Raw genomic sequence first — 144,179 nt, 5'->3', positions numbered from 1 at the left:
GCGATGGTGCACAGTCCTGTGACATTCTGGGATAACCATTTGTACACTTTGTGTCCACAAACTAAGTATATATCTTCTGGAACTTCTGTGCTATTGAATAATCGGGTAATTAGTTTGGCTAATTGTGTCCCTTTCGCCAACTCATATCCTTTTGACTGACTTTCGGTGTCGTTAGCTAATATACCTGTCAGGAGATCCTGTACAGTACGGTTGTTACAGGGCAGATCCTTTCCGTTCTCAGCATCTACACCAATACACTGCACGTGGCTGTCTGTTTTTGAATCATTGCAACCTGAGTGTATGTGTGGACTAAATGTCATACCTTTGGTTTGTACTTGGAGACAATAACAGTGTGTCCAGCTAGGAAAACATGTGACATTAGCCCAGTGTCCCTCTTGCCAAGGAGTAGAGCTATAATCTACCGAGGGGCCTGATCTGTTTATCATGAGCCATGGGGCATCTGCCCACCCTGCAACAGGTAAGGCTACTTCCCTGTCCTTGTTTGTACTGGATTTAACTTGGTGTATGCTAGTGAGAAATATGGTAGAATTAGACAGGTCAATCAGTTCAGAAAGTTCCAAGGGAATTGCAACATAAGGCATACTGGTTGAACTCACGGGACTGTGGGTACAGATCCAACAATCTGAGTGTCTCAACCCCTGGACTAGAATTTGATGGTGCCGTGTCAGTGAATTGTCCCATTCATCACCCAGTGGCGTGAACACTGCAGATATGCCCACTGTCAAAGTCATGATCAGTATGTGAATCCTCATGGCTTATTGTTCCAGGGTCGTCGGGACAGCCTTTACTCTTTTACAATGTGAGGTGTGGATCCAGGTAAGCCTCCATCGAGTTTCACAGAGGTCGGGGTAGTCAGCAACACCTGGTAAGGCCCCTTGTATCGTGGTTCGAGGGCGTTTCTGACGTGTTTCTTGACCACCACCCACTCTCCAGGTTTGAGAGTGTGTATTCCCTCTAGGGAGTCAGGATCTGGAATGGAAGAGAAAACTTGTGCACATATATTAGACAATTGTTTACTATGGGCAATCACATATTTAGCAACAGATTCATAATGCATTTGCAATTGCTGTGGGAAGTACTGTCCCATCCTAGGCCGTGTCCTAAACAAAATTTGGTGTGGAGGCCTAGGGGTGTGTCTAACTGAAAATAGTGCTATTGGCAGGCATTGTACCCAACTGAGCCCTGTCTCCCCAGTCATTTTCAGCATCTTGGACTTCAGTACCCCGTTCAGTCGTTTGACTTTGTCGCCGCTTTGGGGTCTGTAGGGTGTGTGATAGGCTAAGTGTGACCCTACCATCTTCCAGACTTCTTGGGTTACTCTAGCAGTGAATGCTGGGCCCTGATCACTCTCAATGACCTCAGGTACTCCGAACCTACAGACAAGCTCCTGCATCAGTTTTTTTGCAGTAGTGGTTGCTGTCTGGTTTCGGACGGGGTAGGCTTCTGGCCACCCAGAGAACAAGTCTATCACTACTAGCACATATTGAAACCCTTGGCACATTGGCATCTGGATGTGGTCAATTTGAATCCGTTGGAACGGGTACTGGGCTTTGGGGAGACATTTGGTTGGTGTAGGCTCAGGTCTTCCCGGGTTGCACTGCGCACAGATGAGGCAAGACTGAGTATGCCTCACCAGGACAGGGGTTATACCTGGGGCCATTGTCTATTAGTTCTTTCATGATGGTCTTAGATTGATGGGTGGGCCCATGAGCTATTGAAGCTATCAGAGGATAGAGAGCTTTGGGCAGAGATGCTCTCCTTCCTTGGGTCCACAGTCCAGATTCTTTCTCTTCTTGGGCTGACTCTTTTAGCCAATCCAATTTTTCTTGTGGCGTGTACCTGTTTCTGTATTTGTTTCAGGAGGTCCCATGTGATTTCTTCTTGTCCCAGGTCTTCCTGTGTTATCATAATCTGGTCTGACTGGACTCTTTCCTCTTTCACTGCTGCTTCCTTCGCAGCTTGGTCAGCTAGGGCGTTTCCTCTGGCTTCAGAGGTGTCAGCTCGAGTGTGCCTGTAGATCAATAAAATCTTCAGAATCTCCATTATACTCCCCCCTTGGAAGAGGAAGGAGTGCAGCAGGATGGAGGATGTGGCACCTCTGAATCGTGACATTATCTGGCAGAAGCAAACTACACTGAAGCCGGAGGTGGCGCTGTGCAGTGAGGTGTTTAGGTTGAGTCTGCTGGAGGATGGCAGAAATGTCATGGGGAGCCAGAATAGTGAGGGGATGACCCAGCACAACGTCAGATGTGACGTTTAGAAGAGAGCTGGCAGCAGGGATAGCTCTGACACAGGAAGGGGCTTCTCTGGCTACTGGGTCCAGTCTCTTTGTATGGTAGGACTTTGGGGTCCTTCAGGGTCACAGTGACTGGTGGGACACTGAGGTATCCAATATCCTGGGGTCCTCTGGCCCAGAGAGTATTGGGGATGAGGTGCAAAATGGTTTGCAGCGAATCCCCTCGCTCATATGAATCAGTGCAGAATTTTATTGTCAGACATCCGGCAGCCGTGGGTGTCACATAATTTGAGTGAAAATCACAAAGACCAAGAAGCGAGACAGTTTCTTATCAGAAAGAGGAGCTTAAACTAACACAGCAGAAACCAACATTTCTGTGAAAAGAAAAAAGGTGGGGGTCAACTGATCCCCCGCAGCTGTCCTGCAGTGTGGTGAAATGATCTGCATGGAATGATCTGCAAATTTAGCTTTTGTCCATTTCTGTAGTTGTTCTATAAAGAATTCTCCAGACTCATGATCTTGGGGGTCAAAGTTAGCACCTTTAAGTTCAGGGATGTGGATTTGATCCATTATCAGTGAGGAGTATTCACCTGTCTTGTTTTCCACTATACTTTGCAGGTCCGACCATGTGCACCCATAGGTTTGATGCACTTGGGACAGTTTCCTGAAAAAGGGCATGGGATGGGTCTCAGGGTCAGGCAGTAAATTCACTATGGTGAATAACTGTTGTGGGGTGAAAGACACATATTTTGGTGGTCCCTGTGGCCGGTTAAGTGCTAGGGCTTCTTTCAGTGTCTCAAGGTTTCCCTGCTCAATTTTCTGTAAGTTCTTTTGTAACTCTGTAATCTGACCCTGCAGTATTTGATCTTGTGAACGTCGTGATGGGCGCACGGTCATGGGTACAGTCCACTGTGGTGCCAGGGGTAAAGTTGGCGGATCCCCGTAGTCTGTCGGGGTACCCCGCGAAGGAGTCTGCATATTACCCGGTGCATTTTGTATGCCCATTGTGGATTCTGCAGCACCGTCTGCATCCCCCTGTTCTGCTTCATCAGGTTGCCCCCCTACCATTATAGGAGTAAGGGTGGCAGGTGAGTGGGGTAGCATGAATGTACCGTCCGGGTTTATCATCGGGTACAAGGTAGTAGGAAGGGGCAAGGGTGACATAGGAGTGACGGGGGGGTCCGGACCGAATGATATTAAAGGTCCGTTCATGGGCGTTGCCTGGGGACAAGATGGCGCTGTAGCTAACACGGGAAGTGATGGGACGTGCCGGGGAGTAGTTACCAAGGTGTGGTTTTGTGGGTGGGGAACCCCACAGGGAAGGCACGTATCACGGGAGGAGGGATTCTGTTGACCACATGTTTTGCAGGTCCACCCACCTGCTCTCTTCCCGGCGCCATTATAGGGTGGTGGCTAGTCATGTATCAATGCAACACCAGGCTTACAGAAATATCTCTGTCTTTTCTCATCAAAATTTAGTTCCCCCCGGTCTGTTCAAATTCTTTACTACAGTCCAACCACACACGGACCATGTCTGTCAATTTATCATCTTCTAACTTCCCTCTCTTCTCGTTTAACAACACTTGCCAGGTAGCACTACATAGGATGCCTCCTTTACAGACACCTTTAACTCTTCTCCAACTTACTTAATCCTTTTATGAGGATGCCTCCTTTACAGACACCTTTAACTCTTCTCCAACTTACTTAATCCTTTTATGAAACGTTTGCCTCTCCTGTCCGCCACGTACTGTTCAGGTGAACAGTAACCCTTCGGGACACTTTCCTCATTTCCCATTATCTCTCGTACCTACTGAAGCTGCCTAAAGACCTCTGCATAGAGTAATCACTGGACGTGAAGACCTTTGAGTTCCGGTCAGCACACTCTGGGCTACCGCGAACCGCTCTCCACCCATCTGTGATCGTCCCCTTTATGGAGATTTGAGTCAGACACCGGGCTGAACTCCGATACAGGAACACAGGAGAACTCCGTGTCTCCAGTCAATGATACTTGTCAACAGGGTCTTCACAACTTATAGGCACAACACAGTACATCAAGACTTTAAGAAAACATATGGGGTTCTTACTTTCATGCCCTCGAGGACGTCCCAGACTGCTTCCGCACCCCTCCCTCAGACGAACACCAAGAGGCTACACCAGGGGACACTTTATAGGCAAGATGACTCAATTTTCCTACCTCATATCACGGGTTGCGATCCCGGTGTCCGTTAGTGCGCCTCTCCTCGTCTGGTCTCTGGGGGTACGGGAACAGAGGGTCCAATCCTCGAGCCCCACGTTGGGTGCCAAAATTGTTCTGGTTCTGACAAAGCTGCCAGTTTGATTTGATGTACTGCTCCAAATTAATTAAGATACGTGCACGGAGAGATCAGACAGACAACTCACTACATGGAGTTAATCAGTATCTCTGGTTTATTTCTGAAAACAACATGGGTTTCATGAGAGGAGGGAGTGGGAGGGGGGGTGAAAGATAAAGTATATATTTTCTATTGGCTATGAACTCTCTACTTTTCTGTAACCTTGACGGCCAGAGGAAATTCCTTCTCCCTCCCCCCTGGGTGAAACCGTTACTTCTATCTTTGTAGCTGCTTGCTTGAGCTGAACAGAAACCACAAAGAAACACATGATAAAAACACAAAGTAAGATTCTAGTTTATAGGTGTTGGCTGAATGCCTGGCCACCATCTTAGCTCAACAAGCAAGTATCCATTTTGTATCAATAGTCCATAACACTAGCCAGTGTCAGAAAGCTTGGTCTCAGTCGCAGGTCATGGGTCTTGCAACAGGACAATGACCCAAAACACACCGCTAAAAACACCCAAGAATGGCTAAGAGGAAAAAATTGGACTATTCTAAAGTGGCCTTCTATGAGCCCTGACCTCAATCCTATTGAGCATCTTTGGAAGGAGCTGAAACATGCAGTCTGGAAAAGGCACCCTTCAAACCGGACACAACTGGAGCAGTTTGCTCATGAGGAGTGGGCCAAAATACCTGCTGAGAGGTGCAGATGTCTCATTGACAGTTACAGGAAGCGTTTGATTGCAGTGATTGCCTCAAAAGGTTGCGCAACAAAATATTAAGTTAGGGGTACCATCATTTTTGTCCATGCCTGTTTCATGAGTTTATTTTTTTACATAATTCTGTTGAAGCATGGTTGAAAAACAATGTCTGACTTTCATTGGTTAACATTTATAGAATTTTAATTTATTATTACTTTTGTCAGATTAAAGTTATTTCTGTGACCATTGTGACTTTTTCTTTCATTGACCAAAGGGTACCAACAATTTTGTCCACGTCTGTATATATATATATATATATATTCTCCTGGCAGCCCACATTTTATTTCCTGTATGCTAGCTCCACATTCTGCAAGCATCCACCTGAGTGTCGGCATTCTCTGCTACCAACAAGGCTTTCAATTTGGAGCGGAAATTGCGTATCACAGCAGACTTCCCAGCCAATAGAGTATTGTCTTTGACAGACCAGGAAAAAGCTGTCAGTGAGGTGGTGTTGTGGTTCGCCTGTATACGGAATTGGTGGTATTTGCCAGAGTTGCTGGAGAACTGTGAGTGCTATTTCGGGGGCACTGACCTGTACAGGGTGTGGTGGATGGGGAGGTTGAGATCCACTGAGGATATTATAAGACTTATCTGTAGCTTCCTATATTGTTGCAAGGTCCGTATGTTGGTTGTTGCAAAGCTTGTGTGTTGGCTGAAGCCTTCCTATCTTACTGGTGGCTGGCCCTGCCCCTCAATTGTGCTTCCAGTTTTGGCTCCGCCCCTAGACTGCAAGGGGGTGGGGCCTGTTGGGGGTCATGTGATTGGGCTGCTCAGTCAAAAATGCCCCGGCCTATTTTTTGTCCCAGTTCTGCCCTGCCATAGACAGCCATTCACATTCAAGGTGCTCTGAATGTTCAGGCAGTTTTGTTAAGCAGGTCACAGTTGAAGTCTCAACGACTGTATTTTTAAACAGATTGTGTGCAGATGGGGTACCCCCAATTAGATGTAATGGTAGCAGCCTCCAATACAAAGCTTAAGTAGTTTTGCTCCCTGAATCCAGCGGATTAACCAGAAAGAATAGATGACCTGTCTTTCATCCAAATTGTCCTCAGTTTCCCCTCATATACAGAGTGCTCAGGAAAAAATAGACAAGAGTCACAGCCATAGTGCTCAAGTGGCCAGGAGGGCATGATCCCTCACTGGCTCCAACTTTCCAGAGGAAATTATTGGAGATACAATCCAGCTAGATCTTCTGGTTTAAGCAGGCCTACAGCACCCAAGCTGGAGATGTTTTCAACTTACAGCCTGGAATCTGATGGAGGGCTTATAAGATGTGGTGGTGGAAACATTGCTAGCAGCATGCCAGCTTCTAATAAAAACACATTGTTGAATTTTGAAAAATGTCAAGTTCTGGTGTAGGGATGAGCAAATCGACTTCGGATGAAACATCCGAAGTCGATTCGCATAAAACTTTGTTCCAATACTGTTCGGAGCAGGAGCTCCGTACAGTATTAGAATTTATTGGATCTGTTGAGCTGAAATTATTACTTCGCAAAGTCTCACGAGACTTTGCATAATAACTTCATAAATTTGTACTGTAAAAAACCATTTCCCGAACTCTGGTTCGGTTCCAAGTTACTTCGCGAAGTAATAACTTCGGCTCATCGGAGCCAATACATTGTAATACTGTACGAAGCAACTGTTCCATACAGTATTGGAGCAAAGTTTTATGCAAATCGACTTCGGATGTTTCATCGGAAGTCGATTCGCTCATCCCTAGTCTGGTGTCATAAGAAACAGATGCAAAATCATTATATTCTGAAGCCTTACATTTTTTACAGGAAAGTTTCCAGTTAGGTTTTAACCTAAACACGTCCAATGCTCGCATAAATGAAGCCTTTATGCATTCATGTTTTTTCTTTTTTTTTTTCTTTTTTTAAAGGGGTTCTGTTTAAGCTGATGATCTATCCTCTGGATAGATCATCAGCATCTGACTGGTGGGGGTCCGACACCCGGGACCCCCGCCGATCAGCTGTTTGAGAAGGCAGCGGCGGCCTTCTGACTGTTTACCGCTGGCCCAGTGACGTCACGACTAGTATCAACTTGCCTGGGCAGCGCTAAGCTCTGTTCACTTGAATGGAGCTTAGCCCCGCCCAGGCAAGTTGATACTAGTCGTGACGTCACTGGGCCAGCAGTAAACAGTAAGAAGGCCGTGGCGCTGCTGATCGGCGGGGGTCCAACTGATGATGCCCCGCTGCTGATCGGCGGGGGTCCAACTGATGTTGGATGCTGATGATCTATCCAGAGGATAGATCATCAGTTTAAACAAACTGCAGAACCCCTTTAAGCTTTTGCAAGTTCTATCATGTAAAGGGCCAATTCTGAAAGTACATCAAGAAGTCTTAATTTTAAGGTTGATGCCCTATTTCCTACCAAAGGTCTGATTTGACATTAATGTAATTTAGGAAATTATTCTTCCATCTATCAGAATCCTCAAGCAGCTGAACAAGACAAGCTTTATCTACTAGTCATTAGAGGACTGGGGTCCTTCAGGTCAACTGACCAGCTGTTTATAGAGAGGCCTAAAGGCCAGCAAGCCTACACTGCTTGGATCAAAAATACTGTTAAGTCTGCTTCTAAATCTCAAGTACTTCAGTTACCAGGTGGAGTTACAGCACACTGAACTCGATCCACTCAGTTGTTTGGGCAAAAGAAATGGGGAAAACCCAAAAAAGTGGCATTGAATCAAATATGCAGGACCACTGCATGGTGTTCTTCATGCACCTTTATAAAACATTTCAAGCTGGATGCATCTGCTGCTTGCGATTCAGACTTTGTCATACAAGTGATTATTAAGGCTGCGATTTCTACTCCCCCTTGCTTGTTTAATACTGTTTGTTTAATACTACTACTTTGTGTGTGCTGCCTGAAGGACTATAAGGAAAGTGTAAATTTGCTTACCGAAATTTGGCTTTTCTTGAGTCCAAAGGCAGCACATATATCCCTCCCTGAAAACATCTGCCTAGTGGATGTGCACTCCTTTATCGGGAGGAGGGGGGATTAATTAGTCTGATTTACTAAATATTTTTTTATTTTATCATTGTATATTTATTATTAAATAAAACTGAAATGAAAATGCACTTTTACAATAGAATAATGCACAAAAGTACAAAGTAAGGATGAAACACGAAATATAACACATACATATTGAATGAGCGTTTGTATCACTTGATAATAGTCAGTGATGGAAAATGAGAGACCGAGCAGAAATAAAACAATAAAGTGAACTAATGGAGACTGTGTCTATCTGTAATCAATCCAAAGAAGGACTACTAAGCAGTGCATCCTAGACAAAAAGACATCAGGTAGTAGCGGGAGAGCCTTAAAGACCCAAAAGCCCGGAGCTTCTCAGCTAATAATGCTTAACCTAACAAATACCTAACAGACATGACAAATAACATAGACACAGACATAAAGGTGGGGGGGAGGGAACATTCCTTTCACATGAGGTCGTCAAGGTTGCCTAGTGGCCCAGTAATTATCCCATAGGTCCCATATGGCGTTGAAGAGTGCCATTTTATCCTGAAACATAGCAGTGGAATACTCCATTGTTCGGACCTCCATCACCCTAGCATACAAATCAGAGACCCGTGGTGGTTCGGAGCTTTTCCAAGCTCGGGAGATTAGACTACGAGGAGCTGTTAGTATCAATAGCAATAGCTTGAGTGTGTGTTTTTTAACTTGAATGGGGACCACATTGAGCAGGAAGGACATAGGATCAGGTCAGATTTCAATTCCAAAGATATCACTCAGGAGGGCGGCTACTCCGTTCCAGTAGGGGCTGTAAGAAGGAACAAGGAGCCGATATTGACGGAAGATACGTGTCACGGTTTCTGGCCTCGGTGAGGTAAGAACCAGATTTTTTCCTGAAATGTCAGTTCTGTAGTGCAGTCTGACACTTCAGCTGTAAGGCCAATCCGGGCCGGTTCTTATTGGGAGCAGCCAAAGAGCAGGGTGGGTGGCTGTTCCCCACGGTTACAGGCCGGGTTTTGGGCTGGGATATAAAAACCCAGCCAGCACGTTTAGCTGTGTGGATTATCCTCCATTTGCTAGTGGAGTGCTGGCAGTCTGGGTGTTGGAGCTTGAGTGTTTGGGCCTGGACTAGGCCTGCTACATTGTTTGTGGACAAAAGCACATGGACTACTGCTTCCTTCAAGGACTATGTGCTACAGCCTGGTGTGAACAAACACCAGACTCAAGGTGACAGTTTTTTTCTTGAAATTGTTATTTTGTCACTTTATGTCTGTGTGAATAAAACACTGTACTATTTAAGTTAAAGACGTGGTCATTGCCTCTGTACTGCGTCCGCAAGCCTGTCTACCAGAGCAAATCCCCACAGGGCATATCTTGGGGCAGTCCCAAAAAATATGAGGCAATGTACCCCCTATGTAAGCCGCATCTCCAGCAATCACCCGGGACTACTGGATTCATTCTATGGAGGAGGTCAGGAGTGTGATACTAGTACATTAAGATTTTATATTGGTTCTCCTGATGAAGTTCTGACATAGGGGATTTCGCTGCCCTCCTCCATATAATGTGCCAGAGTGAGTCCGGTAAGGCCCTCCCCAGCTATTCCTCCCACCGCACCATGTAGGAATGCCTTTGAACCCGATCAGGGAAGGGAGTCAGCAATATGGAGTAAATCTCAGAAATTAGACCTTTCGCGTGTACCCCTTCCCTACAAAGGCGTTCAAAGGGAGTCGGAAGGGAAACTGTGACCCCTGAAAAAAATGGACTGGGCGAAGTAACTAATCTGTATATGAAAGAAGTTGGAGGAGGGGGGGGGGGGGAGATCATATTTGGTCTGCAGAGTAGAAAACGGCAGTAGGTCCCTAGTGAAGGGGTCCACAATATCATCAAACCGAAACATTCCCCGCTGAAACCATGGTCTTATTGTGGACATGGTAAGACTAGCAGGAAGCGTAGGGTGACATAAGAAGGAGGTAATGGCGGAGTGATTGGAAACCAGAGGGAATTTGCTACTGCACTGCTGCCAGATGCGTCTGGTACAAGCCATGGGCCCTAGGAAATCCTTAGCTGGTAGAGTCCTGTCAGGTCTGGTCCACAACATGGAGTTAGGATGTACAGGAGCTAGCCAGAGTCTTTCTACCTGCATCCAGACAGAGTATGGGTGCAAGGAAGTCCAGGCTGTGACAGAACGTAGCTGGGCTGCCCAGTAATATTTGGACAGATCCGGCACCCCTAGACCGCCCTGGTGTCTACTAGATAGAAGGACCGACTGCGGGATTCTATGCCACCTTCCCGCCCATATAAATCTAAGGAGATGAGATGTAAGTAGATCTCAGATCTTTAAGGGGGTCTTTAATCGGTAAGGTCTCAAAAAGATATAGAAGCTTGGGCAAGATCATCATTTTAGTTGCAGGAATATGTCCCATGAGAGAGAGTGGGAGAGCATGCCATTTATCTAGAAGACCTCTAATCTCAGCATATATACATGGCAAGTTAGCTTTGTAAAGCTCCCCATATTGGGGAGTGAGGTCAATACCTAAATATCGCAGGGAGTCCGTCTTCCAATGGAAAGGAAAGTTGACCCTGAGAGAGCCCAGGGCCGCCTAAGAAAGGTTAAGAGGGAGGGCCTGAGTTTTATGGGTGTTGACCTTATACCCCGAGAGTCGACCAAACTCCTGTAGGATGGAGTGGAGGTTTGGTAGGAAAATGTGAATCTTAATAAGGGTAAGGAGGATATTGTCTGCATATAACGATAGCTTAAACTCCCTGTCCTTGACCATAACACCGCTGATGTCTGGGCAAGCCCTGATCTTGGCCGCCAGGGGTTTGATACACATGGCAAATAGTAGGGGAGACAGGAGGAAAACTTGTCTCGTTCCATTAGCAAACAAACAGATAGCAGTAAACAACTATTCCCAGGGATACAATCCCTGCTAGGGACAAATAAGAAGCCCCTTTGGGGGTGTAAGTGTCGGAGACCAACAAATTGTGGCTGGCCAAGGAGCAAACTACAATTATCTGAGAGAAAAGGAAATAAGTAGCAACTAGGTGGGCCCTTCAGACAGCCTGCACCACGATGTAGCAACAAGAAAGCAATAACTGGCTTAACAAAGGTAATAAACGATCAATATGGGGGCCCATCAGGGACCATGAATCCAGAGGGCGCAAAGGATTAAGGGCAAGTTCTGGATGACCCCCAAAGTCCCCCCATCCGTTGGCGGTCAAGCAGATGAACGATGCCCTGATGACAGAGGAGACCGCGAGGAAGAGGATGCACTTGGACCAGGCCTTCTTTTCCTGGTTACAGGAGACCAAATGCGGGGCAGTGGAAGCGCTGGAGACTCAAACTCCCAATCCGACATATCGGGAACAGGAATTCCAAGGGATTTGCAAAAGGGGCGAAGATCCGAGAAGGAACGGAGAGTCTCTGTTCTTCCTTCATGACGGACCGTCAGGGCAAAGGGGAATCCCCAGCGATAGGCAATCTGGCGGTCCCTGAGTAAAGTGAGGAGAGGCTGAAGATGTCTCCTTTTCTGGAGCGTGAACCAGGATAGATCAGGAAACAATTGAACTGGAGCGCCATCAAAGTCAAAGTTGCGTAGGGATCTCGCCTTAGCCATGATTGATTCTTTAAGGGCGATGTCGTGGACACAACAAATTACGTCCCTAGGACGTGCAGCAGAGCCCTTAGGCTTGAGCGCTCTATGAGCTCTGTCCAACTTGATCTTATGCGAGGGTGGTTGCCCCAGGATCATGTTAAAAATGGCTTCCAGCGTAGCAAAGAGATCTTCTTTTCCGGTAGCCTTCGGAAGACCCTGTACTCGGATATTATTCCGGCGCCCTCGGTTATCCAAGTCCTCTAAATGCTGTCCCATGCCCCTGAGCACAACCGTTTGGGCAGAAATGGATTCATGAAGAGTGGATATATATTGCCTGGTGTCATCATGGGCATATTCCAGGGAGTCAACCCGGTCCACCACATGTTTAATATCAGTGCGAACTGCCGCAATTTCAGCTCTGCAGGCTTCTGTAACTTCAGAAATAAGAACCCGAAAGTCCTCCTTTGTAGGAAAACGGCTAAAATAGCTCGCCCAGGGCTGTGGAGGTTCAGGCAAGGGTTGGGGGGTCCATAACAGCAAGTGATGGAGGGCTTGGAGATCTGGCCCAGATGTCAGAAGGGAGAGGAGAGCTGCTGTCCCCTTGGTCCAGCAATGGTGGGGCTGGGGGCTGCTTATTTTGCATGGGCTCATGTAGGGGTGGCCCCAGGAAGGCTAGATGCAGGGTCCCCTGGGATAATATCCCGTCCCCTAAGAGCCACAGTACCTTTACTTGATGTCGCCCACTGAGAAGTGGGTCCAGGAGCCATCATGGCGGGATCCCTCCTTCCAGCACCAGCAGGCCGAAAATCCAGGGCAGCCGGTGAGAGCCCCAGCCCAGGAGATCCGTGCGTGGACACCGTCAGCTGCAATCCGGTGCCCTGGAGAGTTTCAGCCGGGGTACGTAGCGCTGTGTCCTTCTCCTTGCTCGGAGCGCGGGAATCAGGCGGGGGGAGGGAGGAATGGCGGGAGGCCCTCTGTGCCTTGGTGCTGTGTGGTGGAGTGCAATCCCAGCACTGTTCAAGGGTCCTGGCAGAACAGAGGAGTCGCTGGCCAGTAAGTTGCGGTGCAGGCAGGAGCTGATCCTTCAGGCATCCATCACAGTCAGCGTCCGGACACGCCACCGACGTCTCCCCCCCGATTTACTGAAGATTTGTCTTCTGTCCTGGACAAGCCTTTGGATTCAAGGAAAGATAGATTTCGGTAAGCAAATTTACACTTTCGGCCCATCTAACAAACAATTTTGAGACTTTGACTCACCCTTCACTCCCTTTGTTTAAACTGTATTTAAAGATTTATTTTTTCTGATGAAATTGAACTTGGTGGAGGTGTTGAAGGAATGACAAGTAAAATGTTCTTTTGAAAGCTGGAAATGTTTTATTGCTATACTGGCCACACACATTCATTGTTCCATTAAGGAGAGCTTCAAACTGACTAGCTGATTTCAAAAACAGATTTTAATTGGAGAATCGGCAAGTGTTTTGGAATAGTGGTTCTCTCTTTCTGTCATCTTATTGCTAAGAGGGCCCCATCCGTCACGTTTGCCAACAATGATAGTCGATATGCCATTGGGTGAATGTACTGGAATTAATGAAGAGAGATTAGGTTACAAAACTCGGTTTCGTGTATTGGGGTTTTGTGTGTGTGTATGTATGTATGTATATACACATACATACATACACTCACCTAAAGAATTATTAGGAACACCTGTTCTATTTCTCAATAATGCGATTATCTAGTCAACCAATCACATGGCAGTTGCTTCAATGCATGTAGGGTTGTGGTCCTGGTCAAGACAATCTCCTGAACTCCAAACTGAATGTCAGAATGGGAAAGAAAGGTGGGCTACAACAGCAGAAGACCCCACCGGGTACCACTCATCTCCACTACAAATAGGAAAAATAGGCTACAATTTGCACGAGCTCACTAAAGTTGGACTGTTGAAGACTGAAAAAATGTTGCCTGGTCTGATGAGTCTCGATTTCTGTTGAGACATTCAAATGGTAGAGTCCGAATTTGGCGTAAACAGAATGAGAACATGTATCGATCATGCCTTGTTACCACTGTGCAGGCTGGTGGTGGTGGTGGTGTAATGGTGTGGGGGATGTTTTCTGGGCACACTTTAGGCCCCTTAGTGCCAATTGGCCATCGTTTAAATGCCACGGGCTACCTGAGCATTGTTTCTGACCATGTCCATCCCTTCATGACCACCATGTACCCATCCTCTGATGGCTACTTCCAGCAGGATAATGCACCATGTCACAAAGCTCGAATCATTTCAAATTGGTTTCTTGAACATGACAATGAGTTCACTGTACTAAAATGGCCCCCCACAGTGACCAGATCTCAACCCAATAGAGCATCTTTGGGATGTGGTGGAATGGGAGCTTTGTGCCCTGGATGTGCATCCCTCAAATCTCCATCACCTGCAAGATGCTATCCTATCAATATGGGCCAACATTTCTAAAGAATGCTATCAGCACCTTGTTGAATCAATGCCACGTAGAGTTAAGGCAGTTCTGAAGGCAAAAGGGGGTCCAACACCGTATTAGTATGGTGTTCCTAATAATTCTTTAGGTGAGTGTATATATATTCTTTTGTTCTCCACCCCTCACTCTCTTTCTTCACATATTTCATCTGCCCTTTATATCCCCATTCCTGGTCGTCCTATTTTCCCTTTTGTTTGTTGACAAAGACCAGCACTGCCAACCTATTTTGTCTCAGCTGGTTTATTTCTGGAGCATTTTGAGACTTTGTTCTATTGATTCCTCTCAGTATGTGATTGTGCAATCACAACTGATTTGTATTTGTCATGTATGCTGCTGTGACTATTACTTTATTGCCTCTTGTATTTTCTTATCTGTATTATTTGAACATTTCACAAAACCATTGAAATGTAAGCAATTGACAATTCATCTGGTGCAAATGGTGCTATATATTTCTTTTACAATTTATTGAAAGGTGGGAAACCAGGGACCATACCTGAGATACTAAATGATCATAATTTTTTTTATTTTTAGGACCCAGGATGGGAAGTTTTGCCAGCAGGGTAATTCCAGAACAGCATTTCTCAGCACAAGTACCCTCAAATACAAACAAGATCCGCCCCCAGATAAATGCTGTGTGCTTAATATAAGGAATAAAAAGAGACATCGGGTGCCAGTGTGAGACTTGCTCCAAAGAACTAGGGCTATGCATACATGAGTTTTTTTCTGCAGATACCATTTCTGTTACTTTATTTATGATATATTTCACCCCATTAAAACTCCCATTATAGCCCTAGCTGAATATCTTGAGGGTGGTAGTTTCATTAACTCTTTGCCCTGATGAAATGAAATATCTGTGAAAAGTTTTCTTTTCTGCACCAACTGTTCTGCATTTTACTTTACTATTGATATCGACATTTTTTTTTTTTTAAACTGTGCTCGACCATATCCTCCCCCAGGGCCGCTATCAGGGTAGTACTGGCAGTACACACATCAGGGGTCTGATAACAATTCTAAGCTTGGGTGGGTACGACAGCCAGCAAAGTCATTGCCCCTGCTCACAGGTGGCTGGCTGCATAACAGTCTGACGCTCCCAGTGTTAATTAACACCAGGTACTTATGGACTCAGCCGGCAGCTGCAGTTGCCCTCCTGGATTTAACTGCATCACCGTCCTTAGGCTGACAATATAGTTGAATACTGCAGTGGGCCACAAATTGCTCCTTGCCCTGCCTTTTACGCTTACCGGACCTCAGGCCTGAAGCATACGAGGAAGTATAAAGGCACAGGAGGCTGCAAAATGTTAACATCATTGCGACCACCTGCTCCACAGGTAGCATCAGGGAATTTAACCTAGATGAGTAATATATAATTTTTTATTTTTATTTTACCTGGCCCCTTAGGGTCCATAGTGGTGTACTATGAGGATATTTTCATTACTAGGAGGCATATCCAATACTGGGGGCACTATTATGGACACTATGGGGACTTCTCTAATACTGAAGTATTATTATAACTGGAGGCACAATAGGGGTATTATTATTCATGATGGCATTATAGTGAGCATTATTATTGCTGGGGGCACAAAAGAGGGCATTATTAATAGTGGGGGCATGATGGGGGCATTTTTATTACTGAGGGAGCATTATTATTCTTGGAGGTGCTATAGGGGTAATACTGGTGGCATTATTAGCGATACCATGATAAGAAGCATGATTATTACTGGGGGAACTATTTTTTCTGTAGAATAGTGTTTTGGGGCATTAGAGAGCACAGTGTTGTGGTACAAAGATGGGGAGTTTGTTACTGGGGGAATTAAAGGGGACATTTTTTAACCTGGAGGTACAACAGGAGGCACTATACGGGCATAATGATTATGGGGGAACAACAGGGGGAATTATTATTGCTAGAGGTAATTAACTGTTCTATTTTTTTGCGGAACAGAAATACGGACATACGGAAATGGAATGCACACTTCCGTTTTTTTGTGGACCCATTGAAGTGAATGGTTCCGCGTACGGTCCGCAAAAAAACTGAACGGACACGGAAAGAAAAAACGTTCGTGTGCATGAGCCCTAACACTGACTTGGAAAATGACTTAGCAATTTTAACAGCAAACCTAACTGTAGAAACCAGTGCCAGGCAGCTGCTGCCAAGGCCAATACGATTATGGGATGCATCAAAAGGGGCATAGATGCCTGTGATGAAAACAGTCCTGCAACTTTCCAAATCACTACAGACCACACATGGCGTACTGTGTACAGTTTCTGGGCTCCTGTGAATAAGGCCTCTGGCACACGTGCCATGTTTTGTGGTACGGATCTATAAAGCTTAAAGGCTTTTTCTGGGGGGTAAGTGGGGTTTGACCCATATCAGAAGGTTTTGCTATTATCAGGACCAAAATAAGAGAATTAGGAGAGACTCAGGAGAAAGGGGGAAGAAAAGAACTAACATTTTCTTTCTACTTTTGAAAGAAAATAGTTCTTTGCTTTTCCTACCGGAAACCCATTACAAGCATGGTAAATTCCCAGATCTCTCCGTCTCTAGATTTCCAACATGGTTTCATTGTGGGGCGGATGGTGCAGCCTCAAGGGGAGTAACTATTGGCTTTAGAAAAGATGTTCCTTTTACTTATTCTACCCATATTCAAGATCCAGATGGACGATATATTATCTTGAAAGGTCTTTTGGTCATAAGTAGGGATGAGCGAACTCGAACTGTATAGTTCGGGTTCGTACCGAATTTTGGGGTGTCCGTGACACGGACCCGAACCCGGACATTTTCGTAAAAGTCCGGGTTCGGGTTCGGTGTTCGTCGCTTTCTTCGCGCTTTTGTGACGCTTTCTTGGCGCTTTTTGAAAGGCTGCAAAGCAGCCAATCAACAAGCGTCATACTACTTGCCCCAAGAGGCCATCACAGCCATGCCTACTATTGGCATGGCTGTGATTGGCCAGAGCACCATGTGACCCAGCCTCTATTTAAGCTGGAGTCACATAGCGCCGCCCGTCACTCTGCTCTGATTAGCGTAGGGAGAGGTTGCGGCTGCGACAGTAGGGCGAGATTAGGCAGATTAACTCCTCCAAAGGACTTGATTAACTGATCGATCTGCAGCTGTGGATCATTGAGCTGCTGATCCTCAATTGCTCACTGTTTTTAGGCTGCACAGACCGTTTGTCAGTCTCATTTTTCTGGGGTGATCGGCGGCCATTTTGTGTCTTGTGGTGCGCCAGCACAAGCTGCGACCAAGTGCATTTAACCCTCAATGGTGTGGTTGTTTTTTGGCTAAAGCCTACATCAGGGTGAAGCTGTCACACCAAGTGCATTTAACCAGCAATAGTCTGTTCATTTTTTGGCCATATACAAAATCAGGGGCAAGCTGCGCCTGTCACCAAGTGCATTTAACCCTCAATGGTGTGGTTGTTTTTTGGCTAAAGCCTACATCAGGGTGAAGCTGTCACACCAAGTGCATTTAACCAGCAATAGTCTGTTCATTTTTTGGCCATATACAAAATCAGGGGCAAGCTGCGCCTGTCACCAAGTGCATTTAACCCTCAATGGTGTGGTTGTTTTTTGGCTAAAGCCTACATCAGGGTGAAGCTGTCACACCAAGTGCATTTAACCAGCAATAGTCTGTTCATTTTTTGGCCATATACAAAATCAGGGGCAAGCTGCGCCTGTCACCAAGTGCATTTAACCCTCAATGGTGTGGTTGTTTTTTGGCTAAAGCCTACATCAGGGTGAAGCTGTCACACCAAGTGCATTTAACCAGCAATAGTCTGTTCATTTTTTGGCCATATCCCAGTCTAATTCTGTCACTAAATCCATACCGGTCACCCAGCGCCTAAATACTAGGCCTCAAATTTATATCCAGCTAAATCTGTCCCTAGTGCTGTAGCTGGGCGAGTTATTTAGTGTCCGTTCAAGCACATTTCTTGTTCTGGGTTGAAATACAATTCCCAATTTAGCAATTTCATAATTTAGTGGTTCCTGCTATATCAGAGCTATTTGAAATCTATCCCAAAAAGGGTATATAATATTGAAGGTGCACATTGGGTCATTCAGAATAACTTCACACACACCCGCTACTGTGTATTTCCAAGTCTAATTCTGTCACTAAACCCATACCTGTCACCCAGCGCCTAAATACTAGGCCTCAAATTTAAATCCCTCTAAATCTCTCGTTACCCACCGCTGTACTGTTGTTGCTGGGCAAGATATTTAGTGTCCGTCAAAGCACATTTTTTGTTCTGGGTTGAAGTACAATTCCCAATTTAGCAATTTCATAATTTAGTGGTTTCTGCTATATCAGAGCTATTTGAAATCTATCCCTAAAAGGGTATATAATATTGAAGGTGCACATAGGGTCATTCAGAATAACTTCACACACACGCTTCTGTGCATTTCCAAGTCTAATTCTGTCACTAAATCCATACCGGTGACCCAGCGCCTAAATACTAGGCCTCAAATTTAAATCCCTCTAAATCTCTCGTTACCCACCGCTGTACTGTTGTTGCTGGGCAAGATATTTAGTGTCCGTCAAAGCACATTTTTTGTTCTGGGTTGAAGTACAATTCCCAATTTAGCAATTTCATAATTTAGTGGTTTCTGCTATATCAGAGCTATTTGAAATCTATCCCTAAAAGGGTATATAATATTGAAGGTGCACATAGGGTCATTCAGAATAACTTCACACACACGCTTCTGTGCATTTCCAAGTCTAATTCTGTCACTAAATCCATACCGGTGACCCAGCGCCTAAATACTAGGCCTCAAATTTAAATCCCTCTAAATCTCTCGTTACCCACCACTGTACTGTTGTTGCTGGGCAAGATATTTAGTGTCCGTCAAAGCACATTTTTTGTTCTGGGTTGAAGTACAATTCCCAATTTAGCAATTTCATAATTTAGTGGTTCCTGCTATATCAGAGCTATTTGAAATCTATCCCAAAAAGGGTATATAATATTGAAGGTGCACATTGGGTCATTCAGAATAACTTCACACACACCCGCTACTGTGTATTTCCAAGTCTAATTCTGTCACTAAACCCATACCTGTCACCCAGCGCCTAAATACTAGGCCTCAAATTTAAATCCCTCTAAATCTCTCGTTACCCACCGCTGTACTGTTGTTGCTGGGCAAGATATTTAGTGTCCGTCAAAGCACATTTTTTGTTCTGGGTTGAAGTACAATTCCCAATTTAGCAATTTCATAATTTAGTGGTTTCTGCTATATCAGAGCTATTTGAAATCTATCCCTAAAAGGGTATATAATATTGAAGGTGCACATAGGGTCATTCAGAATAACTTCACACACACGCTTCTGTGCATTTCCAAGTCTAATTCTGTCACTAAATCCATACCGGTGACCCAGCGCCTAAATACTAGGCCTCAAATTTAAATCCCTCTAAATCTCTCGTTACCCACCGCTGTACTGTTGTTGCTGGGCAAGATATTTAGTGTCCGTCAAAGCACATTTTTTGTTCTGGGTTGAAGTACAATTCCCAATTTAGCAATTTCATAATTTAGTGGTTCCTGCTATATCAGAGCTATTTGAAATCTATCCCAAAAAGGGTATATAATATTGAAGGTGCACATTGGGTCATTCAGAATAACTTCACACACACCCGCTACTGTGTATTTCCAAGTCTAATTCTGTCACTAAACCCATACCTGTCACCCAGCGCCTAAATACTAGGCCTCAAATTTAAATCCCTCTAAATCTCTCGTTACCGCTGTACTGTTGTAGCTGGGAAAGTTATTTAGTGCCCGTCAAAGCACATTTTTTGTTCTGGGTTGAAGTACAATTCCCAATTTAGCAATTTCATAATTTAGTGGTTCCTGCTATATCAGAGCTATTTGAAATCTATCCCAAAAAGGGTATATAATATTCAAGGTGCACATTGGGTCATTCAGAATAACTTCACACACACGCTTCTGTGCATTTCCAAGTCTAATTCTGTCACTAAATCCATACCGGTCACCCAGCGCCTAAATACTAGGCCTCAAATTTATATCCCGCTGAATTTGAATACAATACATTGGGCCAAATAATATATTTGTTGTTGTGGTGAACCATAACAATGAGAAAAACATCTAGTAAGGGACGCGGACGTGGACATGGTCGTGGTGGTGTTAGTGGACCCTCTGGTGCTGGGAGAGGACGTGGCCGTTCTGCCACATCCACACGTCCTAGTGTACCAACTACCTCAGGTCCCAGTAGCCGCCAGAATTTACAGCGATATATGGTGGGGCCCAATGCCGTTCTAAGGATGGTAAGGCCTGAGCAGGTACAGGCATTAGTCAATTGGGTGGCCGACAGTGGATCCAGCACGTTCACATTATCTCCCACCCAGTCTTCTGCAGAAAGCGCACAGATGGCGCCTGAAAACCAACCCCATCAGTCTGTCACATCACCCCCATGCATACCAGGGAAACTGTCTCAGCCTCAAGTTATGCAGCAGTCTCTTATGCTGTTTGAAGACTCCGCTGGCAGGGTTTCCCAAGGGCATCCACCTAGCCCTTCCCCAGCGGTGAAAGACATAGAATGCACTGACGCACAACCACTTATGTTTCCTGATGATGAGGACATGGGAATACCACCTCAGCATGTCTCTGATGATGACGAAACACAGGTGCCAACTGCTGCGTCTTTCTGCAGTGTGCAGACTGAACAGGAGGTCAGGGATCAAGACTGGGTGGAAGACGATGCAGGGGACGATGAGGTCCTAGACCCCACATGGAATGAAGGTCGTGCCACTGACTTTCACAGTTCGGAGGAAGAGGCAGTGGTGAGACCGAGCCAACAGCGTAGCAAAAGAGGGAGCAGTGGGCAAAAGCAGAACACCCGCCGCCAAGAGACTCCGCCTGCTACTGACCGCCGCCATCTGGGACCGAGCACCCCAAAGGCAGCTTCAAGGAGTTCCCTGGCATGGCACTTCTTCAAACAATGTGCTGACGACAAGACCCGAGTGGTTTGCACGCTGTGCCATCAGAGCCTGAAGCGAGGCATTAACGTTCTGAACCTGAGCACAACCTGCATGACCAGGCACCTGCATGCAAAGCATGAACTGCAGTGGAGTAAACACCTTAAAACCAAGGAAGTCACTCAGGCTCCCCCTGCTACCTCTTCTGCTGCTGCCGCCTCGGCCTATTCTGCTGCTGCCGCCTCGGCCTCTTCCTCCGCCTCTGGAGGAACGTTGGCACCTGCCGCCCAGCAAACAGGGGATGTACCACCAACACCACCACCACCACCTCCGTCACCAAGCGTCTCAACCATGTCACACGCCAGCGTTCAGCTCTCCATCTCACAAACATTTGATAGAAAGCGTAAATTCCCACCTAGCCACCCTCGATCCCTGGCCCTGAATGCCAGCATTTCTAAACTACTGGCCTATGAAATGCTGTCATTTAGGCTGGTGTACACAGACAGCTTCAAACAGCTCATGTCGCTTGCTGTCCCACAGTATGTTGTTCCCAGCCGGCACTACTTCTCCAAGAGAGCCGTGCCTTCCCTGCACAACCAAGTATCCGATAAAATCAAGTGTGCACTGCGCAACGCCATCTGTAGCAAGGTCCACCTAACCACAGATACGTGGACCAGTAAGCACGGCCAGGGACGCTATATCTCCCTAACTGCACACTGGGTAAATGTAGTGGCAGCTGGGCCCCAGGCGGAGAGCTGTTTGGCGCACGTCCTGCCGCCGCCAAGGATCGCAGGGCAACATTCTTTGCCTCCTGTTGCCACCTCCTCCTTCTCGGCTTCCTCCTCCTCTTCTTCCACCTGCTCATCCAGTCAGCCACACACCTTCACCACCAACTTCAGCACAGCCCGGGGTAAACGTCAGCAGGCCATTCTGAAACTCATATGTTTGGGGGACAGGCCCCACACCGCACAGGAGTTGTGGCGGGGTATTGAACAACAGACCGACGAGTGGTTGCTGCCGGTGAGCCTCAAGCCCGGCCTGGTGGTGTGTGATAATGGGCGAAATCTCGTTGCAGCTCTGGGACTAGCCAATTTGACGCACATCCCTTGCTTGGCGCATGTGCTGAATTTGGTGGTGCAGAAGTTCATTCACAACTACCCCGACATGTCAGAGCTGCTGCATAAAGTGCGGGCCGTCTGTTCGCGCTTCCGGCGTTCACATCCTGCCGCTGCTCGCCTGTCTGCGCTACAGCGTAACTTCGGCCTTCCCGCTCACCGCCTCATATGCGACGTGCCCACCAGGTGGAACTCCACCTTGCACATGCTGGACAGACTGTGCGAGCAGCAGCAGGCCATAGTGGAGTTTCAGCTGCAGCACGCACGGGTCAGTCGCACTACAGAACAGCACCACTTCACCACCAATGACTGGGCCTCCATGCGAGACCTGTGTGCCCTGTTGCGCTGTTTCGAGTACTCCACCAACATGGCCAGTGGCGATGACACCGTTATCAGCGTTACAATACCACTTCTATGTCTCCTTGAGAAAACACTTAGGGCGATGATGGAACAGGAGGTGGCCCAGGAGGAGGAGGAGGAGGATGAGGAAGAGGGGTCATTTTTAGCACTTTCAGGCCAGTCTCTTCGAAGTGACTCAGAGGGAGGTTTTTTGCAACAGCAGAGGCCAGGTACAAATGTGGCCAGCCAGGGCCCACTACTGGAGGACGAGGAGGACGAGGATGAGGAGGAGGTGGAGGAGGATGAGGATGAAGCATGGTCACAGCGGGGTGGCACCCAACGCAGCTCGGGTCCATCACTGGTGCGTGGCTGGGGGGAAAGGCAGGACGATGACGATACGCCTCCCACAGAGGACAGCTTGTCCTTACCCCTGGGCAGCCTGGCACACATGAGCGACTACATGCTGCAGTGCCTGCGCAACGACAGCAGAGTTGCCCACATTTTAACCTGTGCGGACTACTGGGTTGCCACCCTGCTGGATCCACGCTACAAAGACAATGTGCCCACCTTACTTCCTGCACTGGAGCGTGATAGGAAGATGCGCGAGTACAAGCGCACGTTGGTAGACGCGCTACTGAGAGCATTCCCAAATGTCACAGGGGAACAAGTGGAAGCCCAAGGCCAAGGCAGAGGAGGAGCAAGAGGTCGCCAAGGCAGCTGTGTCACGGCCAGCTCCTCTGAGGGCAGGGTTAGCATGGCAGAGATGTGGAAAACTTTTGTCAACACGCCACAGCTAACTGCACCACCACCTGATACGCAACGTGTTAGCAGGAGGCAACATTTCACTAACATGGTGGAACAGTACGTGTGCACACCCCTCCACGTACTGACTGATGGTTCGGCCCCATTCAACTTCTGGGTCTCTAAATTGTCCACGTGGCCAGAGCTAGCCTTTTATGCCTTGGAGGTGCTGGCCTGCCCGGCAGCCAGCGTTTTGTCTGAACGTGTATTCAGCACGGCAGGGGGCGTCATTACAGACAAACGCAGCCGCCTGTCTACAGCCAATGTGGACAAGCTGACGTTCATAAAAATGAACCAGGCATGGATCCCACAGGACCTGTCCGTCCCTTGTCCAGATTAGACATTAACTACCTCCCCATAACCATATATTATTGGACTCCAGGGCACTTCCTCATTCAATCCTATTTTTATTTTCATTTTACCATTATATTGCGATGCTACCCAAAGTTGAATGAACCTCTCCTCTGCCTGTGTGCTAGGCCTAAATATATGCCAATGGACTGTTGCAGTGGTGGCTGACATGAAGCCTGATTCTCTGCTATGACATGCAGACTAATTCTCTGCTGACATGAAGCCAGATTGTCTGTTACGGGACCTCTCTCCTCTGCCTGGGTGCTGGGCCTAAATTTATGACAATGGACTGTTGCAGTGGTGGCTGACGTGAAGCCTCATTCTCTGCTATGACATGCAGACTGATTCTCTGCTGACATGAAGCCAGATTCTCTGTTACGGGACCTCTCTCCTCTGCCTGTGTGTGTGCTGGGCCTAAATATATGCCAATGGACTGTTGCAGTGGTGGCTGACGTGAAGCCTCATTCTCTGCTATGACATGCAGACTAATTCTCTGCTGACATGAAGACAGATTCTCTGTTACGGGACCTCCCTCCTCTGCCTGGGTGCTGGGCCTAAATATATGCCAATGGACTGTTGCAGTGGTGGCTGACGTGAAGCCTCATTCTCTGCTATGACATGCAGACTGATTCTCTGCTGACATGAAGCCAGATTCTCTGTTACGGGACCTCTCTCCTCTGCCTGTGTGTGTGCTGGGCCTAAATATATGCCAATGGACTGTTGCAGTGGTGGCTGACGTGAAGCCTCATTCTCTGCTATGACATGCAGACTGATTCTCTGCTGACATGAAGCCAGATTCTCTGTTACGGGACCTCTCTCCTCTGCCTGTGTGTGTGCTGGGCCTAAATATATGCCAATGGACTGTTGCAGTGGTGGCTGACGTGAAGCCTCATTCTCTGCTATGACATGCAGACTAATTCTCTGCTGACATGAAGACAGATTCTCTGTTACGGGACCTCCCTCCTCTGCCTGGGTGCTGGGCCTAAATATATGCCAATGGACTGTTGCAGTGGTGGCTGACGTGAAGCCTCATTCTCTGCTATGACATGCAGACTGATTCTCTGCTGACATGAAGACAGATTCTCTGTTACGGGACCTCTCTCCTCTGCCTGTGTGCTAGGCCTAAATATATGCCAATGGACTGTTGCAGTGGTGGGTGACGTGAAGCCTCATTCTCTGCTATGACATGCAGACTGATTCTCTGCTGTCATGAAGCCAGATTGTCTGTTACGGGACCTCTCTGCTCTGCCTGTGTGCTAGGCCTAAATATATGCCAATGGACTGTTGCAGTGGTGGGTGACGTGAAGCCTCATTCTCTGCTATGACATGCAGACTAATTCTCTGCTGACATGAAGACAGATTCTCTGTTACGGGACCTCTCTCCTCTGCCTGTGTGTGTGCTGGGCCTAAATATATGCCAATGGACTGTTGCAGTGGTGGCTGACGTGAAGCCTCATTCTCTGCTATGACATGCAGACTGATTCTCTGCTGACATGAAGCCAGATTCTCTGTTACGGGACCTCTCTCCTCTGCCTGTGTGCTAGGCCTAAATATATGCCAATGGACTGTTGCAGTGGTGGCTGACGTGAAGCCTCATTCTCTGCTATGACATGCAGACTAATTCTCTGCTGACATGAAGACAGATTCTCTGTTACGGGACCTCTCTCCTCTGCCTGGGTGCCGGGGCCTAAATATCTGAGAATGGACTGTTCCAGTGGTGGGTGACGGGAAGCCAGATTCTCTGCTATGGAACCTCTCTCCAATTGATTTTGGTTAATTTTTATTTATTTAATTTTTATTTTAATTAATTTCCCTATCCACATTTGTTTGCAGGGGATTTACCTACATGTTGCTGCCTTTTGCAGCCCTCTAGCCCTTTCCTGGGCTGTTTTACAGCCGTTTTAGTGCCGAAAAGTTCGGGTCCCCATTGACTTCAATGGGGTTCGGGTTCGGGACGAAGTTCGGATCGGGTTCGGATCCCGAACCCGAACATTTCCGGGATGTTCGGCCGAACTTCTCGAACCCGAACATCCAGGTGTTCGCTCAACTCTAGTCATAAGATGTACACATTTGTTAACATTTATGCACCTAATTCTGACCAGATTCCATGGCTATCATCAGTCTTAAATCTGGTAGAATCCAATTGTGAGGGTACTATAATCCAGGCGGGAGATTTCAATGTGACACTACAGCCCCTCCTTGACACCTCCTGCAAAAAAAATCTCCCTTTTCTGCGAGATCGTTGAAAAAATTTAATACCAAGTTGTATGAGTTGGGCCTCATTGATATTTGGCGATGTTTAAACCCTTCTGTTATGGACTACTCTTTTTTTATTCTGCATCAGGGCTTTCCTACTCCAGAATAGATTATATATTCCTGTCCAAGGAGCATTTACACCTGTGCTGACTCGAGAATCGGAAGGATCACAATATTGGGCCATTCCCCAGTCTTTTGTTCAATAAAGCCCGCTTCTGACCCAGGTAGGTCCTCCATATGGAGGCAAAATGAGTCCATACTGGGTGACAGATCACAGGAAACACTTCACCTCCCTCCTGGAAGAATATTTCTCCACTAATAATACCCCTGAAATATCTCCCCAAGTCCTATGGGATGCCCACAAAGTATTAATCTGAGGCCACTTTATCAGTAAATGTGCTTCTTGAAAAAACAGGACGATAAACACCTTTCCTCCCTATTAGAATGAATACATGCCCTAGAATCCCTCCATAAGACTTACTTCACTCGCTGCCCAATACTTATCTGACCTCACCTCCCTTAGATTTGAACAGCTCAACACAAATTTTTTGTTCATGGCAATAAAGCATCTAAGTTCATGATGCAACGCATCCAGCGTAGGAAATTAACAAGATATGTATCTTCCATCAAGTCCCCACAAGGACATCTGCTTTTTTTCTTCTGATGCAATGGCTGAGCAATTTAGGCTTTTTTTTAAAAAATAAATCCCTATATAATCTGCCCCACCCTAGTGGAGAGATACATGTTTCGACATATGACGCATCTCCTACTGAATTTCTGGACACTCCAGAACTCCCCACACTTTCTTCTGCTCAACGGGAAGCCTTGGAGAAACATTTTACGTTAGCGGAACTCTCTCTAGCCCTTAAATCCTCCCCAAAGGGCAAGTGTCCGGGCGCAGATGGCCTCCCATCTACTTATTACTCCACTTTCCAACACACCCTGCTCCCCCACTTGCAATCTAGCCCTGCAAAATCACCCCTTATCTTCTGATATGATAAACGCCCTGATCACCATCATCCCCAAGGAGAGCAAAGATCCCACTTCCTGTGCTAATTATCACTCTATATCCTTACTAAATATAGACTTAAAGCTCTTGGCAAAAATGCTAGTTCTTGATGCCCTTTTTTTACACCTCACATAAAAGATTGCCTTTAGTACTCCTTGGTACGGACACTGAAAAAGCATTTGACCGAATATCCTGGTCCTACATTAAACATACCCTATTCAAATTTAATTTCCAACCCCCTACATTAATGCTATATTTGCCATGTATGAAAATTCTTCTGCATCGGTGCTAGTAAACAACCTCACCTCTGCCCAATTTTCTATCAAGAATGGGACACGCCAAGGATGCCCCCTTATCTTTGTCCTGGTGATGGAAAAACTCATGCAGGCCCTGAGACAGGAGAAATATATCTTGGGATTGAAGGTGGGATCTCAGGAATTTAAACAGGTGGCTTTTGCCGACGACCTATTGATCCTCACCACAAATCCTATTAAATCCATGCCCTTGATTACAACCCTCCTACAGAAATTCGGCTCCCTCTCTAATTTTAAAGTTAACCCGCATAAGTCTCAGATCCTCCATACAGGCCTCTCCCACACTTTAATTTCAGCCCTCCAATTAGACTCCCCATTTGATTGGACCTCTCAGCAGTTAACTTATTTAGGTATTAAAATATCCCCTTGCTTGTCTAATCTTTCACCTTAATTATACCCCTCTCCTGGGATCTATTGTTTCCCAGCTGGACTCTTTAGATTTCCCGTACCTATCGTGGTTTGGTAGAAAAAAATCTAGTGATGTCATTAGTGATCCCAAAACTCACTTACCTGCTTCAGGTACTTCCGATTGATATCAATAAGGTTGACTTCCAATTCTTGAATTGCCACGTACGGCACTTCATTTGGCAAGGAAAAACATCTAGAATTTCCTTCTCTACCTTAACTAATCCCAAACAGTTTGGGGGATAGGTCTTTGTCATGCGTTTTCAGAAGTGTAACCAATTATATTAACTTATTTTAGTCATCATAGATATTTATTGCCTTTAAGAGCAATGTTGGTTTATAGTCACTATTTTGTTTTGAATCTTAATGTAGGCCAAAGTAGGTCCATGGGAAGATTTTTGTGTTGTTCAAAAGAACTACCGTTATTGTAACAATTAATTATATATCTAAGCCGTTAAAATACACATCACACAGAAGTAAAGGCTTCACTATCTTTGTTATCGGAATATAAATTCCAGAGTGTGAGAATTGTCTAGATGTTCTTCAAAATATGTATGCATGTATCAAAGTTTGTCTCTTAGCTCTGAGATATGCAGCAAGTGCTAATTACATCCATAGTTTGGTATTTGCTAATGAGCAGAAAGTCTATGATGTCTATGGACACCTATAATCAACCTTAGTTTTGTATAAGAAAATCAATAAGATATATGTATTGGGTTATATTGTTAATGTCCTTTTAAGGACAGTTATATATCTGTCATCATTTTAGGGACGTATATATTCCTATAATGTATTCAAAACAGCTTAAGTATGGGCTTTGTTAATGAGTATCTGTGATGATGTGGTACCGTTGGTGTAGCAGGGGAGACACGGATATCACTGTGAGAAAACAAAGTTTATTCATATTTTTATCAGTCTTATAAGTCAACAATGTGGGAAACATTCAAAAGGCGTCTAAGAGTCTGTCTCTAATTGGTAAGAAGTGTTAAAATGTATCCGTTAGTTTTAATTTAGGCTTCCAAATACCAGGTGTGTATAGTGAAAATATAGTCAAATTTACATAGTTAACTCTTTGGGGCATGAAGCGTGTGACTTATACAACAGTGCCACCTAGGTATGAGTAGGTAACACTACACCAGTAGCAAAAGTGCATTCTGGGTAGTGTTATGACGTCACACCCTTTATCAATGTACACGCCCATCCAATAGCGATTGGAAAGTTCCAAACTGGAGGGGTGTGTTCATCTGATAAGTTTTTGGTTAAGAAACCACATACGGAGAAGGAAGAAGAAAAAGGAGAGAAGAAAAAAAACAAAAAAAAAACAAAGAAAGAATGAAAGGGAGATTCCTGGAAAAACTCGGGATCATCGGGAAACTCTTGAGAGCAGGCTTCCCCGAGACTCTGCACATCACTTTACCCTTGGGTAATGTATATTTTGTTTCATGTAGTATTGGTATAGATTAATTGGCTTGATACTTAGTCAAACCCCGCTTATTGCGGACGGATAGTGTTAGTACCACATCAGTATCAGCAGATTCAGTGAAGATCACTGAATACAAGATCTGATATTGGTAACGAGAGCGCTTCTCTGTTGGGAATCTTTATATTCCCTAGTTTGATATCAAGCTGATAATTTATACATTTCATTGCAATACTACTTATACAATCTGAGATTGGTCATCGTTTTGGGCAGAGCAAGGGCTTGTATCTCATTTTCATTAGTGAGTTTCTGTGTATAATCAATTGGTATATATCTCTCACAATTTTAAGCAGCATTGCATTCTTGTACTGGTTGTATAATAGATTCTGAGACACTGGCCTTGGTGTTAAATTTGTGTTCTGTTGGCGCCATCTAGTGGCAGATATTACATTTTCTTTTATCATTGGTTTTATATTCATTGTTATTGATTGTATTTTAAATTATTCTATAATAAATCATTTATATTTTTGCATAGACGCTTGTACCCTGTTTTACCGATTGCACAAAATAATTAGGTTCTCGATCGAACTCTTGGAAGCGGATCAATATCATTAATATAATTTTTCTTTTGATCCGTTATATTTTTTTTTTTATATATAGAGCATTTGCTTTATATACCTGACATCTTCCAGACCCTGAACTATATATGAAAGCTATTCACCTCTGTAGAGTGGTGGACTGGCTCAGACCCTCCACTCATAAGCAATGGCTCCCCTTGGAAAATACCGTATTTTTCGCCCCATAAGACGCACTTTTTCTTCCCCCAAAATGGGGGAGAAATGCCCCTGCGTCTTATGGGGCGAATACTTGCAGTTTTACATCGCAAGCTGCGATGTAGGAGTGAGCAGGGACTCGGGGAGGGACTGGGAGGAGGATCTGGGGCTGGCAATAGCGGCGGGGCGGTGCAGTCAGTGTAGTATAGCCCCGCCACTCCGGTATACTAATATAAGATGTCATATTCAATTAATAGTTATTAAACATGCCCCCTCACTCCTATTACTACCTTACATCCTAATTGCTTCTGTAGAATTCAGGCAGGCCAGGCGGGCGGCAGCGTAACTCTTGTCACGTGCCTGCGCCGCCTACTTTATGAATGAAGCAGGCGGCGCAGGGAAGTGATGTCAGTGAGAGACACGCCGGCCGCCCGGCCTGCCTGAATTCTACAGAAGCGATTAGGATGTAAGGTAGTAATAGGAGTGAGGGGGCATGTTTAATAACTATTAATTGAATATGTCATCTTATATTTGTACACTGGCGGCGGGGCGACGATTCCGATCTGTGGATGGCACAGTTATGGGCTGGGAGGGTCTGTGGATGGCACTGTTATGGGCTGGAGGGGGGGGGGGGGGGTCTGTGAATGGCGCTGTTATGGGCTGGGGGGTTTGTGAATGGCACATATATAACAGTGCCACGCACAGATCCCCCCTGTAACAGTGCCATCCACAGATCCCCCCCTGTAACGGTGCCATCCACAGATCCCCCCCTGTAACAGTGCCATCCACAGATCCCCCCCTGTAACAGTGCCAGCCACAGATCCCCCCCATAACAGTGTCCATCATCCACAGATCCCCCCATAACAGTGTCCATCATCCACAGATCCCCCCCCATAACAGTGTCCATCATCCACAGATCCCCCCCATAAGTGTCCGTCATCCACAGATCCCCCCGTAACAGTGTCCGCCATCCACAGATCCTCAGTAATAGTGACATCCACAGACCACCATTAGTTCCAAACCCACAGCACACCTTTTGGTTAAAAATATTTTTTTTCTTATTTTCCTCCCCAAAAACCTAGGTGCGTCTTATGGGCCGGTGCCATGGGCGTAGCTATAGGGGGTGCAGAGGTAGCAGTCGCTACCGGGCCCAGGAGCCTGAGGGGGCCCAAAGACCCTTGTGCCACATAAGAAGACACACAATGCACTGAGGGAAGGGGGGCCCAAGCTGAACTCTTGCACCAGGGCCCACAAACGTTAGCTACGCCCCTGGCCGGTGCGTCTTATAGGGCGAAAAATACGGTATATACTTTCCTTCCTTCCCCCCTTAGAGCCATGTTAGTGGGCTGAACACTTCCGGTCCCTTCCTTAATTCCTAATCCTATGGTACGCTCCACCCTAAAGGTATGGGAATGGTTCTCTACCGCTCATAAATCCTTTGCTGTACCATCCCCTCTTCTCCAAATTAAAAAGATGTGATCTCTCTCGCCCCTAAAGCACTTAGAGAAACCTGTCCTCTCATGGCCAGATCATCCTTTACTTTGTTAACGGATCTGTTGGACACAGAAGGCTGCACCGCCTCAGAATTGGTGCTGGGGTCGACATTGGGTATTCCTCCTTCACATAGTTTACTCCTCTACTCCCTTACTGGGAAATCACTTACTGGGCTAAATCTTTTAATACTCGGAAACCTCTATTGACTTCCTCTAGATAACCCTACTAAACTGATCTCCACTCTGTATAAGAAACTGGGTCTCCATTAGAAGAGACATAGAAGAGGATTCTTTACGGTAAGAGCAGTGAGACTATGGAACTCTCTGTCTGAGGAGGTGATGATGGTGAACTCGCTAAAAGAGTTTGAGGGGCCTGGATATATTTCTGGAGTGTAATATTATTACAGGTCATAATTACTGGAAATCTGGAGAAGGGTCATTGATCCAGGGAGTTATTCTGATTGGGTCACCTTTGCAGGATAAGATGAAATCAATGGACATACAGTGGATATAACAAGTCTACACACCCTTGTTAAAATGTCAGGCTTCTGTGATGTAAAAAATGAGACAAAGATAAATCATTTCAGAACTTTTTCCACCTTTAATGTGACCTATAAACTGTACCACTCAATTCAAAAACAAATTGAAATCTTTTAGGTAGAGGGAAGTAAAAATATATTAAAATAATATGGTTGCATAAGTGTGCACAACTGGGGATGTAGCTGTGTTCAGAATTAAGCAATCACATTCAAAATCATGTTAAATAGGAGTCTGCATACACCTGCCATCATGTAAAGTGCCTCTGATTAACCTCAAATAAAGTTCAGCTGCTCTAGTTGGTCTTTCCAGAACTTTTCTTAGTCGCATCACACCGCAAAAGCCATGGTCCACAGAGAGCTTCCAAAGCATCAGAGGGAGGTTATTGTTAAAAGGTATCAGTAAGGAGAAGGGTGCAAAAGAATTTCCAAGGCATTAGATATACCATGGAACACAGTGAAGACAGTCATCATCAAGTGGAGAAAATATGGCACAACAGTGACATTACCAAGAACTCCAAAATTGATGAAAAGACTAGAAGAAAACCGGTCTGCAATTTGGATCACGATTGTGCCACAATCTGCACCTGAAATATGCCAATTGGTACAGGCTGGTATGATGAGGCAGGCGCGCACAGACATCACTCTGCTGCATTCTGTCATTATGCCTGCCCCAGGATTTTACTACTAGGCATAAAACCTATGGCGGTGATCAGCGGCAGGGCAGGGAACTATGCTCTCCCATACCCCGCCATAGTGGTCAGCTGCAGTGACGGTCCAGTCACAGATGATTAGTCGCCATAAGACTAAAAAGTCTTGTCGCCCTCTGCAAATTCTAAGTCGCATTGGCGACCATTTTGGTTGCCATCTCAAGCACCGATGATGGTCTGGTCTGAAAAGAGAAGATGAGTAAAGAGAACATACACATCTGAGGAGAGGTGAGCCTTCCATTTCTGTTCTTGGGCATAAGACCTTCATCTGAAGGCAGACCCGGTATTCCATTTGGACCTAAAATAAGGTAATACAGCGGGAACGGTTACAGGCAGAGATTCCCTTGGGCACAGGAATCTCGTCCCTCCGAACTTCTGGTATGTCACTTATGATCCAAATGACATTGGAAGGAGGCCAGATATTAGGGGAAATGGGGAGGAGAAAAATGATGGCAGCGTGTGCGAGTGGCCTCTGGAAGCTGTAGCTGGTCGCGATGTCTGCTCCTTCTGACTACTGTTTCTCCTTGCAAGTCTGGGGATCCTACCTCCGCTCTCAGCCCGATAAGCCTGGTCTCCTGCTGGCTTTATACACATTAGGGAGCTGTGTATAGGTTACTTTCTGCCTCTTCCCACGGGTGTCACTGGTGCTGGATTTCCTCTATTTATCTCTGTAAGGCCCTAATAAGTTATGATTATTAGTATGTTGTATGCTAGAGACCATTAAGATATCTGGGGAAAAATCTTCTTACAGAAAATCTGCTATCTGCAGGAAATCATTACTGCTGAAATCTAAGAAGCCACTCCTAAATGTACAGAAAGAGTGGCTACCAAGGAGGCTCCTTCCTTCTTGGATTCCATGAGAAATCATATAAAAGGAAGAATTTAAAGTGTTACAAGTCGCAGAATTTGTATGTGTTTTGTGGACTTGATATAGATGAAGAAATGATATCCAATAGTGACTCCTCAAAATTCACTGTCTTCCAGAGAATAAAGAAAGTCTATTAAAAGACGATAAGGGTGGTAGCAGATATCTGGCTCCAGAACAATTATGTGGTGCCATATTTGACGGACTGGCTGTGGATTGCAATATGATCAGAGATTCACACTCATTCAGACGTTTCTCAGGTTCATTATCAACCCTTTACAACCAGTGAAGATCGCTACAATCTTCCAACATTTTGAGTGCCTATTCATTATGCATCGAATGATCTGGGCCATATCACTGCAGCAACAGATGCTTGGCCCTGGCAAAGAGCCATTTCAGAGATCTCCAGAAACATATCCGTAAAGCCTGGCATCAGAATCCATCCTATCTTCAGGTTCAGTAAGACTGAGCATTTACACCGGAGCAGGTCTGAGTGCAGAAAAAAATAGTTTTTTTTTTATTAGAAGGGAGTTAAAGGGATGTCATCAGATTGGAGCTGTATTTAAAAAATAGAGAGCTTGTGTTATGGACTTTTTTGCCCGCAGGGAGCAGCTGTAAATTAGGGAAGTTGTGTTCTCTGATGGAAGTTGATGCTCTTCAATCCGTCGAGGCAACCATTTTCTGTGCATCCTTCCTCGTGATCTTAGAGGAAACACCATAAGTAATTGCCCTCATTCCGTTTGGCCTCACAGTGCCTGGATTCCACGGTTTGTGTCTCCACAAGCCACTGTGTTACAGAAAGGTTTCCTCTTTTCAACAGGCTATAGCTGATACCTTGGAGACTAAGGCCCCTTTCACACGAGCAAGTTTTCCGCGCAGGTGCAATGCGTGACGTGAATGCATTGCACCCACACTGAATCCGGGCCCATTCATTTCTATGGGGCTGTGTACACGAGCGGTGATTTTCACGCATCACTTGTGAGTTGCGTGAAAATCGCAGCATGTTCAATATTTCTGCGTTTTTCACGCAACACAGGCCCCATAGAAGTGAATGGGGCGGTGTGAAAATCGCAAGCAAATTTTCACGCATGGTTGCTAGGTGACGATCAGGATGAGGACCCGATCTTTATTATTTTCCCTTATAACAGATCCCAGAACAGCACCTACACAGACAGGGCCCAGGACCGCAGCAGTTAATGGGAAGCACTGGCCACAGATCACCGCTAAGCACGGCACCCGGGACCACGGTAGCAGCCGCTGTTACACTACCCTTGAAACAGACCCAAAGTTGATTTTCAAATCTACAGTGTAGCCTCCCTGACCCATCTACCCTTGTGTAGCACAAGGTAGAGGCTTTGAAATAGATGTTTAAGTGCTGTTCTGCACGATTACTCTCTCTTTCTTCTAGCTCTCCCTTGCTACATCCTGCTCTGTGCTGCCGGATGGTGAAGAGGAGATAAAATTTGTCTTACCTGTGATTTTGCTTACCTTGAGTTCGAAGTCAGCACATATATAATACTCTCCCAATAATCTTTGCAGCTATTTGTCTCTATTTATTACATGTGCGAGTTATGAGAGAGGGTTCATATAGCACAAGTAACTAAAGGGAATCTGTCACCACGATTTTGGACTATTAACTGCAGTATTAAATGAGTAGTGCTGCAGCTATGGAGTCCATAGAACTATTTTTTATTTTCCCAACTGCCTTCCATTTCCCTGCTGTTAGTGCTCAGAACTGTGCTGAAATACATTGTCAGGGCTGTCGTACATGCACACAGGAGTCCTCTCCATAACAGATGCAGTGGGTAGATATACTGTAAACTGCATCCAGAAGTGTACTGATATTTAAGGTACAAGGTATAATAGATGCAGTGTGTATAGTATACACAGCAGTGTACTGATATGAGGTGTACTATATACCTCATATATTAGTACACTGCTGTATATACTATATATCTGTACACATTGTATCTATTATACCTCTTACTATGTGACCTGTAATGTCACACCTCCTTTTACCCACTTCATTCTACTTTCTTACCAGAAGGCTCTCTTCCTCCAACTCCAGCCTCACTGCTCCTGTCCTGCACATCCCACATAGAGGCGATACATTTAAATGAGGACAATGCTGCTGCCAGTGGGGGACGGGTTGTCAGGGGAAAATAATGGCGGTCATTTTGTACTTCATGGTTGTATTTATATGGTGAAGTTAAGGAAGTGTTTTGGGATGCATGCTGGTATAAGATTCTGCTGGGGAGGTAATTTGAGGTTTATCATGGCATGTGTTATTGATGAGAAGGTGTAACGCATGGGCCAACCGGTGGCCCTCCAGCTGTTGCAGAACTACAACTCCCAGCATGCCCGGACATCCTACAATTATCAGTCTACAGCAGAGAAATATGGGAATTGAAGTTTTAGAACAGATGGAGGGCCACAGGTTGAGCATCCCTGTTCCAGACCATGCGATTAGAAATTTTTCTGTTTCACTTTAATTTCCTTTCTTGTACTGATGGTTACATAGGGGAATGACCAAGGACAGCAAAATTGTCCTCAGCAGTGTTCATTGCACATCATTACTTTTATGCAATATCACGAGTGGACTGGGGCTGTTTTGTAATCCCAATCCGCCCTTGGTGGCACACTATATAACAGTATTTTGCGGTCCGCAAATAAATACAGATGAAGCCTGTGTTTACATGCTTTTTTTTTTTGTTGCAAACTCATTGACTTCAGTGGGTCTGTGGTCAACATTCTGTAGGCAAGAATAGGACATGTTCTATCTTTTTGCGGAACAGACATACAGATGTGGAAAGCACACTAATCATCCATGTGCTTTCTGCATCCATATCTACATTCCACAAAAAGAACGTGTCCTATACTCGGCCACAAAATGAGGACCTCAGAAAAAAGAAAACGGATGCAACGCGGACGTTATCTGTATTTTGCGGATCCATGTTTTGCATCTTGTAAAAAAAAAAAAATACAGTCCTGTGCATAAGGCCTTTTTATTGGGTTTTTCACAGACCCATACTCAGTCGGCAATACTTCTAGTAATGCCAATGTTATTTTGGGGACCAGTGATCCTTTACTGTCCCCCTATAGACTGTGTTAGACACTGCCCCTTTGTACATTTTGCTGGTGATTTTTTTTTTGTGTGCACATTTCATTTCTATCTTCCCAGGCAAAGACATACAACCATTCTCATTGCAAAAAAATATATATTATATAGTGTAGGTGTTAATGTATATCAGCCTGTGAATATGCTCAATCTTTCTACATGGGTGAATACATTTTTCCTAGTGTTTTTTTTTTTTTCCCGTTATATTGCCCTTTACTCCAATAGTTTATTTTCTTTTTGATCTATATGTCAGACAGGGCTACTGTGAATAACAGTTGTGGTACAGCTGTTAGTAGGACAATCCTAAAAGCACAGACAAATGCACTTTTAGGGATATACCATCATTAGGTTATTGTCGCTACAAGACAGAGATACCGAGAGATACACACACCTTAAAGGGTTTGGTAGGGGAGCTGCCAGAGGGCCATTAAAATGGTGCATCTCACCCAAAGGAAGCTGAATGAGACGAAAGGCTGGGAAAATAGTGTTTTTTTCCTCTGTGTATCAGCCAGGCTGTTAATGAAAGGTAATTAGCAGCTAGCTGCGGAGCTCAGGTAAAGGGCTCCTCAATCAGGGCTCCTATTCTGGGGAAGGAGCAGGATGCGCCAAGGCCTGTGGGAGCCAGGACCCTCTAAGCACTAAGTGATGTTTTGGGGAGTTGGGTGGTAGACCCAGATCCCGATAGAGGTCAAAATTACTGTGTAGTCAATAGTCTGACGGCCGAGGATTTATGTTTATGGGTTATGTGTTGATGCCTGTAAAAGTGATAATAAGTGTATGTCAAATTCACTTACATAGTAACATAGTATATAAGTCCGAAAAAAGACATTTGTCCGCCCAGTTCAGCCTGTTATCCTGCAAGTTGAACCAGAGGAAGGCAAAAAATAAAAAAAAATTCCACACTTGAGGCCTCTTTCACACTACCGCAGTGTTTTGCGGTCTGTTTTTCACTGATCCGTTGTTCCGTTTTTGTTGTGTTTGTGTTCCGTTTTTCCATATGGCATATACAGTAATTACATAGAACAAATTGGGCTGGGCATAACATTTTCAATAGATGGTTCCGCAAAAAACTGAACGGATATCGAAGACATACAGATGCATTCCGTTTTTTTTGGCGGACCCATTGACTTTAATGGAGCCACGGAACGTGATTTGCGGCCAAATATAGGACATGTTCTATCTTTGCACGGAACGGAGACATGGAAACCGAATGCATATGGAGTACATTCCGTTTTTTTGCGGACCCAAATACGGAACGCAAAAAAACGGCTCGCAAAATGGAAAAAACAAACGGTAGTGTGAAAGAGGCCTAAGGGAGAAAATATTCCTTCCTGACTCCAATCAGAATAACTCCCTGGATCAATGACCCCTCTCTAGTAGCTATAGCCTGTAATATTATTACGCTCCAGAAATACATCCAGGCCGCTGTTGAACTCTTTTAGTGAACTCACCATCACCACCTCCTCCGGCAGAGAGTTCCAGAGTCTCACTGCTCTTACCGTAAAGAATCCTTTTCTAGGTTTGAGTACAAACCTTCTTTCCTCCAGACGCAGAGGATGTCCCCTCGTCACAGTCACAGTCCTGGGCATAAATAGATAATGGGATCGATCTCTATACTGACCCCTGATATATTTATACACAGTAATTAGATCTCCCCTTAGTCGTCTTTTTTCTAAAGTGAATAACCCTATTGGTAATCTTTTAGTGTACTATACTCCTCCCATTCCAGTTATTACTTTAGTTGCCCTCCTCTGGACCTTCTCCAGCTCTGCTATGTCTGCCTTGTTTACAGGAGCCCAGAACTGTACACAGTACTCTGTGGTCTATCGTTTTGTAAAGTGGCAGGACTATGTTATCATCACGGCATCTAAGCCCCTTTTGATGCAACTGATTATCTTATTGGCAGCAGCTGCCCGACACTGGTTTCTACAGCTTAGTTGTTCGCTAAAATTCCTAAGTCCTTTTCCATGTCAGTGTTACCCAGTGTTTTACCATTTAGTATGTACGGGTGACTTGCATTATTCCTTCCCATGTGCATAACTTTACATTTATCAGTGTTAAACCTCATCTGCCACTTTTCTGCCCAAGCCTCCAATCTATCCAGATCCCTCTGTAGTAGTATACTGTCCTCTTCAGTGTTAATTACTTTACACAGTTTAGTGTCATCTGCGAAAATTGATATTTTACTATGCAAGCCTTCTACAAGATCATTAATAAATATATTGAAGAGAATATGGCCCAATACTGACCCCTGAGGTACTCCACTAGTGACAGTGACCCAATCTGAGTATTTACCATTAATAACCACCCTCTGTATTCTATCATTGAGCCAGTTACTTACCCACATACATTTTTTTATACTAACCTTTTATGTGGTACAGTGTCAAATGCTTTGGAGAAGTCTAGATATACGACATCCATTGATCAGCCGCTGTCAAGTCTAGAACTTACCTCCTCATAGAAACTAATAAATTAGTTTGACATGACTGATCCCTCATGAAGCCCTGCTGATATGGCGTTATTTGCTTATTTTCATTGAGATCCTCCAAGATAGCATCTCTTAGAAAAACTTTAAACAGTTTACCCATGTCAGATGTTAAACCTACAGGCCTATAGTTTCCTGGCTATTTTTGGACCCTTTTTGAATATTGGCACCACATTTGCTATGAGCCAATCCTGTGGAACATTCCCTGTCAGTATAGAGTCTGCAAATATCAGAAATAAGGCTCTGGCTATGACATTACTTAATTCCCTTAGGACAGGATGGCATACACCCCCGTATCCTAACGATTTGTTTATGTTAATCTTTTTAAGACGCCGCTGTACTTCTTCCTGGGTCAGACAGAGCACTTTTAATGGGGAATTTACTTTTCCACTCTGCATTTCATCTGACAGTTTATTTTTTTCCGGTGAATACAGTGGGGAAAAAAAAAAATTAACAGCTTTGCTTTCTCCTCATCGCTTCTGCAACTCCCCCCTCATTACTCTGTAGAGGGCCGACACCTTCAGATTTATACTTTTTACCATTTATAATTAAAGAACATTTTAGAGTTAGTTTTGCTCTCTTTGGCAATTAATCTCTCGGGCTCTAGTTTTGCTGCTTTTATTCGTTTTTTTACATATTCAATTTTTTTTCCCTTATAGTTTTTCTGTGCTTCCTTGCTATCGTCCTGTTTTAGTGATTTAAAGGGAACCTGTCATCAACTTTATACTGTCCATACTAACAGCAGAATAAAGTAGAGCCAGGTGAGTTGATTTCAGTGAAATGTCATTTAAAAGTTAAAAGTAAGTGGTTGCCGAGAAAATCACAATCATTGCAGACTGGGCCTGGAAAAGAGTCACGGCCACCTGAGAAGAGTCATGGTTATTTATGAATTCCTGCCCACCTGCTGCTGATTGACAGTTTTCTACCTAGTTTTCTCCCTTTCTGTTTAGGAGAGAACTGCCAATCATCAGCAGATGGGCGAGGAGAGCAGGAGATTATGAATAACCAGGACTCTTCTCAAGTAGATTTTACTCTTTTTAAGGCCTGGGCTGCAATGATTATGATGCTGGTTCTCAGCAACCACTTACTTTTAGCTGATGAGTGACACACCGCTGAAATCAGCATTTCTGTCACTATTATATGCTGCTTTCAGTGAGGTCAGCATAAAGTTGATGACAGATTCCCTTTAAATCCTTTATTTTTGTCATTTACAGTTCTATATATCTTGTTCCTTAACCTTTTATTCCCATACGGTATGTACCTCTCCCAATTAGCTTTTTGGATGCTTTTAAAAATATCCAGTTTTGTGGTTGTATTTTTATTTTTTAGGACTTTGTCCCAGTTAGTTAGGCCTATGGCCTCTCAGATGGCTACACAAAACTATTCCTTAGTTACGGTATTTCTGAAAATATCTACAAGATTTCAAAATCTGGCTGCATCATTAAGGCCCAAGCAGGCTTGCATCCTTAAGGGGCTAAATGACCCTGAATACATGCTTAGGCTACTTTCACGCTAGCGTTTTAGTTTTCCGGTATTGAGATCCGTCATAGGGGGCTCAATACCGGAAAAAAAGCTTCAGTTTTGTCCCTATTCATTTTCAATGGGGACAGAACAATACGGAATGCTTCAAAATGCATTCCGTTCCGTTTAGTTGCGTTCCCATACCGGAGAGCAAACCGCAACATGTTGTAGTTAGCTTTCCGTCCTGGGATGCGGAGCAAGACGGATCCGGTATGACACCCAATGAAAGTCAATGGGGATGGATTAGTTTTCTCTGCCACAATAGAAAACGGATCCATCCTCCATTGGCTTTCAATGGAGTTCATGACTGATCCATCTTGGCTATGTTAAAGATAATACAAACGGACCCGTTCATAACGGATGAAGATGGTTGTATTTATCAGTAACGGAGGCATTTTTGCTGAACCCTGCTGGATACAGAAAAACGCTAGTGTGAAAGTAGCTACATTTACTACAAATGAGTAATTTTTTGTAAAAAGATTAATCTGACCATACACATATAATAAAAGTTGAAATTTCTCACAAACAAAAAAAGAGCTTCTATATTGACATAACATCCCTATGTATGCACCAACTTTAAATCAAAATGTGGGTGAAATGGCCAACTTGTATCATTTCCACCGGTTTTCATTTAGACATTTTATGCAAATTTTGCACATTTTCAGCTGTAACTACAATTATATAGTATGATCAACCATGACTCCTGTTTGGGGCTTAGTTCAAAATTACATATCCTATAATTAAAGTGCCTCTCAGCCTCACTGGCCAGGAGGAACCATGTGCGATAGCACACAGTGAAGCACAATAGCAGTAATATATTCTGGAACAGCACTTCTCAAACTGTCAGGTGCGACTCACTGTCTGCTGAGGTCAGGTCCCAGACATGTGGCCTGCCACTCCACTGCCTCTAGTAGGCACCGCATCTCCTAGAAAGTCATCCTCTTTGCACTTGGGGGCGGGGGCAGGGGCAGTAAGGCATACTCACAAGAATGCTGCCCTTGGCACTGCAGGCAAAGTATTATGTGCTGCAATTTAGTATTTCTTTGGGGGCTGCTGGGGAGGTAGTTTGGGCTTCACCGTGGAATTTGTCTCAAGCTTCTGGGGACGTAGTTAGTGCTATACTGTGGTATAAGTTATGGAGGTATTTTGTTCAGCACTGTGGTATTTGGTGCCGCAACAGGGTATTAGGGGCTCTGTTAGATAGTATTTGGCTGCTGGTGAAACCCCTGCATCACTATTGATTGGCTGGTGAGGCCTGAGGAGGAAAAAGTTTGGCAAGCCAGGTAATATGACCCGGATTACCAGTTCAAAAGGGTTAGTTAATCAGCTTTCTCTTTGACCATTACAACTAGGGATGAGCAAATCTACTTCGGGTGGAACATCCGAAGTTGATTCGCATAAAACTTTGTTCTAAGGCTAGGGCTACACGATATTTGTCGCACCAATGCTGCGCGACAACTTTTATAATTTATGGTGTCTCACTGAGACTGCGACTCGACAGTAGCAAAAAAAAATTCTGCGACTGTCGCGTCACAGTCGCAGTGCGGCGCCATAGACTATCATTATAAAAATGGTCACGCGACATTGGTGCGCCATCAATGTCGCGCAGCACATGATTGCAGTGTAGTTGTGCCCCATGTGTTACACTACTTATTGTCGCGTGACACATGTCGTCATGTAGCCGTAGCCTAATACTGTATGGTGTAGGAGCTCCATACAGTATTAGAATGTATTGGCTCTGATGAGCCGAAGTTATTACTTTGCGAAGTCTCGCCAGATAACTACAGAATCTAATTTATACTGTAAAAAACAATTCCCGAACTCTGGTTCGGTTCCAAGGTACACTTGGAACCAAACCAAAGTTCGGGAAATGGCTTTTTACAGTATAAATTAATTTCTGAAGTTATGTGAAGTCTCGCGAGACTTCACAAAGTAATAACTTTGGCTCATCAGAGCCAATACATTAGCTCCCTACAGTACTAGAACAAAGTTTTATGCAAATCGAAGTAGATTCACTCATCCCTAATTACAACTAAGGGTACTTTCACAACTGCGTTAGGTGCAGATTTTTTATTTCTTTTTTGTTCATGATAATGCAAACAGATCCGTTTTGACTTACACTAAAAGTCAATACGAGGCGGATCCGTTTTCAATTGCACCATATTGTCCCTATTGACTTGCATTGTAAGTCAGGACGGATCCGTTTGGCTGCGCATCGTCAGGCGGACACCAAAACGCTGCAAGCAGCGTTTTGGTGTCTGCCTCCAGAGCGGAATCGAGGCTGAATGGAGGCAAACTGATGCATTCTGAAAGGATCCTTGTCCATTCAGAATGCATTGGGGCTAAACTGATCCGTTTTGGGCCACATGCGAGAGCCCTGAAACTGATCTCACAAGCGGACCCAGAAACGCCAGTGTGAAAGTAGCCTAAGACATACCACCTTTGCAACCATTTTAACAAAAAGGAAAAACCAGCAGCTAATTACTTACAGCTTTTTAGATGACAAAACATCTGTCCTGAGGGCAGCATAAACTAGTGACAGATCCTGAGCAAAACTCTGAATCATTCATTGTGGGGTAGAGGCATAACCCACTGGACAACACTTTAACCCCTTAGTGATCAAGCCTGTTTGGGCCTTAATGACCAAGCCAGATTTTGGAAATCTGACGTGTCACTTTGGTAGAGAATAACTTCGTAAAGGTTTTGCACATCAAAGTAATTCAGACATTGTTTTCTAGTCACATATTGTACTTTACTTAGGTGGTAAAATGTTACCGATAAAATGTGTGTCTTTGTTAAAATCTAGGAAAATTTGTAAAAATTGGCATATTTTCCTATTTTTAACTGCAATATGTCACATACATACATAAATACTAAGAATGAGGGAATCTACTTCGAATGAAACATCCGAAGTTGATTTGCATAAAACTTTGTTTGAATACTGTATGGAGCGAGCACTCCGTAAGGTATTAGAATGTATTGGCTCCTATGAGACTTAGCATAATAACGTCATAAATCAATTACTACTGTAAAAAAACATTTCCCGAACTCTGGTTCGGTTCCAAGTGGTACCTCAGAACCGAACCAGAGTTCGGGAAATGGGTTTTTACAGTAGAAATTGATTTATAAAGTTATTATCTCGCAAGACTTCGCAAAGTAATAACTTCGGCTCATAGGAGCCAATACATTCTAATACTCTCGCTCATCCCTAATAAATACTGGATTTGCCCATACCTAATAAATACTATTCAATATTTTTATCAGAAATATATTTCCACATCTTTACTTTATTTTGGCTGCACTCACAAAAAAAATCTACTTTAAAAATAAATAGGAGATTTACCATTTTAACATACATTTTAAAATTTTTGAAGTACATATTTTTTCCTGCAACAAGTAAAGTTTGCAGAGGCTTATAAAAGTGTCAGAATAATATAACCCCTCCCAAAAGTGACCTTATTTTGAAAACTAGACCCCTTATCGTATTCATCTATGGGTGTAATGAGTTTTTTGACCCCCTAGCTTTTTAAAGAAATTAATGCTAAGAAGGTGAAAATGTTTTCATTATTTTTTTCACAAGTGTCAATTTAAAGACAGATTTGTTCTATAAAGCACATGAAAATGAAGAAGTACTGTATTTTTCGCCCTATAAGACGCACCGGCCCATAAGACGCACCTAGGTTTTTGAGGAGGAAAATAAGAAAAAAAATATTTTGAACCAAAAGGTGTGCTTTTGGTGGGCTTTGAAACTAATGGTAGCCTGTGGATGGCACTGTTATGGGGCATCTGTGGATGGCATGACACCGCTATGGGGGATCTGTGGATGACAGATAAATAGCATCTTATGCTATTTGACATCCACAGATCCCCCCCATAACAGTGTCTGCCACTGTGAATGACCCCCAATACAGGGGGTGGGGGCTGGCATTTACACTAGTTTTTAAATGGCAGCGGGGGCCCAGTGCAGTCACTGTATTCCATTGCACCGGGCCCCGCTCACTGTACTAATGGTATCTACTGTAACTGCAGGCAGGCAATGCTTCATTCATAAAGTGGGCAGATCAGGCACGTGACATAGGAAGTTACACTGCCAGTGCCCACCCGCCCGGCCTCCAGCCTGCTATGATCGTAAGTACAGGCTGCTCAGTGCTTAATCGAACATATCTATAGTTAACCATTGCCTGCCTGCAGTTACAGTAGATAGCATTAGTACAGTGAGCGGGGCCCGGTGCAATAGAATACTGTGACTGCACCGGGCCCTGCTGCCATTACAAAACTGTGCAGTGCAGCTTGCGGTCGGCGGTGTATCAGTGTAAAAATGACAGCCTTCGTCCCATAAGACGCACTTTTTTGAGGGGAGGGGAAGTGTATCTTATAGGGCGAAAAATACAGTATCACCCCCATTTCTCATGTCTTCAGAAATATCCCCATTGTGGCCCAAATTTTATGTCTTGACACACGGCAGGGCTCAAACATAAAAGGAGCACCTAGGGCCTTTCAGATAAACTGAAAAGGGTTCAGGCCCCATTGCACACATGTAATGGTGTTGACCTGCAAAATTATAGAAAACCCTTATAAATAACCCCATTTTAAAAACTAGATCCCTTAACTCATGCATCTAGTAGTGTAGTAAGCATGTTGAGTGCAAAATTATTATAGAGAGAGAGAGAGACAACTAAACCAGAATCGGGAATAAGGGGAAGGGTGCTGTCATGGGGTCTGGAAGATCCGATGACCGGCGAGTTTCCATTCCCCCACAACAGAACCACAGAGAGAGAGAGAGCTTACAGGGAACCCCCTTCCTTAAGGGTGGGAAAAAACCTCCAGAACCTTCTTCCCAAATAGAAGATCAAAGACAGGATTTAGCTGAAGCAGATAGTGACGGTAGAAGGAGAAGACCACATGGCAGCCTTATATATTTGCTCAATGGAAACATTAGCTCTCTCAGTCCAAGAGGTAGAAACTGCACGAGTAGAATGTGCCTTCAGAGATGGAGGAGAACTTCCAGAAAAGGAGTAAGCCAGAGAAATGACTGTCCTAATTCATCTGGCTAGGGAACTTTGAGGCCATCTTACCCTTTTTAATGCCAGAAAAAAAAAAAAAAAAAAAAAAAAGAACAAACAAAGCAGAGGACTTCCTCTAATCTTTAGTTGCCTCTAGATAACGCATAAGACTTCTCACGTCTAGGCAGTGAAAGGGCCGAAACCTGTACTTTAAGGGTGCTCTTAGCTAACCCCATAGATAACCCCTTCTGGAGAAACTCTAGAATCTGGATAACAGAAAACTCACAGGGCAAAGAACCTACCTCTATCCCTGAAATTTCTTCCAGACTCTAGTGTAGAAATAATTTGTCACCGCTTTTCTACTTCTTAGTAGAAACTAGGGCTTCCGAGAATCCCTGACTAATTAGTAAGACCTCTCAAAATTCCAGGCCGTAAGGTGCAGACCCCTGACATTTGGATGACATACTTGGTCCTGCACCAGAAGGTCAGGGATTTCCAGAAGGATCTGAGACTGACACGGACCTCAGGAGAGAAAACCATGCCCCTTCTTGGCCAGAAGGGAGCAATAATAATTATTCTCGCACTCTCATCCCTGATCTTTTTGAGGGCTAGAGGAATAAGCTGTAACGGGGGAAAGGTGTAACATAAGGGGTAGTCCCATTTCTGAAGAAAGGCATCCACCCCATCTTGGAATTCTCTTGGGTTGAGAGAACAAAATCTCTACTTTTCTGTTCTCTCTGGTGGCAAATAGATTGATTGAAAGATTGCCCCAGAGATTGGCTACCTCTATGAAGATTGAAGGGTTCAGGGACCATTCCCCCTGTCTCAACTGGGGATGGCTCAGGAAATCTGCCTGGCAGTGTTCCTGGCCTTTTATGTGGAGGGCAGAGAGATCTTCCCTTCCATATTTTGGAATAACAGGTCTGCTTCCCTCATGAGGGAGACAGATTTTGTACCCCCTTTATGATTTATATAAGCTACCACAGACTGGTTGTCCTACAATTATCCTGACATGTTTCAGCTGAATAAAGAGTAACGCGGTCTTCAGAGCCAATCTTATTGCTATCAGCTCTTTTCTGTTCAAGGAAACTTTTCTGCATCGGGAACCAATGACCCTGAATGATTTGATCAAAGAAGTGGGCTCTCCATCCCCAAGGGCTGGCATCTGTTGTTACCACTACTAGCGCCAAGGAATCCCCTGACTCAGACTTGCACAGCCTTCCCACCAGGACAGATCCTCTAGTGTCTTTCTGGAAATTACTATCTCAGAGAACAAAGATCCCCCCAGTCTTCCTTAGTGACGGGCCCATTCCACCGCCGGCATACATGAAGTTAGTGACCCCTGAACTGACATAGCTGTTCGGACCGTCAATTTTGGGGCAGATCGCACCATTTGTAACTTTGCCCGGATGCATAATATCTTTTCCTCTGTCAGAAAGACTCTGTGCTACTGAGTCTAGGAGCAGACCCAGAAATACCTGACAAGTCTTTGGCACAATTCTGGATTTTTTTAGACTTAGAATCCATCCTAAATACTGTAAGATCTCCATTACCTTCTGTATTGCCATTACACAATTCTGCTGGGAGCTTGCTATGATTAGAAAATCGTCCGGATAGGGCAGGAATAAGATGTCCTCCTTTCTTATAAACTAAGCTATTTCTGCTACTACCGTCGTAAAAATCCTTGGGTCCATGGAAAGGCCAAACGGAAGAGTCTGAAATTGAAGGTGACGAACACTTCCCTCTATGGTCACGGCCACTCTGAGGAACTGTTGATGCACAGGATGAATGGGGATGTGGTAATATGCGTCTTTCAAATCCAGGGCCGCCATAAAACATCTGGGATACAGGAGAACTGCTGATTTTACTGTCTCTATTTTGAATTTCTTGAAGAGAAGGAATTTGTTTAGTTTATAATTGTGCGAAAGGAGTTGTCTGGTTTCTTTACTAGAAAGAGTAGAGTAGAAACCCTTCCCCTGTTCTGCGACTGGGATTAGCACCTGTTTTTTTAAACAATTTGAATACCTCCATTTCCATAATCAGAGAGCCTCGAGCTTTTGTGACTACAAATTTTTGGGGAGGACTTGACCAGAATTCTAACCTTAAACCTTCCCCTATGAGCCTACTTACCCAATCTCCTGCCACTCTTTCCCATGCAGGAAGGAAAAACTTCAGTCTTCCCTCCCACTGAACTTCTGGCATCATTGCTGTGATGGAAGCCCTTTCCCCCAACCCCCCTAGACCTAGGATTTTTATTTTTATCACTAAATAGCCCTTACTCTGAAATCTGGTTGATGAACAAAAGGGACGTCTGGATCTTGCAAAGGGAGCCGAGGAGGGAAAACCCTGGAAACCTCTTTTTCTTATCTGCCGTTTTCTCTAGGAGGGAATCTAGCTCTGGGCCAAACGAAAACTGACCTTGACAAGGAATACTACACAATTTCTGTTTAGAGAATAAATCCCCCACCTCTCCAATTCTTTAACCAAAGAGGTCGGTGGGAAGGAAATTGGACAAGGAGGAAGCCCACCCCACCAGTTTTACCGAATCCACAAAGGAATCTACAATGAAATCACCCACCTTCTGTAGAGTAGGCAGAGGCTAAAATCTGCTCTCTTAGACATTTCTCTCTAATTTGACATACCGCTCCAAATACCCATGGATCTGGCTGTAACTGTGGCAGCAATATTAGGTCTAAATGCGGAGGCTGCAGCCTCTCAGGTGCTCTTTTGACAGGAATCAATTTTATTATCTAATGGGTCCCTCAGGAACCCCATATCCTCAAAGGGTAAAGACGACTTTTTTGAAATTTTGGATATGGCGATATCAATCTTTGGAGCTTTATCCCAAGAAGAAGGCGGCTCTTCAAAAGGGATACTTTCTTTAAACCCTTTGGTAATGAAAGCTTTTTTATCCGGTCTATTCCATTCTGTCAATGAGGACTACCACACTCTTATGCAACGGGAAACATCTATGTATTTTCCCTCGAACGAATAGCTTTTAATCCACTTCTGACCCCCAGTCCTCTACGGACTTCTTTTGGCTCTTACATGACTTTAGGTAGACTTTCACCTCTGACCTGATTAATGATTTGATATTCTTCAAAAAGCCAGGCAATTCTTCCGCCACAGTTTTTTTCTATACACTGCTGGCACAGCTTCTTAGCATATGAAGACGACCGGGAACATATACACAAGGCGCATTCCTTATTTTTTCTCTTAGCCAAAACATTCTTAGGCCTTGTCTAGATAAAGAACAACCATATTTCAGTCTCATATCAAAATGTTGGGCACTTACCTACTCCAAATCAACCAAGTACGGGCGCCAGGATCTCTCCTTCTGCCGGGTCAGGTATCTTTTCCTCCTCCATGTCTCAGAGCTGGGTAGCTTGTCTGGCAAAAGAATGGGGTAGCTCAAATATAGCTCTGATATGGAGGGATAGAACTCCTCACCTAGAGGATTGTAATGTAAGAGGAGGAATAGCGGAGAAGACATCCAGTGTGTGTGTGTGTGTGTGTGTGTGTGTGTGTGTGTGTGTGTCTGTGTGTGTGTGTGTGTGTGTATATATATATATTTTTTTTTCTGTCAATATACATACATGCACAGAAAAGGAAAGCAGGGAGTATCCAGCTGATTGTGAGCAGTCTTACAACCTTGCCGGCATCTCACGGCATTGCGAGTCCTTTTGACTGCTCCTGGCCCTTCCCCGTGCCTGTGGAACGCAAATCCGGCTTCCTTAACCAGAAGTGCGTCACGTGGAACGCACACCTTACCGGAAGGGACGGTGTCTCCTCCTCCTCTGGACCACATGTACAGGAAAATTGGCGCTCAGAAGACCCGATCCACGCTGGGTCCCGGAGGAATACAACACCCCACATGGGACTGTTTCCATTACACTGTGCTCCTGTGTGGCCTCACTCCCAATGAGGAGCGCACACGCACCTGTTTCAAAAGCCATGTGCCAGCCCGGACTACCACCGTCTCCCAGGGTCCTGCCAGCCCAACATATGGGCGATAGCCCTCCCGACCCTCTCTGGGACTTCCATGCCATAGGCAAGAACCTGAAAGAAAACTGCAGATCTCCCACTCCAGGGACAGGAAACCACTGAGGTGGGAGAGAGACTTAACCTTTTTATTCTGCAGGTTTTCTCTCCCTGGAGGCGGATCCTCTCTCTATGGTGCTGTCGTGGGGGAAGGGAAAAAATATTTTTAGATGGGTAACCCTGGTACTGTCTTAGAAATCCGCCACATTCTTATCTTTGTGGCGCGTACAGATGAGAAGTGAAGCTGTGCACTTATAAGGAAGTGGGATAGAAGAGATAGGAGGGTTGATGGGTGGTAATTCCACCCAAATCCGCCTGTTCCTGAAAACCTGATGCGAGCGCCAATACTTGTAAGTGATGAGTATGTATAATAAATATATATTTTGATATATAATAGTTGAAAATACTTTGTACAATAGATGTGGCGTGGGTACGTATCCAGGGGACCGTCGTCCGTCCAATTATGGACAGACCCTAACAGATGCCCAGTGACAGACGGACAGCAACAGACGGACACAGGGTCCCTAATAGACTCCTAATGACGGACACATACTGACAGCCAGTTTATAAATGATTTTTCTTTTTTTTTCACAGTAAATCGCACAGCCAGGACAGAAGTTTGATCTCTCTCTCTCCTCACAGAAGAACTGCACTGAGGGGAGAGAGAAGCACAGTCCATGTCCTGGCTGTGTTTAGTAAATTTAAAGGATGTGATCTCCATGATAGGGTTATCATGGAGACCACATGATCAAGGACCATTACTATTGGTCCCTGATGGTTATTGTGCTGAAGGCAGAGCTTCAGCACAGTAACCACTGCGCATGTCTGCGCCATTTATTTTTTATTTATTTTATTTAATGTGAGGGCATGGGGGCTCCTGCCCTTTAATAAAACATTTGGGGGCCATATTGCCTATGGTAAAGCTGGGGGACCCGATCCTCGCACTGGAGACTTTCTCCCTCCTCTCTTACACGGCATTTTCGGTGGTCAAAGACCGCTTGTCACAATCTCTGATCACCTCCGGTAGCTGCGGGCACGGAGCTCCAGCACTTGATTTAAGCGCTAACTTGGGCCGAAGTGCCGCTCTAGCCCAAGGCCCCTTAGTGACTGCTGTAAAAACACGCATGAGTGGTCACTAAGGGGTTAAATACTCAATATGGTAATTTATCTGGTGTCAGATTTCCTTACAGTTCCTGAAAACTAGACCAGAAGTGAATTAATTATATTCATTTTCAACACAAACACTTAAGATCATAAAATAGGCTAAAAGATTTGCATTGACATTTGAAACTTTTACTGAGCTGCTGAATTCAGCCTTCAGTTACAAATAGAAAAATGTAGGAATTAGTTGAAGGCACATATTCTAAATAAAACTGTATACATATATATATATATTACAGACTTATAAATATGTGTAGAAGACCTGCGTGTGTCAGGACACAGAATCAGTAGCACACACAAGCCATAATAACTTAACTGTAAAACATGATCGATCACAGGCACTGAAGTGATCTCACTGGGTACACATAGAGAGAACGTGACAGAATGGAGGGGACAGCAGCTCCTCTTGGCCCCTTTAACTGCCACAGAGGCATGCATTTAAAATTCCAGAGAAATGTTTTGCAGAACCCCTCCCCCTGACAGGTAAACGGGGGTTAAATACCTGAGATAAAATTCGGCATTTAATAAACACAAAGACACATAAAATAGGAGGTGCAGCAGTCGAGCAGTGGTGCACACCACCTGGTGTACATAGCAAGGCACTGGTTGAGAGACATTGCATATACTTTTTTTGCTATACGGTAATGCTTTCTTGCACAGCTCCAGTTATGGGATAACTCAGGGTGCCTGGAGCAAGAAGTGGGACATGTCTGTTACCAGACGTCCACTGTCAGATGTAAGGCTTACACAATTGTGTCAGGAGCCTAAAATGAACAAGGGAAAAACACTCCAAGATCTTCAGAAAAGGCAGTGAGCCAAAAATGGCAGCAGACACAGCAGCCGCTGATTAACAGCCATAACTCAGGAAAAGCACAGACGTTCAACTTCTTCATTTTGATATAGCAATAGCTTTGTACATACCTAGATGAAAAAATGGTAATACATTAAAGGGCTTTTCCAGGCTCCTGATATGGATGACTTATGCCTCATTCACACGTCAGCGATTGGGAGCCAAAACCAGGTGCGGCTCTATACACAGAACAGGTGCATATCTTTCCCTTATACCTTGTGTCTGTGGAGGATCCAATCCTGGTTTTGGCTCACAATCACTGATGGAAATCACTGACGTGTGAATGAGGCTTTATTCTCAGGAAAAATCATTTATCGGCTAATCCTTTTAGCCTTTGGCGCAAGAACTAGCACTTTGAACGCAACAGGAACCACAGCTCTATTCAAAGTGTAGTGGCCGTGTTGGGTTACTGCAGCTCAGCGTCCATTGAAGAGTATGAGAGTTGGGATGCAGTAATGCCGCACGGCCACTACACTTTGAACAGAGCTGTGCTTCCTGTTCCATTGATGGCGCCGGTTCCAGCACCCAGCTGATCGGTGGGGAGCGGGGTGTTGGATGGTCAACAATCTGTTATTAATGACATATCCTGAGGATAAGTAATGAATATAAGGAGCCTGGACCCTTTAACCATAGCGAAGGCCAATGTGATACAAGGTATGTGTCCCCAGATTCACCTGTTCAACATACTTACCTATACATTCAATAACTTAATGTCCAGTCACAACCCGAAAGAAAGCTAAAAACAGGACTTGCATATTTTTCCCATTTCAACAATACAAGTTGCAAGACTCCCCCAGAAAACAGAAGAGCTCACATCATATGACCAAAACCCAAGGGTGAGGTGCATTTGAATATTTTTTGGGAGCATTAGGAGGTATGTTTGTGTTGAATGCATCGTCTATACGGAGTGCTATTCTGCTAACGACTAGAAGTGCTGCAGCCGTCCCTTTTTATATTTCTGATGGAATAGCCAAAAGAAGTGCTCTGAACAGGGAACTGGGAAAACACTAGAGTTCCAACATGACAAAATTAAATATGTAATAACAAGGAGAAATAAAAGGTCTTTGGCATCAAAACTTAAAACAGTGTCTGCCTCTGTCTGGCAAACAGTACCCAGCCTGAGACATACAGATATGGATATAAATATTTCTATACAAACATACCCTGAGCAGACACCCAGGCCCCTTCTATCCACAGGGAGGTGGTCATGGGGCAGCAAATAGTGCAAAGATTAGCAAGGGTTAAAAGAACAAATAAAAGATCAGTCTTTTCCCACCCCTTCTCTGTATACGGGTATCACATGCTATTGCTCTGCAAAAGGCTTGTTTAGCCAGCAGTGTATAAAGCTCGGCCGAGGAGACAATAAAGTGCTGTGCGCTGCAAGAAGACAGCTCATGAACACAGAAGAACCTATGTACACGGGAACACGGATCTCGAGGCTACCCTAAGCCGATCAAATTAAGGAGCACAGAAACACACAGTGTTGTGCACCCGATGTGAATTCTGCTCAAGTCCCACAAAATAGGGACAGACTGCAGTTTACAGCACCTGATGTGTCAGCCAGTTAGTAAGAATGGGGACTTGTTAGGTATTATGTTGGGAAGTCAAAATAAGCATGACACTTGGTCCTCTGAAAACGATGAATGGTGTACTGCTTGCTTTGGCGCATGAGATTTCCGATCTCTTCTCATATTTCTGTAAAGTACTCAGTTTTGTAATGGAGCTGGTTGGTGAAACCAAAACTCTGCTAAACTGTCTTCCCCAAAAACCGCCTCAGCAGTGCTCAGGAGCAGAGCTGCTGGTCTGATATCACTGGAACACCTTTAGTTGTCAGCCTGTACCCCAGAAGTTTTGTTCCCCTCCATACTGGATGACACTCTGGCGGTCCGAAGCTGATGGCTCTTTAGCTTTTTGAAGCATCTCCTCTATGATCTCTTTGACATTAACAGGCTCGCTGCGGAGAAAGTCATTGGAAAGGATGCTCCCCAAAGCTTCAAAAGGATACCCATGCTGTTCCTGTGTGGGTGGTGGTGGAGGACTGCAAGTCAAGTCCAAAATGTCTGATTCTAAAAAAGGGGCTGACTGAAATAAAGGTAAAGAGAAATCCAAAGGAAGGGATGCAGAGGGTAGAGGGGTCAAACACTGACGCTGGGCATTCTGGCGAGATTCCTCATGTCTGCGTTTCACGCTCATATGCATTTGCCTGAGCTCCTCTTGGACTTTATACACACACACCTCTGGAATTTTTATGCCTAAGTGAAAAAACAAAAAACACCACATTAATACTACCAATTCCTACATTTGTACAGTTAAAGTTGTGTGGTAGGTACCCTGTTGGCTACTTACCCACTTGCTTGTGTTTATCCTTGGTTTTTAAACGTACAATCTGTAGGTAGCTACTGCTTGTAATGTCAGAAATCACAGACGTCATCCGACTCCAGACTCGGAGCAGAGAGCCACACAACATGTAATAATGTCGAAGGCGTAGACCCTGTACACACTCCTTTCCTTGATGCACGGTTTTGCAATTCCCGTTCCTATACAACATTTAATGCATTATAAGTGTGATGCAGGGAAAAGGCCAGGATAGGCTTTACCGTACATGATAAACTGGCAATCCCCTTTAATACCTATGGGTGGGCTAAAAAGTGAGATATGCCTCAGCAATCACACAGGTACAAGACAAATGAAGGGGGAGTCATTTATTAAACAGAAATACACCTATATTAGGCGTATTTCTGGCACAGATTCCGGCGCAAAGATCCTTTGCACAGCAATTTGTGACTTTTCCTCCGCTCACAACAAGTCTAAAAAAAAAAAGCGAGTGTGGCAGGTACCATTTTCTATGCCTGGTTTAGGCACAGAAAATGGTCTAAATGTGAGACACCAAGGAAGCGGTCTTGCAGCGGTGGATCCACCGAAGTTATGTAGAGGCCGGTCTAAAACGCTGATCTTAATAAATGTGCCCCGAAGTGTTTAGGCAAATCACGTGGCCATTAATCAACAACCACATTTTGTGTGGTTACCAAGTATGTTATAGGTGCTATTTACCAAAGTCTGCAGCACATTTTATCCCACTGCAAGGAAACTTAACAGGTCAGACATGTGGCATACTAGAAAATCGGTGACATGCCTTGAGAACGGGTTTATTAACACTCCATTCATTTCTCTGCAATTGTACTTTGTTGGGGAATTTCGGGTCCATAACCTGCAACCAAAACTCTACAACAAAAGCACAATATGTGAACATGCCCTGACTCTGCACGTTAGGAGAACTAGGCTTATCCCATTAGTCCAAAAAGGCAAACAAGGGCTTACCACATGGTATGGGAACAGTTGCTTAGAGAGAATTCATACTGACGCTCCCAGTGCTGCTGAGCCTCCTCTGCAGATACCTGTAAATTATTAACAGTTATATGTAATCATTTATCAGCAGCATTACTGGAGGGAAGCTTCAGATCACATTCATGGCAGACCCTGAAAACACACCGGCTATATGCTCATATCAACTGTTTCATCTGTATCTTCGTTCAGCATACCCTTAGCAATGCTCAGAAGAAAGAAAAAGTCCAGGCAAACGGAGGACGAGATTAGTTTTGTGCCCCGCACTGGGAATACTACTATGGTAATCCTCCTTTAAGGGGGGTTTGTTTGTTTCAATCTGTCAATCTACCTCAACGCCATCCACTTTGTAGTGTCCTCTAGAACATTGCACCTTAGTACTGTTGCTTCCATATGCCCCCATTGGTGCTGCTGGTGAAAGGGCTCTGACCTAGATCGGTTCTCTTCCCTCTCTGGCAACTGAAAATATAGTCCTTTCTCGCTTTCCACTGCAGCAGTCTTCTCAGCAATACTGCCATGCTATCTGCTCTGATAAGCATGGAAGAGAGTTATTTCTATTACCCACTCTATAGTGAGCAGAGGAGTCGGCGTTGGCATGCATGTCCCCATCATTCAGCTCATTAGGTGGACGTGCACATTGGTATGCAGTTAAAACACCAGGTAAGTAGCAAACATTGCTCATATTTCTATGTTCAAACGATGTAAAGTGTATATGCCTTAGAGTGACCTGTGTCAGTTTGTAACCGAAATACTGCCACTATGTGGTTGGATGACTACATGGCACGCTAAGGTATTTACATAAAACACTTTTTAGCAAAGAAGAAGAAAAAAAAAATCCTCCTAAAAAAGCCCACCTCCTATAGTCCGCAGTCATGGTCGTCCAGCAGTGCCAGACCCTCTGACTGCTTTTTTAACGATCCGGCAGAGCACTCCTACAGCGTTCTGCTAGATCAATGAAAGAGTTGTGCACCTGCACACTTCTCTCCCTCCGTGCCCGACACTGATCTGTATAATCAGTGCAGGCAGGAGAGGAGGCTGAACATGCAGCGCAGCAGAGGACTGTCAGAGTTTATGATTCCTAATTCTACTAAGTAACTTTCGTGAGCATGGATATTTCTATGTATAGATTGCAGTTGTTGTTCTGGGACAAGAGCCCTGCCCTGAAAGGGAACCTGTCACCGGGATTTTGTGTATAGAGCTGAGGACATGGGTTGCTAGATGGCCGCTAGCACATCTGCAATACCCAGTCCCCATAGCTCTGTGTGCTTTTATTGTGTATAAAAACCGATTTGATACATATGCAAATTAACCTGAGATGAGTCAGAGCTTGAAAATATGACTCTTCTATGGTCACACAAGTAAGATATGACTCTTATGTTAATTTGCATATGTATCAAATCGTTTTTTTACACACTAAAAGCACAGAGAGCTATGGGGACTGGGTATTGCGGATGTGCTAGCGGCCATCTAGCAACCCATGTCCTCAGCTCTATACCCAAAATCCCGGTGACAGGTTCCCTTTAAGTGGATGCATTTTCTATTACATTTACCCTCCTGGGACAGCTATTTACTAGTATTGCATATTTTACATTCATTGGTAATAGCGAAACACACCTTATAATACTTGCTCAACAAGCTGTCCAGCGTTTCTGATTGGCACTGCTTGCCAATGTTGGGTTTGTACAGGTTAAAATACTTCCCTTGTTTATGCTCAGCCAAGACTGCTGAGTACATGTCGCCTCGTACCTGGAGATGAAAAGGAATCGACAAATCTTTACTTCTACAAGTCACAGGGTGATAAATTCGCCCCAATATGTACACCACAAACCTTATATGACTGGTAGAAGCCTTCATTTGGACCTTGAAGATGTTCAGATTTTTCCACAGCTGTCTCCCAATTCATGCCACGATCCACGCTGATCTGTTAACATAAAAAGGTGAGATAATATGGTTAGTTTGCACTGGTTTCTTGATGCCGTGAAATAAAAGATAAAACGCACAAAAAAGAAACTATTCATAGTGCACATCTCCTCACCTTGTAAAATACAACCTGTCCATCCTGAGGATGTCCTGGAGTCAAGTAAGTTTGCTTGCTTTCCTGATATATCTCATCCACTCCAGGAGCTAGGTCTAGGGGATTGACATGTGAACAATGAGAAATATAGTAAAAACCATCTGCACATACATACAATCACAAACACTGACCAATCAATGGCTTCCGGCACCGACAAATACTAAAGGCTGAATTTAATATAAAGTCGTTCAACTCACCTAGAATGCCCATATCATATTTCCCATCCTTCTTATCTTTCTCAATAAGAAATTCAAATGTATCGGTGAAAAACTGAAATAGGCTGTTCTGCTTGTGGACTTCTAGACCCAGCATCCGATTCAGAAACTTTGTCACAGAACACTCTAGCAGATAGTAAAAAAAAAAAAGTCAAAGCTTGCTGCATGAAACTGATGGAACTGACAGATTGCTGTATTAACCCCTTAATGCCCAGCCCCGTACATGTACGGCGCGCTGATCGGGCGGGTGCAGAAGCTAATAGCCACTAATAGCCGGACCCCTGATGTATGCACCGGCATCAGTGAAAACACAGATGCCGGTGCATTAACCCTTGATGTGCCGCTGTCAGCGCTGATCGCGGCATGTGCGATGTCCGTGCAGGGAGGGAGAAGCCATCGGGTCCCCGTGCTGCTGTGATGGGGAAATGCCTTCCGTGACAGCCTGTGAGATCCAGCCCCCTGAAGTGTATTACATTCAGTAATACACTTACAGCCAATGCATCACAATACAGAAGTATTGTAAAGGCCCGTAAGTTGAAGTCCAAGAGTGGGACAAAAAATAAAGTGAAAAAAATCGGGACAAAAAAAAAAAAAACACAACCATGGCTCTCAGAATATGGAGACACTAAAACATGTTTAAAAAATGCTGTTATTGTGCAAAAAGTATACATATTAGGTATCGCAAATAGAAATTACATTTTTTTACCACTTTCCTGAAGTACAATATGTGACGAGAAAACAATCTCAGAATGGCCTGGATAAGTAAAAGCGTTTTGAAGTTGTCACCACATAAAGTGACATGTCAGATTTGCTTAAAAAAAAAAAAAAAAAAAAAGGCCTTGGCAGAAAGGTGAGAAATGGCTTGGTCCTGAAAGGGTTCCAAATACCTTTGTCAACGACAACATTGTACTTTGTCTCTCTGCAGCAAATCCCCACTGACAGCAAACCTTGCTTTATATCTGTGGAAAAACTAAATCTGGTCAGACACATGAAAGAAATAACAGAGAGAGAGAAAGACAAAGACAGAGACAGAGAGAGAGAGAGAGAGACTGTGTGGGTGTGTCTGTGTGTGTCTCGAAAAATGTGAATATTGTGCAAAGTTCATTTATTTCAGTAAATGCAACTTAAAAGGTGAAACTAAGGCTCCATTCACACGTCCGTGATGTGTTGCGGGTCCGCAACACACCAGCCCGTCACCCCCATAGAAATGCCTATTCTTGTCCGCAAGCTGCGGACAAGAATAGGACATGTTCTATCTTTTGCGGAGCTGCGGACCCGAAGATCAGGGCCGCGCTCCGCAATTGCGGATGCAGACAGCACACTGTGTGCTGTCCGCATCCATTCCGTCAAAATTGCGGAACGGATGCAGACACATTCTGCGGACGTGTGAATGGAGCCTTACATATATGAGAGAGACTCATTACGTGCAAAGATACTTCAAGCCTTTATTTGTTATAATTTGGATGATTGGGGTTTCATAAGCTGTAAGCCTTAAAGTCACAAATCTCAGGTCCCCTTTGCTCAGGGGGTATGGATTAATTAGCTGACTACAGTGTGACACTTTGAGCCTAGAATATTGAACATTATTTTTTTTTATATACACGCACACAGTGCTGCCCATAATTATTCATACCCCTGGCAAATTTTGACTTAAAGTTACTTTTATTCAACCAGCAAAAAAAAAAATTGGACGGGAAATGACATAGTCTTATTATCTTTTGGGAGACGCCTATGTACAAGAGGCATTATTGTGGGGGAAGGGGGGGGGGAATAAATTCTCAGCTTTTATTTACATTTGAGCAAAAAGTGTCCAGTCCAAAATTATTCATACCCTTCTTAATAATCAATAGAAAAGCCTTTATTGGCTATTACAGCAATCAAACGCTTCCTATAATTGCAGACCAGCTTTTTGCATGTCTCCACAGGTATTTTTGCCCATTCATCTTTAGCAATGAGCTCCAAATCTTTCAGGTTGGAGGGTCTTCTTGCCATCACCCTGATCTTTAGCTCCCTCCACAGATTCTCAATTGGATTCAAGTCTGGACTCTGGCTGGGCCACTCCAAAACGTTAATGTTGTTGTCTGCTAACCATTTCTTCACCACTTTTGCTGTGTGTTTTGGGTCATTGTCACGCTGAAATGTTCACTGGTGCCCAAGGCCAAGTTTCTCTGCAGACTGCCTGATGTTGTCGTTGAGAATCCTCATGTATTGCTCTTTTTTCATGGTGCCGTTTACTGTGATTAGGTTCCCTGGTCCATTGGCTGAAAAACACCCCCAAAGAATTAGGCTCCCACCACCATGTTTGACAGTGGGGATGGTGTTCTTTGGATTGAAGGCTTCTCCTTTTTTACGCCAAATGAAGGAAACATCATTGTGACCAAACAATAAAATTTTTGTTTCATCTGACCATAACACAGAAGACCAGAAGTCTTCTTCTTTGTCCAGATGAGCTTTTGTGTGCCTTAGCTGGGGAAGTGGCGTCCTCCTTGGTCTGCATTGTGCAGTGTCCGTTGGATTGTCTGCCTTGAGACATTGCCACCAGCAGAGCCCAGATTCACCAGGATGGCCTTGGTGGTGATCCTTGGATTCTTTTTCACCTCTCTAACTATCCTCCTGGCCAGCACAGGTGTCACTTTTGGCTTCCGACCACGTCCTCTGAGATTTTCCCACAGTGCGGGAACGTCTTGAATTTTTTTCTCAAATGTAAATAAAAGCTGAGAAATGTTTTTTCCCCCACAATAATGCCTCTTGTACATCATCTTATTATCTTTTGGGAGACACCCATGTAATTTCCTGTCAAAAAATTACTTGCTGGTTGACTAAAAGTAACTAAGTGAAAATTTGCCAGGGGCATGAATAAGTTATGGGCAGCACTGTACATATACATACACTATATATATACACATACATACACACACACACACACACACACACATTATATATATATATATATATATACACACAAACATACACACATATATACACATGAATTACATGTAGACAAGGTAGTAAACATATCACATAGAGCAATAATATTTCAGCCTAGATTTATGTTTTATGTATTTAGTTAACATGTTTATTAGAACACAACCAAATTCCCATTTTTATGTATGTACAGCTAATAGGCTAGGGTAAGACCGACAAATTACAGTAAAAGAAAAAAAAAAAGAAAAAAAAAAATATATATATATATATATATATATATATATATATATATATATATATATATATATATATATATATATCTCTCTCTATATCTCTCAAGTAGGGGTTATCATATGCTAAAAAGGTTCTGCAGTTCAGCTATTTGAGAAGGCACAGGCCCAGTGACATCACGACTAGTGTCACTGGCCTGGGCACAGCTAAGCTCCATTCAGCGATACAGAGAGAAGGCCACAGCGCTCCTGGAGCGTGGCTGCGTTCTCAAACCCATCCGACACCCGGGACCCCGCCAATCATATGCGGATGATCTATCCAGAGGATACTGCAGAACGCCTTCAAATAAGTGACAATAATGCAATATCTTACTTCCCATCAGTGACAGGCTCAAAGCCAGTTGGTGCCATGGTTTTGTGATGTCACGACCACATTTCCTATCCTCCATTCACACAAATGTTGGTATTTAAGTCAGTAAGGATCTAAAGCTTTATGTTGGCAGTGATCTGGACACCTTCAATACCAAACGACTCTCCCATACATAAAGGGGTCAGTAAAGCATGTAAGTGTTATAAATGAGGAGAAAACCCCCGACCGACAGATCTGGCAACAGCTTATTTCCTGGGAGAATAAAAGGATCAGTAGGTGAACTCCCCCAATATCATTGGCTGTAAGGAGAGAGTTGGGAAATCCCCATATACATATACATGCCACAGCCAAACGTAATGTGGGGCCGTAACACTCTTTTTACAAAAACTGCACATAAAAAACTGATTTCCTAGAAAACGTGTGAAACTAAAACCCTGTATGATGCCAACTCACCCTGAAAGAAAGTGGCAGGACCTCCGGGGTACCCTTGTGGGGGAGGAACATCCTTTTGAGTTTGGTTCAGAATCGCAGATAAGATTTGATCCAGTGATCTTGACCCATACTAGACAAAAAAAGTAATAAAAACAACAAATTCATCATAATGCAACCATCTACATAATAAACGCACTGGTTCAGCATCAATGTCAGACTAACCTTGTTCTCAAAATTATACTTGCTGAGATCTCTTGATTCTGTAGCTCTTCTGTCCCCATGAGTAAGGGCACCCTGTAAAAATACACCAAGACCGCTTTGTAAGTTCACTAATCTGCAAAGGAATACTAAAACATTTCATAGTGGACTGGAAGAAAAGAAAACCAACTCACCAGGCTTTCCAGTCTCTTTGCCACAATAGAAGCAAATCTCCTCTCTCCTGCTAGTTCGGATATAAGGAAAACATACTCCGGGGCAGAGACTTGGTTAGACCGGTGTGTGCGACCTGAGAAAGTCACGTAATTAGAAGCCATTTAGCATGGCAGAAGCAGAAAGGAAATCCAGCCAACTCCTTTGACAGAACCCAGAATCGTCAAGAGATGCTTACCAAACTGTTGGATGGCTCTGTCAGCACTCCACGGTAGTTCCAGTGTCATATGCACTCGTCGCCGTTGGTTTTTTACTCGACGGTCAGCTTGTAGGGAAATCCCTGAACTCGATGCCTCTGATATAATCGCCACAAGCTTAAAAATGTGAGAGTGGGAGGCAAAGTGATTAACTGTGGCTATTACTTAATTGTACTGTATAAATCTGCATTAAATGGTATCCAAAGAATGGCAAGGTCCTAGAAATGGGATGCAAGTCTTTCACAGGATAAAAAGGTGTTCTATGAATTATGCATTTATCATTTCTCTTACTTATATAGTGCCAACATATTCCGTAACAGAAAGCTCATCAATATCTGACCAATTGGTGTCCGACTCCCACCGATTGGCTGTCTGAAGAGGCCACAGCATTTAGATGAGCGATGCGACCTCTTTATAGTATATCAAAGCAAAGCATCCTACAATGTATAGCGGCTGTTCTTGGTATAGCCCTAAAATGGGACTATCAAAAAGGCCATTGTATTTGACATCATAGGCTAAGGAAGAGGTCGCATCATATGGCCCTTGGACCCTTCCAACGGCTAACTGGGGGGGGGGGGGGGGGAGTGCCAGGAGTCAGACCTCCATTGATCAGATATTCTAAGGAGAGGCCGTCAATATTTAAGTTCCGGAAAACTCTTCTAAAGTGATATTGTGAATTTCCATGCATAGCCTTGTTGCTTCGTTGTGGGCCAAATATGTTCTGGCTACTGCTTCGTAATGCGGCACTGTATTGTTGCAGTACACCAAAGCAACTTTCCTTTTATTTTGTGCCTACAGCTCAGACAGAGAACTACTTGTTTCCATGGTAACAGACTACAAACAGAATCTGTAGTCTGATCTTGCACTTCATGTCCTACTAAATGTACTATTTAAGACACTGTACTACAAATCAGTTTTCACGGTATTGGTTTATCAAGTCACTACATGTAACTTTTCATAGTAACTGTTACAGCACCAGTAAAATATCAGTTAAAGAAAAAAAAAATAAGTTATGTATAGCCATCTTCATAAAGTTATTAAAATATACCGGTCACCCAGTAGGGTGCGTTAGGCCAGTATGTCCTGTAACTTTGATGGCATGTAAACTATTCCCCCAGGCTGACATGACAAATAAGAGTTGCAAACTTGTTCATAAAAACTACTACATGAAACCAATTAGTTGCAGAGAAACTCAGGGGAAAAACGTGCACACGCTAAAATTGCCAAGGCAATTATTGAAGTCCTTCAATAATGTACAAATGAATTCTAAGGCGCAACATTTAAAGTTGTGTAATAAAAGAAAGCTCACTTTTGTGCCATTCATAAAACGCTCCTTCTCCCGCAAGTTGACATTATCTATTGATAGGTTATGCTCAGCTCGAGATTCAAACCCCACACCATCAAGGCGACGGACCACACGTCCTTTCCTACCGGTCATCTAAGGAAAGAAACCTGTTATAGAAACTGGACACAATAAAATCTATGAAGATAGCAAAAATGTAGATCACATACTTCTGCCACTTTGTCTGGACCCCCAAGTTGGTCTATAAGTACATCCAATGTATTTAGAGGTAACACCTTTCCTAATTTTTTCGACCTTGGCCAACAAATCCATCTTCATTTGTTCTACTTGTTCTGGACCTAAGACCATAAAAAACACCAAACAGGTCATTGGGTGTTGGACACAACTTTTACAAATCAGAGCTCCGATTTTTTTTTTTATGCCCTACTCTCTAACTGCTTACCACGATCAGGCACTAGGAGTCCATTAAATGTGTGTTCGACAAATATGACATCATCATTGTCCTGGGAGGATTCAGGAGAAGAGTTGAAATCGCTATCCAGCACACCTTCAGAGTCCGAACTACTCTCCTCACTGTTTCGGATTAACCCCACAAAATCTCCACGCGAGAGCTTTCCACTACGCTGTTTCCCACGTTCTGTGTAGCAGAAAAAGCACAGTAAATTACAGAGGTTTGATAAGTCAGTAATCAGAAACCAATGAATCCGATGGCTATGAAGAACCAACATCCGCAAAAAACAGGGCAAGTGTCACAGAGGAACCACTTTGAAACAAATATAGAAGGTTAAACATGATAGCAGAAGGGCTACTACCCATTACTCACTTTTCCTTTTTAACAAGTTTTTCTCACGTTTCCGTTTGCTTGATGGGAAATGTTTTAAGATCAGGGACTTAAACACTCCTCTGAAGAGTTAAAATAAAGAACATTATTACAATTACAACCAAAATGTTCAGCATACATACTTGTTCTTTACATACATGGAACATTCTGTTTTAATACTCACTCAGCAGCTGACACAAAGCGGTCAAGGTGACCATCATTTTCATCCATAACTTCTCGTGTCCGAGCTTCCCCAGTAGACTGCAAACCAATAACGACACACTGCAGAAAAAAAGCCCATTGCAATAATTCAACATTAACGGCAAATGATGTTCATTAAAAGGGTTGTCTCATCATGGACATTGGGGGCATATCGCTAGGATTGCCATTCATATCCATTCATTTTCTATGGGGCCGGCCAAAATAGCAGAGCGTCGGCCCCATAGAAATGGATGGGAGTGGGGGCTGTGCATGCGTGGTACGCTCCTATTCACTTCTATGGGGAGCCAGGTTGGTGGTGGCCGGAGCGGAGTCCTCCAGCCACCACCTTGCGGGGCTCCGTTCTCGATATAGGTGTGGGTCCCAGTGGTGGGAGCCGCACCTATAAGACAATGGGAGCATATCCTAGTGATATGCCCCCATTGTCCATAATGAGACAACCCCTTTAAAAGACCAATATGTTATTCAGAACTTGAACCAACAAGGGGAGGCAAGATTAAAGAATACATTTATAAATGGGAGTCAAGTCACAATCATATTTAAGAGCCTCTGTAAAAAAAAAAAAAAAAAAAAAAAAAAAAAAAAGCATAATCCCCTCACCCGATTTGTCACATTGAAATGTTTCTGATCACCTAACTACAGCACGGGGAAACACAATTCAGCAGAGAAAAAAGTAATTGCCCCCTAACCCTAATAACTTGTTGAGCCACCCTTACCAGTAACAACTGCAATCAAGGGTTTACGATAAATTGCAACAAGTCTTTTACATCATTATGGCCCAGTCTTCTCTGCAGAATTCTTTTAATTCGGCTATGTTAGAGGGGTTTTAAGCATGAACTGCTTGTTTAAGGGTTTTGCTGATGCATTTCCATGAGATTCAAGTCAGGACTTTGACTCCGCCACTTCAAAACCTTCGTTTTGATGCTTTTGAGCCATTCAGACTTGCTTGTGTGCTTTCAATCATTGTCTTGATGTATAACCCACGTAGTAGTCTACAGGAGCCTACGGTCACAAACTGACAGGAGGACATTTCCCTTCAGAATTAATGGTACCATCAATTATGACAAGTCATCCAGGTCCTGCAGAAGCAAAAGCAGCCCTAGGCTATCACACTATTACTACCACGTTTGACTGTTAATAGGACTCACGTCTTCCAAAAAGTTTCACCTCTCACTTGTCAGTCATATATAGTTTAATAGTTGAAATGGTTAAAAAAAAAAAAAGACATAAGGCCCCTTTCACATGGGCGAGTATTCCGCGCGGATGCGATGCGCGAGTTGAACGCATTGCACCCGCACTGAATACCGACCCATTCATTTCTATGGGGCTGTTCACATGAGCGGTGATTTTCACGCATCACTTGTGCGTTGCGTGAAATTCGCAGCATGCTCGATATTCTGCGTTTTTCACGCAACGCAGGCCCCATAGAAATGAATGGGGTTGCGTGAAAATCGCAAGCATCCGCAAGCAAGTGCGGATGCGGTGCAATTTTCACGCACGGTTGCTAGGAGACGATCGGGATGGAGACCCGATCATTATTATTTTCCCTTATAACATGGTTATAAGGGAAAATAATAGCATTCTGAATACAGAATGCATAGTCAAATAGCGCTGGAGAGGGTTAAAAAAATAAAATAAAAATTAACTCACCTTAGTCCACTTGCTCGCGTAGCCGGCATCTCCTTCTGTCTTCATCTTAGGGCTCTTTCACACCTGCGTTCTTTTCCTCCGGCATAGAGTTCTGTCGTCGGGGCTCTATGCCGGAAGAATCCTGATCAGTTTTATCCTAATGCATTCTGAATGGAGTGCTTTTTGCTCCGGCCAAAAATCCTGAAGACTTGCCGCAAGGCCGGATCCGGAATTAATGCCCATTGAAAGGCATTGATCCGGACTTAAGCTAAACGTCGTTTCGGCGCATTGCCGGATCCGACGTTTAGCTTTTTCTGAATGGTTACCATGGCTGCCGGGACGCTAAAGTCCTGGCAGCCATGGTAAAGTATAGCGGGGAGCAGCATACTTACCATCCGTGCGGCTCCCGGGGCGCTCCAGAGTGACGTCAGGGCGCCCCACGCGCATGGATGACGTGATCACATGGCACGTCATCCATGCGCATGGGGAGCTCTGACGTCACTCTGGAGCGCCCCTGGAGCCGCGCGGACTGTAAGTATACCGCTCCCCGCTCCTACTATGGCAACCAGGACTTTAATAGCGTCCTGGGTGCCATAGTAACACTGAAAGCATTTTGAAGACGGATCCGTCTTCAAATGCTTTCAGTACACTTGCGTTTTTCCGGATCCGGCGTGTAATTCCGGCAAGTGGAGTACACGCCGTATCCGGACAACGCAAGTGTGAAAGAGGCCTTAGCTGTGTGCAGCAACAAGGACCTTTGGTGACGTCACAGTCATCACATGATCCATCACATGATCTTTTACCATGGTGATGGATCATGTGATGACTGTGACGTCACCATAGGTCCTTGTTGCTACACAAAGCTAAGATGAAGACAGAAGGAGATGCTGGGCTACACGAGCAAGTGGATTAAGGGGAGTTAAAATTTTTATTTTATTTATTTAACCCCTCCAGCGCTATTTTACTATGCATTCTGTATTCAGAATGCTATTATTTTCCCTTATAACCATGTTATAAGGGAAAATAATACAATCTACAGAATACCGATCCCAAGCATGACAATGTTTTGCACTCGCGCGGAAAAATCGCGGGTGTTCCCGCAACGCACCCGCACATGTTTCCGCAACGGCCGTGTGAAAGAGGCCTAAGTCCATCAAGTTAAACCAAGGGATAGGTGGGGACGCAAATCCCAGAAGGAATTGAGACTCAGATTTCTACACGTTTCTATAAGCATTAAGGTTGTTTACTTTTAAGAATTCATCTAAACCCTTTTTAAAAACTGTCCACTGTTCCTGCTGTGACCACATCCTGAGGAAGTCTGTTCCACAGATTCACACTTCTTACAGTAAAGAAGCTTTGACGCTTCTGGAGACTGAACTTTTTATTCTCCAGTCGAAGGCCGTGCATCATTGTCTTTTGAGGGCATTTTACAGTTTTTCCACTATATTTTTTGTATGGCCCATTTATATACTGGTATAGGTTAATCATGTCTCCCCTTAGACGTCTATTCTCAAGACTAAATAAATTCTATTCTTTTAATCTTTCTTCATAACTAAGACACTCCATACCCCTTATCAGTTTAGTCGCTCTCCTCTGTACTTTTTCCAGCTGCAGTGCATCCTTTCTATGCACTGGTGCCCAGAACTGAACTGCATATTCCAGATTAAGCCGCACCAACGCTTTGTAAAGTGGTAATATTACATCCCTGCCCGGCGAGTCCATGCCTCGTTTAATGCATGACAATATCCTGGTAGCCTTAGAAGCAGCTGATTGACATTGTATGCTGTGATTAAATCTACCATCTACAAGGACACCCAAATCCTTCTCTATAAATAACTCTCCCAGTGTTACATCACCGAGGACATATGAAGCAAATTATTACTACCGAGATGCATAACTTTACATTTATCCACATTGAACCTCAGTTGCCAAGTTGATGCCCAATCACTCAGTGTTCAAGTCAGCTTGTATTTTATGGACATCTTCCATAGACTGTACAGTACTACATAGCTTAGTGTCATCTACAAAAATAGAAATGGTGCTTTTAATCATGTCCTCGATATCATTAATAAATAAAATAATAGAGGGCCCAGCAGTGAACCTTGGGGTACACCACTTATAACCTGGGACCATTCTGAATAGGAATGATTGACCACAACTCTGGACACGGTCCTTCAGCCAGTTTTCAATCCAATTACAAACTATACTTTCCAAGCCTATAGACCTTACTTTACCTACTAAACGTATATAAGGGACAGTATAAAAAGCCTTTGGAAAATCCAGAAACACTACATCCACAGCCGCCTCTGGTCCAGGCTACTACTTACCTCCTCACAAAAATTAAATCAGGTTAGTCTGACAACTTCTGTCCTTGGTAAACCCATGTTGGTTATCACTTATAATATTATGTACAGTCACATACTCCTGTATATAGTCCCTTAAGAGTCCTTTAAAAACATTTTTCCCACAACAGACGTTAAACTAACCAGTCTATAATTACCTGTGAAGGACCTAGATCCTTTTTTGAGTATGGGCACCACATTTGCCTTGCGCCAATTACTTGGCACTGTACCAGTACCAGAATCTTTAAAAATTATAAACAGGGGCACAGCAATGACTGAACTGAGCTCTTTAAGCACTCTTGGGTGTAATCCATCTGGACCCGGAGCCTTGTTCACATTTACCTTATTTAACTTAGCTTGGACCATATCTACAGTATATTACTGGATGTACTAACAGCCCCAGCACCACAGATATCAGCTCCTTTCTCTTCTTTTGTATATACAGAGCTAAAAAAAAAAAAAAAACTCATAGTAACTCTGCCTTTTCCTTATCTTCAGTGACTAATAACACCCCCCCCCCCCCTTTACCATTATTTAGGGGACCTACCTGCTAAGACCTTGTTTTTTTTTAGCATTTATATATTTAAAGAATTTGGGTATTTGTTTTGCCCTCTTTTGCCACCTGCTGTTCCTTTTGTATTTTTGCAAATTTTATCTCCCTTTTACAGATTTTATTAAGCCCTTTGTAATCTTTAAACGCTAGAGCTGACCCCTCAGATTTTTATTTTTTAAATGACCTTTTTTGTCATGTATTGCCTTTTTTACAGTAGCTGTAAGCTCTCCCATTTATCCTCAGTATTATTATGTGACAGTAGCTGCTCCGAGTCTATGCCCTGAAATGCTGCCCTCAACCCAGGGAAATTAGCCTTTTTTTAAATTCAGTGTCTTTGCTCTGCCCGACAGAATTTGCTTCTTATAGTTTAGGGGGAATATAATTATATTGTGGTCACTATTACCTAGTGTTCCTCGAAAAGTAAAATTTCCAACAAGCTCTGCATCATTAGAAATTACCAGATCCAACAGAGCATCGCCCGTAGTGGAAGCTTCTACAAACTGTCCCATAAAGTGGTCCTGCAGCAAGTTGAGGAATTTTCTCCCCTTTGTGGATGAGGCAGAACAATGACCCCAGTCAATGTCTTGGAAGTTATAATCTCCCATTATGACCACTGTACCAGCCTATGCAGCCCGCTCTATTTGGTTATACAGTTGTGTTTCTATCTCCTCTGTGATGTTATGGGTCTATAGATTACACCAAGTATTATTTTTTTGTGTTTATATCCCTTTGAACTTCCACATCTTCACCATCCTCACCCACAATTGCCTCTTTCACACTTGTCTTCAGAGCACATACAGGCACACGCCATCGCTTTTTCTATTGACCCTGTCTTTCCTAAATAGTGTAAAACCCTCAATATTAACAGACCAGTCATGTGAAGAGTCCATCCATATCTCAGCCACACCAACTACATCTATGTGTTCTTCTAGTACCATAGCCTCCAGCTCCCCAATTTTGCTAGCTAGACTTCTGGCATTTGTGAAAATACATTTTAAATTACTATTACCTGTAAAGTGAATATCTGGGATTATTGGGTTACCTTGGTTGATGTTTGTATGCAACAGGTTCTTGTTACCAGCAGCTCTATTTTTTTTATCGGTGTATAGTTCTGCCCAGTCATCTCCCTACTTTCCTCACTAACCCCAGCCCCCACTAAATCCCCACTGTCCCCTCCTATATCCCACTCTATCTACCCCCCTATTAGTATGACCCCTCACTCTCCCCCCACATCCTAGTTTAAAAGCTCCTCCAGCCATCTAACCATTTTCCCCCAGCGCAGTTGCACCCTCCCCATTACCCTGGGTTCAGACCTGAGCGTTCTGAAACGAGCGCTCTGTATGCGCGATTGTACCGGCGTTTACAAATCGCGCATACAGAGACAAGCGATTGTACGCGCTGTAAAACGCCCAGGTGAGAACCATTCCCATAGGGAAGCATTGGTTTCTCCTTGTTGAGCGTTTTACAGCGCGTAGGAACACGCTGTAAAACGCTCAGGTGTGAACTTAGGGTTAAGGTGCAGAGCATCCCTACTGTAGAGCCTGTAACCGACAGAGAAGTCGGCCCAGTTCTCCATGAACCCAAACCCTTCCTTCCTGCACCAGCTTTTGAGCCACTTATTTAACTCCCTAAGCTCCCGTAGTCTCTCTGGTGATGCTTGTGGCACTGTTATTATTTCTGAAAACGCTACTTTGGAGGTCCTAGACTTGAGCTTCTCTCCTAGTTCCCTAAAATCATTTTTAAGGACCTTCCATCTCCCCCTTAATCTGTCATTGGTGCCAATGTGTACCATGACCGCCGGGTCTTTCCCAGCCCCACCCAGCAATCTGTCAATCCGATCTGCAATATGCCGAACCCGAGCACCTGGAACACAACACACTGTTCTGCAATCACGGTCTCGGTGAGAGATGACCCTGTCTGTCCTCCTAATAATAGAGTCCCCTACCACCAGCATCTGTCTAACCTTTGCTGCACTCCTTTTCCTATCCTTCCTGCAGCGGTCATCCTCCTGCAGGAAGGATGGGAAAAGGTATGGTACTAGAAGAACACTTTTATGCCATTAATTATAGCATAAAATGTAGTGGGGGGGGGAAAAAAAAAAATAAAAAAAAAAATTGAGTGGACATAACGATACCCCATATGTATAGGTTTTTTTATGTCTAAATAGTGCAAAAATAAATGTAAACTTTGAAAGAAAAAAAAAAGAAAAAATCTTTACATCACCATTATAGATGAGCGAATTTCAGGTTATGAAATTTGTTCACGCTTCGTTTACTGGTAAAAGGTGAATTGCATTATGGATTCCGTTATCACGGACCATAACTCAATTCTATGATGGAATGTCTTGAGTGATTACATTATTCATTCCGTCGTAATAGAAGTTTATGGACTGCAAAACGAATCTATCCCCCTTTCGGTTATGCAGGGGAGTCCTCTCCTGCATAACGGAAAGGGGACGGATCTGTTTTGCAGCCCATAGACTTCTATTATGACGGAATGAATAACGTAATATCTCTAAAGGCATTCCATCATAGAATTGAGTTACGCACATTCAGTATCCATCAGCGTATGTAATTACTCCAACACAAACTTATCTTCTATTGGCGCTCACAGTGCCTGAAGATCGAGCAGTGTAATACCACTCTAACAATCTTTTCAGCAAAGCAAATTTATCATGACCAGTAAGACATTCTCATTAGCACACGTGTACTCACCTTGCCCTTGGACAGTTCCTGCTTAGCCAAAGCAACCAGACGCTGTACTTTGGCAGCAATACATAAATACTTAAAGAATCGTTGATGTGCTGACCAGAACTGACCCCACAGAGACTTTCGAGATTCCAACCCAATCCAGTCAGCTGCTGTCTGAAAAACAGTCAGTGCTTCTGCCCACTAGGAGGAGACAATAGTAAGGAACCAATTAGAGAATGATTGCAATTCTACCCTGAAAAATGGCTATAATGGCCCGATGAATGTGGCCAAAAAGGACTTAAAAGTGGCATGAAATGTTCCTATTCCCAGAAGAGAGCACATTGGTTGGATACCCACTGATTGGGGATTACTAGTACAGTGTTTCCCAACCAGTGTGCCTCCAGCTGTTGCAAAACTACAACTCCCAGCATGGCCGCACAACCAAAGGCTGTCCGGGCATGCTGGGAGTTGTAGTTTTGCAACAGCTGGAGGCACACTGGTTGGGAAACACTTTACTAGGATACCATTAATGTCTTTGGTGGGAAAACAACTTTCACAAACTCCAATCTGTCACATTACAATCACAACATCATCATTTCTCTTCCATACCAGTTGTGCCGCTCTGTTGTACATCTGTTTGAAAGACTCATCCAGGGGAATTTCCTCAATTCGGAAATTGACACCGGTGAAACTGAGCTGCCGTGCGATGTACATACCACTCAACTTCATATCCATGGCAACAATCTCCATGGCTCCTACACCCCTATATAAGAAGAAAGAGCAACGACTTTAAGGATATATAAACAAATTTTGAAAAAGTCTTGAGAAAAGAACTTCGGATGACATGTCTCATGTATTTAACTTTACTTTCATTAACGCAAGCTCGCTGAAGAGATAATGGGAGAGATTTACTGGTATAAATGGTACACAGACTGTCTAGACCTGCACCAAATTTATCACAGGAGCTCAGGCTGAATTATAGATTTGGTGCATGGGTAGAGAGGTCAGTCTGTACACCAACTATTGGTTGGCTTACTTTAAGATGGGAACGTTGGGCCATCATTGTAGTGCAATGCATCGTACATTAGGCCACATCAAGTCACGCCCCTTCCTGTTAAGCCATACCGCCCAGATGATTCCTCTAAACTGCAACACACTATGGCGCAATTTACATCAAAACCTAGCTGCACTGACATTCGTAAATGCGTGTCAGTGTTTGTTGCATTTCAGTTTTAAAAATTATAGCTTTCTTTATTTTTAAAAACCTCCATGAGGGCAGCCATATTGGGGAAAACAAATCATTTCTGCATTGTCTTTACAGACACAGCAGCAGGGTATGTGTGCTTTATGGCAGCTGTAATGCAAGGAAGTTTACAGGCAGACAAATGTCAATAGGTTACTACAGTCTCAGGAAGTACAATCATCTCCCAAATACACCAAGCAAGGTGCATACAGTTTTATCAGTGTTGATTTTGTTGTAACCCTCTTATCTAGGCCTTCAGCAGTTCAATAGTGCTGTCATTATATTCCATGTCCTCACATGACTCTGTCCCAGTCTATACAGCAAAGCTGACAAGTGAGCTATATAGAAAACATCACCAACGGACCAGTGTGAAAACGGGAACATGTCAAGATTTTAAACCTAACGTAATTAACTTTTTTTTTTTATGATGATACATTCACTAAATTTTTCAACATCCAAGTAGTGGCAAGTTATCTCATTTAATGTAGCCCTCGTTCACCGTGTACTGCACTCTAGATAGAGTACCTCTTTTCAATTGCGTGCAAGAACTCATCAAAAGTGCTGAAAGATGTGCCCTCTCCCCAGATACCCAGCCGACTCATATAGATCATGTTCTTGGGCTCGGATGCACCTGTGACAAAGTGACAAGTAAACTAAAGCAAGACTGTGAAAAAGGTTTATTATATACATTTAAAGAAACTGTGACAACCCAGCACCACAAAAAAAAAGAGAGGAGAAATGCCAAGTCAGCAAAAAGACACAAGGGGATTCAAACTTACCAGTGGCACTGGCATACACAACACGTGCCAAAGGCAAATTGTTCTGTAGCTCTAAAACTGCACGGCCCATTTTAGTACATGAGGCATTCTTAGCTTTGTGACATTCATCAAACACAATCTGTGGAGGGATCGGTCAAGGAAAAAACCAGCAAAACAGTAATGACATTTACATCTATGGGTTTCATCTTAAAAGAGGTATCCCTCAAATATAAAACTTCAGTTTGCTCACTTCTCTGCTTATCTGAAGGACTTTCTGTAGGTGGGCAGGAGCTCACATGAGACAATGAAGCACCTGCATCTCCCAGGAAGCATTACATTAACATATTCCTTGCCTGCATACAAAATAGTCCCTCACAAAGAAATAAATACAGAATTAAAACAGGACCTTTCGCAGTTTTTACTGTCTAAAAGCAATACTGTAGCCCACATTCAGCAGATATTTTATAATCAATAGGGACTCTCACCAGACCTCACATATACTATACACTGGAGCACTGCCTAAACTCTACCATAAAGCCCCAAAAAGGTGGCTACAGACATAGTGGCATAAACAGTAATAGAACAAGATTGTAATAACATCCAAGAAGGAGATATAGATTCGCGAGATTATTGTTCCAATATTACGTGCGTGAGCTCCGCACGTAAAATGTTTTAAAGGGGCCGTGACCATATAGGTTATATAAATTATCTTTTATTGATTACATATTCAGCAGAGCAGCGGCGCAACAGAGGAGCATATCATAAAAAAAAAAGAATTTGCAATATGTAATCTACTGAACACGGGCTACAGTGTGAGGTATTGCTTTTAGAAAGTAAAAACTGGTGAAAGGTCCTCTTTAATGCCCCCGCTGTTTCCTTCTCCATTATCCTGGGATATATAGTTTCTATGAATTTCGAAGTTGGAATGCATACAAGGTGCCTGGGCCACTTCACCTGCTTCTCTTTGAGATCACTACACCAGCACAGAGGAGAGGAAAGCCAGAGACGCTAATGAGCATCTTAGTCTACCTATGAATGCAGGAGAAGGTGGACCAAAAGGATAAATGACAGGGGGCACTAACAGGGAGGAAAAATGTAATGTACATAAAAATAAAATAAAATTATTGCATGTATATTGCAATTAAGCTTCATTTCAAATGCACTATTTATCGCATAGGAATACTTTTTATGAGATACCCCTTTTAAGAACTTTAAAGGAAATCTGTCAGCAAATCTAACTTTATGTAACCCAGTCCAGGGCTACATAGTGCTGCCTGACGATGCAACATACCTGTTTTTGCATTCTGTCCCTGGCTCCATCCAGCCCGCACCCTCCACTGCAACGTCGCAATCCTCCTTCAGCTCCTGCCTGCTCGGCGCATGCACACTAAGTATGGTGAGGGCGATGCCCACCGCAGGGGAATTCAATGCGCAAGCACCGACCTTTGACCATGCTCACCAGCCTGCACTTTGGAAATACACAGAATACTAAGAAAGGTAGGTTTTGTGTCGTGTCAGGCAGCACTATGTAGCCCTGGACTGGGTTACATAGTCAGATTTGCTGACAGATTTCCTTCAATGAGGTTGTCCTATTACAATAAGTTGTTCACTGTCCACAGGTAAGGAGATGTGTGTCCGATTGGCAGGACCCCTGTGATCAGTAGAACAGGGGGCTGTGTTGCCCTGTTTGGAGCGGTGGCCATGCATGTGTTCCATTCAAGTCTAGGGGGCTGCCAGAGACTACAAAGGCCTACAGCAAAATATCTTAACAGTTTTAAAAGACTGCTAATATCAAAACACTTGACGATAATATCTGTACACAACATATTACAATTTGTAATAAAAACCAACCCACTTGTACGTGTTCCTCCACACAGCATTCAAACCTTTAAAACCAAGTGCGGTGCTATCTAAAAGGTATTAGGGTGAGGGTAGGGTGACATGCCATGTACGATTCATATTCCGTGCTTGCTGGTCAGGTGAGGGTAGAATGAAAATTAAATTACATGGAAATAAATATTAGAGGGTGAAATACAGACATATAGAAAATAATCTATCACATTATGAAATAAGGATACAACTCCATCAAAGTTCTCTCCACACCAGTCTATAATCTGTCGAATTCGAGTCCGATGTTGACCTCCAGCTTGACTCTCTCCGATAAGTGCTGAATAGGTTGCAAATAGTACACCTTCAGATGCAGATGTGTCTCCATATTTTATCTGTGAAAATGAGCAGAAAACACAACAGTTAATGACAATAAAGTGTGGGAAATATGTGAAAAGCCATGATAACTATAGTGAAGGGTTTTAAAAAAATGAGGTCCAGAAAAGGGGTTAAAATTACTCCACGTTTCTCATGTATTTGGAGAAATGTTAAAAACCTCCATACAAACAGCACTTGCTTCTTCATATGTCTATATGAACATGGAGGAGTGGGAAACTATGACATGCTTACCTTACTAAGAGCGTGCACTGGAACACAACTGGCCTCAATGTCTCTCAAGTCGCGCTCTGCATCACACCGCAAGTCATTGGATACACTAAACCTATGGGGTGGGGAAAGTACAGCAGTGAGACAGTATTCTGATGTACTGGCAGATTTACTCTGCAGGATTTTGGGCCGATTTTCATGAACGAACGTTACCATGAATGCTCATTCCTGACAAAAGTCCCATGTAAAAGGTGCAACAGATCACCCGATGAACAAGCACATTAAATCATTTATGCTGCCCAGAAACAACGACTCTGTATAAGGACGAGCGATAACAGCGGCCATTGCTCGTCCTCATTCAGTGGATGTGATTGCTGCATGTAAATGCCGCTCTTCGCCTCCACTGACGAGCCCGAAGTCATCGGGAAGGCATGGTCCATCCCCTATACAAGGACAACTTATATAACGCATCCCAGGAGAAGTGTGACCATCACAACTGGAGAACCACTTCTGAAAAGGAAGGTAATCTAAACGAGTGGCAACGGAAACCCATGGCCAACCGCTAATGTTACCAGAGGAAGTCACCAGCCTCCCACTTATCTCCTGCAGACACCACTGGAGTGAAAGCTTACTTGCTCTGGCCAATGGGGATTCCCTACTATGGTGTCCCTATACCCACAGGGCATATGGACAAGGGTTATCCCCATGTGTAAGCCCTTTTGAAGGATGCAGTAACTAAGTATTCCATTGGGTCTTATTTCGCCCCTACACAGCAAGCAAGGACACTTACATTACAGACTGTTTCATCCATATGTCATGTATATATTTCTTTCTGAAGAGTCCTTTATAAAAGTGCCAAATTGCGCTAGGTATATTACACACACCATTATACAAACGTTTGGGCATCTCTTGTCAAATGATGTTTGGTAACAAAAACTAAACGGGAATACCCTTTTAGTTCTTTGCTTCATCTTAGTTTCTGCCAATGTATCTCCTTTCCATGCTGGGAACGCCATTGGTCCCAAAACGGGCCTCATTCCCTGCAGGGCCCTCAAAATGAATATAGCAGTATGTTGTGCATGTGCATCGACACTTCATTAAAGGGGGCGTGACACTTCAGCAAATGACATTTAGCATGTAGACAAAGTTAATACAAGGACACAGGTTACAACATCCTGAAATTCAGCAGGGGGGGGGGGGGGGGTATGCTTGCAGAGTATAGGAAAAAGCTTTTGTTGTACAGTGTGCAAGCATGGCCACAGCTGCTGGACTACATGGTGGTCGTAACCATAGAAACGAGCAGTGTATAATGTAATGGGAAAATGAATCCAGCCAGCAAAGGAGGGAATATGGACAATTACCAAGTGCCTTGTATCAACTTTCTCTACATGATAAATGTCATTTGCTGCCGTGAGACCACCCCTTAAGTTCTATGGGACTGATAAACAAGATCGAAGAGATTGGAAGTGCGCATGCTTGACCTGCGGCTTCATTCATTTCAGGAGGCGCTGCGGGGTACAGAGCTGCATTCTCGTGAAGAGTGGGGAACCCAGGGGTTAGACCCCCACTGAGCTAATAGTTAAGCCTTATCCTGTGGACAGGTGATAACTTTAAAAGGCAACTGGTCATCAACTTCATGGTGCCTTAATGCATGAAATGCCAGCATGTTCCCTCATTATATGTATTATTCTGAAACACTGAAGTGATTCAAAGAAAAAACATAGTTTAACAATGAGCAAGGTACCGAGGATAACGGTCCACTGTGTGGCGCCTCTGCCCTGCACGACTTGCGAGTGCCACGGTCTCCTTGAAATTTGCTGTCAATCAAGGCAAGCAGGGTGGGGAGAACCCGCTGAGTGGACTCTTCTCCCCATTACAGATTTTGCTTTCTAAAACTATCTTGTCTCCAAGTTTTACTCTGAAATGCTGCAGCATATTGGAGACAAGAAAATGATGAAGAAACACATAAGAATTAGGTAGTAAACAAGTGCTAAACCAGAATATTGTATTGTAGATTCTTCAATGAAGTTCCCTTTAGCTTTGATGACAGCTTTGTACACTCTTTGCATTCCATCGATCAGATTCATGAGGTAGTCACCTAGAATGCTTTTCAGTTAACAGGTATGCCTTGTCAAGAGTTCATTTGTGAAATTTCTACCTTCATAACGTTTTTGAGACCATTGTTATGAAGGATTGGTGTACAGATCCATATAGGTGTTTAGCTCTATGCTATTACTGTTGTAATCCACGTATGGCAAGAACCACTCAACTAAGTAAAGAGAAACATCAGTCCATCATTACTTTAAGACATGAAGATCAGTCATTCTGGAAAATTTCCAGAACTTTGAAGGTATTCTCAAGTGCAGTCATGAAAAATATGAAAACGCTATGATTAAACTGGCTCCCATGAAGACTACCCCAGTAAAGGAAGAAAATAAATAATGTAACAGAGGAGCTAGGCTCATGTAGCAGTTCTTATACCAATTCACATATAGTGCTGAAAGTACTCGCTCCACCTCAGAGGAGGGACTTACAGTGTAAAGCTCAAAACTTGAGTCTCACACCAGTGTCGCCAAAGATGTCACACACATTCATCTGATAGGGATGTCAGTAACCTCTATTTGTTTATTAACATTTAACGCATTTCGGGGATTGAGTCCCGTTCATCAGGAGAAAGCAATTGACAGCTTACAAAGATATATATAGTGTGGTAGCCATCACTTCTTCTGGTCTCAAAAATGCCCACTCAACGTGCAATCGTACCAGAAATGGAAAAACTAGAAAGCCATATGTCACCACTGGGTCAGGACCAGAATACATAGGAAGTGTTCCACTATAGAACACATAGGATCTTTTGGCAAGACGTCAATTCCTTCCAGAGACCAGAAGTGACAGATGTGTTCTAGCATAGAGACCAGAAGCAGTGATGCCTAATACACTATTATAAGGTATTATTGGCTTTGTGAAGTGATTGTGTATGGCTTTCTCCTGATGAAAGAGACACAATCCCCCCAAAATGTGTTGTGTTAATAAAAAAACATCCACTATTGAGGTTACTGGCATTGTTTTCAGTCGACCGTGCGTGACATCTTCAGTGACACTGGGGTGAGAGGTGTGGGACTCAGGGGTTTGGAGCTTCCCCCTGCAAGTCCCCACTCTCAGGTGGAGTGAGTACTTTCAGCCTTTATATGTGAATTAGTACATGAACTGGAACACGAGTCTAGCGCCTGTTACATTATTATCTGTTTAATGGTCCGTTTACCAAGACCAGAGTTGCTTCGTGTGGAGGGCTTCTGATTCTACCTGGCTGTGTTGCTGTTAGAGAACCAAAAGGACCTGAGATCCCCTGCCCTTACCTTTACAATAACCTAATGGTTGGGTACTCCCTGCCTCTTTTCATTCAATCAGTCTCTTAACCTGTTTTTTCCCCCTTTCTCCCCCTCCATTGGTGCCTGTTTATCTTTCTTGTTTTTCCTTTTTCAGTCTCACAACTTTTGATCAGAAAAAAAGACCAAGAGTTTTCTTTGCTCCAGAGGATAAGTTCATTAGAGTTACCAACCGCGAAAGCTGAAAATTAGCTGCACCTCGAATAGAACCTACATAAATGGTTTACAGAGATGAAGTTCCAGACACATCTCAACATCAGCTCTCCAGAGGTGTGATGTGTGTGGTTGAATTGCTGCAAAAAAAGCCACTACTGAGGAACAAGAAGAGAACTGCTTGGGTCAATAAAGAATTGGACATTAGACCAGTGGAAATCTGTACTTTGGTTTAAGGAGTCAAAGTGTGAGCTTTTTTTGGTTCCAACGGCCATGTCTTTGTAAGGTACAGTAAAGTTGAGCAGATGGTTTCTACCTGAGTGGTTCCCACAGGGAAGCATGAAGGAGGAGGTGTGATGGTGTGGGAGTGGTTTGCAGTTGAGACCATTGGTGATTTACACAAAATTCAAGGCACACTTAACCAGCATGGCTACCACAGCATTCTGCAGCAACATGGTTTGCACTTGGTGGGACCAAGAATTAAAGTGATTGAGTGCTGTCAGATGACATGGCCTTCTTAACCCAATTGAGATGGTTTGGGATGAGTTGAACCAGAGAGTAAAGGAAAAAGAGCAGCCACAACAAGTGCTCAACACCTCTAGGAACTCCTTCAAGACTGCTGGAAAACCATTCCAGGCAACTGCTTTACACAGATGATTGACAAAATGCAAAGAGTGCGCAAAGCTGTCATCAAAGCAAAATACAGCTACTTTGAAGAATATAAAATATAATACTGGTTTAATACTTTTTTAGTTACTACTTAATATTTGTTCCTTCCCCGCTTTCATATCTTCAATCTGAATCTACAATGTAGAAAAGAAAAACCATGTCCACAATTGACTGGTACTATATCAGAAGAAAATGTCCACTGTATATAAAAACAAAACAAAAAAAAACCTCAGTTGGTGACAGAAACTGAAGGTGTACTGGTAGAATGCTAAATACTAACACTGCATTTTCAAATTTAAAAGGGTTGTCTGGGAGTTAAATACTGCCAACATATCCTTAGGATCATCCATATCCGATTCTCAAATGTCCGACTCCCATGACCCCCCCCATCATCTGTGTGAAGGGGCCTGTGACATCACATCCATCAATCAGTCCCATTCAAGTGAAAGAGACCAAGTTGCAATACCATGCATGGCCACTATATAATGTACAGTGCTGTGCTTGGTATACCAAGAAAAGCGCTGCAGCCCCCTTCAAACAGCCGATAGGCTGGAGTGCCAGGAGTTGGATCAATCAAACTCTGATGATCTATCTTGAGGACAGATCATCAATATTTAAAGAGGTTATCCAAGAATCCTGAGGCTAGGTCATCATTTATCACATTGGCGGGGGTCCGAGGCCTGGCACCCCCGGAGATCAGCTGTTTCATGGAGCGTCCACACTCACCTGAGCTCTGGTGAGTGCAGCAGACTCCCGGCAGCTTACCAAGCACAGCACTCTATAGCGGCTGTGCTTGGTGTTGCAGCTCAGCTCCATTGACTTGAATGGGATGGAACTGCAACTAGGCCATGTGACTAATGTACATTGACATCACATGGCCTAGGAAGAGCTCACTGCGCTCTCAGAGGTACGTCCCCTTCTAACAACTGATCAGTGGAGGACGGAGGTCCGGGAACCCTCCCGATCTGATATTGATGATCTATCCAGGAGGTAAATTAGATTCCCGGATAACCCTTTTAATTCTCGGAAAACCCTTTAACCTTTGAGTGATGTATATACAGAAAATGGCAATGCCGCTTCCAGTTTCGGTCTTAGGGATCATGTGGGGGTCAAGTATCTGCACAAGCTGCTAAGTCTAAGCCTTTTACAACCTCTCTGGGGCTGTATTAGCTACAGCCACAGGGGAATATGTCAGCCGCAGCTGCAGGAGAAATCAGCAATAAAAAAACATTTATTTATTTTTAAATGTAATGTTAGCACAAAACGTTAAATATAAAAAAAATAAAAAGAATCAAAAAAAATAAAAACAGAAAAAAAAGCCATCACATTGCAGCTTTTAGCCCTGTTCCCAGTGACGGTAAACTACATACCCACTATATCAAAATGACAATACTATATTATAATATATAAAAACAAAACTTTTCCCCCCTTATTATTTACATTTTCCTGGGGGGGGGGGGAAATACGCTAAATAAAAATGACACAAATAAAGCCCCATGTATCACTGAAAGAAGGTGCAAAAATTATTTACATAACTGAACTGAAAAGAAGCTATGGCTATAAAAAAAAATAAAACTGAAAATGCATCTGGTTGGGAAGGGGGGTAAATGGCCCGGTCTTGAACTGGTTGAGGAATAAGTTACAATAATTAAAAAGGCATTAATAGTTTCAAAGGCAAATTTACCAAAGAGATTTTTTCCTGCCCTTTAAGAAGTTTTCTAATATGATCCCAGAAACAGTCCGTCCCTTTCCCACGCCAGCTCCATCTCCAATGAGAAATCCAGCTCGTTGGCCACCGGGAAGGACCACTTCATGTTGCTTTAAAAGAACACAACATAAAATGTAAAACCATGTCGTCAATGGCAAGTTTAAAGAGGACCTTTCGTGTTCATTTGTTTTTTTAGTTAGTTAAATACCCCCGCTGATGCTGCCACCCTGCCTGGTTTTTTTTTTTTTTAATATCGCTCCTACGCCCCACTGTGTTCCCCTGTAGTTTTCCCACTCAGTATGTTAATCCTGAGCATCGGTACAGGGAGGAGGAGACTCCAGGGTTTCTCAATGGGCGTCTCCTTCTCCCTGGCTGTGCCGCGGTCCAATCACAGCGGACAGCGTCTCGGCAAGGGAGAAGGAGACGCCCATTGAGAAACCGTGGAGTCTCTTTCTCCCTGTACCGATCTTACTTATGGGAATACTACAGGGGGGCAGAGTGGGACGTAGGATCGATATTTAAAAAAAACAGGCAGGGTGGCAGCATCAGTAGGGGGTACCCCGCAAGTAAAGGTATTGATTCTGAATAAAAAATAAACAAACAAACATGAAAGGTACTCTTAAATCTTCAGCAATATTGCCATTACACACCTGACACGCGTACACTATGGCTTCAAGCTGTAAAGCAGACAATAGCCCTTTCTCGACAATAGAACTGGGAAGGGAAAGAGTGTAGGTAATGTCTGGAGGAGGGACGCTGGAGAGGGTGCTGGTCTCCACTACACGGTCGGGGTGCTGGATACCTAGTTTGGCTGATATGAGAAGACAGAATCTCGGTAAATACAGATTATACTTCATAGTAGGGTTTAACCCAATAATTCATTTGGCTGCTGTAAATGCACTCACATTTAGAAGGCATGTAATCTGCATAGGTCTCCGTGTGCCCCAGCTCCTCAGCATCTTCATCGTCATCCTCCTCTTCTTCTACTACAGGATTTGACGACTGTAACATGAGGGACAAAAGTAAGAATTTATCATGAACATGACAATGTAAAGGTGGATATAGCGCAGGCATTTCGATCTTACCCGCTGCTGCACTGATGGAGTATTAATTATGGCTTGCAGGTCCTCAAACTTGTCCAGGCCCAGAAAGGGGCGACTGGAGGAAAGAAGCTGACCAACGAAAAAACATATGCAATTAGAAAAAACTTAGCTTGTTAACGCCCCTTTCACATGAGCGAGTTTTGAAGTGAATGCATAGCACCAGTACATGAGCATTGCTTTTCAGACACCATTTCTGCGTTGCACGCGAATCACAGCATGTTCTATATTCTGTGTTTTTCATGCAGCCCTGGCCCCATAGAAGTGAATGGGGCTTCAGTGAAAAATGCATTGCATCCGGATATTGTTTGTTATTCGTCAGTTTCTTATCACGTGCGTGAAAAATGCATCAAAACTGATTTCACCCGCGCGGAAAAAACTGAAACACTAAACGCAATTGCAGACAAAACCGACACAATCCGTCTCATTCGTGTGAAAGAGGCTTAAGTCAAAGTAATAAACACAAGGCACAGAACTATATATATATATATATATATATATATATATATATATATATATTATCACATACACCCGATAGCAAAAACGTACCAAAATGACAACTTCCTAGCACATGCAGAAGACTGGATCTACCATATCAGAGAAGGTTGGTTGTAATTAATATTCTGCCTAATCCTAAAAGCCCTTGTACATGGGCATGAGGACCAGGACAATTATTGGGAACAAACATTCATATGAACATTCATCCTGATAATTGACCGATGTAATCTGCTGCGAATTGCTCATTTGTCAGTTGATCGCTTCTTTCATGCAGCACCAAAAAAATCGCCGTTTATCAGCACCATATCACCCCATGTAAACAGAGATGTGTTGCCGACAACAAAACCGTATGGCGATGAATGATCACAGTAACAACGATCGAAAATGAACATTACTTCTCCCCAATCAATGCCCGCTCTATGGGCAAGTCTAAAAAGGTGCCAAGTCCTACAGATATAGTTAGAGTACAGAACAAAAATTGCACACTGGGGACGGCAGGATAACTCTGGTGACAATTATTTTTCATTTAAATCGAAGCCTCAATAGAAGAAATTGCATAAGCTTTAATTAGAAGAAGAAAAAAATAAAATAAAATAAAAAAGGTGTGGTGATTAGTGGCTCCTGGCATTAGTTCAGTTCTGGCTTAGAGAACAGAAAAAAAATAAAAACTAGTAACTATGTTTAACCAGGAATAATGAATATAACAACTGTGATAGAGAGAAGACAATCTAATGTACAGTAGAATGGGTGCAGTGAGCAAAGAGAAAGTATCGGCACCACTCACCGATGTAGTGCTGGTGTCTTGTGGCATGATATCCCATATTGTCGGTACATTGCTGAGACTGTCAATCGGCAGAAAGTCCTGAGTGTCCTTAATGTCAGATAAAGAATCCGGGGAAGAGAGGATGGAGTGGTTGGATAACTCATTAAAATATGGGGGAGGGTCCTTCGGGAGAGAAAGATAGGGACAGTTAAAAGCTGAAAAATTAAAAAAGGAAAATCGACACCTCAAACCCGCGCAGTATTTTTGCTTGCAGTACTGTATCTGAAGCAGATGTTGTGAAATGAGATATTACTCTGCATTCATTCAGGTCTAACTGGCCCACCAGCAATAAGTAAGAGGAACATTTGATGAAACCCTGTACAAACCAGCTATCCTTGGCACTGTGAAAGGCAAACTCCCTTCGGGAAGGTCTTGAATGAGCTGTATAACCAGGTTAGCGGTAAGTCATCACAATGGACCCTTGAGGGGACTTTGCAATCTATACTCCCTGGTCCCATTTATGCCTTAAAAAGGGGCATCCTAAGAATTTTTTGCGCAGACCGCTCGCCTGGTCATACGATATTGGAAATCCCAAGACACTCCACACATTAGAAACTGGTTAGATACATTTGAGGAGATACGCAGAATGGCTGAATTGTTGGCGGAAGATGAAGGCACAGATGAGAGCCATCTTAAAACGTGAACCCCCTGGATCCTATTTAAGGGTTCTCAAGAGTATCAAACCTGGTTAGACCAGGTAAATATTAGAACATAAATGCTTTATGGTTACTGAAATTTCAAATGGTATACCTTTCCCCTTCCCTTTTTTTTTTTCTTCTTCTCTCTTTCCTCTCCCTCTCTCCTTGCCTCCTCTGTCTCTATGTCAGATTAATACTAGCTAAATATGGTTTTCCAATTTATCAAATTTGGTCTTTTTCCTTACCAATTGTACTGGTCTAACTATATTTGGATATTGTATTAAGTGGCAATAATGAAAAGCTATTTATGTTGTTTCAATATATATTATATTGTTATCTTCAATAAAAATAATTGAACAACAAACTAGCTATCCAGATATGGTCCAAACTTAGCAAGATGGCAGCATAACAAAGTCAACATGAACACTTCAAGACAAAGGCACATCCAGACTCTGGTAATCTGCACATTTCTCACCACGATGCAATCAGAGCTTTCATCCCTCAACATCTTCACTTCCTAGTGTCCAGCAGACTGTCCAATGAATGAGAAATTAAAAACATTTGTTCTTTGCACTTCATAAGACACATTAACGGGAGGAAATTCACCGAAATTCATGGCTGCAATGATAGATGCATGTTCAGCTGTCCTACCTACTTCTCGTAATAGTATATACAGTATACATGTTACAGACACTATGATCCTCCAGAGACAACAATGCCACTTGTCCTGCAATTATACTATAGATAAGGAACCATGCCCTGACCTGCTGAGACATAGTGCCATCACTGGAAAAAGTTCTCATGACTGGATTTACTGGAAAATTACACCAAACATGGTAAAAATACCATCCCCTACCACAATCTGCACTGGAGCCTCCATAGCAGACTACGACGACAATATTTTGTCCAGTGGACGTCATGACCAAAACCTGACAGATCCCATTATAGTCACTGGGGTCAATAGGAAGCTGTTGCGATCTGTCACATCATTACTAACATTCTTGTCATTCTGCTCATAGATGTGACCCCAGTCTTATTTCAGCCTGAAAGATGGTCAACGCAGAAAAATCAGAGGATCAAAAGAGAAAGGCGAGAGCCGATCTAGTTAAACTTTATAGGCTCCTTCACACAGTGTTTTTTTTAAGTGCAACATGATTTTTACAGTGTTTTTACGTGCACTTTTCTTGGCTTTTTATTTTTTAAGTGTTATTTGGTAAATGTACATTTAAGTCCTAATAGAAGCCTATGAAACAAAACACCAAAAACAAAAAACACACAAACATGAGAGACCATGAGAAAATAGAGAGGAGTGTGCGACAGAGAAGAGAGGAGAGAGAGAGAGAGTGACAGTGGAGAGCGACAGGGCAGAGAAGCGAGAGAGAGAGTGCGACAGAGGAAAGAAAAGACAGCGCAAGAGAGGAGAGCGAGAAAAAAAAATGTAAAAAGGAGAAGAGAGAGTTAGTGAGAAAGGAGAGAACAGAGCAAGTGAAAAAGGAGAGAAAAGAGTGAAAGAGAAATAAGAAAAAAAGATTCTGCATTTCAGTGAGCGATCTGCTGACCTAAATTATCTTTTGGACCTTGGACTGCAGCACCCTGCGAATCCTTATTCTAGGTGTGTACGTAATTCTGCTATTTTAGCAGGGAAAATAAGGAAGTTGGAAAGGTTAAGCAACAATTTAGTAAAAGCTACAATGACAAATACCTGAAACCATGGGATGCTGGAAACTCCCTTTAATCACCCTCTAATTTCAAACACAATGGCGTAATCAGAGGCGAGGGGCTCAAAGTTACCCGACCCTCCTCCTAGCTGTACACAAGGATTTCTTCTGAGCCAATAATTAATCAGGAAAGATATCCAAGTAGGTATATCAAACATTCTCAAATTTTTTTTATAATTATGTAGAGGAGTAACAACCCCCACAGATGTTCAGCTATCCACTGCCTATTCTTTTCTTCCATCTATTGCCTTCACTTTTTCAACAATCGCTGGTGTCGTGTTTTAGTTGGTCTACAGCACTATTCAAAGTAACGGAACCCTGATAATGCTGGGTGGTCCTGTGTTAAATCCCCCAACATCCACATGGAGTTTGTATGTTCTACCTGAGGAAGCATGAGTTTTCTCAGAGTTTTGCTGGAATACAATCTGCTGCGAGTTCAAACGGAGACAAGGACTAATACGTGTGATGACAATTTCTGTACAGCGCTGTGGAATATACTGGAGATATAACTGAACTAACTAATGGGATCGGTCGGGATACGTTTGACAACATATCTGGTGTAGCTGCTACTTGATGATGCTAATGTGAACTCAGCCTTCGAATATTATAAACGTTTCGGTATCTGAAAATAGGATTTTTTCCTCCATCTAAACTTAGGTGCATGGTCTGATTCCATACTACTTGTAGTGTGCGCTGCTTATATAAAAGTATGCGCCATTTTATAAAAACTGTCTTATATCGCCTACACAGTTCTTAAGAAAATAGGCAGATGACAGACACATGAGTTGTGGGATATGTTCAATATCCACAAAATAATACAAAAGGGCGATAATGGAAATGGACAATTGCCACACACAATGCGTCCACAAAAGACAAAAGGCCAGCATAAATGTAAAATCTTACATGACCATCAGAAAACCTACCATCAAGGGCATTAACGGCAAAAGTAAGCAACTGTAGATTATACTGGAGTGTACCTTCTTTGTAGGGTCATTGACAGCAGTATTAGTAAGGCCTCATGCACACAAACATATTTTCATTCAGTGTCCATTTCGGGGGGTTTTTGTGGACCGTATACGGAACCTTTTCATTTCAATGGGTCCGCAAAAAAAAAAAAAAAAAAACAGAAGGTACCCTGTGTGCATTCCGTTTCAATATGTCCGTATTTCCGTTCCTCAAAAAAATACAACATGTCCTAGTATTGCCCGCATTAATTACGGATAAGGATAGGACTGTTCTATTAGCAGCCAGCTTTTCCATTGTGCAAAATACAGAACGCACACAGATGTCATCCGCATTTTTTTGTGGATCCGTTTTTTTGTGGACAGCAAAATACATACAGCAGTGTGCATGAGGCCTTAAGGTAAGTATCTGTAGACTATACTGGAGTGTACCTTCTTCGTAGAATCACTGACAGCAGTATTAGTAAAGGTAAGTATCTGTAGACTATACTGGAGTGTACCTTCTTTTGTAGAATCACTGACCGCACTATCAGTAAAGGTAAGTAAGTAAGTAAGTAAGTATCTGTAGACTATACTGGACTGTACCTTCTTTTGTAGAATCACTGACCGCACTATCAGTAAAGGTAAGTAAGTATCTGTAGACTATACTGGACTGTACCTTCTTTTGTAGAATCACTGACAGCAGTATTAGTAAAGGTAAGTATCTGTAGACTATACTGGACTGTACCTTCTTCGTAGAATCACTGACAGCAGTATTAGTAAAGGTAAGTATCTGTAGATTACAATGGAGTGTACCTCCTTTGTAGACTCACTGACAGCACTATCAGTAAAGGTAAGTATCTGTAGACTATACTGGAGAGTACCTTCTTCGTAGAGTCACTGACAGCAGTATTAGTAAAGGTAAGTATCTGTAGACTATACTGCAGTGTACCTCCTTTGTAGAATGACAGCAATAGATAAAAGGTTTCCCAATCTCTCATAATAACACATCCTCGGTTACTAGAACAAATCTATTATTACTTTTTCTTTCATTATGCTGTCGTTACAGAAGCCATCTACAGGTTTGAAGCGTGAATTCATTGAACCTTACCGATACATATGGTACTGCCATATGGTACTGATTTAAAGAAAGCTATGGTCCTCCACTTACTATACTACTGATAAAATGCACACATGAATGCATCTAATTCTACCATTTGCAGAATTTCGAGGCTCAGCTATCCAATGACCTGACTGACCAGTCGAGAGGATGCCCTACATCTGAGAAGTCAATGAACAGTCGCCCAGAGCTGGAACAAGATGGCTTATTTACATACACAAGTCATATTCTTAGGAGGATTCCAGTTTTACTGGGAGGCGCCTCCCCAGTCTAGGTATTACAGTAAGAGTGAGACTCCCCCCCCCCCCTCCCAGCCATTATGGCTAGCCCTCCCTTACTGTATTGGGAGACAGATCCCCTGGTCCTCATATTACTGGAAAAATGAGATTTCCCCCCTCTCATTGATAATGCCGAGAAATGGCCCCAACACCAAAATTACAAAAACCGCCCCTGAACTCCATGACCATATTATCAACCAGCATGCCAAACTTGATATTTCTGGTTGACTGGCCCAAAACATCATGCGCAATATGGCTTCACTGACCGGTACTGTAAAAGATTACACCACTGATTAAAGAGCAAGATTTCAGGCTGAATAATCCCCAAGGCCAAGTAAATTCCACCCAGAATTCTAAAAGGACTCCAGCAACCATCACTACAAAATGCAAAGATCTCAAAGTCTACAAGACACAATCATAAACCAGCGGTATACTGGACCAGACTTCAGATATCACACTGGAGGATCAGCTTCATAGCAGCATAGAAACATAGGACTGATACACGAACAGGCACAGAAACAGTTCTAAAATAAAGAAACACCTCAAAAAAGAATTATAATCCTTCAAAACATATAAACCGATACTATATTATCTATTAAAACCATTTCAAACGGGATGGCAATGTGTGCCATCTTGTAGGACAAGTAGGATGTGGTACACAAGAAATACAGAACAAAGTACGACAGCAGTATTTCCGATACCGAACAAAACGTACACAGAAGAAAAAACTAAAATAAAGAAACCACACGCAAATGCTTGCCTATGGGGACCTGGATATGTATTTGCATATCACAAGGTTTTACAATGACTCAATACATTTCTCAGAAACAACGCTTGTACCTCTGGAGAAGTAGTTTGGCTCATATCCTTGTGAAGTTAGGGGCCTTCCCAAGTGTGACATGAAGGAGGAAGACGCAAACCCTAGTGCCTTGTATAATGCTGGCAGAGATCTAAAAGAAACGGTATATATGTGCAGGTCTGTGACACGCTAGAGCGTAGGCTGTCCTCAGGAGAAAGCACATGTAGAAGCTCACCGACCCCGCGCTAAGCTAGGAGATGTCAGAATGAGTGCTGGTACCTTGTTCACGGAGGAAAGCTTCAGCCAGAAGTGCAGATGTGACATACCAACAGGAGAGAGGAGATAGCCGGAGAGAGGCAGCTCTACACATGACAACACTGCCTCAGTGCTGCTGCTCTCTCCTCCCCATACTATCCCACCTCCCTCCCCCCAGGGTACGCAGGCCAGCCCTGATCCCACTTCCTCTCAGTGCTCTTCTGACTTTCAGGAAATGATTCTATGCGAGGATTCCTGGCAGTCACAACACTTACTGTGCCTGGCCCCGCCTCTTTATGTACCTGTACCTGCCCTGCCAGCCAATCACAGCCTGGGAACGGGCGGCTAACTTAACCCCTAGCCGCCTGGAACTCTGACTACTACTGCCTGACTGCCAGGGGGGGGGCAGAGCACCAGTTGATTAGTCTGTTAACTCCTTCACTGCTGACGTGCCATGTCATTAACCCCTTCCAAGGGACTACTAACGCATAGACATTGATTCTTTTCTTGTTCATTCCTCCCTCCCCCCCAGAGAGCAATTGAACTGAGGGGAATAGAGAGGATTCCAGGAACTTTAATATTTACAGCAGACTATGAACGTGCATTAACTTTAGCACCAGCTACAGGAACTAAGAATAAAAATCTCTGCTAAACATGGTTCACATGCCCCCACCGCCAGCAGCCCCACCCTGCACACAAAATGCCCCCTGAAAAAAAACAAATATCCGGGCACACAATGGAATTGCTGCACCACCATACTTGGGCTAAGTTTTAATGAAAATGTAAAAAATTGCAGCAAGCCATGTAATAAAAAAAGCACATCTGTTTGAGATGGGTTATTTTTGCACATTTTCTGTGTGGAATCTGCAGCATGCCCTTACGGGTCCATGTACACCAATTTCAGTTTTCTAGGGGTTATACAGTTTTTTCCCCCACAGTGGCAAGTCTTACAAGAATTACCTTACCATGTTGCCGGCACTTGTGGGATCACGTGCTGTACATCGAGCACGTGATCCTAGTCAGGTTTCAACCCACAATGTATGGGTGTTGCACCTGCATAGTCAGGCAGCCTTGGGCGCGGCAAGCTGTCTGCGCCGGAGGACGTCTGACTGTGCAGGAGCAACCCGCAAATATTGCAGGATGAAACCTGGCTTGGATCCTTGTCTACAGTACATGATCCCAGAAGAGCCCACAACATAATTAGAGTGAAGAGTGCAGCGCACGCCTGGTAAGGGAAAAAAATTAATCCCAATACTTGTTAATTGATCCCCCTCTTGTTAGGGTACATTCACACAACCAAATGTGGTTAGGTGTCCGCAAAACACGGATATTGGCCGGGTGCACTCCGCAGAACGGAAAGGCCGGCCCCTAATAGAACAGTCCTATTCCTGAGGACAATAATAGGACATACACATGCGGAATGCACACAGTCCTTTTCGTTTTCTTGAAGCCCCATTGAAGTAAACGGTGAAAGGTTCTGCATGCGGGCCACAAAAAAAAAAAAAGAACAAGCAATGGAAAAGTCATCACTGTGGGCGAGATGAGATTTCGAAAATAAAAGTTACCAGATAACCCATTGAGTTTGTAAATGGTAATTGCCAACTGAAATCTGCTCCCAGCCACACACAAAATAAAAAAAAGACATGAACTAAAACCCCCATAAATTGTATCATGTAAGCAGTATCTGAAAACCACTCCGTCCTAGAGAACAGGGAAGTTCTGAGCTCCCCATAAATAAGATAAAAGTTGGTCCAACTGGCAGATTTTGGTGGAAGCAACCGACCACCTATTACCCTGCATTAAACACAGGTAAAAGAAGGAGGGAGCATGCTGGACTTCAACATGCCCACCCTTAGTTCCCATGGGAGAAAAACCATTGGAACAGGCATCTGGCTTATTCCCCTCTCCCCATTGGAGATAGCAGGAATTGTCATTGGTCAACCAACTATCTACTGTATATGGCCGGCTTTGAATTTACCAAGATACCAGTGTGTGGATGGTGTATTCACAAGAAGCAGATTTGCTGCAAACACCTGAAAAGTTTCTGCGGCATGGGCATGGATTTCTGGGAACCTTATTTAGATAAATGGGACAGCAGCAGAAATGGTAGATTGCATAGATGTCACGAGACCACCAACACTGAGTGTACCCTGGTACGTCAGCGTCGTATAAAGCTAATTTACCATGCCATATACATGTGCACCCCTGCCTCCTATGTCACTCTATACCGCACACTGTAAATGACTGTAAGAAGATCAATAAAATAAATAATGGGGGGCGAACTATCACTGCCGGTTCTACCCGTTAGAAATGCTATAGAGAGTGGAATTACTGGCCTTCCACAAACACAATTTCGAGAGTGTAGGTTAAGACCCCCTCCAAATAATTAGGTGTGATCGCCAAATACTAAAGGACGCCTCAGCACATAAAACACAAAGCAAGGGTTAAGAGAAGTGTGTAAACTCTGCACAGTTCCTCTTGCACTGGAGCACTCCTTCTCGGGATTTTCCACAGAAAGAAATCTGGAAATTTAGGAAGATTTCTGCCTTTACTGTCTAAGTGCATACAACGCAGGTTACAGAAGAGAGTGCCTCTCCCTCCTAACTGCTCAGTCTGATCACATATACATTACTGGAAACATCACAGCACAACATTACGCAACATTCAGCGCAGGTCACCGCAAGCTGCAGCCAGACGGAGGAGGGGGGGGGGGGGCACTGGGGACACAAGGCAAGACCGCTTCTCCAGCATGAACAGTAAAGGGCTAACGCTTGGTCGCTCAAGACAAAGACAAGTAGAAGTTTAGGAAAGCGGACAAAAAGAGGTGCCAGGACAGAAGAGAGTCACAGGACCCAGTATAAAAGGCGTACCAGCAATAAGGAAGCAGGTGCTGCTGGAGACAAGGAAGCAACAGACGCATGCAAATGACCCAAGTGCTTACCTGAACGTAGGCCTGGCTGTCAGAGAAGTAGTTCGAGAACGGGGCGGAATAGTTCCTGCTGTAATATTCTGTCTGACCATTATAATGTAATCTGAGGAGAAAAGAAAAACAACATGGAACAAGGAAAGGACGGAAAAAGGCTAGAGCTACAAGGCGACTGGACGCGGTGCATGGCCGAGCATCCTTGCTTACCGACATCACAGTGAATGAACGGGAATGGGCTGCGTTGTGAGCCACAAAATGCTGCGACTACCATTTAGCTGGAACTTGTGACTCACGCTCACTTTCAATATGCATGTCGCAGCCAAAGTTAGTGTAGCCCTAGACTTAAAGGGGTTTTCCAGGATCCCTATGGTTTTTAAAAGATAAACATGCAGTTGCTTTTCTCATGTACATTCTTCCCATGCTTTTATTTCAATTTGCACTCTCCTGACCCGTTTTCAAAATGTACGTGAAACTTTCTGTGCAACCGATGATGCACTTCTCCTTTCTCTGCCACATCTCCAGCACGGCTCCTAACACCCAGCTAGTTTATAGCTCCTCCCACCAACTAGTTACATAGACACACCCCTAACACCCAGCTAGTTTATAGCTCCTCCCACCAGCTAGTTACATATAGACACTACCCTATCACTGCCCCCATCACCCAGCTAGTTTATAGCTCCTCCCACCCATCTAGTTACATAGACACTCCCCTATCACTGCCCCTAACACCCAGCTTGTTTATAGCTCCTCCCACCAACTAGTTACATAGACACTCCCCTATCACTGCCCCTAACAGCACCCAGGTAATTTATGTAACTAGATGGTGGGAGGAGCTATAGACACTCCCCTATCACTGCCCCTAACACCCAGCTAGTTTAGCTGGTGGAAGGAGCTATAAACTAGCTAGGTGTTAGGGGAGTGTCTATGTAACTAGCTGGTGGGAGGAGCTGTGGTTACATAAACACTCCCCTATCACCCAGCTAATTTATAGCTCCTCCCCCAGCTAGTTTTATAGACACACCCCTAACACCCAGCTGGTTTATAGCTCCTCCCACCAGCTAGTTTTATAGACACACCCCTAACACCCAGCTGGTTTATAGCTCCTCCCACCAGCTAGTTACAAAGACACTGCCCCCAACACCCAGCTAGTATTTTAGCTCCTCCCACCAGCTAGTTACAGACACACCCCTAACACCCAGCTAGTTTATAGCTCCTCCCACCAGTTAGTTACAGACACACCCCTAACACCCAGCTAGTTTATAGCTCCTCCCACCAGCTAGTTACATAGACACACCCCTATCACCCAGCTAGTTTATAGCCCCTCACACCATCTAGTTACATAGACACTCCCCTATCACTGCCCGAACACCCAGCTAGTTTATAGCTCCTCCCACCTAGCTAGTTACATAGACACCCCTAACACCCAGCTAGTTTATAGCTCCTGCCACCAGCTAGTTACATAGACACACCCCTAACACCCAGCTAGTTTATAACTTCTCCCACCAGCTAGTTACAGAGACACACCCCTAACACCCAGCTAGTTTATAGCTTCTCCCACAAGCTAGTTACATATAGACACTCCCCTATCACTGCCCCTAACACCCAGCTAGTTTATAGCTCCTCCCACCAGCTAGTTACATAGACACTCCCTAGTCACTGCCCCTAATGCCCAGCTAGTTAGACACTCCTCTATCACTGCCCCTAACAACGCCCGGCTAATTTATGTAACTAGATGGTGGGAGGAGCTATAGACACTCCCCTATCACTGCCCCTAACACCCAGCTAGTTTAGCTGGTGGAAGGAGCTATAAACTAGCTAGGTGTTAGGGGAGTGTCTATGTAACTAGCTGGTGGGAGGAGCTGTGGTTACATAAACACTCCCCTATCACCAAGCTTGTTTATAGCTCCTCCCACCAGCTAGTTCCAAAGACACTGCCCCAACACCCAGCTAGTTTTTTAGCTCCTCCCACCAGCTAGTTACAGACACACCCCTAACACCCAGCTAGTTTATAGCTCCTCCCACCAGCTAGTTACAGACACACCCCTAACACCCAGCTAGTTTATAGCTCCTCCCACCATCTAGTTACATAAACACTCCCCTATCACTGCCCCAACACCCAGCTAGTTTATAGCTCCTCCCACCCAGCTAGTTACATAGACACTCCCCTATCACAGCTCCTGTTGCTGCCTATGGACATCACAGGAAATAAGATGGACAGCATGGACATGGTCATGTGACGCCAGCCCAGAACAGAAGATAGCCTTCATAAATGACTGTTTTAATGGATGTGGATTCAAACTGAAAACCCCTTTAAGGAAATCTGACAATGCAACTTCACACTGAAGTTTTCGCTGATGGCTAAAAGATGCTGGAAAGGCAAGTGATAAAACTTGCATTTTTGGCAGGCAATGAGTAAGCAATACAAGCAGTTTTATGGGTTGTAAGCACCATCTGCACGGGAATGCAGCACAGTTACCATAGTGTTCATTTATCCGGTCCGTCTACAATAGACAAATGTTGGGGAGTGACCATACATGAGCCTCTGACTACACACTGCCACCATCTCCACTGTTCTTCTGTCTTCCCAGGGGCAGTGTGGCCAACAAAGCTATAGAAAACGATATGGCCATCATGGAAAGAGGGATTATTAGGTAGGTTCTAAAGCACACATGGAGGCATACATAATGCCATAGAAATTTTACCCTGTCCTACTGCAATTCTACCTGAACTCTTAGTTCACCTGCTCTCACAGCTACATTTCTAATCGTTTAATGTACTTCTTATCAGGATTACTAATTACAGCATAGAGGATGCAGGGTCAGGTCTATACTCTTATGCCCCCATTCCTAGGGAAGAAACGGCTATACGAATCTGCAGAGGCTCATACATTTAGAAGCCATACAAAGCTAATCTCCGATGCTGTCTATTACACAACCTGGCGTACAGGGCTTTGAGGGATGCTCCATTATACTTCTGTTCTGTCTAGAAGGCTTTAAAGGGGTTGTCCCATCTTGACATTTCCACAGTGAGATGGGACTAAGCTCTGACCTCAGGTTACCGGACTTAGGAAAACTAACGAGCAGGCCGGCGCCACACTGTTTCGCAGTGAATAAGAGACCCTTTACACGGGTTGATGATCTACCAGATTGTTGGGAAGGAAGTGTTCCTTCCCGACAATCTACTGATCACTAGCGGAGGAGACCAGTGCATTTACATTCAGAGTATGGGTAGGAGCGATCACTTATGTATCGTTGGTTCCCAGCAGCACGATCTGCCACTGGGAAACGATCATCTTTCGTGCTGCACAAAAAATCCAATTACCCAAGGAACAAGCGTTTCACATGTTCAACGGGTAATCGGCGGTGCATTTACACTGCCAGATCATCGCTAACCAGCATTACTAGAACGCTGGTTAATGATGATCTGTTCAATTGTTGGCCCATGTAAAGGGCCCTTAAGAACTATGTAAACAGTAAAGCAGAACAAGCCACAATTTTTCTGTAACCTCCAATTACAGAAGAAGCCTAACTTGTGCTATGCTATTTGCGTACCTCCCATTCACTGCAATGGGAGCCAGGGACACAGCGGAGAGTCAGCTCACTTGGAAGTTTCTGTAAGCCTGGCGACCTAGGGTCTAGGTCTGAGATGTATACTACAGCGGGTGCAGGAATCACATCTTACATCTTAGGCCTCATGCACACGACCGTTGTGTGCACCCGTGGCCGTTGTGCCGTTAGACGTTTTTTTCTGCGGCTCCATTGACTTTCAATGGGGCCGTTGAAAACTCGGCTTGTGCACCGTTTTTACACCACGCCCGTGACCCGTGTTTCTAGGCCGTGAAAAAAATATGACCTGTCCGGTTCACGGGCCCATTCAAGTCAATGGGTCCGTGAAAATCACGGATGCACCCAAGATTGTCATCCGTGTCCGTGATCCGTGTCCGTTTTTTCCTATCATTTCAATGGCAAACTTGACTTAGAATTTTATTTCATTTTTCATGTCTGTGGATCCTCCAAAAATCACGGCAGACCCACGGAAGAAAAAACGGGCACGGATCACGGTACAACGGAACCACGTTTTGCGGGACATTAAAAAATACGGTCGTGTGCATGAGGCCTTATTCTAATCTTAGACATTTATGGCATACCCCCACCTACCTGGTGAGGCTGCTACTAGTGGCAAATTAAGGACTGGTAGCTATGAAGAGAACATGAGTTCTGCCACTTGTGTGACTTCTACAGGTGTAGGTCCCCAACATTGCATCTCAATCTATCAGACATTTATGACATCCTATGGATATGCTATAAATGTCCAACATGTTAAGTCCTTTGCTTAGTTAGGAGAACAGAAGTTTGCAATGCCACATATGCAATCTAATGAGATCATGGCATGCATACAGAGCCGAAATGGCTGGACATGATGTGGTAACCATTGTTGGGTCCTCATCTGGAATCATCTCAGCACAGTGATATCCTCTGACCCCAAAATTCTCCATGCATCTTCAACAGCTGTCATGTTCACGTTTGACTTTTATGAACTTGAACTGGCCTTAAAGGGGTTCTCAGACTGGAAACCCATGGCCAGGGGGCCAGAGATGGTGGCAAAGTCTTTTACACAAAACTATTGCAGATCAATGGCCATTTAGACAATGAGTGGCACAATTGTTTGGGTGCATGTAGGGCTGCAGTAAACGAATATTTTTGTAATCGAGTATTCTATCGATTATATTTCTCGATTCATCGAGTAATCTAATAAGAAAAAGCTACTTAAAATAACGTATGTAATTAGGTATGTATAAAGTTATTGGTTTGAAGGGGTTAATAACTTTATACATGCCTAATGCCAAGGTGCTTCCATTAACCCCTCCAAACCAATAACTTTATACATGCCCATTGGGTTTTGAGGGGTTAATGGAAGCACCTTGGCATTAGGCATGTATAAAGTTATTGGTTTGAAGAGGTTAATGAAAGCACCTTGGAGGTGCCTTCATTAACCCCTCTCTAAACCAATAACTTTATACATGCCAAGGTGGTGCTTGCAGCCTCCATTAACCACTCTCTCTCCATCTGCCTCCCCCCAGCCTCTGATCTGGCTCCCCCCCCAGCCTCTGATCTGCCTCCCCCCCCAGCCTCTGATCTGCCTCCCCCCCAGCCTCTGATCTGCCTCCCCCCAGCCTCTGATCTGCCTCCCCCCCAGCCTCTGATCTGCCTCCCCCCAGCCTCTGATCTGGCTCCCCCCCCCAGCCTCTGATCTGGCTCCCCCCCCCAGCCTCTGATCTGGCTCCCCCCCCCCCCAGCCTCTGATCTGGCTCCCCCCCCCCAGCCTCTGATCTGGCTCCCCCCCCAGCCTCTGATCTGGCTCCCCCCCCAGCCTCTGATCTGGCTCCCCCCCCAGCCTCTGATCTGGCTCCCCCCCCAGCCTCTGATCTGCCTCCCCCTCCAGCCTCTGATCTGCCTCCCCCCCCAGCCTCTGATCTGCCTCCCCTCCAGCCTCTGATCTGCCTCCCCTCCAGCCTCTGATCTGGCCTCCCCTCCAGCCTCTGATCTGCCTCCCCCTCCCAGCCTCTGATCTGCCTCCCCCCCCCCTCCCCCCAGCCTCTGATCTGCCTCCCCCCCTCCAGCCTCTGATCTGCCTCCCCCCCCCTCCCCCCAGCCTCTGATCTGCCTCCCCCCCCCTCCCCCCAGCCTCTGATCTGCCTCCCCCCCCCTCCCCCCAGCCTCTGATCTGCCTCCCCCCCCCTCCCCCCAGCCTCTGATCTGCCTCCCCCCCCCCTCCCCCCAGCCTCTGTTTTGCCTGCCCCCTCTGGTAACGCAACCCCCCCCTCCCTCCCCCCCCAGTATTAATCATTGGTGGCAGTGGCCACAGGGTCCCCCTCCCCCCCATCATTGGTGGCAGTGTCAGTTCCGATCGGAGCCCCAGCAGTGTAATGCTGGGGCTCCGATCGGTTACCATGGCAGCCAGGAGTCACGCTACTGAAGTCCTGGCTGCCATGGTATGGTAGTGAGCAGAGAGCAGCGCATTATACTCACGTGCGCTGTGGCCGCCGGTCGCTCCTTCTTCTGTCTGTGCGGCGGATTGCTAATGCTTACAGCATTAGCAATGCGCCGCACAGACCTATGAGAAGGAGCGACCGCCGGCCACAGCGCACGTGAGTATAATGCGCTGCTCTCTGCTCACTACCATACCATGGCAGCCAGGACTTCAGTAGCGTCCTGGCTGCCATGGTAACCGATCGGAGCCCCAGCATTACACTGCTGGGGCTCCGATCGGAACTGACACTGCCACCAATGATGGGGGGGAGGAGGGGGACCCTGTGGGATATGGCCGGCACATTCATTGGTGGCGCAGTGGCCACAGTCCCTCCCCTCCCCTCCTCCTCCTACTCAGTCCCTCCCCTCCTCCTCCTACTTGGTCTTCAGCGGCAGCCGCGCACAGTGGGGAGGGAGAGACTCCCTCCTCCTCCGCTCAGTCCTGCCTCTCTGGCCTCGGAGGACACGGAAGCGGTGAGTGAGACGCTTAATTTCACTCCCGCTCCGTGATCACGTGATCTAAACGATTCCTCGATGCAGGGAAACTGCATCGATGAATTTTTTGACTCGATTTAATCGAGTTATTCGAATAATCGTTTCAGCCCTAGGTGCATGCAGTTTCATTAATGTTGGCCGGCCGGCTTACACGGGGTAATGTACTGCCAATAACAGATGATTTTTCATGCTGCATAAAATATATCACATGAAAGTGTTAAAAGCCCCTACATTTTTGAGCATTGTGCTGTAATACAAATAGGGGATTTAAAGGAAAACTTCAGCGAGTCCACACTGTGACTAAATAAAACAGAAAAAATTTAAAAAATTAAAAAAAACACACGACAGCAGAAAACATCAAACATGACACGGACAAGGAAATAAAAGAAAAAACAGAAGAAAAAAAAAAAAAAAGAAAGCCACTAAAAATAGCACATGATTTGGTAAGTTTGATGAAATAAAATGGTCAGAACACAAAGCTTAATTTCTTTGCAAAAATAAATAAAAAGTTATAATGCCCAGGTGCAAGTGCAAAAATTATATATCATCAAATCATTTGCAACATCGGCAACACATTTGGAAGCAGAAAGGTGAAGAGGGATAGGTGGAACTTACGGATCTGAGCTGGTGATAGGAGCATGGGGCAAGCAATGAGCAGGTGAATATGAGTAATGTGTCCACTGGGTACCAGCCAGCACCGGGGTCTGAAATCACAGCAAAGGTGCATAAGAAATCACTCACACCTACCCCATTAACCCTCCCTCTACCTCTGAGCAGACAATATTCACATTACTTAGAGAAAAGAATGTCACATAACATGCACTTGTCCAACATTAGTAACCCCGCTATCAGGCTTAGCGCATGCATGAGAACCACTGTCAGATATTCAATATGACAGCCACACCTGGCAGGTTTGCTGCAGAAATTTCTGCTACTGTTGAGGTTTGTAAAACTCCAAGCACATGCGGCAGAAAGCCTCATTCAGTAGGGAACAAATGTGTAGTCCAAGAAAGTTCTGCAGCAAATCTGCAGCGTGTGCACATACCGTGTGATGGGTCAACCTCTATTGCTGTGCCAGTAAGAAGAATGATTTAACCCACTTTCAGGTGAAATTCCCAAGAGTGCTACCGCTATCTGATGTAAAGATGCGTAAACTTATTTAAGAGAAACTGGCCAGGGAGGAGGGGGGACCCATGGTCCTATGTTAGACCCTATTCTAGATCAATGGACATCCCAGTGGTGGGAACCCCAGCAAACAGACAGGGTAAGTAATACAGGTCATTTACAGCAAGCCCTTTTTAAGGACTACAGACCTCTTTGGGGACGGTTTTTACTATTATATTCTAATGGTTGGCCACTTTCTGGCTACTGCTGACCAATGTGTGTGTAAGGTACTTTCACACTAGGGTTATTCTTTTCCGGCACTGAGTTCCATCCTAGGGGCTCGATACCGGAAAAGAACTGATCAGTTTTATCCTAATGCATTCTGAATGGAGAGAAATCCGTTCTGAAGACATCCTGTTCAGTCTTTTTCACTTATCAGTCCAAAATTCCGGATCAGTTGCCGGAATGCCAGACCCGGCATTAAAAATACTGCAATGCCGGACCTGTTCTTCCGGTCTGCGCATGCGCAGACTGGTAAAAATGTGAAGAAGAAAAAAATAACGGATCAATTAACGGAGAGACAGATCAGTTCTTGCAATGCATTTGTAAGGCTACTTTCACACTAGCGTTCGGAGCGGGTCCGTCTGATGTTTCATCAGACGGATCCGCTCCTATAATGCAGACGTTTGCATCCGTTCAGAACGGATCCGTTCAGACTTTACATTGAAAGTCAATGGGGGACGGATCCGCTTGAAGATTGAGCCATATGGTGTCATCTTCAAGCGGATACGTCCCCATTGACTTCCATTATAAGTCGGAACGGATCCGCTCGCCTCCGCACAGCCAGGCGGACACCCGAACGCTGCTTGCGGCGTTCAGGTGTCCGCTCACTGAGCGGAGCGGAGGCTGAGCGCTGGCAGGCGGATGCATTCTCAGTGTATCCGCCTCCACTGAGAATGCATTAGGGCCAGACGGCTGCATTCAGGGCCGCTTGTGAGCCCCCTGAACGCAGGTGTGAAAGTAGCCTAAGACAGCTCCCCATCCGGATCAGTCTACAAATGCTGTCCGTTTGCATGCAGATTGCCAGATCACTCTGCCGCAGGTGTGAAAGTAGCCTTAGAGGATTATATGACACTATTATAGCCTTTAGTAATTTTCTGCACCATTTCTTGCTAGGTATGCCCTCGTGTTTACAAAGTCTTTTACGCAGTTCATGCAGAGGTCCTGTCCATAAAACGGCTACTGATGGAGGGTCATGTGATCAGGCAAATCACCTCCATGTGATGCTTTCTCCATTCATACACACTACACTTCCAACAACAAAGCATCAGTGGCAGGTGTAGTGTATATGAATGGAGGAGACATCACTTGTATTTAAATGGAAGAGACATCACATGGAGGCGATTTATCTGGTCACATGGCCCTCCATCAGCGGCCATCTTATGGACAGGACCTCTGTAGGGACAGCACAAAATACTTTGTAAACAAGGGGACATACCTTATAAAATATAGAAAATGGTGCAGAATTTCAGCAAAGGCTATAATAGTCAGTGCCATATACTCATCTCACAAACACATTGGTCAACAGTAACCAGAAAGTGGCCAACCCCTTTAAACATTTTGTTCCAAATGGTCTTTTAAAAAAAATTTCAACAGTTGTTCTTCTCCATCTTTCAGTTTCAGTGCATCTGCAGACGGGTGCTTCTCCTTCTCAGAGAACTCTATCAAAGAGCTCTCACAGTTGGGTCTCTTAACTTTCCCAACAGCTCATAAACTGATAAAATTGTAGTTTAAATGAGTGCATAAGAGCTGCCAGGTAACTAGAAAGGCTACATATCGAGCTGGCAGAGCGGCTCTCTGACAGATGCACTCAGGAGTGTGGAAATCGTATCGCCAGACGCCCAGAACATGCAGTTCCAAGTGCCGGGCAGGTAGTTTGTTGTTCAGTAGCTTAGCCCTTATCGGCGACAAGCTGGGCGTGGAGAGGCGTTCCCATGGTGATGGGGACGCTTGAAGTTAAAATATACAATCGGATTGGAGAAGACTCCAATCCGATGGCATCTTCTAAACCCGAGGTGTTCCCATGGTGATGGGGACGCACCTCTGACAGGGTGCTGCCATCCTCTGCACCTGAGGGGTTAATTGCGCGGACAGCAGCTACCTGTCAGAGGTCGGGTGCCGGGAATGCTTCTACAATGTTTGCATTGGTGGGCAGTGTGCCCCCCCCCCCCAGTATTAAAATCATTGGTGGGCAGTGCGCCCTCCCCCCTCCATCATTGGTGGCAGCGGCAGTTCCGATCCGAGTCCCAGCAATGTAATGCTGGGGCTCTGATCGGTTACCATGGCAGCCAGGACGCTACTGAAGTCCTGTCTGCCATGGTCAGTTACTCTGCAGCATTATACTTACATGCGCTGTAGCCGCCCAGCGCTCCTCCTTCTTGTAACTCACAGGTGGCGCGTTGTGGTGCATTGCTATAAGCATAAGGAGGAGCGCTGGGCGGATGGGACTCCGATCGGAACTGCCGCTGCCACCAATGATGGAGGGGGGAGGGCGCACTGCCCAACAATGATTTTAATACCGGGGGGAGCGCACTGCCCACCTATGCAAAACATTGTGGAAACATTCCTGGCACCCGACCTCTGACAGGGAGCTGTGATCACATTAAGGCTTCGTTCACACCAGGCAGTGCGTTCCGGGCCCAATTCTGTCCAGAATGCACTGCACCGCATTGCGGCCGGCTAACTATATTGTGGGGCAGGAGGGGGCGTAGTGTTCTGTTAAAGTGATTGGCACCATAACCATGTCCAACGGCTGCAATGCGATCAGCTGCACAGAATCGCAAGGCAAATTATGCCTGCGGTCCAGTCCAAACAAAATTCTGCAAGCAGCATTTTGACCGGACCTCAGGCATAATTGTGCCTTGCGATCCTGTGCATCCGATCTCCTGCGGCTGTGGCTACGGTGCCATTCACTTCAATGGATCGTCACGCCCCCTCCTGCCCCACAACATAGTGAGCTTGCTGTGATGTAGTGCATTCTGTACAGAATCATCTGGTGTGAACGAGGACTAAACTTGGAGTCATTTCACACCACAAAGACTGGAACGCAAGCCAGCCACCCCCTGCATAAGGAAACGTGGCGGTGCATTGAAATATGGTTTTGATTTAAAATAATTGTTTGTATCAGGACAAGTAGATTGTCCTGAGGGACAAGTAGATCAAGCCCCCGCTTTAGTTCTTCAACAAGTATTTTATTAAAAAAATTTATTTCCACACCCCTGTGCACTGAAAAAGAAAGCAGGAGAACACAAACTGTCAAAAAAAAAAAAACACTGGAAAAATGGTTTAGTCTATAAGTAGAACGCAATAAAATATATAAAATAAATAAAATACCCCAAAGTTGTCTGTAGCCTTCACAGTACATTCACAGGTGGCAGATACACTGGGGATCTGCAGTTGCAGATTTTCGTGCAGCAAATACGCACCTTTGTACTGTCCAGCAAAGTGGACGACATTTTAAGAAATCTCATACACTGCGTAAAAAATCTGCAGCGTAAATTGACCTGCAGAGCAGATTTGGAATCCACGGTCAGTCAACATGGGCCTCATGGACACAACCGGATCAGTTTTGCAGTCTGCAAATTGTGAATCCGCAACACATAGATCCTGGGTAAGTGCACATCGCCATTTTTTTTTTAAATTTAATTCCTGTAGAAATGTCCTATGCTTGTTCGCAAAACGGACAAGAACGGGACAGGTTCTATCACCCACCGCACCTGAATGGTCTCAGTGAGGCAAATCATTGCTGCAGAAATGGAAACAGACTATAGGGGCACCTTGGGAGTACCAATACTAGATCGGCAGGGGGTTTAAAGGGGAAGTACGGCCGTAAGCAGCTGCCATTAGAGCTTTTCTCCAAATCAGGAAATCACCTTATACTGCAGGACCATATCGACAGCCCAAATAACAATAGGAACACAGGCATTATGCTATTCCACCATACAATGTCACTGGCAGGGCTCACAGAACCTTACACAGCACCGACAGTAAGCGTCCATTAACACGTCCGTAGTGTATTACGGATCCGCAATACACCCGACCCGCACCCCCATAGAACTGCCTATTCTTGTCCGCAATTGCCGCGGACCGGAAGATTGGGTTACTGTTGACCAATGTGTTTGTGAGATGAGTATATGGCACTGACTATTATAGCCTTTGTGGAAATTTTGCGCCATTTTCTGTATTTTAGAAGGTATGTCCCCTTGTTTAACAAAGTCTTTTGTGCTGTCCCTACAGAGGTCCTGTCCATAAGATGGCCGCTGATAGAGGGTCATGTGACCAGGCAAATCACCTCCATGTAATGTCTTCTCCATTCAAATACACTGCACCTGCCACCGCAGTGTAGTTGAATGGAGGAGACATCACATGGAGGCGATTTGCCTGGTCACATGACCCTCCATCAGCGGCCATCTTATGGACAGGACCTCTGTAGGGACAGCACAAAAGACTTTGTAAACAAGGGGACATACCTTCTAAAATGCAGAAAATGGTGCAGCTTTTCGACAAAGACTATATAAGCAAGTTCCACATTGATCAACAGTAGCCAGAAAGTGGCCAACGCCTTTACGGATACTTCCAGAAGAGGTGGATATGATGTGGATTTTCCATTTGATTCAACAGCGTATTACAGTAGCACCAAAGGTAATAGGATTTTACCAAATCGCACCCACACATTGTGGAATCGGCCTGTGGGGCAGACTTTAAACCCACGGCATGGTAATTTACACGGCCAATTTCCCACCTTTATAGTGTACAGAATAGTATAGCAAATGGAGTTTTCCCCACTCCCACCCTGTATAATCTTTCCCAATTCAGACACGTAGAAGGAAGCCTCACCTCCACATCAGACAAGGTGGGCTGGTATTGCATGGCAGCAGCCGAGCACATTCCGCTGGCTCCGTGTTGCGACTCAAGTTGTGGGTATCTCCCCCCCCCGTCCATCACAGACACCGTGCAGGGCATTAGGATCCTTGAGGTATCATGGCATCAGTGGGTCTGGATTAATGAATACCTGAGCGAAGGAGACAGGAAGGAATGAAAATGATCAGAGTTAACACTTAAAATATACAAATAAATCCACCAACCGTAACAGTAAGCCAAAAGTATTAAAAGGGCACTGGTCAGCAGGATCAACCCCAGTGAACCATGCGGACTGCTGCTTTAAATGAACCCTTTTGGTGAAAATTTGTTCCTGAGGGGGAAAAAATTAAGATCTTTATGCAAATGAGGACTTCGGTGCACTGAGGGGCAAGGCCCACCCCTCTGTGCACCAAGACCCTCAATTGCTTAAAGAATTATGGGGTCATTTATCAAACTGGTGTAAAGTAGAAATGGGTTAGTTACCCATAGCAACCAGATTCCACCGTTCATTTTGGACAGCTCCTTTAGAAAATGAAAGGAGGAATCCGATTGGTTGCTATGGGGCAACTATGCCAGTTCTACTTTACACCGTTTTGATAAATGACCCCATTAAAGTCTTTATTTTTATTTTCTTCTTGCAATGCCGCCATCAATTTTCACAACACAGGTATTATTTTAATCAGCAAGATTAACCCTACAAGGCAGTCTACCTGGTGTGACTGGGTTGATCCTGCTGACAGGAGCTCTTACAAAACACTCTGCGCATAAGGGTCCATTCACACGTCCGTAGTGTATTGCGGATCCGCAATACACCTGGCCGGCACCCCCATAGAACTGCCTATGCTTATCCGCTACTGCGAACAAGAATAGGACATGTTCTATTTTTTTCGGGAGCCGTGGACCGGAAATGCAGATGTGGACAGCACAAGGTGTGCTGTCCGCATCCATTCCTGCCCCATTGAGAACTAATGGATCTGCACCATTCTACGGATGTGTGACTGGACCCTTACACTATGGTGAATGGACATAAAACTGTCAAAGTGAGACGCCAACCATGAGCCAAACTGACCAGTGGAAGCATGCCCAGCGACCAGCCGACATAGGGGCAGGAAAGTCATCATACAGTATGTCAGCAGCTGATCCTGGTGGACAGATGGATCAGGCAGATGCATTTCATCATGCCCAATTCCTTTGTTCTCAGGGAGAAAAAAAAAACCAGAGTTGTCCGGCATCTTCTTTCTCCTCTCCTCTCCCTGTTCAGGACACACGCATGCTCGGCTGAGCGGAGCAGGAGAGGTGGCTGTTGACAAATGATGTGTAAGGCCAAGCCATGCATGGTCAGCCTTCATTTTAAAGGGTTAAATACATACAGTTAGAAACTCGCTGTCCTCTTTAGTTCCCCATAGCAGTGAAGGATTACATGCACACTTAATTGAGCTAATGCTTACACTTGGACTCTGTCATTTAGGGCTGGCCAAGGCTGAAGGAACCAAGAACTTTACTTCAAGACACTCAACTATCCATTTATTATAACAGCTCCCTGTTCCGTTTTCAGAAGGCCATGACAGCATGCGATAGCTATGAGACATGGGATGCATAGTCACCAGCACTGCATGGTTCTCGTGTAACCGCCCAAGCCTCAGGGCTCTGTCCTCACGTACATACAAATAGCAGTATGTGGTCACACGTTTACACGCTACAGTTACCAAGCTTAACCCCTTCAGGACCCTGCCACTTTTCACCTTAAGGACCAGGCCACTTTTTGCATATCTGACATGTGTCACTTTATGTGGTGATAACTTGAAAACGCTTTTACTTATCCAGGCCATCCTCAGAATGTTTTCTCATCACATATTGTACTTCATGACACTGGTAAAATGGAGTAAAATTTTTTTATTTATAAAAAAAAAAAAAAAGCCAAATTAAAACAAAAAATGTAAAAAAAAAAAATATTTGCAAATTTCAATTTCTCTACTTTTATAATAGATAGTAATACCTCCAAAAATAGTTATTACTTTACATTCTCCATATGTCTCCTTCATGTTTGTATCATTTTGTGAATGTTATTTTATTTTTTGGGGATGTTACAAGGCTTAGAAGTTTAGAAGCAAATCTTGAAATTTTTCTGAAAATTTCTAAAACCCAATTTTTAAAGGGTTTCTAATCTATCACCTCGTTTTCACATAATTAGCCATCAGACACTAGCGATCCGCTAGTGTCTGCTCTACCAAACAATGCTATTATAATACCTTTGTGTGCAGCCGTTTGCCTAAAAAAACGTACTTTTATTGATATGCTAATGAGCCTCTAGGTGCTATGGGGGCATCTTTTCAGCACCTAGAGGCTCGGTCTACTCACACAAAATGCCGCCCAGCGCGTCCCTCCAGCCCTCCCATCTCCTCTGGAATGCGATCCTCCCTCTGAGCCAGCGGAAGAATTTGCGCGCCTGCGCCGTGCGAGTCTGTATTCGGCGCAGGTGCAGTGACTGTCTGAACGCTCCCTGCGCCGGCATCTCCACTGCGCCATCTGTTCCTCGGAGCACTCTGACGTAATCGGCGCAGTGGAGATGTCTGTGCAGGGAGCGGTCAGACATTCACTGTGCCTGCGCCGAATACAGACGTGCACGGCGCAGGCGCGAGAATTTGTCCGCTGGCTCAGAGGGAGGATCGCATTCCAGAGGAGATGGGCGGGCTGGAGGGACGCGCTGGGCGGCATTTTGTGTGAGTAGACCGAGCCTCTAGGTGCTGAAGACGCCCCCATAGCACCTAGAGGCTCAATAGCATAACAATAAAAGTTCATTTTTTAGGCAAACGGCTGCACAAAAAAGGTATTATAATAGCATTGTTTGGTAGAGCAGACACTAGCGGATCGCTACTGTCTGATGGCTAATTATGTCAAAACGAGGCGATAGAAACCCTTTAAGGACCAGTTCAGGTCTGAAGTCACTTTGTGGGACTTGCATAATAGAAACCACCCCACCTCATTTACAAACTACACCCCTCAAGGTATTCAAAACTGATTTTACAAACTATGTTAACCCCTTTGGTGTTCCCCAAGAATTAATGGAAAATATAGATACAATTTCACTTTTTTGGCAGAATTTCCATTTTAATCAATTTTTTCCAGTTACAAAGCAAGGGTTAACAGCCAAACAAAACTCAATATTTATGGCCCCGATTCTGTAATTTACAGAAACGCCCCATATGTGGTTGTAAAATGCTGTACGGGCACACGGCATTGTGCAGAAGGAAAGGAACACCATACAGTTTTTGGAAGGCAGATTTTGCTGGACATGTCACATTTAAAGACCCCCTGATGCACCCCTAGAGTAGAAACTCCAAAAAAGTGACCCCATTTTGGAAACTATGGGATAAGGTGGCAGTTTTGTTGGTACTATTTTAGGGTACATATGATTTTTGGTTGCTCTATATTACACTTTTTGTGAGGCAAGGTAACAATTGGCTGCGAGTGTAATACAGTGTGTATTACACATACGGCTTCCTGCCATCGGGTCCCCGTCACAGCAGCACGGAGACCCGATGGCAGCTCCAATCACCACCCGACATCGCACGTGCTGCAGTCAGCGCTGACCGCGGCACATCAAGGGTTAATGTCCTGGCATCTGTGATTTCAACGATGCCGGCGTGTGCAGCAGGGGTCCGGCTATCAGTGACTGCCGGACCCCTGCCGCTGATCGGGCGGGTGCAAGTACATGTACGTCATGGATCTTTAAGTCCCGGACAAAAATGACGTACATGTATGTCATGGGTCCTTAAGGGGTTAAAGGGGTTTGCATTGTCAGTTTGCATTGACAGCCTATAAAATAATCATTTATGAAGGCAGCTGTAATTTTGTAATGTATTTCTTTTACCTTTATTGTTCCGATCTCCTATTCTTGGCTGTGGTCACATGACCATGTCCATGCTGCGCTTGATGTCATGCCCATGGCCATGTATAAGCAGCAAGAGGGGCAGTGATAGGGGTGTGTCTATGTAGCTAGCTGGTGGGAGGAGCTATAAACTAGCTGGGTGTGTCTGTATCTAGCTGGTGGGAGGAGCTATAATCTAGCTGGGTGTTAGCGGCAGTGATAGGGGAGTGTCTATATGTAACTAGCTGGTGGGTGGAGCTATAAACTAGATGGGTATTAGGGGCAGTGATAGGGGTGTGTATGTAACCAGCTGGGTGGGAGGAGCTATAATCTAGCTGGGTGTTAGCGGCAGTGATAGACACTCCCCTATGTAACTGGCTGGTGGTAGCAAATCAAAACACGATCAACTGACCAACCAATCATTTTAGGGGATAGAATAAAAAAAAATTATATATATATATATATATATATATATATATATATATATATATATATATGTGTATATTTATATATATATATATATATATATATATATATATATATATATACACACACACACACACTTCAAACTTTAATGTTTACTTTTTTTTTTAATTGTTATTCAGAGAGAACATTACTGAAAGGCGATTTAAAACTATCAGGCAACAGTTACGGGCTTGAGTGAAATACTATAGGTCTTAATATGGTCGCTATCACTCGCTATGCACTCTATTTGAGAGGTCAGTTACCTCACAAATACTCTGTAGCTATTGCTAGCAATCTGTTAGGTATCAAGTGCACGATACTGTAGATCAGATCCATTGAGAGAGCGATGGTACTACTCCTCGAAAGGATGTGTAATAGCGCCAGAGCTTCCTAGGTGTAATACACTGTGGTGTGATCCCTAATGTAGCTGGTGGGAGGAGCTATAAACTAGCTGGGTGTTAGGGTCAGTGAAAGGGCGTGTCTATGTAACTAGCTGGGCATTAGGGGCAGTGACTGGGAAGTGTCTATGTAACTAGCTGGTGGGTGGAGCTATAAACTAGCTGGGTGTTAGATACACCCCTATCACTGCCCCTAACACCCAGCTTGTGTATAGCTCCTCCCACCAGCTAGTTACATAGACACACCCCTATCACTGCCCCTATGTAACTAGTTGGTGGGAGGAGCTATAAACTAGCTGGGTGTTAGGGGCGGTGCTGGAGATGTGGCAGAGAAAGGCGAAGTGCATCATAGGTTTGGTTGGATACAGCAACAGGAAGTGCTACCTACATGATGTAATAAACCAGGCTGATTTCCAGCCTCGTATAACCCGTATAACAAGGCCTGATTATTGCATTAAAGGGGTTGTCTAGGTTCAAAGCTGAACCTGGACATACCCTTATTTTCACCCAGGGGCTGAGGTGTTGGCATCGCCGCAGCTCATGCTCCAATGCACTCCCTTGCCCTGCACTATATGGTGCAGGGCAAGGGCTCTTTTGTATACAATAACACACTGCCGGGCAGAGGCTTCCGCCCAGCAGTGTGTTCGGTGACGTCACCAGCTCTGATGGGTGTGCTTTAGTGCTGCCCTAGCCGTTTTACTGGCTATGGCAGCGCAAAAACCCGCCCATCAGTGCCAGTGACATCACCGGGCTTCCTGTCAGCCCCATGGAGAGCCCGATTAGTCACCGGAACTCCTGAAAAAGGCCTTTGCCCTGCGCGATTTAGCACAGGGCAAAGGAGAGCATCGGAGTATGAACTGCTCCGATGCTCATGTCAGGGGTGCTGCCTGGGTGAAAATGGAGGTATGTCCAGGTTCAGCTCTGAACCCAGACAACCCCTTTAAAAGGGGTTGTCCAGGGCTTATCCTGTTCATCTCCAGGCCTGGAAACGCATTAATGATCAAACACTTTCTTGCGATTTAGCACACGTGGTTGTTTAACGGCCCTTTATTTGCTGAGCTACCAAAATATTTTTTACATGTTACATAGGGCTCTTTACTAATATGTATTTTTTTTTTGTTTTTTTTTCATTTTACTTTATTTGAGGAAATCTATTTTACCTGGGGAATAAAGAGACCTCTGCGAGGCATTTATACCATTTGTTTTTTCTTTTCCACTTTTCCACTGTAGCTGGAGGATGAAAGGGATCTAAAAAAGCCCCAGATACACGGAAAAGCCCCTTGTTGGAGCATTTTACACATGTAGAACTGATCTGGGTTACCCAGCAGATCTGCTCTGCCTAACAGAAGCAGTGACATTGCCACTTCCTCTATTCTCTGTATCTGGGGGAAAAAAAGGTGGCGGAAGAGGTAATAGACCACTTCTGTCTTCTACTCAGATCCTCACAGAGGACATGCACTGTCAAGGGGGTGGTCCCCAGGCTGATTCTCAAGGGCGGAGTTGTGATGCTGTCCAATCAGATGGACACAGTTTATTGTAGTAGGTTACCACAGAGACACAAAGGTCTGCATATGGGCTGCACAAACAAAAATTGTATGAGATTTTTATGCAGGACCCGAAGAAGAAGAAGAAAAAAAAAAAAAAAAAAAGTTTTTTTTTATATTCTAGATGCATTAGAGCCATTAAAAATAATGGATGCAAAAGTGGACAATCAATATTATCGTCTTGGAGTGGCCAAAGTCCAAATTTAAATCTATATTGAGTAGGGATCGACCGATATTGATTTTTTAGGGCCGATACCGATAATTTGTGAACTTTCAGGCCGATAGCCGATAATTTATACCGATATTCTGGGAATTTTTATTTAAAAAAATAAAATAAAATAATTCCCACAAATCTGCTGAAAATTAATGTTTATTGTTAATGTGTAGTTTTTATTTTTGTAAATCTTTCTTTTTCATTTATACTTAATATTTTGGTGTTTTATTTTTGTAACTTTTTTTTTTTACTAACTTTTAGCCCCCTTAGGGACTAGAACCCTTGTCCTTTTCACCCTGATAGAGATCTATCAGGGTGAATAGGAGCTCACACTGTCCCTGCTGCTCTGTGCTTTGTGCACACAGCAGCATGGAGCTTACCATGGCAGCCAGGGCTTCAATAGCGTCCTGGCTGCCATGGTAACCGATCGGAGCCCCAGCATTAAACTGCTGGGGCTCCAATCGGAGGAGGGGATCCTGTGGAGGGGCGCACTGCGCCACCAATGCTTAATACTGGGGGGGCTTGGGGGGGGAGGCGCACTGCGCCGCCAATGCTTAATACTGGGGGGGAGGGGGGGCGCACTGCGCCACCAATGTCTAATACTGGGGTTGGGGGGGGGGGGCGCACTGCACCACCAATGAAGATTAAAGGGGTTGTCCAAGTTATATTTCTTGATGACCCGGCACCCCCTCCGATCAGCTGTTTGAAGAGGAGACTCGCACAGCGCTGCCTCCTCTTCACTGTTTACCTTCTAGCCGTTGCATCTGCAGTGGTGAGCAGGTGTAATTACACCCAAGCCGTCCTATTCAAATGAATAAGAAGGCTTGGGTGTAATTACACCTGCTCACCACTGCAGATGCAACGGCTAGAAGGTAAACAGTGAAGAGGAGGCAGCGCTGACACCGTGCGAGTCTCCTCTTCAAACAGCTGATCGGAGGGGGTGCCGGGTGTCGGACCCCCTCCGATCCGATATGGATGACCTATCCTGGGGATAGGTCATCAATAAATATAACTTGGACAACCCCTCTCTCATTTATTCATATACAGGAGGCGGGAGCTGCAGAATCACATAGCCGGCTCCCGACCTCTATGAGCAGTAGCTGCGATCCGCGGCACCTGAGGGGTTAACTACCGCAGATCGCAGCTACCGCTCATAGAGGTCGGGAGCCGGCTATGTGATCCTGCAGCTCCCGCCTCCTGTATATGAATAAATGAGAGATTAAGCTTCATTGGTGGCGCAGTGGCCATAGCTCCTCCCCTCCTCTTGTCCCCTGTCCTGTCATTGGCGGCAGCAGCACAGGGGGAGGAGACACTGCTTCCTTCCCCCCTGTGCTGCTAAGGGGAACACTGAGAGCGCGATCTGTGTTCCCCATACGCTATCGGAATATCGTCAAAATAAATGCCGATATCGATAGCGTTCAAAATCCTGAATATCGGCCGATAATATCGGTAAATCCGATAATCGGTCGATCCCTAATATTGAGAATACACAGTTGAAAATAGAAGACCACCAAGACTTGCCGCAGGTAAATTGCAATACTTTCAATGGGGGACATTTATCAATGCTTTTACGTAAAAAAAGTTGCCCATTATTGCAAATGGCACCTTTGGCTTAGCGAAAAGGGCGTGGCTTTGCCCCGCTGCCACATTTACTTTAACTTTCATCAGAAAATTGCGAAAGTTATAGCTTAAAGGGAACCTGTCACTAGTTTTATGGTGTCCTAATTAAGGGCAACATAAATAAGTGACTGATTCTCTTAGCAAAATGCTGGGTCACTTTCTTTAATTGACCCAGTCAATCTGCCAACATCTTGTATTGAAAAGCTCCAGCTGATAATGATGAGTCATGAATATTCACGAGCTCCTGACTCTCCCAGCCTACCTGCTGCTGAATGACAGTTTGTTTCCATAGGAATCAGCAGCAGGTGGGCAGGGGAGTGGCTATAGCTCTGAATTAAATATATGCTGGACTCAATGACATCATGCTGGACTCAAATCAGCTCATTAGCATGCGGCATCTTTGTGTGTATATTATGAGGTAACCATCTGTCACACCAGTAAGTGAATACATCTAAGGTACTTTTTAGTAGTTAATGATTGTATATAATTAGTTAGATTATAATCAAATATCCACATGACAGGTTCCCTTTAAGTCTATGCCAGCCTGTAGCTGGCGTAGACTTTGGTTTCTCGCGCGCCCCAGGCGCATCTCACACCAGGGCAGGGTTATCCAGACTGGAGGATGGATCTGCCAGTCTTTATAGATCTCGCCCCAATGATTATCTTTTCTCAAAGAATTAAAAAATTTAATAAGCCTAGAGTAGGGGAGACTTAATAAGCAAACTGTGCCAGATTCTAGCAGAAATTGCATCAAAAAGTGAAGTAATCAACTGTTTTAAAAAGAGTCCAGAAAAAAGGGGAGAAAACCTTCAGGATTCATCATCAATATCAAATTGGTGGGGGTCCGACTTCTGGCACCCCCGCTGAACAGCTGTTTGAAGAGACCACAGCACTTAGGCGAGCGTCACGGCCTCCTCGCAGCTTACCAAGCACAGCGCCATCCATCCACTGGATTGCACCTCAGCCCCATCATCTATTTATTCTACTCACTTATATAGCACCGACATATTCCGCAGCGCTTTACAGCCATTAGCATCAAGCTGTCCCCAATGGGGCTCACAATCTAAGGTCCCTATCAGTCTGTTTTTGGAGTGTGGGAGGAAACCAGGAGGAAGAACATACAAATTCCATGCAGATGTTGTCCTGGCACCAGTGCTAACCACTGAGCCACCGTGCTGCTCACATGAATGGGAGTGAACTGTGCCTAGGTCATGTGACCAATGAACGTGATGTCACTGGCCTAGGAGGAGGCCGCAGTGATCCCCAGAGCTGCAGCCTCTTCAAACTGATCGATAGGAGTACAGAGGGTCAGCCCCCTGCGGATCCAATATTGATGACCTATCCTGAAGATAGGCCATCAATAGCAAGAACTCCGACAACCCCTTTAAATTATGGTGCCATTTTGATTTCATGTTCAAAATGAAAAAAACTCCCTGAGTATTCGCATTCATCTAGGAGCAGCAATCACATGAACTAAGCAGTGTGGCCCGCAAATTTCAGAACCCTGGGCCACAATCAAAACCCCTTTAAAAGGGATATTACAGCGGAATACAAAATAAATAAAATAGCTGATGCCCACCTCAGGTAAATTGGCTGTGCCCAGGTTCCTTCTGTGCTCCACTTCCTGCTCCTGTCCCAAAATAGCAAGTGGCGGCTGTGAATGCCACTCAGCCAAAGGCCTCAGTGATAGTGTTTTGCAAGCCACAATTTGCGGAACGGAACTCCTATAATAGAAATGCCTATTCTTGTATGCAAAACGGACAAGAATAGGACATGTTTTTTTAGCAGTCACACGGAGTACTCTCCGCATCTTTAGTGTCCCCACTGAAGTGAGTGGGTCCGCATCCGAGCCGCAAAAATGCTGCTCGAATGTGGACCCAAACAAGGTGTGTGTGCATGAGCCCAAACACTGGTGATCCACCCCAGCCAGTGATCGGAAAAAAGGGTCGAACCCGAATAAGGAAGTGAAGACTGAAACAGCAGGGGGAGGATTGTTAAGGTGAGTACTTACTGTTCGTTACTTTAGCCCCCCCATTTATTATTTATATTTCTACATATGCCATCTGTCACATCCTCATGGAACTACATACCTTTGCATAGTGTTCAGTGTCAATGGCTGAGGTGACGTTACATGACATGAAGGGCTAGAGACCACCCACCCGACAATTCACCGCTATTAGGCGCCTAAACTAATATCATGAGAAGTAAAAGAACACTGCCAGAGCCGGTTCAGCTACAAACGTATGCAGCCTGTTACACATCTGTGAGGAAGTGACAGGTCCTCTTTTCAAAACCAAGGCTTTATGATAACTGAATGCCCACAGCAAAATCTCACCACAATCTAAGGGTCCATTCACACGTCCGCAAAATGGGTTCGTTGCGGAACAGATCCGAACTGATTCATTATCAATGTTGCCGCAAAAGATGCGGACAGCACACAGCACTTCCGTTCCGCAAAAAAATAGAACATGTCCTATTGTTGTCCGCAGACACTGACAAGAAAAGGCATTTCTATTTGCGGAACGCACATGGCCGGTGTCAGCGCTTTGCGGATCCACGCTTTGCAGACAGCAAAACACTTGTGGACATGTGAATGGACCCCAAGGGTGAATTATTTATTTAATTTTTTGTTACTCTTTCAATGATTGTTTTAGGACACACAGAGCGCTTTAGTTTTATATAAAGGGGAAATGGAAAAATGCTAATGTCTCTCTTTTCATCCTTTTAGGATTTAACATACCGTAGTTAGTTTAACCAAACAAACTTATGTCAGAAAAATAATCCACGCACGCCTGTGTTTAACGATACCAAATAAGTGCACTTTACCCCACCGACATCATTGCTATAACACTCTAGGGTGCCTCCAGCTTGTAGGTTACAGGGGGCACAAAGCACCCATGGGCAAAAATGTTTGATGTATGCAAGAGTACAGGGTCACGCTAGGAAGACAAATAGTGACAGGCAATGACGATTATTCTAAGACCTAGGTGCTTTATTATATATAGTACACCCACCGAAAATACATCATGGGCTTACATATCTGCTCTTAACATTTTTTTTTATTATTCATTATGTATTTCTTTAACTTTCACTATTGTTTTTCTCTTTCCTTTCTTTTTTAAAACAGTTTATGAAGCTGGGATAACATCATAGATTACGGTGACCTGCATACGGAGGACACAGATCATATCTTCCCAGCATTTTCCTCTACCCCGTGTTAAAACTACTGTAATTCACAGCGCTCCATGCCAATGGCCTGAACGCAGAAAGCAAGCTGCTAAACTATACAGATGGTGCTTCACAGAGGTCAAAGAACCGGTCCAAAAACATGCCACATACAAAATTAACTTGGTTGGAGCTCCAAAGTTTAAAAGGGAATCTGTCACCAGAATCATCACCATGAAACTAAAACGGTTGTCTTGCAGCACTTACTACCTCCTTTCTAGATGTGCTTTTCTTTCCGTGCTGCTTGGTTTCCATCTCGAAAATAATCCACTTTATTCCTTATGCAAATGAGCCAGTAAGGTGCCCAGAGGGGCGTTATTTTTGTTCAAAGGTGCCCAAGAACACCCCCATTGAGTGCCCAGGCCCGCCCCCCAGGAGAGCCCATGCACGCCTCTCCTCATACTCTACGCCCCCAGCAGCGCAGTTGTTCCCCCCCATATCACTAACGGCAGATAACCCCGCCCACCCTTGCCTTCACTGTCACTGACAAATCTCGCCGCGATCTTCCAGCAGAGGAGAATACCGTCACTGGGCTTGGTGCATGCCCAGTAAAACATTTGAGGCTAATAGACTGCAGTCTAAGATACAAGTGATCAGAAGATCCCCTAAGGGTCCACTCAGACGTCTGTAGGTGTTTTGCGGTACACAAATTGCGGATCCACAAAACACGGACACTGGCAATGTACGTTCCGCATTTCGCAGACCGCACATCACCGGCACTATAGTAGAAAATGCCTTTTCTTGTCCGCACTTGCGGACAAGAATAGGAACAGGGAACAGAATTGCAGATCCGGAAGTGCGGAACCAGAAATGCGGATGCGAACAGCACAGAGTGTGCTGTCCACATCCGTTCCGACCCTATTGAAAATGAATAGGTCCACACCCGTTCCGCAAAATTGCAGAACGGATCTGGACCCAAGTTGCGGACGTGTGAATGGACCCCAAGGGGACTAAAAATGACAGCAGAAAAAAAATAGTTTTTTCTACTACTTTATACTTTCCCAAATGGACATAAAAATAAATGGTATAACTGCATTTGAAAATGTTCGAGCTATTAAAATATGAAAATATTTATTATTATGTGCTGTGGATATGTAATGGAAAAATAAAAAATTATATTATAATATATATATATATATATATATATATATATATATATATATATATATACACACACACATACACACATATACATATACACACACACCCCATGGCCGTATTGCGGCCCGCATACAGGGGGTCCGCAATACACGGGCATCGGCCGTGTGCACCCCGCACCCATTGACTTCAATAGGTCTGCAATCACGGAGATGTGGAATGGAGGCATGGATCGGAACCCCACGGAGTACTTCCGTGGTGTTTCTGGCCGTACCTTCACACCGCAAAAAAGTAGTGCATGCATGCACTACTTTTTTGCGGTGCGGGCCGTGAATAGGTCCGCGATCCGCATGCGGCTGCCCCACGGATCACAATTTGCGGTCCGCAGCACGGGCACAGAGCCCTTACGTTCGTGGGCATGAATCCTTAGCCCGAGTTCACACTTCAGTTATTTCCATCAGTGATTGTGAGCCAAAACCAGTAGTGAAGGCTACTCAGAGATAAGGTTATAATGGAAAGGTTTGTACCTATTCTGTGCGCACCAAGTTTTGGCTCACAATAACTGATGGAAATAACTGATCAAATAACAAGTGTGAACTGGGCCTTACCCGTGCTACACCCGCTCCATGCTAGTCTAGAAACAGCATTTAAGGCCGTTTCACACAAGCGAGGCCATTGCAGAAATCATGCTCTATGTGTGAGCATGAGCCTTTGTTGTGGACTTGCAGGAGTGCACAGCATAATCCTGATTTATAATGCTATGTACCTCCTTCTACAGGATCATACCGACAGTTTTAGGTCACTGTGATTCTGTAGAAGTACGGTCAAGCAGAGGCACGTAGCATTATAAAATCAGTATAATGCCGTACGCTCCTGCAAGTCCAGAACAGAGGATCACACTCACACCTGGAGCACTCGTGTGAAACAGCCCTTACTCTTTATAAATACAGCTGTGAACCCCCCAAAAGTAATCAGCCCACCCATTACCACAAATATCCCCATAAATGTCGTAATCTAGACTAAACAAAACGATAGCCTCCTTAAACATGGCACCATCTTCCAGCACGTGTTCCTTAATCATCAATCTGTTAGGGGCCACTCGCTCTGCCTAACAGGAGCAGTCTGTGACCATTTCTGCCAGGAAAGATGGAGCCATTTTCTTTCAATGACACCATGGCTCCACACATTCAGTACTGTTCTCAAGCACGCAACACCTATATACAGAGATCCTGAATCAGTTATCGGCCACCAGAAAGGGTTAAAATAGAAGGTATGCTGCACAGACCTTGTACTGCAGTTGGTGGTTCAGGCACCCCATCCATTAGTACTATCCTTTAATCAGTGCAGAAGTGGCATCCACATATCTGTTGTATGGAAGGAGCAAGGATCATCATCCCAGATATGTTCTCCAGACACATCAGGAGCTTCTCCCAGTGTCAAGACTGAACGTGCGTGCGTGTTTGCTCTAGGACTAGAGCTGCTAATAAAATGCTACTAACACTGGTTTGGTCCCGTAGAACAGAAACAGAAAGTAACTAACTCCAAGAGTGATAAGACTGCCCCACCTAGCCAGTATTTACTATGCTAGCTAGTGTCCTTGTCCTCCCTTCATAAAGGCTGCACAGTATCTCACTAGAGTGCGTACACCCCTCACATTTCTTTTTATCAGATATTTTTTTTATTAAAAGGGTTTCTGTCATCAGAAAGAAGGTTATGTATCTGGCTGATATTAGCGATGTGCTAATGTCAGCACTACATAACAGTATGTTTTATAACTCCCTGCCTGCCGCCGTTCCTACCAGGGCTGTGGAGTCTGAGTCGGAGTCAATTTTGGGTACCTGGAGTCTGAGTCAGCAGAAAATTAACCGACTCCGTTTAAATGTCCCAATTCACAAAAAGTTATAATTAATTAATTATTGTATTTTTCGCCCTATAAGACGCACCTAGGTTTTTGAGGAGGAAAATAAGAAAAAAAATAATTGGAACCAAAAGGAGCGCTTTTGGTGGGTTTTGAACTAATGGTGGTCTGTGGATGGCACTGTTATGGGGGCATCTGTGGATGACACATATATAGCATCTCATCTTATGTGCCATCCACAGATTCCCCCTATAACAGTGTCCCTGTGTAGTGAATGGGGGCCGGCATCTGTTTCTGTAATGGCAGCAGGGCCCGGTGCCTGCTTCATTCATAAAGTGGGCAGAGTAGGCGCGTGACGTAGTGAGCTACGCTATGAGCGCCCACCCGGCCTCCTGACTGCCAATAAGTTAGTAGTAAGTAGTACAGCGCTAGATTTAAGATGATTGGAATACTTTAACAATACACAAGTTAGATATGATTACCGTATACTACAGTGAGCAGGGCCCAGTGTAGTAGAATACAGTGACTGCAGCGGGCCCCGCTGCCATTACAGAAACAGATGCTGGCCCCCAGCCCCTCCTCCCTCACAGCCTATTCACCGGACGGTCGCAGCATTCGCCCCATAAGACGCACTGCTATTTCCCCCCCACTTTTGCGAAAAATATAGTACTTCTCTGTCAGAATAAAGGCCAAAGCATGCAGTGCACCACGTTACCGCAAAACAAACACGTTAAGGCTACTTTCACACTGGCGTTTTGAATTCCGTTTGCGAGATCCGTTTCAGGGATCTCACAAATGGTTCAAAACGGATCAGTTCAGCCCCAATGCATTCTGAATGGACAAGGATCCTTTCAGAATGCATCAGTTTGGCTCCGTTCGCCTCCATTCCACTCTGGATGCAGACAACAAAACGCTGCTTGCAGCGTTTTCGTGTCCACCTGGCGATGCGGATCGGTCCTGACTTACAATGCAAGTCAATGGGGACGGATCCGTTTTCACTGACACAATATGGTGCAGTTGAAAATGGATCCGTCCCCCATTGACTTTCAATGTAACTCAAGACGGATCCGTTTTGACATAGACTTTTTTTTTTTTTACAAAGAATAATGCAAACTGATCCATTCTGAACGGATCTAAGCGTTTGCATTATAGGTGCGGATCCGTCTGTGCAGATACCAGACTGATCCGCACCCAACGTAGGTGTGAAAATAGCCTAAGTGACCATGAAGAAGCATGCTTTTCATATGCTTCACTATATGGCACGCACAGTTAAGGAGCGGCAATCCTTATACTTTCTATTGTGTTGTGTTCCGCTGTTACAGGGAACGCAACGCCCATGGTTAACCTAGCCTCTCACAGATAACTGATTAAGTAAATATGTTTTTTGCAGGACTAGAGACACTTGTATAAGTGAAGGGAATGGATAGTCAGTAGCTCAAGACTGAAGCTGTAAACAATTAGAAAAACTGCCGTCATTCAGCTATAGCTATAAAACCTCGTAAACTCAGATTGTTAGCTTAAACTTTAAACATGACTATGGGATTCTACTAGGGCAGGGATGGCCAACCTGTGGCTCTCCAGCTGTTGTAAAACTACAACTCCCACCATGCCCTGCTGTAGGCTGAAAGCTAAAGGCAGTCTGGGCATGCTGGGAGTTGTAGTTTTGCAACAGCTGGAGAGCCACAGGTTGGCCATCCCTGTACTAGGGAAATCATGTTTTACAATAAATGCCCCTTCCTGGATCCTCCTACTGCCCTATCTTCAGCAGAAGATCAGCACACAAAGGAGAAGGCAGCAGCTTCCTAGCCAGTAGTTCTGTGGTAATGACATGTTGCCTTTCTTTCCTTCAAGGAATGTATAAAATACATTCACATATTAAATACAGAGGAGTCGGAAGTACCAAAAACTGAGGAGTCGGACCATTTATCTACCGACTCCACAGCCCTGGTTCATACAAAATAAAGACTTTTAGAATATGCTAATGAGTCTCTAGGTGCTATGTGGGTGTGAAATCAGCACCTAGAGGCTCCGTCTACTCACCCTTTATCCCGCCCAGGTCCCCTGTTCTGCCCGCCCCACTCCTCTTGATTGATGGCACAGTCCGCCGCATCGCAGACTAAATCCTGCGCCTGCGCCGTTCACTTCTGTATTCGGGGCAGGTGCAGCGAGTGAATGATGCGCTCCTGGTGCCGGATTCCTCACTGCGCCGACTACGTCACAGTGAGGAAGCTGGCATCAGGAAAGCGGCCTTCACTCACTGCGTCGAAGACAGAAGTGAACGGTGCAGGCGTGGGATTTCGTCAACGATAAGCCTCTAAGGTGCTGATTTTACGCCCACATAGCACCTAGAGCAGTGATGGTGAACCTTTTAGAGACCGAGTGCCCAAACTGCAACCCAAAACCCACTTATTTATTGCAAAGTGCGAACACGGCAATTTAACCTGAATGCCAATATAGTATATCTTCCATGTTCTAAATCATTTAGCTATAACAGCCTGCCTACATTCAATGCGCTGCCTGTGCTGTTCAAAACGTGCCCTGCACTGATGAATGGCAGGAAAAGTCTAAGGCATATTGGTACACCATAGACTTTTTCCAGGGTGCGGGTGCCCACAGAGAAGGCTCTGAGTGCCGCCTCTGGCACCCGTGCCATAGGTTCGCCACCACTGACCTAGAGGCTCATTAGTATAGTATAAAAGTGCTTATTTTACAAAAACGGCTGAAGGGACAAATGTTAGAAACATACTGTTAAGTAGTGCTGACATTAGCGCATCGCGAATGTCATCCAGCTACATAACAGTATTTCTGGTGGTAGAAAGTGAGTTTCTGTAAGAAAAAAAAAAAAATACTAAAATACAAACAAGCCCCTCACATTTTTGTATCAATTTTATTATATCTTTTCACGGGACAGCACTGAAGATGTGACACTGATATTTAGGGGTGTACTCACTTTTGTTGCCTGCGGTTTAGACATTAATGACTAGGTGTTGAATTATATTGAAGCTACACAAGATTTACACTGTTATACAAGCTGTACACTGACTACTGTACATTGTATCAAAGTGTCATATCTACAGTGTTCTCCCATAAAAAGAAAAAAAAACTAGCCTAAACGGGTGAAAATGCTCCAAACCCAGAGACTGTAGCGTGTCTATAACCGGGGAGCAATTCCTCCGCATGCGGTCCGCAGACAACGGCAATCCCCAGCAAAAAATGCATACAATGGAGGATGCCGGGGCGGACCGCATGCACGACAGGAACATCTTACACAAAATGATACATTGTGCAGATGAAAAAATATACATACATACATTTTTTGCTGGGGATTGCCGTTGTCTGCGGACCGCATGCGGAGGAATTGCTCCCCGGTTATAGACACGCTACAGTCTCTGGGTTTGGAGCATTTTCACCCGTTTAGGCCACTTTTTTCAGTGAGTTGTTGTCCTTCTGTGTATGGAATGTGCCCCTTTATATTGTTGGTAACATTCTTTTGCACCTGGTAGCTTCTGTGTCACATGGTCTGTTGTGGGTGCGGCTTCTGTGTCACATGGTCTGTTGTGGGTGCGGCTTCTGTGTCACATGGTCTGTTGTGGGTGCGGCTTCTGTGTCACATGGTCTGTTGTGGGTGCGGCTTCTGTGTCACATGGTCTGTTGTGGGTGCGGCTTCTGTGTCACATGGTCTGTTGTGGGTGCGGCTCACAGCTTTCTCCTACCTCACAGTGCATTGGTGATACCACTATGGAGGCATCTGAGAGTCTGGCTGTGAGTTGGTTCAGACCCTGGTCACACACCACAGGCAGTTGAGTGGTAGGACCCCATGCGTGCTGAGACACCGTGACGTGGTGTATGAGGGGCTCCGATATGTTCCTGACTGGAAGATATTGGCAAAGTTCTCGGCTTTTAACATCAGCCTGAGGAATTAGCTAGTATTGTCAGTTGTGTATCATTTTGGTGCATTTTTAGCAGTGAATTTTTGTCCCATGAAAAGATAGAATAAAATATTTACCAAATGTGAGATGCTGTATAATGCAGCCTGATTCTGCGGGCATTCCTTCCTGGCAATCGCCTACCCGCTAGCGGAGGAGACCTCTGCTGTTACATGCAGCGATCTCCTTCACAGCATGGGGAGCAGCGATTGCTATACAACTGCTTGTCCCGCTACTATCTAGTTGTTAGCCGGCAGCAGATCGTGATTAGACACCATAATTTACTGAAAGATCCGATTGCCCGACAAACAAAAGCATTTGCGCAGCCACAGTATATGACAAGGGTAGTGGACCAGAGATCATCACGGATATTGTACGGACATTATCATGGCGGCCCTTTAGAGAACAGTGCTCCAGAACATCAGCATGTCCGGTGTTTGGCTGGAGACATGCAATACAGAAGGCATTTCTACGTCACACAGAGTGCTCAATGAATGCAATGCATACAAAAAGGAAAAAGAGGAAACCCCACCGCCCCACTGGTCCTTGCAATCAGAGTCTAGCTACACCCAGCAAATAACCAGTGAACGTTCGGCAAAGGGCTCTGATCGCATGGAGGAAGCACCGAGGGTCCCTCAGCAGGGCATCTATTCAAAGTCCAAAGGTAAAGGCAACTGTCCCGCAAAGCAATTTTTCTTTAAAGAATGCCTGTAAAGGGCTCCAGACTAAAAACTGGCACTACTATAAAATAACAATTCTACATAATGGTATCAACTAGAGGTGGGATCTTTAATACGTTTTAAGGAGTAATGACAGAGGAGCAGCACAATGCAGAGCTCCAAGAAAAGAAGCTCTAGCACAAGGTATACAAGTAAATGGACACATAAGGAGAGAAGACAGCTGCTCTTTAAAGGGCAGTTCCGGGCTTTTAATACTCATGGCTTATCAGGACAGGCCCATAATATCTAAATCAGTGAGCATCGGACACCCTGCATCCCCGCTGATCAGTTGTTACCTTATAGCTCTGGGGCCAACTCCATTCATAGTGTAGTAGACTGAGTTGGCGACTTACACAGAGAATGCCATCAATCACTGATATCACCTCCCATGTGTACAACCATCAGTGCCTGACAGCTATGTATACAAACTTACACAGAGAATGCTATCACTGATAACACCTCCCCCGTGTATAATTATCAGTGACTGGCAGCTATCTGTATACACACTTACAAAGAGAATGCTATCAATCACTGATAACACTTCCCCATGTACAGCTATCTGTATACACACTAAGGCCTCTTGCACACGACCGTATGCCCTCCAAGATATACGGTCCGTGAGCGGGCCATATGTCCCGGAGCGGCATCAATCATGCGCACAGGAGCACACAGCATCATAGTGTCACAACCAGACATCTGAGAAGCTCTGACAGATGCCTTTTCAGAACCTCCTCCTTGAGCTTTCTTTGTTTTGGTTTTCAGTTCCTCATCTCGTTAGCCTCTCTCAGCTGTCATGTAGTTGGACTGATTGCATCCCTTTAAATTCCTCCCCATAATGCATTAGTGGGCGGTTTATACAACTTTCTGGAGTGTGCGTGCATGCTGATCCTATTTCCCAGTCTTCTACAAGATAAGTGTTGTATATTCATTTGTGATTTTAGGTTTGCTGGATCCCAGGTGACCCCGACTCCCTCCGTGTCTAGTGTAGGGAGCCGGTGGTCGTGTCCCCTCACTATTGTAGGGTGTGCAGGTGTTATATAGTCGAGGTACGAGGATATGCGATCATCCACCATTGGGGTGTTCGCATAGGCTGAGCAGTCAGGGAGAGTGCCAGGTCTTATGCAGGGGTCTCCCTTTTGTTCCTTAGTTTTGGATCCAGTGAGTCATATATTCATTTTGCATTGTCTTGTTTCCTGTACACCTTCCGTGACACACAGATTACAATGATGCTGTGCACGTTGGGCCGCCCATGGGACTGTTGTCCCGCACTCATAAGATCATATGAGTGCTTGACAATAGCCCGCAGGCGGCCTTAAGTCCACAGCATCATAGTAATCTATCTTGCTGTGTGCTCCCGTGCGCATGATTAATGCCACTCCAGAACACATTGCCCGCTAACGGACCGTATATCTCGGAGGCCATACGATCGTGTGCAATAGGACTTACACAGACAATGCTATCACTGATAACACCTCCCCCGTGTACAACTATCAGTGACTGACCGCTATCTGTATACACACTTACACAGAGAATGCTATTAATCATTGTGACCTTTTATGTAACAGAATTTACATAAAGAGGCACACAGCATTATCAATCAAGTCCAGAGCGCATCATCCATCTCTCACCTGGAGCGCGATTCCCGCAAGGGAAAGAGCCCTAAAGGGTTTGTTCAGGATAAATAACCCGTTAAACCTGTCCTAACAGCTGGAAAGATTTGATCTCTCTAAACGTTGTGTAATTTTACAAGGCAGTTGAGGTCATGTCTGTAGCTCTCTTTCTGGGGACCCTCTTCTATCACGTCTATATGTCCTTCGTAGGGCATATGAACAGAGGTTTCCCGATAGCCTCAGTGGGGTTGTTCATTTAGGCCAGGTCTACGGACCTTTCCCAGTCTGCTACAGTGTTCAATGGCATCAAAATGATGCATGAATTTACATTTAGTCAGTCCTCCGCAACGTACTATAACAGCACCAAGGAAGCTATGCCTGTTCCATTAATGGCAGGTGCCAGCTGTATCATCTCTGTGTAATGATGGGAGATTTAAGGGGGGCCTCCAGTTCAGACAAACTCTTTATAAGGGAGAACTCTGTGTTGTGCTGTTCCTCTTATTTGTCCGGAATCGACAACTGGGTGTTACCATTCCCCCTTTTAAAGGGGCGTTCCGTACCCGTCTGGCTGTAAGGGATCTTTCATACGAGTGAGTTTTCCGGCAGGATGCGGTGCCTGTAGTGAACGCATAGAATCCAGAATGAATCCTGCCCCATTCATTTTAATGCGTCTGTGCATCTTCTTTGCATTCAGGGAAAATCGTTCTATATCGCGTGTTTTTCACACAGCCCTGGTCCCATAGAAGTGAATGGGGCTCCAGAATCATTATTTTGTAGGAAATCAAAGCATCTATTACAACAGGACAGGACAGGAGAACTAAACGATCAACCTCTTGGGGCCGCAAACAATTTTTACCCTTTCCATCTTCCAAGAGCCATGACTTTTTTTTTTCGACTTTTACACAGCCATAAGTTGTATTTTTTAATAGCACCATTTAATTTACAATATCATGTATTGAAAAACAGGGAAAAAAAATCTTCGTGAGAGGAAATTGAAGAAATAAAATGCAATTTCACCATTGTTTTTTGTTATTTTTTAAGCATTCATTATGCGCTTAAATTGATATATTACCTTAAAGGGGATTTCTGGAACTTAGATATTGATGGTCCTTGGGACAGGTCAATATAAGAGGATATCCCCAACGATCACCTGTTTCGGTCAGTCGTCTGCTCCATCCACCATGTAGTGGCTGTGCCGGCGTACTGCAGCTCCCACATGAATGGGAGCAGAGTTGCAGTAAGCTGATGCCATAAAAAACATACTAGACAAAGCCTTTCATCCGTTTGCACTATCTACACAAACAAGTTCTCTGTCCGGATGCGTTCCGTTCTGCAAAGGGACAGCATCCTGTCACGGTGGGGAGTGGGGCGAAATGTGGGAAAACAAGGAAGCAGCTAGGCCTAGACACCAGAGAAAGGGAGCAGGTCACCTCCTAAAGCCGCCTTAATCCTGGCCCTAACTCCTAACTGTATGAGCGAACCCTAATAGTGGGAGGGCTCATACCCGGAACCTCGGGCCCTAGTAACCCTAGAGATCCCTGGTAATAATATCAGGGCTAGGAGACGACCTGTTCATCCACAACAAGGATGAACCAGAGTCTCCAGCAGGCCTAGCCACAAGAAAGGAGCAGACAGAAGCATAAACCAGATTGGCAGGTAAGCACCCAGTGCAAAACAACACACACTAGAACAACAGCACTTACCTGCCACAAAAACTGGAAGAAACAACAGCAACTGACTAGTGGTTCCCACTCCGGGAAACTCTGGAACCCACTTCCGCAGGCAGATTGTCAACGCGGTTCCGCCTCCGAGGAACCCAGGAGCCCCTTCACCTGAGGCACAACACACAGGGAAATGCCTTGCATACATGCTGGACAAACACCATAAAGACATACATCACACCCTTAACATAAACCCACCCCAAACATCAACACAAGTAAGGTAGGGAACATGGAGGATACAAAGGGATGACAATCTATGTCCAACAAGGTGGCCCTCAAACTGAACAGCTGGTAAGGTACAGGATGGCAGCATAACTCCAGCTCCACAAGAAGCCGAAGTCCCACAAACCTCAGGCTCCAAGCTCAAGTACTATAAGAGCCTACACCCAGCTTAACCTTGCTCACACTTTAACCCCATACGCACCAGAATGGGAAGGGACAACAACCTTAAAGGGGAAGTGTGTAAACATGCTAAAAACTACACGTTACCAACGACATCAAGCATGCACGGCTAAAGTGTTACTGTCCACTACCACTAGACCATGACACATCCAGATCAAACCCTGACCCATTCATTACACACTGTATATTGTATCCTCTACTTGCCTGTTTCGGGTTGATTTTAAGATCCACTGGTGAGGACAAGAAAGTGGTGTCTTGCTGCCTTTTATTCGGCGGTGCCATCATCCCCATAAAGTAGTATTCAGCAGTTCTTCAGCGTGGAGGCAACACACGAGCCAGCAACTGCAGGCAGCTACCCTCACATTAATCATTTCACTTCTGCAAGACTCAGCCACAGGGAAAAACGAGGGAGCCTGCCAAGGGACAAAATGGGAACAGAAGCTCCATCTGTGCCAAACTCGCCTGATGACCGGACTGAGGAAGCCCTAAACGCTCAATTCAGGCCACCAGATCCCATCCCGCAGTGCAACACCACGAGCAGGGCTGCCATCTTCTTCAGGTTTGCCCGAAGCTACAGATATCTCCAGCTACTCTTACATTAGAGGGGACTTGAGATATGGCATTACAGACCCCTGTGGAGGGCAAGTGGGACTGGAAGAACATGTGAAACATCTGCCAACTAGGCAGGAAATTAAGAAATTTGTTGAGAGGCTAAAGAAATCTTATAAACAAGAAATTAATGCAGTAAAATGAAACTGCAGGAATTTCAAGAGCAGGTAGAAGATCTTTCTTCCCACCATTAAACTCTGGCAGGTAAAATAGAGAATACAACAGCACAGGGAGACGTTTGTGACATGTGAATAAATCAGCTTTACCGTTTTCATCATCATATTGAAAATCGGTACAGACCAAATAATTTTAGGATCAGAGGCTTTCCAGAATCCACCAAACCAGCTGATGTAATCCCTATGTTGCAAGGCCTCTTTACCAAGATTTTGGAGATGCCTGTATCTGAAGAGTTCAAAATTGTTAAAAAGCCAAGAAATGTTATAGGTCACCTCCAATTCAGAGGAGATTATGCAAAAGACCCACAATCTACCCGTTAATGATTTGGGGACACACCTATCTATTTGGCAAGATCTTTCTTGCCCCACTCTTGTCGAACACCGAGCTCTGCACCTTCTATTGGACCTGCTCCATTAGAGACATTCCATACATCAGGTTTCTCCTTGCAATTAGTGGTTCGCCACATAGGCTTGTGCTTTGAACTGAACTACCCAACACTGTGCTCCCAGACTGGAGCCCCATACCTCCTCTGCCTCCACACTTCTCAATCTGAAGATAAAAGAGCCCTGCGATGCGAGGCACCCAAATTGCTGATAAGAACCCTTCCTGAGACACCTATTGGACTATGTCATCTTACAGAGTTGATTTTTTGAAAGTACCAAGGAATAATAATTTAGAAGAAAATTCCCATAGATTACGCGTTTCTGGGCCAGAACAGTGCCTTCTGCAGATCAAGAAACATATAGATTATGTTTCTTGATCTGAAGAAGCAAATCTTCCTTCCCAGAAACACAGAATCTGCGGGAACTATAAATAAAAGCTATAAACTTACCTTCAAGCCTGGACCTTCCTGGTTGCGCCGCTGCTGACCCAAATTTTCTTCTACATCTTCCGTCTGGCACACTGTGCCTTGCGGGAAGAAGCTTGGCTGCACCAGCTACCTCTATCCACCGCACGACTGGGTGTTGTGCTCAGAGCGCAACACATCCAGGTGAGCCTTTTTCACCAGCAGATTAAACTGTCAAAACGGTCCCACCGATAAACGCTGTTCTCCGTCTGCTTTTTTGTCAAGGAGTAGAAATTAGTCTCTTTATATAAATTAAGAAACGTATGCCTCAGCGTTAAAAGTACACTTACTGTTTAACTTGCACACTTTGTATCAAAATGGTGGTGCACATAGGGATTATGTGTAATTCAGGTTCATACCATATCCTAGAGGTCACCTTTGCTGAGCACGAAGTTACAATTTGCAAACCTAAGCCCATACTTCCTTAGGGGTCTACTTATGGTAGCCTCCTCACAGTAGTCTTCCTAATGGAGGGCCTCCATAGCAAACGCTTATCCATATACTCACTTGCGCCCCAGCTTCATGACGCTGGTTATAAAGTTCGGATAGCTATAGGTATTACCTGTTTTTTTACCGGTCACTATCTTCACTTACCTGTTTTAGATATCCCTCTTAAGTGTCTTTAAGACCATTCTACTTGATCATTAGAGGATCTTTTTTCTCCTGTTATATGTTTTATTGGACTATTAGTCTTGTGGTCGCTCCTTTGATTTATCATTGGCAGAATTCCACCATTTAAGTCAAACGTTGAACATGTTTTGTTCCTCTTTTCCAGGGGTTCTCTGTACTGTGCAGATTAGATACTTCACAGCACTAGAGAATCTTCTCGGAGAACACAACGTTCTTACTTTCTAGATTTCCTCTGTCTCTTTACTTACTACAGTTTATTTTCCTCTCTTTCCCCCTTGTTTTATCTCCTTTCTCCTTCCCTTTACTGTTACTGTGTATATGGAAATATGTTGGCCACACAGGCACAGTTCAAGCTTGCTTCCCTAAATGTCAGGTGGTTTAATATACTTGGTACCAGAGCCTTCGCTTGCCATGTCCACAGGCAGATAGATCACTGGTCACCCGCTTATCCCTTACTAGAACAAAGAACCCTTTGCACAGTAAGCAGCTGGTTGATGTCTGGAGTATATTATTTCACCCAAGCCCATCAGATGTACAGCAGGTTGGATGTGTTTGCAATTTGGACGTGGCATCTTAATGAGATGCCACTGAAAGATATCCTATGAAATTCTTTTTGACCACGCTTCCGACCTGATCGCGCCTCCTCTGCAGTGGGAAGCTTTAACATGTGAGGTACTTTGATCCAACAGGGCGACTACGGTAGCTCTGGATAAGGCACACAACCAATCTCTCGCCCTCGAAACTTTGGCAGAAACGTCACTGGTTCAGAGCTGAAAGAAGCGGTAAATCAGAGCTCACATTGACATCATGAGCGCTTTCACAGCCGATTTATATGAAAATGCAAACAAATGCAGTCGAGTTTTGGCTCGCCTTTTGCACCCAAGACATATTCAGCCAAATATATCACCACCAACAAGGACGCAACTGGATTAGCTGTTCATAACCCTATTCAGCCAAAGCATTCAAGACGTGATGAATAACTTTACAATATTCGGGGTCAATTTGCTGACATGCCTACACAGGGCCGAGATACTCGTAAGAACTCCATTGATAAGAAGGCCTCCTATATCAGATAAATGCTGTGCAGATTCCCAGAGATTGAACCTGGTGAGGTTATTTTATTTTGCTCAAAAGGAGGAAAAAGCCCTGGTCCTGATTACCTCGCTGCTTTTTTTTTGGGGGGGGGGGGGGGGATTTGTGCCCTTTCTTACTCAAGTGTTTAATAGCATTTCCCCTTCCAGCCCTTTCCCTAAACAGACACATGAAGCCCACATGGTCGTCTTACTGCAAACCATAGCATCTTTATTCGGTTTGGGCAACTATCGACCGATATCCCGAATCTATTCTAAACTTTAGGCTAGCTGCCTCAGTAAGGTACTTCCAGACATACATTAGCCACAAAATCCAGGTGGGCTTTGTACCTGGGAGGGAAGCAAGAGACAACACTATCTACACTACCACCCTTATATATCTCATGTTCGATGCCACAAAAAAACCCTGTGTGTCTCATCAGAAACCCTGGAGATTTCGGTTAGCCTTACTGAAATAGATTGGCCTGGGCTCTCCTTTCTAGAAAAGGTGACTGTCCTTTATACACAACCCGTCAGTTGTAATTAACGTTTGTAATTAACAATGGCACGCAGCAGGAATCGCCATTACTATACGTCCTAACCATGGAACACCTGGCCAGTGCGCTATGAAACAATCCATACATTAAAAGGAGCAACAGTCAGGCTGTAGAATCCCAAACTTGCACTGTATGCAGAAGAACTTCTCCTTTATATATCGTCTTCCTATCTATTCTCAGTTTTGGATACCTTAGTAACTTTAAAATAATAAGTGTTGTCAAATTAGATATTCTACTGAGATTGTTCTATCTTTATAGACCTGTGTACCAGGAAGGTTTCTCACCTCCCTCCAGAGGGCGACTGCACAATTTATAAAGCCTACGAGTAGGCCTAGACTGGAAAATACAGTTCTAACCAAAAATAAATCTTTGGGGGCTTTGGCCTTCCTGATGTTACGTTATATGACACCGCTGCGACATTCACTAGGTTATTAGACAGAAGTTAGGGGATAACAGACTAGGAAATTTCCCCATCAAGTTCTTAATTATGGACAGGCCTCCTATTGAAGACTGGCTTTTCTTGTCTACTATGTTCTCTCCTTGTGGGATTTATGGCTTTTGAAATAAAAAAAAATGTCTGCTAGACTGAGCTCATGACTCCGTAATTGGGAAACCCTGCTTTCAGACCAGGCCTACATGTCAATGATTCTCATCATGGCACGCAGCCTTCTCCATCGCTGTTTTCAGACCATTTTTGGAGGATGATCGATTACCTACAGTACTTTCAAGTCTATAAGTTTGAAATGCCCAGCAGGTGGGAATATGGCTTGAATATGAAATCTGTCTTTACTAAATCTTTGAAATCTCTTTACTAAAACTTTCAGGAATGCACACCTCTTAGAGCCACTGGAGTTTGATAAGGGGCTCCAGAATTTAGGCAAACAAGGATTTTGTCCCATTTATACAGTATTCTATGAATCTCACAACACAGATAAGGCTCCTCTTTTAGTAAATGGGAATCGGATCTTCAGGTTACTTTTATTGAGGATAACGTTCTTAAGATGTGTATGCTCTCCCATGGCTGCTCAAGCGAAGGAGAAAAATTACTAAACACTCTTGAGGCGGTATTACTGCCTGACCGCTCTCCAGTGAATGTTTCCCTCAGTTTCGGAATTGAGTTAGCATCATGAAACGGAGATTGGCTTTATGCTATGTAGATGGTGGGGATGCCTCCTCATCCAGGTTTATATAATGGGATGACGTTGTGATACCAATTACAGTATGTTTAAATTTTCTAGCTTTATGCAAGAAACGAAAAAAGTTTTTTTAATGGTTAATATTTTGGGGTTTTAAAGTTAAACTTTAAAACTTTGTTAAACTTTTCTCAAATTTTTTTAGTCACCTTAGGGGACTTGCTTGTAGTATACACTATAACACTTCTGTATTACAGCGTACGGGGATCTTCAAAGGCACTTTATTACATTCTACCAGAGGCAGGACGTAAAAGAGGCTCAGGCATGGAAGGAATAAGGCCTTAAAACTGTATTCCGGTTGTTTCAAGTTGTCCCCTAGCCACAAGAAAGAGGGATAACTATTAGGTTGGTGGGGGTCCTACTGCTTGGACTCACAAGTACCCCGTGTGGCCTCCCAGAACTGAACGGAGCGGCCTGTCGCCTATGTGCAAGGACATTCTATTTGTTTCTATGAGAGTTCCACAGATATGCGAGTACAGAGCTCAGCTATCTCCAGAATTCCCATAGAAATGAATGGAGCAGCCACATACATGTGCAACCGATCGTTCCGTTTATAGGGGGTACTGGGACTCAGTTCTCACAATTGGTGGGGGGGGGGTCTCTAATCATGAACACAGCCCATTAGTGTTACCCACTGGGTATGGCCCTGACTCAGCTCCATCTTTAAACTCCCAACATCTGTCATAGATGACAAGGGTTAAAGGGAACCTGTTACTAGATTTCTGTACATTAAAAGCACCAGTATTTGACCGGATCCTGACAAATATCTCCGTTCATCAAAAAAAAAAAAAAAAAAAAGGTTCTAACACGGAGGATGCAAAGCTGTGTCCCAACCCCGAGGCCTCTACCCTTTCTGGAGACTGCACATGGAAAACGTCTACAGAAAACAGTCAACCTGTTCACATTGTCTCACTATTCTGTATGTTCTTGTGTGAAGCCCACCAGCAATGGGGGATGGGGAGGAATCTGTACATGCTCATTACAGGCGCAGCTTGGACGGATTATCGACAAAAGCCACAGCGCGTACAGCAGGTTTGTGAACACGGCTCTACAGGGGTTTTCTGGGAGCCCTACATTGCTAGAATTTATTCACCATATAAAGTGTGGGACCAATTTCATTTCCACCTTATTTTGGGGTAGAGGTCACAGAACGCGTTCTGTCTGGTCTCTGTCAGGTGAGCGTGGGGCTACAGATACATTTGAGATGTCCCCTCACATATGGATACTGAAAATGCGGTGAGAGTTCAGCCTTAAAACACAAGGTGGCTCCTGTAGGGGTGTACCGGGCTCAGATAGTCATCTGATAGCACATACAGAGTCCACTAGTGGTCCAACATGTCTGCCCAGGCCCCCACATTCACACTGCTGGCTGCTCCTATAGTAAAGCGAGCTTTACAACTAGTTCTTCCTGGTGCCATCATTGGGCTTGGCATTGGGGGCATGTGCAATAAAAGGAAATGCCACACTATGGTCACCTGGATCTAGCACTAGCTGTTATGTCCAAAGCCATACTGTACAGCCCCTAACATGAGCGGCTGCACCACAGACACAGCCAAGCAAGATCTCACCACAGAGGTTCCTCTACTTCCGGGACTTCTCCCCAGGGTCTTCACTCCACCAGGAACCCGGGGCCGCCTGCGGTTGCTGTCTGACAGTCGTGTCCCGTACCGGAATAAGCACACCCGGTGGGTTTGTTTACAACTTTTTTTCCCCGTTAACGCTTCCGGTTTCAGGAGCTCGTAGAGCAGAAGCTGCAGTCACTTCCTGCTTCCTGCAGCCATCTTTGGTTTACACGAACTTCCGGCTTTTGACATCATTGGGCGTGACGCTCATCACTGTGGCAACGAGAAGGTGTTGATCTGCTGACGTCATCGTACGTCAAGGAAACCTAGGAGCGTATGTTGCGCCACCTTCCTTGCGCAATTCCACTGAACGGAAGCACGCCATATTTATCATGCGCGATTCCTCGTCTTTTTCCTCAATATTTGTGAAGTCACAATAAAATAATGTACTGGTCGAACTCTGTGTACACCATGTGTGGTCCTTGGGTAGGGTTGCCACCTGTCCCAACAAAAAATACCGGCCACTTAAAGCCACACAGTGGGGCGTATGGCTATCGTACTGTGTCTCCCAATAATATTAGTGCCCCCCCCCAGAATCAATACTGTCCACATTAGTGCCCCACAGTACTAGTAAAGCCCCCATCAGTGCACCCCAGAATTAATCCCCCCATTAGTGTCCCCAGTAAGAGTAATGGGCCCATTAGTGCCCCCCAATAAAAATATTGCCCCCATTAGTGCATCCCTGAATTAGTGCCCCCCAGGAAGAATAATGCCCCTATTTGTGCCCCCCAGGAAGAATAATGACCCCATTAGTGCCCACTGTAAGAATAATGCTCCCATTAGTGCCCCCAGTTAGAATAACACCCCCCATTAGTGCCTCCAGTTAGAATAATGCCCCCCATTAGTCCCCCCCCCCCGTTCGAATTGTGCACCCAGTTAGAATAATGCCCCTATTAGTCCCCCCCAGTTCAAATAGTGCCCCTAGTTAGAATAATGCCCCCATTAGTGCCCCTTCTCTGCAAAAAAATAAAACTCACCTCCTCCATTTGCTCGCGCCGCTGTGAATGCCCCCTGCTGACTGGAAGCTCAGGATAGGACCTGCGCTCCAGCGTGATGACGTCTTGCAGGTCCTGTCCTCCGGTCAGCAGCGCGAGCAAATGGAGGAGGTGAGTTTTTTTTAATTAACACCGGAGCTTTAAAAAATGAAAGGTGGACTCTGATTGTTTGCTATGGGTAACTAAGTCAGTTTTCCTTTACACCAGCTTTAACCCCTAAGTGACCCCACACATTTTTTTTTTAAATCGCATTCCAAGAGCTAGAACTTTTTAGTTTTTTCATCAATGTACTTGTATGAGGTCTTATTTTTTGCAGGACAAGTTATAGTTTTTAATGCAGCATTTTAGGTACATGTAATGATTGATTAAAGCGAGCTTTAAAGGCATATTAGTGGTCACTAAGGGGCACGTGTTCAAACCACCAGCTGATCAATGAAAAATGATGCTCCTGTGTATATACCCATTGAAACAAATGAGTCAGTGTTCAGCCTGGTTGCTGCCCAATCACAGAACACATCAGGATGTGTGCCATCCGGGCCCGTACTGCGGACTGCAATGCATGGGCACCAATCGTAGGGCCGCCACATCCGGACGCTGATCCATTCACTTGAATGGGGTGCACATCCGCATCCGAAGGTCCGCACTGCAGGCACTACTTTTTTGCGGTGCGGAGGCACGGACGGAAACCCCACAAAAGCACTCCATAGTACTTTCGCAGAGTTCCGTGCCTCTATTCCGCACTGAAAATTCCGGATTGCAAGTGAATCGGTCCACATCTGTGATGCGGTGCCCGTATATTGCAGACCCACCGTTTGCTGTCGTGTGCATGAGCCCTTATGTCACGGCTGAGGATGGGGAAAACCCTCAGCCGTGCAATGCCGGAAGATGGTCGCTGCTCGACCAGGACAACAGGATTAAGGAGCAGGTCACCTCCTATCGCGTCCCTAACCTGACCCTAACTCCTAGCTGCATGGGCCGACCTTTAAGGTAGGAGGACCCATGATCAGGAACCTCGGATCCCTAACTCACCCTCCGACCGGTCCCTGGACTAGGAGTCAGGGTAAGACGGCCTGTTCCTTCTGGACATGGAGGAACAGGAGTCTCACTGGCCAAGCTGCAGGGAAAAGGGGAACACCAACAGTCTTATGGATATTGCAGGTGAACAGTAATAGTTCCACCTACCTGCCACAGCCTTGCTGACTGGATCCCTGTGCTGGCAAGCTGATGTCCACACAACCTGAGATGAACCCAGCAACCACATATCCACGCACAGGAACCCAGATCCATAAACTGCAATAAAGAAGCATAAATAGAAACACATCTTCTAAACACCAAACGACATTATTTTTGCTATGACCAGGAGGCTGCCTCTAGCCAGCATGGCTGAAGCACCCTCTCTGACTACTGCCTACAACTGAGGCTTTATAGGGCCAAGAGGCCACACCCAACAGTCAGACACACCCCGTGACTCACACACACACACACACAGAAAGGGAGTTAACCCTTCCAATACCACAGAAGGGAAAACACAACTTAAAGGGGAAGTGTCCAAATCCAAGAACACACTGTGGCTGTTGCCACAGGCAACGACATGGGTGGCAACCATGTCCTGGGAGTCAGCCCAAAGGCCAGGACACTGCCACCACATGTACACAATACAACCAAACGTTGCCACGGACAGCCACAGTGAAGGGAAGATGTCAGTGCATACCAAACATAAACAGAGTGCACACAGACATACAAAAGTGCATACAAACACGCACACAACTCCAAGGCAACCGCACTTGAGGCTAACAACATTATGCCTCCAGCTGCGGTTGACACTACAACCCAAACCGCGGGCAACTGTATGCGGCTCCCAAGGAGTCACGGCCATAAACATGGTCGTGACACCTTAGAGCTCTTGGAGGGCTGCTTCTCACTGGCTGCGCCAATTGTTGTGGAAGTCCAGGTGCTCTCTCTTTTTTTCTGAGCGCTTCTGAGATGTTTTGGAGAAGTTTGCAAGTGTGGTCATAGATCATATCACCCAACCATCCTGGATCCAGAAGGATAGTCCACGATATTGGCTCATTTCATACAAGCAAGTCTTTTAAACAGATGTGTTCCGTTATGTGAAAGGACAGCATCGGACTGAACACTGACCCATTCATTTCAAAGGGTATATGCACATGACCGTTTTGCGTTCAGGAAAAATTACAGCGTGTTCTAGCTTTATCTGTTTTTCATATAGGACTGGGCCATTTAAGCCAATAGATCAGTGAAAAAAAAGCACGAGTGGTCCGTCTGTTTTCACTGATGATTCCTAGCAGATGCTGTGTGTTAGGCTACTTTCACACTTGCGTTCGGAGCGGATCCGTCTGGTGTCTGCACAGACGGATCCGCTCCTATAATGCAGACGTTGGGATCCGTTCAGAACGGAGCCCCGAACACTAGTGTGAAAGTAGCCTTATTCTTCAGTTTTTCTTCATATGAGTGAAAACGGATGCAAAACTGATGGAAAAAACTAAAACACTGAATGGAATCACAGACAAAACTGACTTGCATACAAAACCATCAGTATTTCACCGAACAATGACACATTCCGTATTGCTCATGTAATAGACTGCCAGATGCAGGGCGTCCCCTGTCACAGTACTCAGGGTTGAGTCATGCCATGCATAGGTTAACCAAATTAGAAGGCCAACCAGAGGAAGGGCCAGGGGTTACATACTTAACAATAAATAAAACAATGCACTGTGTCGCCAGAAATAAATAATACAATGCACTGCGCTCCCAGAAATAAATAATACAATGCACTGCGCTCCCAGAAATAAATAATACAATGCACTGCGCTCCCAGAAATAAATAATACAATGCACTGTGCTCCCAGAAATAAATACTACAATGCACTGCGCTCCCAGAAATAAATACTACAATGCACTGCGCTCCCAGAAATAAATAATACAATGCACTGCGCTCCCAGAAATAAATAATACAATGCACTGTGCTCCCAGAAATAATACAATGCACTGTGCTCCCAGAAATAAATACTACAATGCACTGCGCTCCCAGAAATAAATACTACAATGCACTGCGCTCCCAGAAATAAATAATACAATGCACTGCGCTCCCAGAAATAAATAATACAATGCACTGTGCTCCCAGAAATAATACAATGCACTGTGCTCCCAGAAATAAATAATACAATGCACTGCGCTCCCAGAAATAAATAATACAATGCACTGCGCTCCCAGAAATAAATAATACAATGCACTGCGCTCCCAGAAATAAATAATACAATGCACTGCGCTCCCAGAAATAAATAATACAATGCACTGCGCTCCCAGAAATAAATAATACAATACACTGCGCTCCCAAAAATAAATAATACAATGCACTGCGCTCCCAGAAATAAATAATACAATGCACTGTGCTCCCAGAAATAAATACTACAATGCACTGCGCTCCTAGAAATAAATAATACAATGCACTGTGCTCCCAGAAATAAATACTACAATGCACTGCGCTCCCAGAAATAAATACTACAATGCACTGCGCTCCCAGAAATAAATAATACAATGCACTGCGCTCCCAGAAATAAATAATACAATGCACTGTGCTCCCAGAAATAATACAATGCACTGTGCTCCCAGAAATAAATAATACAATGCACTGCGCTCCCAGAAATAAATAATACAATGCACTGCGACCCAGAAATAAATAATACAATGCACTGCGCTCCCAGAAATAAATAATACAATGCACTGCGCTCCCAGAAATAAATAATACAATGCACTGCGCTCCCAGAAATAAATAATACAATACACTGCGCTCCCAAAAATAAATAATACAATGCACTGCGCTCCCAGAAATAAATAATACAATGCACTGCGCTCTCAGAAATAAATAATACAATGCACTGCGCTCCTAGAAATAAATAATACAATGCACTGCGTCCCCAGAAATAAATAATACAATGCACTGCGTCCCCAGAAATAAATAATACAATGCACTGCGTCCTAGAAATAATACAATGCACTGCGTCCTAGAAATAAATAATAGAATACACTGCATCCTAGAAATAATACAATGCACTGTGCTCCCAGAAATAAATAATACAATGCACTGTGCTCCCAGAAATAAATAATACAATGCACTGCGCTCCCAGAAATAAATAATACAATGCACTGTGCTCCCAGAAATAAATAATACAATGCACTGCGTCCCCAGAAATAAATAATACAATGCACTGTGCTCCCAGAAATAAATAATACAATGCACTGCGTCCCAGAAATAAATACAATGCACTGCGTCCCCAGAAATAAATAATAAAATACACTGCGTCCTAGAAATAATACAATGCACTGTGCTCCCAGAAATAAATAATACAATGCACTGTGCTCCCAGAAATAAATAATACAATGCACTGTGCTCCCAGAAATAAATAATACAATGCACTGCGCTCCCAGAAATAAATAATACAATGCACTGTGCTCCCAGAAATAAATAATACAATGCACTGCGTCCCCAGAAATAAATAATACCATGCACGGCGTCCCCAGAAATAAATACAATGCACTGCGTCCCCAGAAATAAATAATACAATACACTGCGTCCTAGAAATAATACAATGCACTGTGCTCCCAGAAATAAATAATACAATGCACTGCGCTCCCAGAAATAAATAATACAATGCACTGTGCTCCAAGAAATAAATAATACAATGCACTGCATCCCCAGAAATAAATAATACAAGGCACTGTGCTCACAGAAATAAATAATACAATGCACTGCGTCCCCAGAAATAAATAATACAATGCACTGCGCTCCCAGAAATAAATAATACAATGCACTGTGCTCCCAGAAATAAATAATACAATACACTGCGTCCCCAGAAATAAATAATACAATGCACTGCGCTCCCAGAAATAAATAATACAATGCACTGTGCTCCCAGAAATAAATAATACAATACACTGCGTCCCCAGAAATAAATAATACAATGCACTGCTCTCCCAGAAATAATGCAATGCACTGCGTCCCCAAAAATAAATAATGCAATGCACTATGTCCCCAAAAATAAATAATACAATGCACTGTGCTCCCAGAAATAAATAATACAATGCACTGCGTCCCCAGAAATAAATAATACAATGCACTGTTCTCCCAGAAATAAATAATACAATGCACTGCGTCCCCAGAAATAAATAATACAAGGCACTGTGCTCCCAGAAATAAATAATACAATGCACTGCGTCCCCAGAAATAAATAATACAATGCACTGCGCTCCCAGAAATACATAATACAATGCACTGTGCTCCCAGAAATAGATAATACAATACACTGCGTCCCCAGAAATAAATAATACAATGCACTGCGCTCCTAGAAATAAATAATACAAGGCACTGTGCTCCCAGAAATAAATAATACAATGCACTGCGTCCCCAGAAATAAATAATACAATGCACTGCGCTCCCAGAAATACATAATACAATGCACTGTGCTCCCAGAAATAAATAATACAATACACTGCGTCCCCAGAAATAAATAATACAATGCACTGCGCTCCAGGAAATAAATAATACAATGCACTGCGCTCCAGGAAATAAATAATACAATGCACTGTGCTCCCAGAAATAAATAATACAATACACTGTGCTCCCAGAAATAAATAATACAATACACTGCGTCCCCAGAAATAAATAATACAATGCACTGCTCTCCCAGAAATAATGCAATGCACTACGTCCCCAAAAATAAATAATGCAATGCACTACGTCCCCAAAAATAAATAATACAATGCACTGTGCTCCCAGAAATAAATAATACAATGCACTGCGTCCCCAGAAATAAATAATACAAGGCACTGTGCTCCCAGAAATAAATAATACAATGCACTGCGTCCCCAGAAATAAATAATACAATGCACTGCGCTCCCAGAAATACATAATACAATGCACTGTGCTCCCAGAAATAGATAATACAATACACTGCGTCCCCAGAAATAAATAATACAATGCACTGCGCTCCTAGAAATAAATAATACAATGCACTGTGCTCCCAGAAATAAATAATACAATACACTGCGTCCCCAGAAATAAATAATACAATGCACTGCGCTCCAGGAAATAAATAATACAATGCACTGCGCTCCAGGAAATAAATAATACAATGCACTGTGCTCCCAGAAATAAATAATACAATACACTGCGTCCCCAGAAATAAATAATACAATGCACTGCTCTCCCAGAAATAATGCAATGCACTACGTCCCCAAAAATAAATAATGCAATGCACTACGTCCCCAAAAATAAATAATACAATGCACTGTGCTCCCAGAAATAAATAATACAATGCACTGCGTCCCCAGAAATAAATAATACAATGCACTGCGCTCCCAGAAATAATACAATGCACTGCGTCCCCAGAAATAAATAATACAATGCACTGCGCCCCCAGAAAAAAATAATACAATGCACTACGCTCCCAGAAATAAATAATACAATGCACTGTGCTCCCAGAAATAAATAATACAATACACTGCGTCCCCAGAAATAAATAATACAATGCACTGCTCTCCCAGAAATAATGCAATGCACTACGTCCCCAAAAATAAATAATGCAATGCACTACGTCCCCAAAAATAAATAATACAATGCACTGTGCTCCCAGAAATAAATAATACAATGCACTGCGTCCCCAGAAATAAATAATACAATGCACTGCGCTCCCAGAAATAATACAATGCACTGCGTCCCCAGAAATAAATAATACAATGCACTGCGCCCCCAGAAAAAAATAATACAATGCACTACGCTCCCAGAAATAAATAATACAATGCACTGTGCTCCCAGAAATAAATAATACAATGCACTGCGTCCCCAGAAATAAATAATACAATGCACTGCGCTCCCAGAAATACATAATACAATGCACTGTGCTCCCAGAAATAGATAATACAATACACTGCGTCCCCAGAAATAAATAATACAATGCACTGCGCTCCTAGAAATAAATAATACAATGCACTGTGCTCCCAGAAATAAATAATACAATACACTGCGTCCCCAGAAATAAATAATACAATGCACTGCGCTCCAGGAAATAAATAATACAATGCACTGCGCTCCAGGAAATAAATAATACAATGCACTGTGCTCCCAGAAATAAATAATACAATACACTGTGCTCCCAGAAATAAATAATACAATACACTGCGTCCCCAGAAATAAATAATACAATGCACTGCTCTCCCAGAAATAATGCAATGCACTACGTCCCCAAAAATAAATAATACAATGCACTGTGCTCCCAGAAATAAATAATACAATGCACTGCGTCCCCAGAAATAAATAATACAATGCACTGCGCTCCCAGAAATAATACAATGCACTGCGTCCCCAGAAATAAATAATACAATGCACTGCGCCCCCAGAAAAAAATAATACAATGCACTACGCTCCCAGAAATAAATAATACAATGCACTGCGCTTCCAGAAATAAATAATACAATGCATTGCACTCCCAGAAATAAATAATACAATGCACTGCTGGCACGGTCACTCCCAGTCTGGCTACGACACCATGAGTAAAGAGGTCATAGGGATTATTACTAAGTACTGGCCCATCCTCCTCATGGATCCTGGTGTTGCAGATGTACTTCCTGTACGCCCGAGCATTACATTCAGGCGGGATAGAAGCCTTCGGGATCGCTTAGTGCATAGCCACTTTTCAAGACCAACCCCTGAAGGCACATGGCCAGATCGCAAGCCACTGGGCATGTTCCGTTGCGGGGCTTGTATGCCTTGTAACTACATTAATAATACTAAAACTAACATTTGTTCAGTGACTGGGATTAACTATGATATTAGAGATTTTTCTAACTGTAGGAGCAAAGGGGTGATTTATTTAGCTCAATGTACCTGCCCGCTTGATTATGTTGGAAAAACCTTTAGGGAATTTCGCAGGCGCATCCTGGAGCATATCAATGACATCAAAAAGCGTAAAGAGACCCCAGTAGCAAACCACATCTGGGAATGCCATAACGGCGATCCTAAATCACTGAAATTCGCAGCCCTGGAGATCATCAGACCATCCCCCAGGAAGGGAGACTGGGACCGCAGGATCCTACAGAAGGAAGCTGAATGGATTCATCGGTTGCGGTCCCAGGCCCCTAGGGGCCTTAACGAAAAACTTACTT

General features: G+C 44.4%; 1 protein-coding gene across 1 annotated transcript; it reads right to left on the bottom strand.

The window, feature by feature from the left end:
* Positions 1 to 51,127: 51,127 nt before the first annotated feature.
* On the bottom strand, positions 51,128 to 135,164 carry SBNO2 (strawberry notch homolog 2). Its single transcript, XM_044269392.1, is given in 33 exon segments — positions 51,128 to 54,119; positions 54,214 to 54,404; positions 55,186 to 55,262; positions 56,824 to 56,955; positions 57,038 to 57,130; positions 57,245 to 57,339; positions 57,481 to 57,624; positions 58,386 to 58,457; positions 61,477 to 61,585; positions 61,678 to 61,749; positions 61,848 to 61,960; positions 62,063 to 62,198; positions 63,391 to 63,519; positions 63,594 to 63,674; positions 63,676 to 63,722; positions 63,827 to 64,021; positions 64,208 to 64,287; positions 64,389 to 64,486; positions 71,662 to 71,838; positions 72,247 to 72,400; positions 73,406 to 73,511; positions 73,660 to 73,777; positions 75,717 to 75,860; positions 76,096 to 76,186; positions 81,964 to 82,097; positions 82,638 to 82,798; positions 82,893 to 82,989; positions 83,073 to 83,159; positions 84,370 to 84,531; positions 93,099 to 93,189; positions 100,223 to 100,311; positions 105,608 to 105,782; positions 134,951 to 135,164. Coding segments are annotated over 32 exon segments (4,023 nt in total). The 5' UTR covers positions 105,734 to 105,782; positions 134,951 to 135,164; the 3' UTR covers positions 51,128 to 53,697.
* Between the last annotated feature and the right edge of the window lie 9,015 nt (positions 135,165 to 144,179).

Source organism: Bufo gargarizans, chromosome 1 (genome assembly GCF_014858855.1).
Source record: "Bufo gargarizans isolate SCDJY-AF-19 chromosome 1, ASM1485885v1, whole genome shotgun sequence".
In the NCBI taxonomy this organism is placed as follows: domain Eukaryota; kingdom Metazoa; phylum Chordata; class Amphibia; order Anura; family Bufonidae; genus Bufo; species Bufo gargarizans.
The sequence above is the reverse complement of the archived record's forward strand: the minus strand, read 5'-3'. Positions and strand labels throughout refer to the sequence as shown.